The sequence below is a fragment of the Cnephaeus nilssonii genome (assembly GCF_951640355.1).
Source record: "Cnephaeus nilssonii genome assembly, chromosome: 14".
NCBI lineage: Eukaryota > Metazoa > Chordata > Mammalia > Chiroptera > Vespertilionidae > Cnephaeus > Cnephaeus nilssonii.
In genome coordinates this window covers 77263538-77407120 of record NC_137085.1, presented here as the reverse complement: position 1 = coordinate 77407120, position 143583 = coordinate 77263538, and the positions used below count along the sequence as shown (strand labels likewise).

General features: G+C 48.0%; 1 protein-coding gene across 2 annotated transcripts; it reads left to right on the top strand.

Annotated features, from left to right (window-relative positions):
* The first annotated feature begins 44977 nt into the window (after positions 1-44977).
* Positions 44978-129879, top strand: SPTLC1 (serine palmitoyltransferase long chain base subunit 1). Of its 2 annotated transcripts, XM_079789754.1 has the most exons (15): positions 44978-45095; positions 47711-47818; positions 50531-50625; positions 58201-58294; positions 59032-59104; positions 74017-74149; positions 98321-98450; positions 104129-104218; positions 111359-111466; positions 111958-112053; positions 112301-112397; positions 114137-114191; positions 124174-124291; positions 127262-127335; positions 128656-129879. In XM_079789754.1, the coding sequence occupies exons 1-15, from the start codon at positions 45039-45041 to the stop codon at positions 128747-128749; spliced, it is 1422 nt and encodes a 473-aa protein (XP_079645880.1). In that variant the 5' UTR covers positions 44978-45038; the 3' UTR covers positions 128750-129879. The 2 variants fall into 2 exon arrangements, with proteins under 2 accessions (XP_079645880.1, XP_079645881.1); XM_079789755.1 differs by lacking the exons at positions 44978-45095; positions 47711-47818; positions 50531-50625; positions 58201-58294; positions 59032-59104 and adding an exon at positions 64931-65071.
* Positions 129880-143583: the final 13704 nt, after the last annotated feature.

Genomic DNA, 143583 nt, shown 5'->3' with positions numbered 1-143583 from the left:
TCTATCTCTCCTACTCCTGAGGCCTTTCCTCAACCTACCCATTTGTTTTAATCTTCCCCTGAATTTATATTTACCCTTGCTTGCATCCTAGTTTCCTCCAGCCTTCTCCTCCATACCCCCAGTCCTACCAGTCCTCCTTACCCACCCTCTGCTCCCTTTTTTCAGTTTTCACTCCATCCCTTCTCTTCTCTGATATTCTCTCTTTCTTTGGTCCTTCCCACTCAATTGTTCATTGATCAAAAAATATTTATTGAGAGAGATAATAACAAGTGTTGGCACCTATGTGGAGAAATTTAACCCTCACATACTGCTGGTGGTACTGTCTAATGATACAGTTGCTGTGGGAAAAGCTCTTACAGGAGAGAATTCAAGAAGATGGTAAAGTAGGAAGCACCAGGAATCTGTCTTCCCACCTAGACAACAATTGCACTTGCAGAATCTTTCTGATGACAGATTTTGGAAATCTGGTGTCTTGCAACTTCCCTAGAAAGTCAATTTCAGGCAATTTCAGCTGGTAACACAGTAGCAATTACACACACCTCACCCTCATCCATGTGGTAGGTAGCTGTGCAGTGTCCCTAGAGCAGCCCGCGCATAGCTTGCAGGTTAGTTCATCTCCAAGAAAAGAAGCCTGGAAATGAGCAGTTGGGATCCAAGCTCCTTCTGTGTTTCTGTTGCACCAACCTCCATGTGTGGCTCCCATTCCTAAAATCCCTCTTGGCTGCAAGATGGCTGCATTGTCTAGTGAGCATAAGCACAGCTCTATTCAGTTTCTCAAAGAGTTCAAGACTCCTGTGGACACATTTTGCAAATAAGAAAGTGGAGTGAGGTTAAAATTTGACCAGCCAATTTGAAGCAGAGCCAGGACAGGAACCCAGGTCTCCAGCTCCCCCATCCAGACCCTTCCACCCGTCCACATATGTCTTCCTTGTGTGACCGACAGGGGGTCCTGGCTAGCTCAGCCATAATGGACCCTACACAGGCTGCACTGCAAGTTGAGGGCAGACAGAGAGAGGCAGCATGGTCCCAGGCAGCTCTGTCATGGCTGCACTCACAAGTGGGTTTATTCCTCCACTTGTACGGAAGTGGCGAGCCACCGAGAGAATTCTGGGAGGATGATAGAGTAAGAAGCACCAGAAAACCAAATCCCACCTAGATACCAATTAAACCGGCAGAATCTCTGTGATATAGCTATTTTGGAAATCTGGGGTCTACTGAAGGGTCTCAATTTCTAGGGGAAGGTTTGGATGGTAGGTTACAGTTGGTTTTGGTCAGTTTCAACTCTTAGCACAATGGAAACTCCCTATTCCTTTACCCCAAGTCCTGTGGTGGGCAGCTGTGCATGTGTTCCTGAAGTGCCTTGCACACAGCTTATAGAAAGTAGGTGGGCAAAAGGACCACCCTCCAAATATTATGAATCCCTGATCACTGATTGCTGCTTCTGATCTCAGGGGTGTAAACAAAGAAGCAGTGGTTATTGTTGTTGCACCTTCTCCCATTTTCTTTTTTGTTAATCATCACCTGAGGATATTTTTTCCATTGTGTGTGTGTGTGTGTGTGTGTGTGTGTGTGTGTGTGTGTGTTGTTGTTGTTGTTGTTGCTGTTCTTTTTAAAGAGAGTATAGAAGGGAAGGAGGGAGGAGGAAGAAATAGAGAAACATCAATGTGAGAGAGACACATTGACTGGTTGCCTCCTGCACACACACAGACAGGGGCTGGGGATTGAACCTGCAGCCTAGGTATGTGCCCTTGACCGGAAATTGAACCCATGACCCTTTGGTGAGCAGGTCAATGCTCCAACCACTGAGCCATACCAGCCAGGGCCCTTCTCCCATTTTTGCAAGCCCATTCCCCTTAAGCTGAATTCACTTCCAGGAGATTTAAAGGGCCAGGGCCTTTTTTTCTCTTTAATTTTTCTCTTTTTCCCTTTTTGGGGGCCAGACATTAAAGACTACAACATCCAAAAGCAACTCATATTTGGGGGAAATTAGAAAATCACTGTGTATGACCAGGGAAAGTCATAGGCTCAGAAAAGAACAAGAAAATGTTAAGCTCCATCAGGCTGATACTTGGCATGGAGACAGCCTATAACAAAAATACACACACACACACATACACATAAGAAAACAAAAGAAAGAAACAGGAAACCCTGTGGAAGAGGGAGAATCTAATTTTTAGGATTACCACATTATTAGATGCAAAAGTCCAGTTTTCAACAAAAAATTACAAGGCATATAAAGAAACAGGAAAGTATGATTCATTCAAAGGGAAAAGATAAGCCAATAGAAACTGTCCCTGAGAAAGACCAGATGGTGGATCAACTAGACAAAGACTTTAAAACAACTGTCTTAAAGATGCTCAAAGAATTCAGGGAAGGTGTGGATAAAGTCAAGACAATAATGTATGAACAAAGTGGAAATGTCAATAAAGAGATAGAAAACCTAAAAAAAATAACCAAAAGGAAAATCTAAAGCTGAAGATTGTAATAACTGACACACACAAAAAATTACTAGAGGAATTCAAAGGCAGATTTGAGCAGACAGAAAAAAAAATCAGTGAATTTGAAGTTAGGACAATTGAGATGACTGAATTTAAGGAATATAAAGAAAAATAAATAAATAAGCAAACAAAGCCAGAGGACCTGTGGGACACTATCAAGCACACCAACATATCCATTGTGGGAGTCCTAGAAAGGGGAAGGGGAGATTATTTCGAGAAATAGTGGCTAAAAATTTCCCAAGTCTGATGAAAGACACGAATACAAATGAAACTAAAGTTCTGTGATTGGATCCAGTTCATTGTCTCACAAAATTGAAGGATGAGTTCTCTGACAAAGAAGATAAGTGAAAGCAAAGTTTATTGAGAGGTAGACAGACTCACTCTAGCAGGGAGGGGACCCAAGTGGGTTGCTGTGGAAACTCTCTGTCTAGGGCAGTGATGGCGAACCTATGACACGCGTGTCAGCACTGACACGCGTAGCCATTTCTGATGACACGCGGCCGCTGAGGCGGCCGCATGCCGAGGATAAAACATTTGCACTCCTGAGGATGAAACATTTGCGAAATAATGTTTTTTCCTCAAAGTGACACACTACCCGAGTTATGCTCAGTTTTTTGGCGAAGTTTGACACACCAAGCTCAAAAGGTTGCCCATCACTGGTCTAGGGGGTAGATGTGTGCCCTGCTGGCCTCTGATTGGTTCTTTCAAAGAATTCTGCCTTAGCAACATCCTTTGGATTGGTTATTTCATATGCCTCACTGCCTTGTGGTTGGTTATCTGCAAGCTGCCTGCCCTAGCAACATCCATACTTTCTAAAGCTCAAGTTCCCTCTGGCAGAATGGGCCTGATTGAGGACTGCCATGTCAGGTCCAGATGACATCACTGTGTTTTCCCTCCCAACTAGGTTCAGCTTTAGGTCACTTTGTTTGTTTCTGCAGCTGGGTTCAGCTCTTCATTCGGCTTCCCCTTTCCTGGTCCCATCCCCAACTATCTAGCCCTCTTCCATCTCCTCACAAGCATCCAGGAAACTCAGTGAACTCAAACTGATGATGAATCAAAGAGATCCACATAAAGACATATTATAACCAAATTTTTGAAAGCCAAGCTCAAAGAAGTAATCTTGAAAGCAGCAAGAGAGAAGGAATTTGTCACATGCAAGAGATCCTCATTAAGATTATCAAAATATTTTTTTATCTGAAGCTTTGAAGGCCAGAAGACAATGGGCTGATATATTCAAAGTGCTAAAAGAAAAAACTGTCAATAAAGAATCTTGTATTCAGCAAAACTGTCCATCCTAAGTGAGAGAGAAATTACGACATTCCAGTAAGTAAAATATAAGGTTTTTTGTTACCACTAGATCTTTCCTGTAAGAAATTCTGAAGACAGTCCTGTACATTGAAATGAAAGGACTTGAGACAAAGATTTAAAGCTGCAAGAAGAAATAAAGTTTCAATAAAGGTAAATACTTGGGCAATTATAAGAACTAGTATTATTCTAACAACAGTTTCTAACTACACTTTTGTTTCCTACCTAATTTAAGAGATTAATACTCTTAAAAGTTAGTATGATTGTAACTTCAGCTTGTAACTCCAATTTTTCACAATTTCAGAGATGAATGAACTTTAAAAGCAATTTTTATTTTATATTTTTGGACATGCAATGTATAAAGATGTAATTTTGTGATGTCAATAACTGAATGAGGTAGGGACAGAGCTGTAAAGGAGCAGAGTTGTATGTAATTGAAGTTAAGATGGTATAAATTCAAATTGCAGTGTTATACCTTCAGGGTGTTAAATGTAATCCCCATGTAACCACACACACACAAAAATCATTAAAACATGGAGCAATGTAGTGTCCATTGATAGATAAATGGATAAACAAAATATGGTATATGCATACAATGGAATACTGTTCAGACTTAAAAAGGAAAGGAATTCTGACACATGCTACACCATGGATGAATCTTGAGGACACCATGCTGAGTAAATAACCAGTCACAAAAAGACAAACCCCGTGAGATTCCGCTGCCGTGAGGTAATTGGAGTAGTCAGGTTCATGGAGAGGGAGAGTAGATGGTGGTTGCTGGGGCTGGGGGAGGGGTAATAGGAGTATTTAATGGGGACAGAGTCTCAGTTCTGCAAGATGAAGAGTTCTGGAGGATGGATGGCGACGGCGGCTCAACACTTAATGCCACTGAACAGTACACGTAAGAGTGGTTAAGATGGCAATCTGCAGTGTGTTTACCACAATAAAGAATGGGGGGAAGTGGCCGAGGTCCTGACCCAGGTGTGTGGGTGAGGGGACTGCACAGGGCGTCAGAGTGCAGGCTCGGGGTCAGGCGTCTGCGCCCAGCCCGGGCCCACCACACGCTCCCTGGGCCCCATGTTGAATACTTTGCTGGAGCCTCACAGTCACTCTGTGAAAAACGCCTTTACTTCCCCCATCTCAAAGACCAGGAAACAAAATACCCATCACCTCCACAGTGGTTTTCTTTTTTTTTTTTTAATATATATTTTTATTGATTTCAGAGAGGAAAGGAAAGGGAGAGAGAGAGAAACATCAGTGATGAGAATCATTGATTGGCTGCCTCGTGCACGCCCCCTACTGGGGATGGAGCCCACAATTCGGGCATGTGCCCTTGACCGGAATCAAACCCAGACCCTTCAGTCCACAGGTCGACGCTCTATCCACTGAGCCAAACCGGCCAGGGCTCCACAGTGGTTTTCACACGGAGGCCAAAGGGACGCAAGGATGTGCCGTGTCCACCAGCGTGACTGTTTTCTGGAACGTGAGTGGCCTCGTCCGGCTTTCCTGGGAGACACCCCTGCCAGGCCCGGAGGCAGACAGCGCACATGGAGGCCAGGAGACAATTCACAAGGACAGTCCTGGTCTGTCCCCACCACCATCCCCCACTGCTTCTCAGGGACGGAAAGTTAACTCGCTCACCACATCTGCTCCATGAGAAAGGGTGGAATCGGGATCTGAGACAACACAGGCCCCCAGGGACATGCACTCACAGTCCCCACACCCCGTGCCTGCCCGGCGCCTGGGAGGCCTCCCTCAGTGTCAGGAGCTCCAATTAGTCTTGGGTAACGTGGCAGGGAGAGCCGGAGGCCCAGATCCCTGAGCCCCAAAATGTCCTGAGTGTGAACTGCAATTGTAGATAAAGTAAAGCACGCTGTTATTTCATCTGTGTGAAGTTTTCATTTGTATACATGGTATGTGCTTCAAAAGTTTGTTCTATTTCCTATTTTTATCATCTGGTTCTTCGTTTTGGGGTTTTTTAAGGTAATTTTTCTTAATTTTTATTTTTCAATTACAGTTGACATTCAATATTAAATTAGTTTCAGGTGCATGGCATAATGTTTCCACGTGTATGTAACTTAGAACGTGACCTCTGTTTCTTGGTTTTAAAGCTATGCTCATGTTGATGTGTGTGTGTGCATGTGAGTGTATGCTGCTTTTAGTTTCTATGTGGTATGCATCTGTCCTATTCGGGACCCCGAGAGGGAGACCCTGAGATGTGAGTGCATCTCAGGATGTGGGTACACCTGGCGCACATGGGAGGTGGCCCCTAGAAGCCCTAGGAGTGCAGTGGGGAGGTAGGGTGGGGTGACAAGGAAGCTTTGGATGGCGTGCGGAGAAGTTGGTTTCTTCTGTGGCACTCGGCCTGCCCTGAATGCGGGCAAAACTGGCTCCAGCTGCCATATGAAGCTCTTGGCAAGGAGGTGCGGGTGCTGGCTCAGAACTGGTAGGTGCAGGAGACGTGTGGGGTGGGGAGAGGCACAGGCATCTGCTACAGCAGTGTTCCCCATTGCTTATCTCCCTTTGACAGACCTTAGCTTTCTCCAAACGTGGTGTGTTGAATAGCCTCGCCTGTGCCCCCTTCTGGCCGTGTGTGGGAGGTTTTCCAGAATATGAGCCCAGGAGTGGAATTCTTGGGGGTAAGAGGGACATGTGCTGAGTTTCGCCAGTGCAACCAGACTGCTCTTCTCAAGGGCGAGCCTGACAGACTCAGCCAGCAGTGCGTGGGGTCCCAGCCACCACAGGAACTGTTTCCAGCCCTGTCCCCCCATGGGGTCCCACTCACCCACCATACCACCCCACATGATCACGTCCGTTTCTCATCCTGTCTCTCAGATAGGTAGAAAGTGGTATCCTATTCTGATTATGAGTTAAATTTTTATATTTATTAACTACTAGAGGCCGGATGCACGAAATTCATGCAAGGGGCTCGGCCCTCCCAGCCGCGGTGGCTTGCCTCGGCCCTCGTGGCCCCAGCTTGGTCCAGAAGATCATCCGGAAGGACATCTGGAAGGTTGTTTGGCTGTCCGGTCTAATTAGCATATTATGCTTTTATTATTATAGATTCAGACATTTGCAGGAGAAAGAAAATACTGGCTCCTTCCTCCACACCATACACAAAAATAAATTGCAGATAATATCATTAAAATTAAAAATATTAAAATTATGAAAATACTGAAGTGTATATTTGAAAGTTGGTAAGAAAGTAAATCTTAAAAGTTCCCATCATAAAAAACTGACTATTTGAGGTGACAGATGTTAACTAAACTGGCTCTGGTGATCATTTCACAATATACACAAATATCGCATCATTATGCTGTAGACCTAAAACCAGTACAATGTTATGCATCAATTACATCTCAATAAAACTGAGGGAAAATGTAAATTGGAAGAAGGCCTTTACACACAAGACACAAAACTCAAGGGCCAAAAACAGGAACTATGGCGTGCTTGACTACAATAAATTTGTAATTGTGAAAGGATACCAAAACAAACATTTTTAAAAAGTGATGCAGTACCTGTCTGAGTGGCCATCAACAATAAGTCAACAGCCCTAGCCAGTTTGGCTCAATGGATAGAGCGTTGGCCTGCGAACTGAGGGTCCCGGGTTCGATTCAGGTCAGGGCACATGCCTGGGTTGAGGGCTTGATCCCCAGTGGGGGGCGTGCAAGAGGCAGCCAATCAATGATTCTCTATCATCTCTCCCCCTTCTCTCTCTCTCCCCCTCTCCCTTCCTCTCTAAAATCAATAAAATATTTTTAAAAAATAACGAGTCAACAAACAACACGTGTTGACGAGGATGTGGAGAAAGGCACACTATTGAGGGGTTGCCAGGATCGCAGCCTGGTGCAGCCACTGTGGAAGACAGCGTGGCGTTTCCTCAAAAAATTCAAAATGGAGCTGCCTTATGACCCACTGCTTCCACTTCTGGGTATACATCCGAAGAAATCCAAAACACTAATTTGAAAGATACACGCACCCCTATGTTCATTGGAGTGTTACTTACAATGGCCAAGATATGGAAGCAACCTAAGTGTCCATCAATAGACAAGTGGATTAAAAGAGCAGTGGAAACTATATACAATGGACTATTCCTCAGCCACAAAAAAGAATGAAATCTTACTATTTGTGACAGCATGGATGGACCGAGAAAGTATTATGCTAACTGAAATGTCAGTCAGAGAAAGACAAATACCATAAGATCTCACTTACGTGTGGAACCTAAAGAACAATATAATAAACAAACAGAGACAGACTCAGATACAGAGAACAAACTGACTGTTGCCAGAGGGGAGGGAGGTGGGGAGGGATGGGTGAAGACAGGGAGAGGATTAACAAGTACCAATTGGCCGTACAAAATAGCCAGGGAGACAGGAAGCACAGTGCATAGTCAGTAATCCTGCAATAACCACAGCGGGACCTGACTTATCCAGGGTCACTTCAGGAATTAAGTAATTGTCTATTCACTATGATGTACACCTTAAACTAATATAAAATATTGAATGTCAACTGTAATTGAAAGTAAAAAGTGATGAATAGAGGAAAACAATGCACTGCAACATGTATAAAATGAGATAAACATACAAAAAATAAAATTATATAAGAACATAATAACCCTCTGGGGAAATGGGCAAAAGGTATGTACAGACTGTGAGCTGAAGAAGTTCTACAACAGGCACTAAGACAGCACACTCGACTCCCTAGCACTCGGGGTGCCAGTCACCCCACTTAGCAGCATTTCTACAGCATCTGGTGGACAGAGGAGAGGGCTGTGTGGGCACAATGCAGGGTGATGGGCACTTGCCAATCCTGTGGGTGGCAGGATAGGCACAGTGAGACGCCCAGGGCACCTAGCCCTCAGGTCACAGCGGGGAGCTCACACAGGGAGACACAGCAGCACATCAGGTCTCCTACATGTTCCCGTCTCCCATGAGAGCTTAGCTGAGTTCAAGCACAAAGTCCCTTTGCTCAAGCCTCCTGGCGATTGCTAAGTCTCCCCACATCCACCAAGACCGCCTCATTTCAAGGATGGCCGCCTGGCACTGATGTGGTGGGTCCCTGATTTGAACATTTGAACATCAGAACCCTGAGCCGCTGTTACAGCTCAGATTGCAGGGTGTGCGCCCAGAGTTCCAATTCAGGGTGAGATGGGCTCAAGCATCAGGGGTCCCATGGACAGAGACAACAGTGTGGTGAAGGCCAAGGAGGGGGAGGTGGGCAAAGTGGGTGTAAATGGGAAACTTCTGCAATAGTATCAACATTAACATTTTTGATAAAACAAATCAGGGGTGCAGATGGTGAGTATGAGAAAGACAAGGTTTTCATGATTGTGTTCGTTTTCTCAGGCTTCCCTAACAAAGTACCACAGACGGGGCAGCTTCCCCAACAGAAACGTGCCTCACGAGACTCAGTCGTGACCACGGGGAGCAGGGAGGGAGGGCTGCTTTCTCCCCAGGCCTCTTGACGGCCATCTCCTCCCAGTGTCATCACGACGGTCTCCTGTGCGTGCCTGTGCTGAGGTCCTCTTCTCGTAGCCGTAGGAGAAGTCAGTTCCTCACACACTGTTATATTGGAAATTCAGCGAGCTGAACAGCAGACGCTGTAATTTAAGAGCCGAATTTGGAGTCTTTATTTCAAATGCCCGGGGGCCGTGAGAGGGCTCATGCCTCTCCAAACCTCATGACCCCTAATGAGCTCAGGGGATCGCTTATAAAGGCAAAAACCACCTCCTGGTTAGTCTCCCAAATAAGGATCAGACTTCCGGGCCTTTCGCGGGCTCTGCAAAAAGCCCCATGTGCTGGGCTGGGGGCCGTGAGACCACACCTAAAGGCCTGGCCTGGCGCCAGCGCTGATCACTCCGTCGGGGGGTGTGTATGTTCATGGTTTATGGCCTCTCTAAAGTGGGGGTAGTGCTTAGGTAAACAGGTCTTGCAGGACCAGATAATTAGAGATGGGGCAGTGACTAGACTATTGGCTGATAAGAATGTATTGCTAGCAGGGCATGGGGTGGAGTGGGAACCGGGTGGAGGGGAGCTATGGAGGGGAAAAAAGAGGAACAACTGTAATAATCTGAACAATAAAGATTTGTTTAAAAAAAAACAAGAATGTATTTCTAGGCCACGCCCCCCCTCCCCCCCCAAAAAAAATGTCTTACTTTCCCCATCATTCGAGCAAGCATGCTTACAGAAGCCAGAAATAGCAAGGTTACTTCCTGGAATTAACAGAACAAAGGACCATCTGTGGTTATAGGAAAATTTTAAACGGCAGTTCTTACAAAATGGAGGTTATGGGAACAAGATGGAGTGCCTACGGTTCAGATGGAGGGCGAGGGACACGATGGAGTCAGTCCTTTCAAGACCCATTGTTCAACACCAGTCAGACTGGAGCGGGGCTCACCAATGACTTCACTCTAACTTGGTTACCTCTTTACTTTAAATACAATCACATTCCGAGGTACTGGATTTAGGATTCCAACATAGGAATTTTGGAGGACATAATTCAGCCCCTCACAATGACCGCGTCCAGGATTCTTGGCCAGGTCTTGGATTTTTTCTACTCGTGTGGCCAGGACTCTTTTCCTTATCCATATCTGGGTTACCAAATATGGATAAGAAAAATTTCAGAAAGCTGAAATTAATCCCAACACTACTTATTATTCTTGACTGTATAATTTATGCCCACACTCATCTTTCTCCCTTCATTGATGTCTCCCACCACCAAAATACAATCTCCACGAAGGCAGCTTCCTTTACTATTGTATTCCCAGGACCTAACACAGTGCCTGGCATGCAGTAAGTGATCATAAATATATACCAGATAGATGAAGAAATGACTCCCCTCCCCCAGCATCATCCCACAGGGCATGCTCATCACACACACACACACACACACACACACACACACACCCCTCTAATGCATATAATATCTACCCAGTTTTCCAATGTGACTCATTTTTTGCAAAATCTCCTTGTGTAGCTTTTGTCTGTGAAAAGAAAGCTATCCGAATGCTCGTTTGTTCAGCTACTGAGGAGGAAATGTCCTACGACATCTTTAACTTTTACAACAGAAGTCACAGAACCTTCCCCTCGCCTTGTCCCGTGGCCTCTGCGCTGCTTGTCTTCTTCCAGCTCCGTGAGCAGCCTTTGCACTCCCTTCCTTCCGTCTGGGCTCTTCACCCACTCTTTAGGAGCTCCTGTCAGAGCTAAATCTTACGGCCTGTTGATAACACTAATTATTTGTGAAAGATATATGTGAGTATGTTCATAAATATGACTGTAAATGCTTTAAGACCCAGGAATACAGGAACCAAGATGGTGGCATAGGTAAACACCTGTACTTGCTGCCTCTCACAACCAAATCAAAATTACAACTAAAAGACAGAACAACTATGATCCAGAACTGCAAGAAAGTGGCTGAGTGGAAGTTCTACAACTAAAGAGGTGAAGAAGAAAGCGCATTGAAACTGGTAGGAGGTGCGGAAGCGCGGAACGGGATGGCATCTGGGTGTGCTGCTTCTTTAATCGGGAGGGAGACACATACACCCGCTTGCTCTGAACTCCAGTTCCAAGCGAGACTAGGGGGGACGCAGACACATACGGGGAGAAAATGGACTGTCTGGCATCAGGACAGTAACGCAAGGGTGGCTTTCTTTCAGATGGAGGTTCCCGCAGCGGTCATTGTTCCTGAGCAGGGAACTCTCCAGTGCAGGGCTGACTGGCAGCCATTGCTGTTTGCTCTGCCCTGGTGATTCCCTGAGACCCCACCCCACCCAATTTACAACTCCACCCAAGCTGTGTGCAGCCGCTTTTGCATATGAATGGCCTGTCCTTTCTCAGCCTAAAACCTGTCAAACAGGCAGCAGCTGGGTCAGGGAGCCCCAAAGCAATCAATCTGGCAGCAGCAACCTGCCTTGCTACACAGCTGGGCCTCATCTAGGCACTTTCAAACCCAATACAAAGAGGAGGAATCTTCAGATGTCTCTGTAGCTCCTGCTGGGTGAACCCAGGCAGTGGCTGACTTTGCACCTCCTTGGAGATCCAAGAGCCAGTGTACCCAGTGGTCAGTGTGAGATCATACCAGATTACAACTCTTCATATCCATAAGTGACACACTCAAAGGGCAGACTCAGTGAGCACCAAAGCCCCACTGAAGCAAGTCCTGCCCCATAAGGGTGTCTCCTGCACAGCAGTTCTTCCACTGTAGACACAGCTGGTCCTCACAGCCAATTGGCCTGGAGTTCAATTCCTCCCAGTGATACCAACAGCAATCAAGGGTTAACTACAACAAGACTGTGCACACAGCCCACAAAGGGGTGCAACAAGAGCATCCACCTCAGGTAACTGGGGAGGCTGAGCCACTGGGCCCTATAGGACACCAACCACACAAGGCCACCCTTTCAACTCAAGGAGACTTAGCAGCTCTACCCAATACATAGAAACAAACACAGGGAAGCAGCCAAAATGCAGAGACAAAGAAACATGTCACAAATGAAAGAAATGGATGAAAGCAAAATACTGCATATAGAGTTTAAAACCACAGTTATAAGGTTACTCAAGAATCTTCTAGAAACCTCCAAGGAATTTAGTGAGACCTGCAAGGATCTTAGTGAGAATGCCAAAAAATTGGAAAAGGACCAGTCAGAAATTAAGCATGCACTGACTTAAATAAAGAATAATATACAGAGATTCAACAGTAGACTAGAGGATCCCAAGAATCAAGTCAAAGATTTGAAGTACGAGGAAGCAAAAAACACCCAACCAGAAGAGCAAAAAGAAAAAAGAATACAAAAATATGAAGATAGTGTAAGGAGGCTCTGGGACAACTTCAAGCATATGAACATCCAAATTATGGGGGTGCCAGAAGAAGAGAGAGAGCAAGATATTGAAAACCTATTTGAAGAAATAATGACAGAAAACTTCCCCCACCTGGTGAAAGAAATAGACTTACAAGTCCAGGAAGCGCAGAGAACCCCAAACAAGAGGAATCCAAAGAGGACCACACCAAGACACATCATAATTAAAATGCCAAGGGCAAAAGACAAAGATTCTCTCTGGCACCCCCATAAGAGAGAATCTTAAAAGCAGCAAGAGAAAAACAGTTAGTTACCTACAAGGGAGCAGCCATACGATTGTCAGCTGATTTCTCAACAGAAACTATGCAAGCCAGATGGGAGTGGCAAGAAATATTCAAAGTGATGAATAGCAAGAACCTACAACCAAGATTACTCTACCCAGCAAAGCTATCATTCAGAATTGAAGGTCAGATAAAGAGCTTCACAGATAAGAAAAAGCTAAAGGAGTTCATCACTGCCAAAACAGTATATATGAAATGCTGAAAGGTATTCTTTAAGAGGAAGAAGAAGAAAGAGGTAAAGATAAAAATTATGAACAACCAATACTTATCTATCAACAAGTGAATCTAAAAATCAAGTGAATAAAAAACCTGATGAACAGAACAAACTGGTGAATATAATAGAATCAGGGGCATAGAAAGGGAGTAGCCTGACAATTCTCGGGGGAAAGGGGTGTGGGGGGTGCGGGAAGATATTGGACAAAGAGCTTACACCTATGGATGAGGACAGTGGAGTTGGGGGGTGTGGGGGGCGAGGGCCTGGGGTGGGGTGGGAATCAGGTGGAGGGGAGCTATGGGGAGAAAAAAAAAGAGAAACATCTGTAATAATCTGAACAATAAAGATTTTTTTTAAAAAGACCCAGGAATATACACACCAAATGTTACAAGTTTCCCTGGCCATGTAGCTCAGTTGCTTAGAGCATCATCCCAGTCCTCTGGGGCAATGGTCGGCAAACCACGGCTCACGAGCCACATGTGGCTCTTTGGCCCCTTGAGTGTGGCTCTTCCACAAAATACCACGGCCTGGGAAAGTCTATTTTGAAGAAGTGGCATTAGAAGAAGTTTAAGTTTTAAAAAGTTGGCTCTCAAAAGAAATTTCAATCGTTGTACTCTTGATATTTGGCTCTGTTGACTAATGAATTTGCCGACCACTGCTCTGGGGTGTCAGGTTCAATTGCTAGTCAGGGCACATGCAGGAGCAGTCAATGAATGCTTAAGTAGGTGGAACAACAAATAGATGTCTCTCTCTCTCTCTCTCTCTCTCAAAATCAATAAAAATGTTTCATGTTCACCTCTGATATGAATGAAAGTGACAATAGGGCCATGGGTAAAAAAGGACTTTCATATTTTTCTCTATCTCCTTAAGAATTCCTTGAGTCTTTTACAATAAAAATCCATTCAGGTATTACTTGTACAGTAAAAACATAACCAGACCTTTGGGGTTTTCAGTCCAGCAAGCAAGGAGCTTAGAAGTCACCACTCCATCCTCACAAGTAAAAGCTGGACAAACTGAAAATCAGCAATTCCTAGACCATCTGAGGAGTAAGGTCACAGAGGCAACCATGGTCCCCCAAATCGGAGAGTCGGAGTCACCGCTCACTGGAGCAGACACCCAGCAGCAGACACCTCTGTGGGGATTGGTGCTTGGTGCTGGGTACAAAAACCTGAACTGAAACTTATGAATCACTAGAGACACCGAGTGGACCAGTCAGAGAGTTAAAAGCTCCAGGAGCTCCAGACCTGGGGTTGGCATGAGAGGGGGGACTTCCATGCTTTTTTGAGTTTTACCTCCACAAACTGCACCAGGTTCTCACAGTAAAGATCAGAGAAAAAGTTCCTCCTGCTTCTGGTAGTAAGAGGAGAAAACAGACAACTATGAAATAAGCCAGTACACTGTTCTTTTTTTATTTTTAATACTAGAGGCCCGGTGCATGAAATTCGTGCATGGAGGGGGGTTGTCCCTCAGCCCAGCCTGTACCCTCTCCAATCTGGGACCCCTTGAGGGATGTCCGACTGCCCGTTAAGGCCCGATCCCGGTGGGCAGTCGGACATCCCTCTCACAATCCAGGACTGCTGGCTCCCAACTGCTTGCCTGCCTGCCTTCTTGATTGCCCCTAACCGCTTCTGCCTGCCAGCCTGATCACCCCCTAACCACTCTGCTGCCAGCCTGTTTGCCCCCAACTTCCCTCCTCTGCCGGCCTGGTCACCCCTAACTGCCCTCTCCTGCAGGGTTGATCACCTCCAACTGCCCTCCCTTGCAGGCTTGATCCCTCTCAACTGCCCTCCCTTGCAGGCCGGGTGCCTCCCAACTGTCCTCTCCTGCTGGCCATCTTGTGGTGGCCATCTTGTGTCCACATGGGGGCAGGATCTTTGGTCACATGGGGGCAGCTATATTGTGTGTTGCAGTGATGATCAATCTGCATATTACTCTTTTATTAGATAGGATAGAGGCCTGGTACAGGGGTGGGGGCCAGCTGGTTTGCCCTGAAGGGTGTCCCGGATCAGGTGGGGGTTCCCTTGGGGTGTGGGGCGGCCTGAGCAAGGGGCCTGTTAGTGGTTTGCAGGCTGGGCACGCCCCCTGGCAACCCAAGTGGAGGCCCTGGTATCTGGAATTTATTTTCCTTCTACAATTGAAACTTTGTAGCCTGGAGTGGAGCCAAGCCTGGGGCTCCCTCAGAGGCCAGCAGCCATTTGTGTTGGGGTTATAATTGAAACTTTGTAGCCTTAAGCGGGTGGGCCCTGCCAGGGTGTGCGGAAAGCTTTGCTTCCCCTGTTGCCGGCGGCAACCCTGGCCTGCTCTCTCAAGCTCCATTCTGCTGCCATTTGTTTGAATTTGTTTACCTTCTATAATTGAAACTTTGTAGCTTGAGTGGAGGCTTAGGCCTGGCAAGGGCAGGCGGAAAGCTTGGCTTCCTCTGTTACCTAGGAAACCTTGCTCTCTGTGGCTGTAGCCATCTTGGTTTGGGTTAATTTGCATACTTGCTCTGATTGGATGGTGGGCGTGGCTTTGTGGGCGTGGCTTATGGGTGTGTTGGAGGTCTGATCAATTTGCATATTTGTCTATTATTAGATAGGATATTTTTATTGATTTTAGAGAGAAAGGGAGAGGGAGAGATAGAAACATCAATGATGAGAAAGAATCATGGATCAGCTGCCTCCTGCACACCCCCTACTGGGGATCGAGCCCACAACCCAGGTATGTGCCCTTACCAGAATCAAACCCGGGACCCTTCAGTCCGCAGGCCAACGCTCTATCCACTGGGCCAAACCGGCTAGGGCGCACTCTGTGCTTAAGAAGGCCTCCTCTTGCTCCCGGGAGAAACTAACCTGAGCCTAGTCTCTTGGGGTTTACAGAGCCTAAGACCCCCTGGGGAAGGTCCATAGCCAGCACCGGCCCCTATGGCCCCCGTGTCATCTAAGAGTCGGGGAGACTGAGAAGAGCTGCTGAAGTCACAGGCCAGGGGCACAGCTACCACGCCTGGGGCCTGATCCCAGCACCACAGAAGACTTCCCCTCCCCTGCTCACTACCACAATACTACAGGCCTACTTACTGGAGTTCTTTTTACCAAGTACATCATGCCTAGCTATAAAGAAAAAAATGACAACCCACACTAAAGGGGAAAAAAAGAAAGAAAATAAAAAGCACACTTTGAAGAGACAGAGCAAGCATCAGAAACAGACTCAGATATAGTGGGAATTTTGGAATTATCTAATTGGAATTTAAAACAACTGTGATCAATATGCCGAGAGATTTAATGGAAAAAGTAGACAACAATAGATTGGCATTGTAAGCAGAGAGATGGAAATTCTAAGAATAAAAAGAAATACCAGAGTTCAAAAACATCCAGGATAATATGCAAATTGACCCTAAAGGCGGACCGACCAGAACGACCGCTGGACCAGTCACTATGGAGGCGCACTGACCACCACTTGGTCCCTTTCCCCGGCCGGCAGGCTCCGATCGCCTGATGGCGAATAGGGAATGGGAGTGGGTGGCAGTGGATGTGGGCGGCGCCAGGACAAGGCCCCTGCCCTGCTGGCCACCCCACACACAGAGGCGACCCGCAGCGGGGGTGGGGCCTGCGAGCGGGCGGGAACAGCCGACCTCTCAGTCCCTTACCCCAGCCATCAGGCACTGATCACCTGACGGCGAAAGGGGAACCAGGGGTGGGTGGCGGCGGTGGTGGGTGGGGGTTTGGGGGCCGGCTGTGGGCAGCCGGGGAAGATGGCCCTGATCACAGGCCAAGCCTAGGGACTGTACCCATGCACAAATTTCATGTGCTGGGCTTCTAGTCTATAATAATCTATATATATAAAAGGTTAATATGCTAAGTGTCTGACTGGGTAATTACATCACATAGCAATGCCTGGCTTCCTCTCCCTATTAACAACTAGCCTCCTTGCAGTTTCTTCAGCCCAGGAACACAGCTTGCTTTACAGGAAACATTTCACACTTTAATCAAATGTCTGTGAAGCATTTTCCCATGCCCCATCTCATTTGATCCTCACAGAAGTCCTGGAGTAGGTAGACAGGAGACTTGGTGGAATCCTATTTTCTTTTCATTAGCCAGAAAACAGAGATTTAGAAAGTTTAGAAACTTGTCCAAACTGAAAAAAAGTAAGAAATGGTGGATCTTGAAAATGACTTTGGGTTTTCTCACTGTGCAGAATATAGTCAAACACTGCTGCAGTTAAATATTTTACCCTTTGTTCTCACTGCATGATCTACAATAATAATCTGCTTCGTGCTGATATTTACTGCTGTGTTGCTGACAATTACCTGAAAGAGTAGTTGGGGTGCTTCACTGGGCTGGAAAAAGTTTAGCTACATCAGAAAGCATGTCTAATTAAGCAAGTTTATTCTATATCTATAAAAGGCTAAGTTGACGCGCGCATACGTGATACATATAAAGCTCTCACTGACGCCAATCGCATGGGTGTATTTCGATATGTCATTGTCAATCGTGAATTTGGTTGACATTTCTATTATAGAGCAAGGGCGAATAATGATATTAAAATATTTCTTCTAATTAATTTCCTTTCAATGTGCATGAATCCATGCACTGGGACACTAGTAAAAGCATAATATGCAAATTGACTGAATGGCTGAACAGCAGAACAACTATCTGGACGACCATCTGGACAACCTTCCGGACGACCACACTGTGACACGCACTGGCGCCAGGCCAGCCAAGGCCAGTGCAATGTGATTGGTCAGGGGGCCCCACCATTGCCCCATGATTGCCCCACAGAGGGAGGCCCAGGCCACTGTCCGGCGGGATGATCGATCATGGGGGAGGGTCCACAATCACCCCAAAGAGGGAGGCCCAGGCCACCCTCTGCGCAGAGATTGATTGTGGAGCCCCGGCCAGGTGGGCGGGGCCTCCCGGCCAGCGGCCACAGAGGGAGGCCCAGGCCACCTGGCTGGCGGCACTGTGGTGGGTGGGTGGGAACTCCCCCTGTGTGGTGATCAATCTGTGGACCCCGTGATCGATCACCCCACAGAGGGAGGCTCAGGCCAGCCAAGCAATTGCACCCCACGCCTGTTGCCCACAGAGGAAGGCGACCGGTGGGGGGTGGGGGAGAAGCGGGGCAACACCTCACAGATGGCAAGCAGTGGCAGCGGTGGGGGCGGGGCTAGCTCCTGGCAGGCAGCCAGGGGAAGAAAAGCTCCGATAGGCTCTGATCTCTGGCCAGGCCTAGGGACCCTACACAAGAGGTCCCGGATTGCGAGAGGGTGCAGGCCGGGCTAAACCCTCCCCCCCCCCCCCCCGCCGCATGAATTTCGTGCACCAGGCCTCTAGTCTAACATAAATGAAGAATGACTTTGATGGGGTCAATAGTACTGGACATGGCTCAGGAAAGAATCTCTGAGCTTGAGGATATCTCAATAGAAACTTCCAAAACCAAAAAGCAAAGAGAAAAGAAGACTGAAAAGAATAGAAAAGAATATTCACAAGCTACAAAAGGTGTACCATACATGTAATGGGACTACCAGAAGGAAAAGGATAGAGAGGAACAGAAGCAATGACTGAAATTTCCCCCAAATTACTGTCGCCACCAAACCACAGACTCAGAAATTCAGAGAATACCAAGCAGTATAAATGTCCACAATAAATTATACTTCAGAAAATCAGATAAACACCTTCCCTGTAGAGGAACAAAGAATTACATTCAACTTCTCAAAAACCATGCAAGCAAGAAGACAGTGGAGGACAATTCAGGGTGGGGCAAAGGAGGTTTACACTTGTGAGTACACGAAACAGTTGATTCTTGTATTATCATGTGTTAATTATTGCATTATTTTTCATATGAACAGCTGTAAACGTACTTGTGCCCCACCCTGTATTTAAAGTATTATAATAAAAACCCACCAACCTAGAAGTCTTACCCTAAAAATTACCATTCAAAAGTGTAGGAGAAATAAACAAAAATTGAGGAAATGTGTTGCAAGTAGACCTGCCTTGCAGGAAGTGTTAAAGAAATTCTACAGGAAAAGGAAATTGATATAGTCCAGAAACTTGGATCTACATAAAATAGGAAGAACCGCGGCTGGTTTGGCTCAGTGGATAGAGCGTTGGCCTGTGGACTGAAAGGTCCCAGGTTTGAGTCAGGTCAAGGGAGCCTACCTTAGTCCCAGGCTCCATCCAGCCCGTGCGGGAGGCAACCAATTGATGTCTCTCTCTCACATCTATGTTTCTCTCTCTCTCTCTCTCTCTCTCTCTCTGCCTCTCCCCTAACCTTCCACTCTCTCTAAAAATCAATGGAAAAATACCCTTGGGTGAGGATTAACAAAAAATAAAAAAAAGTAAGGAAGAGCGTCAGAGATGAATAATTTGAAGGTAAAATACAATCTGCTGATATCCCACTCCATGCAGTTGAAAATCCATGTATAACTTTGACTCCTCAGAAACTTAAGTTGCCTCCCTGTATCTGCAAGGGATTGGTCCCATGACCCTCCCCACAGATATGAAATCCGAGAATGCTCCAAGTCCCTACATAAAATGGCATAAATCAAAGCATACAGTCAGCACTCCACATCTATGGATCCCAAATGCAGATCAAAAAGAGTACAAGTATTGATTTTTTTAATTTATGTATACATGGACCCGTGAAGTTCAAACCCATGTTGTTCCAGGGTCAATTGTAGTTTTTATTCTATTTTTTATTTTATTGGGGTGACATTGGTTAATAACATCATATAAGTTTCAATCTATAATTTTATACTACATCATCTGTATATTGCATTTTTATTTGTATTAATCTAACAGATAAGTCTGTTTATAATAATAATAGCAACAATGTATTTGACTATGGATGCTTATGTATGGGTATATATTAAAGATACTCTTACCATACAATCCCAGAATGGAGCTTTTTTCTTTTTACTCAAAATGAATTGAAAATATATGACCCCCTAAAATCTGCACAAGGATGTTTGTAGAAGCTTTATACATAATTGCCAAAACTTGGAAGCAACGAAGTAGGTGAATGGATTAATAAACTGTGGCACATCCAGACAATGCAATATTATTTAGTGCTAAAAAGAAATGAACTTTCAAGTCATGAAAAGACATGGAGGAAACCTAATGCACATTACTAAGTGAAAGAAGCCAATCGGAAAAGGCCACACACGATATAATTCCAATTCTATGACATTCTGAAAAAGATCAAACTAGGGAGACAACTCAAAGATCAATGGTTGTCAAGGGAAGAACTGAACAGGCAGACACAGAGGGTTCAGAGCAGTGAGCCTACTCTGCATGCCTACAGCGGTGGAAACTGGCCGTCACACAGCTGTCCAAACCCACAGAGGGGCCCACACCAGGCGTGGACCTTCTGTAAACCCTGGGCTCTGGGTGATGATGCTGCGTCAGTGTGGATTCATCGGTGGTAACAAGCATTCCACTCTGGAGGGCTGGTGGTGGTGGTGAGGGGGGCGGAGTGTGGCTGTGCCTATATAGGGGCAGGGGTACATGGGAAATCTCTGTACTTTCTGCTTAATTTTCCTGTGAACCTAAGACTGCCCCAAAAATGGGTGGTTATTTTTTACAACCCACAAATAACAGAGCCACAAGCAACATTGTTCTGTGATTATTTCTATGGTTGATTACATTGCTCTTTTTCCTTACAGTGTTTCAGGCATGTTAGTAAATTTCTAGCCACCTGCTCATTCCTTCTGGGATTCTAAAAGGTTTTAGAACTCCTATGTCAACAACACTGGTTTGGATGGGAGAACTTTTCACTCTCCTGGACACGCAGCTCCCGGGTTTAAATCCACAGGAGCACAAAGGGAACAGTGTTCAGATGTGTGGCCTTGTCAACGTCTTAAACGTGCAAACCTGCCATTGAGCAATCCAGCGCCCAGGCACGCAGGAAGGAGGTCAGGAGGCTGCCTAACTCGTCCTGCTCCCGGTGGGTCCGGAATGTTTGCCTCCAGAAACCCTGCACTTAATTCTAATCAAGTGATTCCAGGAAACACCGGACACTCCTGCTTTCCTGGCTCCGTCACCATTCCCCTCCAACAAGATGCACCGGCATGAGGGCTGCCACGCACCTGCGCACTCACCTGTTTGGAATGAAGAAGGAGTGGTTGCTCTTTCCTCCAGGTGTGATGTAAAAATAAAATTAACTCTGTTGGAAAGCTTGAGGTTAAGACCTGAGTTTCATGTTAAAAATCTGATTGAATCCAACTCACTTTGGGTGACGGAAGGACTTTGGGGCTCCACCTCGGGGGTGGGGGGCGGGCTGGACCTGCATTTTTAGGGCACTTTGTACAAGATGGAGACCAAGCCAGCTTCCCAAATTAAGTAAATGTCAGATGGGTGGGGAACTGATAGGGACCCTGAGGGATGTAGAGTCACTTCCACCGAGCGGTTCCACGCCTGAGCACCTACCGTTGGACCAACATGCTGCATCATGATGAGCAACAGCTCTGCCCATTTCCCACTGGGCCGTCTAACCTTGTCTCCCAGGCCGACTCAGTTCACTTCAACCCATCCTCAGGCTCACCCAGGGCACAAGGCGACTGTGGCAGCCACAGCGTGGGTCCAGGGCAGGGAATCTTAGTGAACTCCCTGAGGTACAGATCAGGAGAGGACTAAGGTCAAGAGAGGTGGAATGACTCACCTGAGAGCACTGAGCGAAAGAGCAACACAACAGAGGTGGTCAGTCACCAGAGGGTTCCGCTTATTCACTGGGCCAAAGTGAACCGGACTAGCATCGACTCCTTCCTTGAACTCTTCGCCCTTGACTCGGGGGGAAGAAGGGAGACAAAATTGTAAGCATGTCCCGAGTCCTCCTGCATATTATGCCCTGGTCACATTTCTGTTCAAGGCGCGTGCAAATGCTTTCTTCATTCTAGATGACACAGAGGCAGCCATGGCAGGCATGCCTGGTCCCATCTCAGCTGGTCACTCCCTCAGCTGGCCCTGGACAAACCCTCCAAAATTCGGCACAGGCTCCCTGCACACCTATGCCCACTGAAACTGGGACTTTTCTGATGATGACAACTTCCAGTAATTGCTGTCTACTTCTGTGCTGGCGCTTCCTGGTTATTAAACCATTTTATCTTTGTGATAACCCAGAGTGCATCACCACTCCTGTGTTACTGGGAGCAGTGCATTAATTAATCATATATTCATCTTATGTAACAGTAGATTAATAGCACATTAATTTCTTCCAGTCTGTGACATAAAAATCAGAGAGAACCAGGAAAAGCAGAGGGATTTTTAAAAATATACTGATGCCCTGGCCGGTGTGGCTCAGTGGATAGAGCGTCAGCCTGTGAACTGAAGGGTCCCAGGTTCGATTCCCTTCAAGGGCACATGCCCGGGTTGTGAGCTCGATTCCCAGTGGGGGGCGTGCAGGAGGCAGCCGATCAATGATTCTCTCTCATCATTGATGTTTCTATCTCTCTCTCCCTCTTCCTTCCTCTCTGAAATCAATAAAATATGTTATATATATATATACTGAAAACCTCAAAACTAGGACTGGAGGCCAGACCCAGCCAACAGGGCTTGACTCAGAGGCTGGCCTGTCCGCATTCCTGCTCCCAGATAAGGCCGCGCAGCCCTCCCGAAAGAGTTCACCTTCAGCCTTCTTGATCCTTCCATGCTCATGCCATCCCTGGAGCCCAAGCACGACCCACAGCCTCCGGTCCTGGGGTCTCTAACAGGTAAGCCTGACCTGATTTGTTTCAGGACTTTCATCCAACGAGGAAATGGAAAAGGAGGAAGAGGGCGAGGGGAGGGAGAGAGGACCCGCTGGAGCACACACGCCCTGCCCTGTTCAGGGGAGGCATTCTAGCCCTGCACAGTGGTGTGTCCATCCACCCCCGCGAGCGCGTGCATATGTGCAGGGGTGTGTGCACATACACACGGATAGGTAATGTCGGTATTTCCTCAATGCGTGAAACTGGAAAGATTCTGTGTGCATGGCTGTGAGTACTTCAGAGTTAAAATGCAGACGGCATTTGGAAGCAGCTTCCTGAATAACAAATACAAGTCACCCATCCTTGCCAGCGGGCAGGAAGGGGCCTGTGGGCACCCATGACCACCTGGCAGGTCTGAGTAGCTCTGGCTTCTGGCTTCCTGTCACCAGGGAAGGTCACTGACTGTGCGGTGGACAGCGCCCCGCCCATCCCTGTCTCTGTGCCTTTGCCCAAGCCCCTACTCATCACTCGCTCCTCCTCCACCTCCTAAATGGTCCTGTTTAAGTCGTCTGATCCAAAAGGTTTTCCTGACCCAAACAAGCGCACAATTTTAATCTTCTTGTCTGAAACCCTCCGTGACTGGAGTCATTCCCTCCCAGGACTGCCAGGCAGCTATGAGAAATTATGAGATGAATGACATAAGGGCTCCCAGCAGTAAGTCTAAAACATGACAGGTCTGTTCTCCAAAAGGAAGTCTATTGTGACTATGCTGAAAGTAATATAGAACAGGAAGAAAAAGAAAAATGTAAGCTTTTGTAGAAATTTTTCATTTTAAAAAATCAGGATTTGTTTCAGACATAATGATAGGAAAGGTCTATCAATGTTGGCTGTGCCAGGCCCGCTTCGGAACAGTAGTACGTATCCTATCGTTCATCCCTCATGGCCCCCTGGGAGGTAAGTTCTACAGTAGACCCTAACTGCCCTCCCCTTCCAGCCTGATTCACCTAACTGCTCTCCCCCACCAGTCTGATCTCCCTAACTGCTCTCCCCTGCTGGCCTAATCCCCCTAACTGCCCTCCCCTTCCAGCCTGATCCACCTAACTGCTCTCCCCCACCGGTCTGATCTCCCTAACTGCCCTCCCCTGCCAGCCTAATCCCCCTAACTGCCCTCCCCTTCCAGCCTGATCCACCTAACTGCTCTCCCCCACCGGTCTGATCTCCCTAACTGCTCTCCCCTGCTGGCCTGATCACCCCAAACTGCTTCTGCCTTGGCCCCGCCACCATGGCTTTGTCCAGAAGGACATCCAGTCTAATTAGCATATGACCCTTTTGAGCCAGCTGGTCTGCTCTGAAGGCGGTTCCTGGATCAGGGTGGGTGTCCCCTGGGGGGTTGGGGCTGGCCTGGGCGAGGTGCCTGGGGCAGTTTGCAGGCCGGCCACGCCCCCATCAGTGTGAGGGTCCCTGCTGGGGGGTGTGACCAGCCTGGGTGAGGGGCTGAGGGCCGTTTGGGGGTGGTGTGCAGGCCGGCCAAGCCCCCAGCTTTGTCTGGAAGGACGTCTGGAAGGTCTCCAGAAGGTCTCCTGGTCTAATTAGCATATTACTCTTTTATTAGTATAGATAACTAGGGGTGGGACTTCCTATAATCACTGCGTGGACACCATGGGAGCCCTGAATCTGGAAACTCGTGTCCTGGGAATTTTCTCACATTACTAGAGGCCCAGTTCACGAATTTGTGCACCGGTGGGGTCCCGAGGGAGTGGAGGGGGTGAAGCCAGGACGCGATCGGCCCTCTGGATGGGCCATGGGATGCCTTGCCAGCCTGGGATCCAGATCCATCCGGCTCTCATTTGAGTCGTTTGTCGGGAGACACCTGATGGCCACTTTTATGTGTTTCTTCCTTGCAGAAGGTCTAGGGAGGGGAAGCGGCTGTGGTGCTCGAGGCTGACTTCCACGAGGCCGGCAGCGCTGTCAGGATCGAGCCAGCAGCACTGGTCCTTCGGCGCCTGGCCTGTTCTCCGGAGATTGGACCTGCAGGACTACTGAGGGAGGGAGTGGCTGTCACCAGGCTAGTGGGCCGCCAGGACGGGTCAGTCAGCTGAGTGGCACTCCAGCTGTGAGAGTGCACTGACCACCAGGGGGCAGCTCCTGCATTGAGTGTCTGCCCCCTGGTGGTCAGTGCGCGTCATAGTGACTGGTCGTTCTGGTTGTTCGGTCGCTTAGGCTTTTATATAAATAGATGTCTTAGGTCGCTTTCTCCCTGGTGCTCTTTTTCCTACGTGCTCTCTTTCTGGAACTTAAGTATTTGACTCTTGCAATCCTAAACTGATTCTCTTATCTCTGTACCTTTGTCCCTATTTTGTATCTCTTTGCTTTTTTGTTCCACTTTCTGAGAGATCCCTTCATGACAATGTCTCTTCAGAGAGGCCTTCACTGGATACTCTCTGTAACCCTTTATCTCTAAATGCACTTTCCTTTCTTCATAGCATTTCATGACATTAAACCACATGTTTAGATACCTGCATGCCCACGCCCCTCATTTACAAGGTTGAATAACAGACTAATCATGACTAAAAAGTGAATTATTGAGCATTTCTATATCTGCTGTCCCTAAGAAAGGGCTCAATAAATACATGTGGATGGATAAATGAATGAGTGAAATGAATTCCACATCTAGAATTCTCAGAAATTAACATTCCTACCAGCCTCGTCCTCTTCCATACCTCAGGCCATCTCCTCGGGGTGTTTCAACACACACCTTCTTTCTGAGTACAGCTGCCCCACTATTGTTTTGGTTTGCATTTTCCTAATGACCTATGATATTGAGCAACTTTTCATGTGCTTGTTGGCCATTTGTATATTTTCTTTGAATAAATGTCTATTTAAATTATTTTCTCCATTTTAATTGTATTATTTCTGTTGTTGATATTGTATCTGCTTTGAACTTACAGCATGTGTAGTTATAGAACTTTCTTCAGTTTTGGGTTGTTTTTATTTTTTAAGTTGGAGACAGTAGTGGGTGGTCCCACAGGATGCCAATTCCCTGGAATGTCCTGGTGGCACATGGACAAGTGCCAGGTGGTTCCAGAAAAGTCTATGCATTAGCCCTGTGTCACAAAGGAAGATGCTCCTGAGGCACACCACCTAACGGTCCGCCCTCGCACCATGCATATCCCCTCTCCATTCTTCATTTTTTCTCCTGCACTCATCACCTGAGGTGATGCTGAGAGACCAGGTGCTGGCTTGCGATGGTGAAGTTGGTTACATCTAGAAGGCTGCACTGAGACGCCAGTCCTGTTGAATGAACAGGTGTGGAGCTGAGGGGAAGGGTCTGGGCTGATGATGTCTAATGATGCCTCACCTCACTAACTATGGATGAGAGGTTTCCTTGCAGACCCTGGGACCCTGAGGAGGAACAAGGCTGTAGAAAGATAAGATGCCTCGGTGGGTCCATGACTCAGAAAAGAAATACATTCTGAGAGCAGACCAAGGACAGGACAGGCTTTGATTTGGTGGCTGTGCCGGGACCCTGACCTCCGCCTGGAGTTTGCCTCAGGAACGCTGACCATTCTCCGCTCCCGGGAACGGGCTGAGCTGTGTGTGACATCCTAGATTAGCCACCTTGTTATTGGGCTTGAGCTCCTGAAGGCTGGACGGCAGACCCTCCCCTCCCCTTTCCCTGTTACACTTGCAGCTCACAGCTGCACGGAGCTGTCTTCTCCCTCATGTGCTTATATCCAGCCACCTGGCGAGGGGGTCAGAGCAGAGTTTCCAGGGTCACCGACTGCTCTCCCACACTGCCGGGATTATTGGAATAAATGCTCATGTATGATTCAACCCTGCCTCTGCTTAATTTGACAGGTGGCCTTGGACCCATTGTCTCAAACTCACTATGAGATGCCATTTTATACCCACATAGAATGCTTATAACCAAAAAGAGAGATGGTAACGAATGTTGGTGAGGATGTGGAGACATCGGAACCAACACACATTGCTTGTAGGGATGTGAGATGATGCCACAGCTTCAGAACAAAGTTTGGCAGTTCCTCAAAGTACTAAGCATAGAGTTAACCTCATGACTCAGCACTGGCACTCCCAGGTCGGTACCCAAGGGGAAATGAAACAGATGTCCACACACAGACTGGAACAAGTTCACCACAGCGTTACTCATTATGCTCAAAAAGTGGAAATAACTCACCTGTCTCACTAAACCTTACCTATCACCACCTCTGGAACATGGCTAGGGAAATCAACCATTTAGGTCTCCTACCTTTATAGTAGAGGAAGACAGGAGGAGTGGTGGTTGAATATGTGTCCGGTGAGCCAAATGAATTGCCACATTCACCAAGAACAAAATATAGTGCTACAGTGTATGTATGTATGTATGTATGTATGTATGTATGTATTTTCCCATTGAGTTTTAGAAAGCGTGGAAGGGAGGGGAGAAGGGGAGAGACAGAGAGAGAAACATGGATGTGAGAGAGATACAGCAATAGGTCGCCTCCTGCACATGCCCCGACCAGTGCCAGGGATCGAGACTGCAACCAAGATACCGGAATTGAACCCTGGACACTTCAGTCCATGGGCTGATGCTCCAACCACTGAGCAAATGGCCAGGGCAGAGTTACAGTGTATTTAAACAATACGGAATAGTATCAAGAATACACAAAGAACTCTCAAAACTAACCAGTAAATAACAAGCAATCCAATTAATAAAGGAGCAAGTGACATGAACAGACGTTTCCCCGGAGGTGACAGAGAGACCTTGGCTATCTGTATGTGGTAATTCAGATCAAAGCCGTGATGCACACAGGCCAGATGAGCAGTGACAACACCCCAAATGCAGGGGAACTGGGTCGCTCCTATGTTGTTTGCGAGGGTGCAAAATGGTCACAGCCACTATGGAGCATAGTTTGGCAGTTTCTCGTGAAACTAAACATAAAATTACCATATGACCCACCATTTGCACTCTTAGGAATGTATCCCAGAGATATGAAAGTTGATATTCACACCAAAAACTACACAAACGTTCACTGCAGCTTTATTCCCAAGAGCCTCAAACTGGAAACCACTCAATGCCCTTGAACATGGGAGCGGTCTAACAAGCTGTCGCACATCCATAGCATGAAATACAACTCGGAAATTAAAAGGAAAATAACTACTGCTACATGCAACCTCCAAATAATTGGGGAAATACGCTGAATTACTTTTATTTGTCTGTTTCTTTTATCTCATATCTCCTCTCCCCAGGAAAACAGCACTGTAGGGTGTCCATCATGTTTTATGGAGAACATCAGTCTTAGGTCACAGTGTTGAGAGCTCCTGCCTTCGGGCCCATAGCTCTTTGACATGACCTATGAATTATGTGGATTTAAAAAGCCAATGCCTGAGGGGGTCTCCTGTTGTCTGATTCCATTTATATAACACTAGTGACCCAGTGCATGGATTCATGCACATTGAAAGGAGATTAATCAGAAGGTGGCTGTGGGGTGGGACTGGGTGGACGGGCCGGATACGCCCTGGAGCCAACCTCCCATGGTCCCTCCCCAGCCGGCCGCACCTGGGGCGGCACTGCGGCTCGAAGGGCGTCTGTGAAGTGAGCGGGGTCCCTCTGGCAGGTGGGGTCCCTTGGCCTGGCATGCAGGGATTGGGCTGAAACTCAAAACTGGCTTTCCGACATCCCCCAAGGGGTCCCAGATTGCGAGAAGGTGGTTCTTGGGTGATGCACCCCGGAATTTGGCTCCCTGGTTCCAGGTGCATCACCCGAGAACCACAGCTGCCAAGTCACCGAAGCTCAGCAGCTCCTGCGTTTAGCACCTACCCCTTGGTGGTCAGTGCCCATCATAGCTACTGGTCCGATGGTCGGACGGTTGCTTAGGCTTTTATATTTATAGATTCTGAAAATGCAAAGCTATAGAAATGGGGATTAGTGGGCATCGGGGGCTGGGGACTGAGGGGAAGGAGGGAAGTGGATGTGGCTACAAAAGGCTAGTGAGGGCTCTTGTTGGGAAGGACGTGGTTCTGGTCTGGGGGTGTCAATGTCAATATCCCAGTTGTGATATTGTACTACAGTTTTGAAAGATGTTATCATTGGGGGAAACTGGGAAAAGGGCATATGAGATATCTCTGTATTATTTCTTACAAGTCCATATGAATTTACATATATCTCAAAATAAGCAATTTAATATTTAAAAGCCATATTATATTTTAATAGGCGCAAACAAACAGATGAATGGAATAAAATATAGACTCCAGATATAAACTCTATTGCGTTTAGTTCCCAGAAGCAAACCATGAGATAAGAATTTGTGTGAAAGTGGTTTATTAAAGCATTCTCAAGAAAAACAGGAGGGAGAGTGGAGTGGTGGGATCAGGAAGGGAAGGAGACTGTGGTGGGTTGAACGGTGGCCCCTGAAAAGACATCTCCATGTCCTGGCTCCCAGAACCCATGAGTGTGACCTTATTTGCAAAAGGGGCATAAACAGATGTAATTAAGGATCGCAAAATGAAATTATCCTGGATTACCCAATGACAAGTTTCCTTCTAGGAAACAAAGAGGAGAGACACATAAAGAAAGAGGCGGAAGCCGTGTAGGATTGAGGTAGAAATCAGTGATGTAGCCGCAAGCCAAGGGCTGTCTAGAGCCGCCACACCTGGAAGGAGCGAGGAAAGAGTCTCCCCTAGAGCCCTAGGAAGGGGCACGCCCATTCGGACCCCGTGACCGGACGTCTGACTCCAGATCTATAAGAGAATAAATTTCTCTGTTCCAAGCTACTGAGTTGGGGTCATTTGTTACAGAAGCCCTAGAAAATTAATACAGATTTTGGTTCTGGAAAGTGGAGTGCTGCTATAATTAAAAGTGTGGACGTGGCTTTGGAATTAGGTAATGGGGAGAGGCAGGGCGAACTTTGAAATGCGTGAGAGAAAAGCCTAGATTTCCTTGAAGAGATTATTAATAGAAATATGGACTTTAGAGGCAATTCTGGTGAGAACACAGAAGGAGCATGGTAGAGAACGTTTCTGTTGTCTCAGAAAATGCATCTCATCGTGAATAGAATGAATAGTGAGTACGGATGTTAAAGGTGTTTCTGCTGAGGGCAGGAGAAAATGACATGCTATTGGAAATTGCGGGAAAGGCAGTCCTTGTGAATATGGTGGAAAAGAACTTGGCTGAATTGTGTCCTATGTTTATATGGAAAGCAGAACTTGCAAGTGATGAACTTAACTAGCTGAGGAAGTTTCTAAGTAAAATGATGAAGTGTGTAGACTGTTACCCTATATAATAAAAGCCTAATGTGCAAATTGTCCCCTCTGGCGGTCATTTGACCTGGAGTTCAACTGGGAGACTGGGAGTTCGACCGCTCGCTATGACGTGCGCTGACCACCAGGGGGCGGGGCGGAACATGGCAGGTGTCAGTGGCCTGCTGCGACCTCTTGGGGGCTACCTGGGGGCGGGGATGATGGGGACGGAGGTTGGGTGAGAATGCGTGGTGTCCTAGCTCGCTCTCACTCTCCTTGCTACCCTCCCCTGGGACGCCAGTGCTTGCGCACAGGGGAAGTCCCCACGCTCAGGTGCTGGGCGCCCATGAGGAGCCTGCCCCGCACCCGCATGGCCTCTTCTGGGTGAGCCCGGCTGCAGCCGCTGGGACCGCAGGGGCCGATCGCTCCCCATGGGTTCGCACAGGAGCCGGTCTGCGAGGCTGGCCAGGAGAGAGCGCACTGCCTGCCCAGCTTCCGTGCTGCACTGTTGGCCGGCCCAGAGGCCCACGCTGCGCCCTGGCCCACAGTGCCTGGCCGCACTCACCACATCTCCACGTGGGGACTCGGGCGGGTGCTGTGACTCAGGCGGAGGGGGTGTTCGGAGGCCCGGGGGCCCAAGTGCTGCCCAGGGCCAGAAGTCAGCTGAGACCTGCCCTTCCACCCAAGATGCTCACGCTTGGATCGCTGGCCAGGCCTAGGGACCACACCTGTGCAGGAATATCGTGCACTGGGCCTCTAGTTTATAATAAAGAGGCAAATTGAGGAAGAAACTGTTAAGCAAAAAAGAAACCAGCACTTGAGGATTTGGAAAGATTTACAACCTGTGGCTGCGACCATCCAGTCTGGGAGGCCCCTGCTCTTACAGCCCCAGCCCCTATTGCCTGTAACCTGGTCCCGGAGGCCCCTGCTCTTCGCAGCCCCAGCCCCTATTGCCTGTAACCCTGCCCTCGGTGACCCCTCCCGCCAGCCTGCATGACTGGTAACCTGTAATGATTATCCCATGCCCACTTCCCCAGGCCTGTAATTCCTATTTTCTCACGTAACCTTTGCCCTCTACCCAATAGAAGCAGCTGGCTTAGGGGGGTGCAGAGCAGATGTTTGTGGGTGACCTGCTCTCCGCACTGCCGGCAGGATGGGAATAAACGCTCACCTATGGCTCAGCCTCCTCTGCTGAACTGGCTCCAGTGTGACAGGAAGGCTGGACCCCTTGGCTGTCCAGTTACATAATCCGGAGACCCCAGAAGGGACACAAGTGAGGAGTCCTCTTGGTGAGTTCTGGGGATCCCGCTTGCTGCCTGGCCTGGGCGTTCCCAGGGCTGAGGCCTGGACTCTTTTATTTGCAGTGCTTCCAGGAATTTTCCTTTTTGAGTCCCAGCCGCAGCCTCAGCAATCCCCATCGTCCCACCTAAAACCTAAATTGAATCCAGCTTCTGTAACTCCGTAACGGGGGAAGTCAGTTGTCGGTTGCCTCCGTCTGGGGTGAGCCTGACCAGCTCCTGGTTGCAAACAGCCCCTCAAGGTCTTTACCTGGTTATTCTGTCTAGCTGTGCAGGGTAAGATCTGGCTGTGCATGGTAAGGTCTGGCTGTTCAGGGTAAGGTCTGGCTGTGCAGGGTACACACGGTTGTCTGTGTGTAATGCACACTTGTAAATATTGTATGTTAGGGTGTTTTTTGCCTGGTGTAACTTTGCCTGTAATCATGCTTAAATTGTTCAAGAATTGGTGCTGGTGGCTCGATCCCAAAAGATACTCCATTGGGACGGATTTTGGGATATTGAGCTAATTACCCTTATCTGCCAATTGAAAAAAAAGGAAAAGGGTGTTTTACTGCAATACTACTTGGCCTTACTCTTAAATATCCTCTTAACTGGGACAAGTGGAGATTAGTGTTTGGGAAAGTATGATGGGAAGCTCTTGTCTATGGGTTTTGTGTGCCTGTAAATATCCTATATAATAAAGAGGTAATATGCAAATTGACCATCACTCCAACACACAAGATGGCTGCCCCCATGTGGTCAAAGATGGCCACAGCCATGTGGACACAAGATGGCCACCACAAGATGGCCAGCAGGGGAGGGCAGTTGGGGGGAACCAAGCCTGCAGGGGAGGGCAATTGGGAGGAACCAGGCCTTCAAGGGAGGGAGTTGGGGACGATCAGGCTTGCAGGGGAGGGCAGTTAGGGGTGACCGGGCCAGTAGGGGAGGGCAGTTAAGGGTGACCAGGCCAGCAGAGGAGGGCATTTGGGAGGGACCAGGCCTGCAGGGAAGGGCAGTTTGGGGGGTGACACCAGGCCTGCAGGAGAGGGCAGTTGCGGGGGGGGAGGGGGGACCAGGCCTGCAGGGAAGGACAGTTAGGGGTGACCAGGCCTGTAGGGGTGGGCAGTTGCGGGGGACTAGGCCTGCAGGGGAGAGCAGTTGGGGGGGACCAGGCCTGCAGAGGAGGGCAGTTGGGGGTGACCAGGCCTGCAGGGGAGGACAGTTAGGGGTGACCAGGCCTGTAGGAAGGGCAGTTGGGGGGGACCAGGCCTGCAGGGAAGGGCAGTTGGTGAGGACCAGGCCTACAGGGGAGAGCAGTTCAGGGGGACCAGTCCTGCAGGGGAGGGCAGTTGGGGATGACCGGGCCAGCAGGGGAGGGCAGTTAGGGGCAATTGGACTGGCAGGGGAGCAGTTAGGTGTCTATCAGGATAGCAGGGGAGTGGTTAGGGGGTGATCAGGCTGGCAGGCAGAAGCAAGTAGGGGAAATCAGGCAGGCAGGCAGGTGAGTGGTTGGAAGCCTGCAGTTCCAGATTGGAGAGGGTGCAGGCTGGGCTGAGGGACACACACCCCCGTGCATGAATTTCGTGCACTGGTCCTCTAGTCTTTATATATAAACGCCTAATATGCAAATTGTCCCCTTGGGCAATTGCTTGCTATGACATGTGTTGACCACCAGGGGGTGGCGCAGAATGAAGGAAGGCCTTGGCTGGCAGCCAGAAGGCCCCAATCGGCCCTGATCACTGGCCAGGCCTAGGGACACTACCCATACACGAATTTCGTGCATGGGGCCTCTAGTTGTATATAAGAGTTTCTCTGTTGATTGTTGTTTTGTGTCTCTTTGTTGTTTGGCTTAATTTGTTTAAAGACGGGGCATATCCCACTCTGCTTGTGGCAGACTGAACCCATAGCAGGGATTACAGGAACTTCCCAGCAGCTGCCAAGACCCTCCCTGCTCTCCTTCTCAAGGCATCAGCTGCCCCAAATGCTTATCTAGTAATAGATTTGCCTGTCTGTAATGTAACTTTGGTTAAGGATGTTCTGTGCTTGCTTTCTTATCTTTTGGGGACTCAGTTTACTCTTGTCCATTTTATGAGCACAGGGAAACCTCTGTCTCTGCTGTTTGGGCTTTGTGCCACTCAGAACCCAAGGTCCTTTGCTGTTCCGGGTTAGTGTGGGATAAGGTTCTAAGCTAATGTCCCAGTCCCTCCTTTTGGGAGTACTCATCTATTCACCTTAGGGGTTGTATTTGTTCCTGTTTTTAACACATTAAGCATCAAGCCTGTTTTCTCTTCCTTTCCATTTAGCCCACGATATACGATTTCACCAATATGCTGGCTGCACCAGTGACTGATGAGGACCAGACGGAAAGTATAATGTCGGTCCCCGGTGACTGACATGGCACTTAATGTGTTAATAGGATAAGATCTCTACTTATATGTGAGATTTCATGTTGTTACATTCTACTCAGAAAGAAAATTATCATATACTAGGGGCCCAGTGCATGAATTTGTGCACCTTGAAAGGAACTGTGGGCCGGAGGCTGTGGTAGACACAGGGGCGGGCCTCGGCCCATCCTCCGTGCCCCTGCTTGACTCCTCCTACCGCAGCCCCCAGGCCCCTGTCTGCCAGCAGCCCCACTCCTGCTGCTGCCGCTCCCACACGCGGACGGTGCCTGCCCTGCTCGCACCCGCTGAAGGTGTGGAGCGATTGGGGCCAGCGCCAGCAGCAGGTGCCAGCGGGGCTGGCGCCATCAACGGCTGCAAGCAGCTGCTGCCCCGATCACCCCTCAGGAGCAGGGGGAGGTGGAGAGGCCCTGAGGGGCGATCAGGGCCAGCAGCCACTCGCACCTGCTGATGGCACTGAGAGATTGGGACCAGCGCTGGGTGCTGGAAGTGGGTGCGAGTGGCGGCTCCAGCACCGGCAGTGGGTGCAAGCGCCGGGCAGGACTGTGGCACACGGGAGCAAAGAATTTTTAGTAACCACCAGAGGCTCACCCCAATGGTAGCAACTGGTGTCCTGCCTTGGTCTGGTGCCCTGGCTCACCTTCTCCACCATCCTGCCACGGCCAACATCTACCTTGTTCCACACACGCCCCTTGGTGGTCAGTACACATCATAGCAACTAGTTGTTTGGTTGTTCCGCCATTTGGTTGATTTGAAAGGCTAATACGCAAATCAAACGAACAGCGGAATGACCAGTCGCCATGATGTGCACTGACCACCAGGGGGCAGACACTCACTGCAGGTGCTGCCCCCTGGTGGTTAGTGAGCTCCCACAGGGGGAACGTTGCTCAGCCAGAAGCCGGGTTCATGGCTGGCGAGCGCAGCGGCAGTGGCGGGAGCCTCTCCCGCTTCCATGGCAGCGCTAAGGAGCAGCAAGCTGAGTGGTAAGGAGAGCAAGCAGTGCTAAGGATGTCAAACTGCCGGCTTAAGCCTGCTCCCCAGGGACATCCCCCGAGGGCTCCTGGACTGTGAGAAGGCACAGGCCAGGCTGAGGAAAATAATCCTCTTAAACCCCCACGTTTTTCTCCTAGAGGGGCCTGAGCTGCAGAAGTGCCCTTGGGCAGGAGCCACTCCCACATTGTAAAAAAAAAAAAAAAAGTAAAGTCCATGGTAACTTAAAACTTTTGAATTCTGCTGGTTTAAATAGTAGAAATTATTAAATACCTAGGCATTTTGAAATAACAGGATACTGAAATTTTAATTAATCTGAGTTTGCCTACTTTTGATCTTTTATTACAGAAAAGATAGAAAGTACACCTGAAACTGTTAGTGATTTTTTTTATTAGAAAACTAGAGGCCCGGTGCACAAAATTCGTGCACGGGTAGGGTCCCTAGGCCTGGCCGGCGATCAGGGCCGATCAGGTTTCCCACCTCCCCACCTAACTCTTCCCTCACCACCCACACGCCGTCACCACACAGTTCCCCCCGCCTCCCCGCCTCCTTCCCTCACCATCCACATGCCACTGCCACCGCTGGTCACCCGCCATATTCCATGCCACCCCCTAGTGGTCAGTGCATGTCATAGCGAGCAATCGAACTCCCGTTCTCCCAGTGGAACTCCTGAGGGGACACTTTGTATATTAGCCTTTTAAAGGCCTGGTGCACAAATTTGTGCATGGTAATCGGGGCCAATCGGGGCCGGCCAGCTGGAGAGAGGGACCATGGGAGGTTGGCCGGCTGCAGGAGGTTGGCTGTGGGAGTGCACTGACCACCAGGAGCCAGCTCCTGCATTGTGCGTCTGCCCCCTGGTGGTCAGTGTGCGTCATAGCAATCAGTCAACTGGTAGTTTGGTCAACCGGTCGTAACGGTCACTTAGGCTTTTATATATATAGACTAGAGGCCCAGTGCATGAAATTCGTGCATGGAGGGGGGTTCCCTCAGCCCAGCCTGCACCCTCTCCAATCCGTAGCTCCTTGGGGGATGTCCGACTGCTGGTTTAGGCCCGATCCCAGGCCTAGTCGCCCATCACTGCCCCCCTGATAGCTTAATCACCCCCAATAGCCCCCCCTGCTGGCCTGGTCGCCCCCAACTGCACCCCCCCCCCGCCAGCCTGGTCACCCCTAACTGCCCCCCCCCCCCTCCAGCCTGGTCACCTCTTACTGCCACCCACTGCCAACCTGGTCACCCCCAACTACCCCCCTGCTGGCCTGGTCGCCCCACGCAGCCTGATGTTCAGTTATTTGGTCATTCCTCACTAACCCCCCCTGCCAGCCTGCTTGCCCCATGCAGCCTGCTTGTTCTGTCATTTGGTCTTCCCTCACTAAGCCCCCTGCCAGCCTGGTTGTAGGCAGCCATCTTGTGAGGACGTGAGGGTCAATTTGCATATTACCTCTTTATTATATAGGATATGTCCCTCAAAAATGTGAATGTATTTGCCAGTCTAAAAAATGGGAACCGCTTACTTTTTGGTGTTCACCTAAAAATTAAGGTTTCTAAGAATTAAAAATTCTAACCAATTGGAAAGAAATTGTATAGTTTTGGTAATAGAAGGCACAAAGCTTTGAGATGCATTTTGAAGAAAAAAGAAAGTGAGTTCTAAAGCTGATTATTTCTGAATGGGTAAGAAGGGTTGTGAAAGTTATAGAAGGGTTGTGAAAAGAAATCTAAAAGGAAATTGTAGGTAATCTGAATAATAAATTTAATTAGATAAATAAATCTAAAGTAAGCTAATGCAGAATTTGTTCAGTCTTTTCTAGTCTGTTAAAAGGGAAAAAGTCTTTCCTGTTTTTGCCCAGGAAGCAAAAGTTCTAAAATCATTGAAATGGTTATATATTATGTTATATTAATCAGGCATTTGATTAATAAAAAAAAGGCCATCTTCTTAATCTTAGGAACTGAAGTTTTGCTAGCCGCTGTTTGTGTTGAATACCCTTTTGTCACTTTTAATGCATAATAGTAATAATGGTATGTGATCTTTTGGTAAAATAAGTTTTAAGAAATTTTTTCTTGACCTAGAATTGGCTTTAGGTCATTCCAATTGACCCTGGAATGGAATGCCTCAAGGATTTGTTTTCTCTCCTTATGAAGGAAAATTTTCTGCTTAAGGTGCATGGGAAGCTTTGTCAGATAAAGAAACAATAACTATATTCTACTTACATGCATACTACTAAAATTGATTCCGATATGCTTTCATTTATAACTCTAATTGTTAAGCTGGAATATTCTGTTTTGCAGAAAGGATAAGCTTCCATGTAATTTGCATTATCATCAAATCCATAACCATGTCATTTTAAATTTCTTCTTGTCATTTAGAGACAGTCACTGTTTTGTTATAATGCATTTGGAAAAATGTTACATCTTCTGAGGAATCCAGGGAAAGGACTCTGACATTTTCAGATCATGCCCTTCAAACTGGATGAAAATTATTAGAACTCTGTAGAGTATCTGGATTTATAGAAGTACTGGCAGGAAAAATCTGGAGAAACAAAAAATTGACTGGGACTGAGTGAACTGAAAATAATTATATTGCTTTTGTAACTTTTGTAACTTTTTTTTGTACAAAAAGTATTGCTGATTTTTAATCTTTTTGCTTTTCAGATATAAGGAAACTTGTTTGGTAAATTAAGTATTTTTCTCACTACGATCCCTCTAGAAATTGGCAATTCTTTTTTTTTAAGTATATTTTATTGATTTTCCACAGAGAGGAAGGGAGAGGGATAGAGTTAGAAACATTGATGAGAGAGAAACATCCATCAGCTGCCTCCTGCACACCCCCTACTGGGGATGTGCCCGCAACCAAGGTACATGCCCTTGATCGGAATCAAACCCAAGACCCTTCAGTCCGCAGGCCGATGCTCTATCCACCGAGCCAAACTGGTTTCGGCGGCAATTCTTAATAAATGAGTTATGTTAACATGTTTCTTTGTGTTAATTCAATAAGACCAGTTTCCAATTGTGGTTTTATTAATCAAGACTTTGAATGGAATGTCATGTCTGAAAGAGACATGCCTGGATTCTGGATGTCACCAGAAAGCTTTAAGTAATGAAGACTGACTTTGAAGCCAATGAGAATGCCTTGGAGAAACAGCCGGGTACCTTGCTTGGTTCATGGCAGTCTTTCCAAGTAAGGAATGAAGGTTGCTTTTCTGAGAGATGGTAAGGAAGGAACCTCAAGAACATGAGGAATTCACCTAAGTCTACAGGTATTGCAGGAAAACCTGGTGGTGACTACGTGGCTCAGCTTCTTTGCCCTGAGGGGCCAACTAAAGATCAATCATGAGATTCCAGAAAAGCAGATTTAAGAAAAAAAAATTTTTTTTATTGATTTCAGAGAGGAAGGGAGAGGGAGAGAGAGATGGAAACATCAATGATAAAAGAGAATCATTGATTGGCTGCCTCCTGCACGCCCCCTACTGGGGATGGAGCCCGCAACCCTGGCATGTGCCCTTGACTGGAATCAAACCCGGACCCTTCAGTCCGCAGGGTGATGCTCTATCCACTGAGCCAAATTAGATAGGGCAAAGCAGATTTTTTTTTTTAAAAAAAGCCTATACAATCAATTGTATTCTTATTGTATTCATGCAAACAATCAGGCCAAATTGAAACTAGACTTAATACAGTAAATAAATTGGTCTTAATTTGGCACCTTAATAAAAATTAGGGTGATTTAGGGGTAAAATTGTGTTTCAGTAGACTATAACACACAGTGTAAATATTATATTCAAAGCTTTAATTTTTCACCTATGAATTTAATTAGATCCTGAATTTATCTCTGGCTTTTACCCCAATAGTACTAAAACGTATAACACAGTTTGTCTCCACGAGGTTACAAGCCCTACTCCCACTCAGGCAATACCACCTCTAGATACCTCCTTCCATGTCCGGGCATCATCATCCCTCTGACCTAGAGCAAGGATCTCTTGGCTCTGAAAGAAAACTTCGTCCCTCTTCAGCATGAAGCAGCTATGGAAGTGACCCTAAGCTCCTTTTCTCTAAAAGAATTCAATGCCAAGATCTTTGGGGTGGGGAGCAGGCAGTTAGACAGGCATGAGCAGAGCCAGGACAATGGGCCATCGGGAGGAAAAATGAATGGGACCCTGAAACATGCTTCTCACCACTCCACCTGCTCAGAAGCTGGCAGGGTGAAGCCCTGGCTCCATCGCACCAGAGGGAAGAGGGCCCGGAGGGGAAGAATGGGTGACTGGGCCCCGGGAGCACCTCGAGGTCGTCTGTCGAAGACAACAGTCACTGCAATAGGGCTCTTGGCCACTGTTGGTCTGGCTGAAGGAAACTAATTCCACCCAAAGAGATAAAAATATTTAGGTGTGTTTACCAAAATTGTTCTTAATATCTCTGACTTTTACCTTTCAAGAGGAACTTATGTAGAACAGACCTTTAGGTCTTACCTGGTAGAAGTGGGGACACCCATTCATAATATATAGAATTATACTCATTCTATTCAATTTGGGAGGAAAGTCATTTTGGTTAGGGTTAGGTTTAGGACTAGTGCTAGGGTTAGGGTTTGGTTAGGTTTAGGGTTAGAGCTGGGGTTAGGATTACGGTTAGGGCTAGGTTTAGGGTTAGCCTCTGGATCTTTGGCTGCACATTGGAATCGCCTGAGAGTTAGGATTAGGATTAGGGTTAGGGTTAGGGCTAGGGCTAGGATTAGGGTTAAGGTTCGTTTTTTGGTTCTGGCTAGGGTTAGGGTTAGAGCTAGGGCTAGGATTAGAGTTAAGGTTCAGATTATGGCTAGGGCTAGAGTTAGGGTTAGGTTAGCATCCGGTTCCTTGGATGCACAGTGGAATAACCTGGAGAGTTAGGGTAATGGTTAGGATTAGGGGTTGGTTTAGGGTTAGCCTCTGGGTCCTTGGAAGCACATTGGACTCACCTGGAGTGTTGGGCTTAGGGTTAGGGTTAGGGTTAGGGTTAGGGTTAGGGTTAGGGTTGGCTTAGGGTTAGGGTTAGGGTTAGTATTAGAGCTAGGGCTAGTGAAGCATAGTAATCTCCATCTTGTATGAAACTGCTGTTTGAATTCTCTGCTATTGTTAGATAGTCCTTTGTTCTGTAAACTCTGTCATTTTTGGACAGTCTCTTATTCTATAAAATAACTGTTTTAGCTTGAATAATAGAAAAAGGTAAAAACTTAACTGTCTGACCTTACAAGCTAGCCATCTAACGTAATGGACTAATACTGATATTAATTCCAATATTCTTATGCCAGATGTTTGTTCTTTATGTATCCAAGATTACAAACTGTCTGTAACAATAACTCACACAGAGCCCTTTGTAATATCTGCAAACAAAGAAGCTCAAAAAGTATAAATATGGGAAACTTCCTATATGTGTTGCTCAGAAATTTGGAAGTAACACCTCCCTCTGGGCTGCGCGCAATAAATGACTCCTAATTAATTGGCTCATTAAGGTGTCTTGTATCTCACTCACTTATTTACGACACAACACTAGGATTAGGGTTAGTGTTAGTGTTAGGGACAGGGTTAGGGTTAGAGTTAGGGGTAAGATTAGGGCTAGGGTTTGGTTTAGGGCTAGGGTTAGTGTAAGGTTTAGGGATAGGGTTATGCAATGGGTTAGGGGTAAATTAGGGCTAGGGCTAGGGTTAGGTTTAGGGTCAGGGTTACGTTTGAGTTAGAGTTAAGGTTAGGCTTAGGGTTGCTGTTCTAGTTAGGCCTAGGGTTATGGTTAGGGTTAGGTTTAGGTCTACATTAGGGTTAGGGCCAGCGTTATAGTTAGGTTAGGGTTCAGATTAGGGATAGGGATAGGGTTAGGGTTAGGATTAAGGCTAGGGCTAGGTTTAGGGCTAGAGCTATTATTATGGTTATGGTTATGGTTAGGGTCAAGTTTAGGGTTCGAGATAGTGTTATGTGTAGGGCTAGGACTAGGATTAGGGTTGAGTTAGGTTAGGGTTACTGTTTGGGCTAGGGCTAGGGTTAGGGTTAGGTTTCAGGTTTGGGTTAGGATTAGTGTTAGAGTTATGGTTATGGTTAGGGTAAGTGTTATGGTTAGGGCTAGGGTTAGGTTTACTACTAGGGTTACGGTTAGGATTAGGGCCTGGGTTAGGGTTAGGGTTATGGTTAAGATTAGGGCTATGGCTTGGGTTATTGTTATTGTTAGGTTTAGGGTTAGGGTGAGTGTTATGATGATGTTTAGGGCTTGGGTTATGATTAAGTTTAGGGTCAGTGTTAAGATTAGGGCTATGGCTAGTTTTAGAATTAGGTGTAGGGTTAGGGTTAGGTTTCAGGGCTGTTTTGGTTTAGGTTTAGCACTGGGGTTAGGTTAGGTTTAGGGCTAGCATTAGGATTAGCATTAAGATTAGGGCTATATTCATTTTTAGAGTTAGTGTTAGGTTTAGGGCTAGAGCTTAAACTAGGGTTAGTGTTTAGGGCTAGTTTCAAGGGTAGGGCTTGCCCTAGGGTTAGGGTTAAGGATAGGGTCAGTGTTATAGTTAGGCCTAGGGGAAGGGTTAGGGTTAGGTTTAGGGCTAGCATTAGGGTTAGTGTTATAGTTAGGGATAGGACTAGGATTAGGGTTAGTTTTAGCGATAGGGCTAGGGCTAGGTTTAGGGTTAGAATTAGGTTTAGGGTTAGGCTTAGGGCTAGCATTAGGGTTAGTGTTATAGTTAGCCTAGGGTAGGGTTATGTTTAGGGCTATGGTTAGTGTAAGGTTTATGGCTAGGGTTTGGGTTTGGGTTAAGGTTAAGATTAGGGTAGGGCTTGGGTTAGGGTTAGGTTTAGGGCTATGGTTAGGGTTGAGGTTAGATCCAGGGTTAGGGTTAGATTTAGGGTTAAGATGAGGGCTAGTCCTAGGATTAGGTTTAGGTTTAGGGCTAGGGCTACAGTTAGGGTTAGTGTTAATATTAGGGCTATGTAGGGAGTGGCTTTAGGGTTAAGCCTCGGATTGACCTGTGGCAGAGCCACAAACAAGTCCCAGCTTGGAGGGCAGAGCCCTCTTAGCATAATTAAGCTTGACCTTATGCTTCTCCCTAGATCCTTCTTGGGTAGCTAATGGGCTGTGGGAGGTGCAGCAAATGCTGCCAAAACAAGTGACACTCATAAGAACATTGTAACTATGGTGACTACTACCTTGTTTACTTATGGCTATAAAATAAAGGCTCAGCTGGCCATCTGGATCCTTCTCTGTGGCCTCAGGAGATCCATTGAGCCCCAGCTTATTCTCATTGTCTGTCTTTTCTTTAATCCTTCACTGCCCCTCCTCAGGCTTGCCAAACCCTTGGCTGTGCTGTCATGGCACAGGGCTAGGAACAGGATTAGGATTAAAATTAAGGTTAGGGTTTAGGTTAGGCCAAGGGCTAGGATTAGGGTTAGTGTCTGGGTCCTTGGATGCACATTGGAATCACTTGGAGAGTTAGGGATAGGGTTAGGATTAGGGCTAGGGCTAGGGCTAGGATTAGTGTTAGGTTTTTTGGTTGGATTAGGTTTAGGGTTATAGCTGGGCTTAAATTTATGGTTAGTGTTATGTTTAGGGTTAGGTATAGAGTTAATATTAGTGCTAGGTCTATTGTTATGGTTATGGTTAAGGTTAGGGTTAGGGCTAGGGTTAGGGTTAGGGTTAGAATTAGGGCTAGGGCTTGTGTTAGGGTTAGGGCTAAGGCTAAGGTGAGGGATAGTGTTAGGGTCAGCGTCTGGTTCCTTTTCTGCACATTGGAATCTTCTGGTGAGGTAAGGTTAGGGTTAGGGCTAGGGATAGGATTAGTGTTAGAGTTAGGTTAGTGTCAGAGTTAGGGCTAGGTTTTAGGGTTGGGTTAAGCTTAGGATTTGGGTTGGGGTGAGGCCTAGTGTTAGGGTTAGGGTTAAGGTTAGTGTTATAGTTAAGACTAGCCCTAGGGTTAAGGCTAGGTTTAGGGCTAGGGTTATGATTAGGGCTACAGCTAGGGTTAAGGTTAGGTTTAGGATTAGGGTTTGGGTTTGCACTAGGGTTAAGGTTAGGGTTAGGGTTAGGTTTAGGGCTAGGATTAGGGTTAGGACCAGGGTTAGGGTTAGGGTTAGGCTAGGGTTCAGGTTAAGGTTATTTTAACATTAGAATTAGGGTTAGGGTTAGGGCAACAGCTAGGCTGAGGGCGAGGTGGAGAATGAGGGCAAGAGTGAGGGTGAGGCTTATTGTTTACAATAAAAAAGTGCTGTAATCTGAACCTGACATCTTTGGAGGGGTGAGAGGGCATGTCAGGCCTTATAAACATGGTGACAGAAAGTAACCACACGGTGGTTAGTCTAGTCCTAGGCATTTATCCTTCTTTTTTTTTTTTTTTAAAAAAAATATATTTTTATTGATTTTTTTACAGAGAGGAAGGGAGAGTGATAGAGAGTTAGAAACATCAATGAGAGAGAAACATCAATCAGCTGCCTCCTGCACATCCCCTACTGGGGATGTGCCCGCAACCAAGGTACATGCCCTTTACCAGAATCGAACCTGGGACCCTTCAGTCCGCAGGCCAACGCTCTATCCACTGAGCCAAACTGGCTAGGGCCATTTATCCTTTTTGATAACGATAAATTTTTAGCTTAAATGAGTCCTGTCTATTCTCTTTTCATCTAGGACAGTGGTCAGCAAACTCATTAGTCAACAGAGCCAAATATCAACAGTACAACGATTGAAACTTCTTTTGAGAGCCGAATTTTTTAAACTTAAACTTCTTCTAACGCCACTTTTTCAAAATAGACTCGCCCAGGCCGTGGTATTTTGTGGAAGAGCCACACTCAAGGGGCCAAAGAGCCGCATGTGGCTCGCGAGCCGCAGTTTGCCGACCATGGATCTAGGATAACAAATCTTTGAATTGTCAGTAACTTTCTTTTCTAGAGCCCTAGAGGGCACAATCATCAGCACAAGAGCACAAGATTTCTCATTGTTACCTTGTTGCCTGCATACCATCTCTATTTATTATTAACTAGAGGCCTGGTGCACGAAATTCGTGCACTGGGGGGGGGTTGTCCTTCAGCCTAGCCTGCACCCTCTCCAATCTGCGACCCCTCGGGGGATGTCTGACTCCCGGTTTAGCCCCCTAACTGCTCCCCTGCCGGCCCAATCACCCCCAACTGCCCGCCCCTGCAGGCCTGGTCACCCCCAACTGCCCTCCCCTGCTGGCCATCTTGTGATGATGTGGGGGTGGCCATCTTGTGACATGGGGGCGAGGGTCAATTTGCATATTACCTCTTTATTATATAGGATTATATAGGATGCTCATTGTTAACTCACTTCACCTACCAATGTAAAAGTATGTATCTGTCCATTTTACTTTTTTTTCCATTTTACTTTTTAAAAAAATATATTTTTAATGATTTCAGAGAGTAAGGAAGAGAGAGAGAGCTAGAAACATCAATGATGAGAGAGAATCATTGATTGGCTGCCTCCTGCAAGCTCCCCACTGGGGATCAAGCCGGAAACCCAGGCATGTGCCCTAGACTGGAATTGAACCTGGGACCCTTCAGTCCGCAAGCTGACGCTCTAACCACCGAGCCAAACCGGCCAGGGCTCCATTTTATTTTTGATCCAATCCTAGAGATTAACCGTCCTGCCTTCTCCAGCCTTAGTCATCTACAGCCAGTGGATTTCACCTAACCTTTCTCAGTCTCCTTTGATTCCAATTTATAAAATGAGCCGCAAAACTGCCATTCTCTGGAACGTTTTCTCAATCTGCGAGATTGTTCTGGGCATGTCTTCAACATTTTGGCTCAAATAAACTCATAAAATTTTCTGTAGGTTGGACTTTCTTTCGTTGGACACTGAAGACCCTGGAAGGTTCCACACCTACTTCCTTGCACTACTGCAAAGCCCTAGTCCGCGCCACACCCAGTGAGCACCGTGGAAGAGCTAGCTATTTTAATTCATATTTCTGTGTTTTGAATGATAATACTTTCTGGGGTTACTTATGGAATTTGAAAGTAAAGATCATGGTTTTCAATCACATTAGTAACACTCCTAGCGCTCAAATGCCTGCCGAGGGCGAGGGCCGTGTACTTAATCCCTCCGCCCGGACAGCCCAGCCAGGGGCCTGGCACCAAGCGGCGCGTCGGAGCCCGGTCCCGAGAAGCAGCGTGCGGTCCCCCCGCCCCGCGGCCGCCAGACCCTGGCTCTCCCGCCCGTCGGAGCCCAGGCCTCTCCTTCCTCAGCCCCGGCCGCCCAGTGCGCAGGCGCGAGGGGCGGTACCCAGCCTCGGCCGCCCCGCCCCAGACGTGACGTCACTGGCCGGCGCCGCGCAGTTTGACGGCCCTGAGACCCGCCTCCGGAAGGAAGCCCGAGCGGCTGAGGATGGCGACCGCCGCGGAGCAGTGGGTCCTGGTGGAGATGGTGCAGGCGCTCTACGAGGTGAGCGCGGCTGCCCGCGTGCCCGCCACACACCCGGCCCGGGAAGTGGCGACGCGGGTGGGCTTGTGGTCAGAGGCCTGGGCGGGACGGACTCGGCCTCGCCGGGCCGTGGCGTTCTGGCTGGAAGGGCTCGTGGGCGCTCACGGTCCAGCGGCGCCGAGAGGCGAGGCACCGGCCGGCGCGGGACCGAGGGCCTAGGTTTGCGCTCCGGGGGCGCGGAGCCCGCTCGGTCCTGTCGGGCAGGACCGGAAGGCGTGGGCGGGGTCCGGGGAGGTGTCCTCGAGGCCCGCGTTGGCCCCGGTACGCGGAAGGGCGCCGTCTGGGAGGTCCCCGGGAAGGCAGGTCTTGGGGACTGCGGGGCAGGAAAAAGCGGGGGGAGTTGTGATAAGTTGAAGTTTGTTTTTATCGGGGCGTGAGGTGAGAAAAGAAGCCGAATGATTTAGGATTTAGGAATATGCAATGCACGTAGTTTGTCGTTCTTTCTTATACGTCTCATTTTCTCTCTTGTAAATAGACAAGGCTAGCTATCTCAAATATGTTAGATAACGTGAGATCAAAATGTCAGTCTTAGAGAATGTTCATTTGACACATATTTAACCAAGCTTCACCGCAGTGCCCAATAGAGCTGTTTCTAACCGTATGTGGCCTTTAGACACTTGAACTGTGTCTAGTGCGACTGAGGAACTAAATTTGTTAAGTTAATTTAGATGTATCATTACCTGGTGACTTAGTGGCCCTGGTTTTGGACAGCACAGATCAAGACGCTGGACTAGTGCCTTGAACAAACAGGCGAACATGTAGAGCTCAGAGTCATTTAAAGTGAATCTCAGTTTTCCTTTGACAATTTTTTGGAGCTTAACCTTACTGCTTAGTGGCATGGGTGATGATGGTGTCTACCATCGCAAGGCTTATCAGGCCTTGATGAAAAGCAGTTGACAGCAGATGTGGCATAATTGATGTCCAACATTAGATTCATTACAGTAAAATAAGAGCTACTAAAATTTAATGTTTATTTTTGTATAAATGAATAATTTTTTGTTTTCTATTTTTGCTCTCTTCTTGAAAATTGCATAACTGACCAAGAGTGACACTTGGGAGAAGTCTCCCTGAATGTAACATTTCCAGGAAAGGAAGCTGCACTTGTGGATTTTATTAATTCACTAGACAATTAGTATCTCAGTTTTTCTTAGTATTCTTTCTTTGTGGAGTGGGATGTTTAGTGACTTGGGCAGATGTTTGCCTACTAGAATCCAATTACTGAGGAAACCAAACGGATATTTAGACTAGAGTCCTTATTCTTAAGAGAATTATATTCAAGGGGGATTCCCATATTTTAAAAAATCATCTTAAAGAGAGATTTTTGTTCTTTCCCCCAATTTCTGTATACTTGATATGTAGAATTTGAGGAGTCTTGTGTAGTGCACCCAAAAAAGAAATAATAGTGTGTGTATGTGTACTAGAATCTATAATTTGAAAGTTATTTGTACATTGACCTGAAAATTTACAAACAAATTTTTCAGCAGTTTTCCGATCTCCACATTCTGGATTTTTTTAAACTGTGATGATTCATCATCACTTCTTTCTAATGTTGGAAAATAATTTGTGTTTACATTTCTAAATACCTCTTTTAAATGTCCACTGGCAAACTGTGGGAGTGGAGCACCCTGACTGCCTGGGGTTTAGTTGACACGTGGACTCTCCCACGTGCACTGTGTGTGTCCAGTTGGACAGCAGTTAGAAGTCACTGCTGTTTGAGCTTTTTCCTGAAGGAAGGCTGACATGGATAATTTCATTAAGATATCTTTATGCCTGTTGATTTGGAAAATGCTACAATTTTGGGGGAACTACAATAGAAAAAAGACCTGCTATCCCTTCAAGCATTTATAAAGTCTTTTTTATTCTGCCATGTTAGAAGAAGAATTTAAAGGGGATATCAGAAGAATAAAAAAAAATGTAGTAAGATGTGCAGCACTGTGGAAACTGATTTCCAAATAATTTTGTTACCTCACACATGGTAGAAGGGGTTAAAGAAGGCTTGTGAAGCTGTGATATGTTTGTTACAGTTATTTCCCAGGTAAAAATTTAAATTACCTCTAGGATCTCATAATTGATGTTGTTTGATATGTTGGGATTCTGTGTCAGATTTATTTTAAAGAGTTTTTTTCTAACGATATTTTAAAGCTACAATACTAGAGATTTTTTAAAATATATTTTATTGATTTTTTACAGAGAGGAAGGGAGAGAGATAGAGAGTCAGAAACATCCACGAGAGAGAAACATTGATCAGCTGCCTCTTGCACACCCCCTACTGGGGATGTGCCCACAACCAAGGTACATGCCCTTGACCAGAATCGAACCTGGGACCCTTCAGTCCGCAGGCCGACGCTCTATCCACTGAGCCAAACCGGTTTCGGCACTAGAAATTTTTTTATGTGTAGAGGAAATTGCCTATTAGAAATGGGAAAAGCAATGAGTAGAAATGAAAGGAGCTTTGAAAGTAAATTTTAAAAAGTAACAGGTTAAAGGTCATAGGAGGCAGTATTTGTAGGTGCATTACATTTTATATACAGGTTTTACAAGTGTTCATTTCACTTCTGTTTTTTATTCACTCTTAGGCTCCTGCTTACCATCTTATTTTAGAAGGAATTCTAATACTCTGGATAATCAGACTTCTTTTCTCTAAAACTTACAAATTGCAAGAACGATCTGATCTTACAGTCAAGGTAAGAAATTAAATCTCTGTTTTATTATCTGGTGTATGATGATAGTTGCTACATCTTTCCCGAATGGATTTGTGGTGAAGTGTTTTCTGCACTGTGAGAAAATCAAGGGGGATGGAATACGGGACAGGCAAACTGGGAGAGCCAAGTGCCTCCCCAGAGGAGCAGCATGCTACAGACCTCTTTTCTCACCAGGGACAAGCAGCGGCCTTAAGAGAAGGGGAGGAAAGGGAAGCGCAGGTAGCTGCTGGGTTTTGCCATTTCCGAAGGCAGGGTTACATGAGTTGTCGAGAAAGGCCCCCCGTTTCTGAAGTCTGTGAAAGTTTTCCCTGTGGTCTTCATAAAGAAAATTGAGTTGGAAAGAATCCGCCTCACCCCTCACTCTCCACCTCCCCACCCCAAATTCAATTTTGATGTGTTCTGTGTGGTAAGGGACTCAGCTCAAGCCCACGCCAGGTGAGCCTTAGAAAGCAGAAGTGCCTACACTGGAGGAACTGCATTGGTATGAGGGATGGGGTAGGAGCACTTAGTGACTCTGCCTCAGTGTGAGGGAGGAAGAACAGTTTTGATTGCAGCATAGTTTTTGTCTCTTGGATTGTTGTGCCAGGTGCTTGGGAGGCAGGGATGGGGAGAGGTGTTTTCCCACAAAAGTCTCTGAAAGTTTGGTTCACAGGAAGCATTGAGTGCAGTGCAAAGATGAAGCACTGGGCCTCTCTCTACTTCCTGGAGCCTCCCAGGAGGAAATGCAGTGGAGTGGAATTGCCACAGCGATGTGCAATTGTGCCCTGGTTTTCCTGCCCAGCTGCTGCTGTCCTGATCATTCATATGAAACTGTCCCCTGGGGAACATGCAGCATATGTTTTTAGGGCAGAATGTTCTGGCAGCCTGGGTAAAGCAGAATAAAGAGATGTCTCATTGCATGGTTGTAACCCTTAATATGCCAGTGCATATTTGAACCCCTATTTGGAGGAATACCCTAAACTTGACCACAGATCTCTCCCTTTCCCCCGCCCCTTTTAATGAATACTTTGTGGGATTATCATGCCACAGAACGAACACTCTATAGCATTGCAGTAAGACTGGGCCCTGCAGGCCAGAAGTCCTTTCCATGCTTTTCCCTTTGGTATTTAGGAACTTCTTGTGGATGATGAAGTGGCCGTGAAAAAGATTTCTAGCCCAACTTTTTAAAGGGTTTGTTTAATCCAAATATTCTTAGTTTTAGTTTAAACATATCAACCCACACATATATACATTTTTTTAAAAAGAGCGATAGGTAAACTATAATAATAAAAGCATAATATGCTAATTAGACCAGATGTCCTTCCGGATGACCTTCCTGACAAAGCCGGGGCTGCGAGGGAAGCCCAGGTCCTGGGTGCTTGCCAGTGGCCAGAGGGAAGCCCGGGTCCTGGGTGCCAGAGGGAAGCCGGTGCCGGCAGCTGGGGAAAGGAAGGCCTACTCTTGCACACATTTCGTGCATCGGGCCTCTAGTAGTTTTAGAAAAATCCTCTGAAAGCAGACTTAGCTAGAACAAAATTTAGTCATCACTGACATTTGGACCCTCCCAGCAGTGGGAGGAAGAAACTGAGTGCTGTGAAACACTTACACTGATTGTGAAACAAAAAGAAAGTATACAATACAAAGGTGAGAAGCAGGGCCACTTAATCATCCACAAGAAGTGTCCTTCTCAGTTGGCTAGACCTACAGAGGCTCTGAATGGCAGGGCATGGTGAGTGCATTCTCACATCTCTGCACGCAACAAGGGGACAGTGTGCGTTGCATGTACTGCACTGGACTGCTGTTCTCTTCCAGGAGGTCATTGGCAGAAACAGATGAGACGTTTATTGGTTGATTTATTCAGCCAGTATTTGTGAGTGCCTGAAAATCAGATGAATATGCTTTTGGTCTTGCTCTGGAGTTGCCTAGCAGGAGAAAAACGCACAGAAGCATTTATTGGAAGTTTGAGACTAGAGCTACTGGGAGAGGGTCTATTGGCGAGGCACGAATTGCCGTGGCCACCATGTTAATTTAGGGGCCTCATCTCATCCTGTACATCCAGACACATTTTCAAAATTACCTTTTTTCTGATTCAAAAAAGGATAAGAAACACAAAATAGTCAAAATACTTATAATGCATAAAGTAACAGATACAAGGAATAAAGTAGCTTTTTGTGAGAAATTCCAAACAAAATCCCATTACAATAATTACAACAGTTTTTTTCTGTATTTTAGCTACACCTGAATCCCTGCAGATGGCTTGTAGGAACAGTGCTTGGTGATCTGGTTGATCCCTTCCCATGATGGCCACCTCCATCAGCACTTCTGGTGTGGCTTTCTGTCTTGTCTTGGGATAGAGGCTGAACTGACCTAGCAGAAATCATGCTTCTCACCTTTGTATTGTATACTTCCTTTTTGTTTCACAATCAGTATAAGTTGTACTTTGCATGGTGAAAAATTTTGGCTATAGAAATAAAAGTTTTCTTAAAATTTTCAGCCATTCATAAAACTACTTGGAAAAAAAGTATTTCGCCTATGATGTGAGGAGGTTAAGTGCCCAAAACTCAAAAGTGATTGTTTCTTTCCTAACTACAACGAGACCTCTGGTTCTGGCAGTGTGTTCATTGTGATGGTCCATTACAACACACAGTGTAGATTCTGCTGGAGTCACTGTCCGGTAGCTAGCATTGTGCTGTCTTAATACCTTTTCGCTTGTAGGAAAAAGAAGAATTGATTGAAGAGTGGCAACCAGAACCTCTTGTTCCTCCTATCTCAAAAGACCATCCTGCCCTCAACTACAACATTGTTTCAGGGTAAATCACTTTGCTACTGTTTCTGTGGGTAAGCTCAGCAAAGTATACAGTAGTTTAATGCTATTCCTTTTTACCTGAAATAAAACATTTAGAAACGTCTGCAGATCAGAAACTACCTGCTTTAGTTCCCAGTATAAAACTTACTTTTAGGAATGGTATGGGCATTTTTTGTAGTTTCCAATTTGGGCATTACAGTTTGTCCCTTTTTCTAAAAAAAAGTATATTTTTTTCAAAGTAATACACGCACTTGATAATGTGTAAAGTGGTCAGACACACTTAAAATGAACAGCAGCACTCCCTTCTTCCCACTGGGCTTGTTTCAGATTTCAGGTCTGTCGCAGGTTTCCTCCATAATACGCTGTTTAGTATGCTGACACTGCTACTTGATTAACGGTGGACAACACCTGTGGACTCACAGTCTGAATTATGAAACTTCAGCTCACTTATCCTACCTCTCTTCTTGCTTCCAGAGTCTGATCTGTTTTTTTTATTAGTTCTTCTTTTGGGTATCTTTGCTTTTTGTATGTGCTTTTCTAAATTATTTTAAAAATATAGACACATATGTATTAATCATCCAGAATTAATAGGCATTTTGCTATCTTGAAATATATTTTAAAAAAGAAAGAAACCATTACAAATATAGCTAAAGAAACTTTTCCATATATCACTTACTCTTGCCTCCCACACAATATCACCACTATCTTGAAGTTGGTGAGTATTTTACTCTTACATTAGATTGATTATTTTATGTGTTTTTATTGCACGCTTAGGTACTTTCTCAATATCTGGTGATCCTTAGCATCTTTTTTTTTTTCAATATGCAGAATGTTTCATTGTAATTAATAGCATAATATAAATAGTCTGCAAAAACCATGCACAAAAAAACATGATATTTTGTTATTGATAAGTTTAGAGTTTTCAACTTATGCAATACCTCTTTACATTCAATACTGAGTTGACACAAGAGTAAGTGAATTTACTTAACTTGGATAATTTTTTTAAATTTTAATAACAGTTGTATTGCAATATCCACATACCGTTAAATTCACCCTTTTAAGGTACACCATTAAATGGGTTTTAGTATATTCACAGAGTTGTGCAACTATTGCCACCATCCAACTTCAGAATTTTCATCCCCCCAAAAAGAAATTCCACACCCATTAGCGGTTATTCCCCATTCCCTCTACTCCTCAGCCCCTGGCAACTACTAATTTACTTTCTCTATGGATTTGCCTATTCTGGGCATTTCATATCAGAGGAACCGTTCAGTATGTGGCCTTTTGTGTCTGCCTTCTTTCCTGGAGCCTAATATTTTCAAGGCTCATCCATGTTGTAGCATGTGTCAGTATTTCATTCATTTTTATGGATAAAGAACATCCCACTCTGGATAGATCACATGGTGTTTACACATTCTTCAATTGGTGGACATTTGGGTTGTTTCCACTTGGGAGTACATGAAAAAAGAAAATACATTTGAATATACATATTTATGTTCAAATATTTGTGTACACATTTTTCATTTCTCTTGGGTATACACCTAAGAGTGGAATTGTTAATCATATAGGAACTCATTTTGAGAAACCACCAAACTGTTTTCCAAACTGGCTGAATCATTTTACATCCCACTGGTAGTATATGAGAACTCTGCTTTCTTCACATCCTGGCCAACCCTTATTTTCTGTCTTTTTAATTACAGCCTTCCTAGAAGATGGGAAGTAGTATACCAAATGGCTAATGTTATTGAGTGTCTTTTCATGTGGTTATTGGCCATTTTCATATATCTTCTTTGGGGAATAGTCTACTCAGTTATTGGTCTTTTTATCATTGAGTTGTAAGAGTTCTTTATATATTTGGGATACTAGGCCCTTATCAGATATATGACTTGTGAATATTTTCTCCCATTCTCTAGGTTTTTGCATCTATTCTCTTCTAGTGTACTTTGAAGCACAAATGTTTTTAATTTTTTAAAGATATATTTTTATTGATTTCAGAGAGGAAGGGAGAGGGAGAGAGAGATAGAAACATCAGTGATAAAAGAGAATCATTGATTGGCTGCCTCCTGCATGCCCCTACTGGGAATCAAGCCTGCAACCCAGGAATGTGCCCTGACCAGGAATCGAATCGTGACCTCCTGATTCATAAGTCGACGGTCAACCACTGGGCCACACCGGCCCAACAAATGTTTTTGATTTTAATGAAGTCCAGTTTATCTCTTTATACTCTTGCTGCTTGTGCTTTTGTGTTATATTATATCTAAAAATCTTTGCCCCGTCCAACATTATGAAGATTTATTCCTTTGCGTTTTTTAAGAGTTTATAGTTTTTGCTCTTAAATTAGGTCAGTGATTTATTTTGAGTTAATTTTTATAATGCTGTGAGGGAGGGATTCATCTCCATTCTTTTTTTTTAAATATATTTTATTGATTTTTTACAGAGAGGAAGAGAGAGGGATAGAGAGTTAGAAACATCGATGAGAGAGAAACATCGACCAGCTGCCTCCTGCACACCCCCTACCGGGGATGTGCCCGCAACCAAGGTACATGCTCCCGACCGGAATCGAACCTGGGACCCTTCAGTCCGCAGACCGACGCTCTATCCACTGAGCCAAACTGGTTTTGGCCATCTCCATTCTTTTCCATGTGTATACCCAGTTGTCCCAGCACCATTTGTTGAAAAGACTATTCTTTCCCTTGAATCGTCTTCCACTCTGATGAAAATCCATTTTTAAGACTGAGACACTGAAATGCTAATTCGAAGCCCTGTGTCAATGGGCTGGGCTTCCTGACTGATAGTGGGCATCAATTTCAATTTAGGATAATAAGACAAGGACCTGTTCATTTATTTGAGGGGATCCCAGATTCAGTATTTTCTCCTTTTCCTCTCTTTGAATTTCACCGCAAAGGAGTACTCCCGTGTGTTGGGATGGAGGTGGGGTGGTCTTAGGGGTGCCCTTTATAAGCCTGATTTCCACCCCTCTGGGAGCTGAGTTGGAGGATGAGGAGGGCTCAGTGTCCCATTTTTATTTTGGTAAATTTATACTGATTCTGTTTTCAGAGTGGCACTGACCCCTCACTGGTCCTTAGGAATTTTAGTTAATATTCAGCATTTCCAGAGTAAATCTCCCGCCTTCCTGCAGGACCAGAAGGGGACCTAAGGAAATGACTCCTTATGAAGGGCTCCAAGCTGGGCTCCTGAGTCCCCCACCTGTTCCCCCCTCTCCCGTGAAGCTCTGCCCCAGCCTGGGAGCATTTTCAGGTCTGCTGCAGCCTTTTCCCTGCCAGTGCACTCATGCTTAGCTTTCCCACCCTCCGCTTCCTGTCGGGTCTCTTTGTTCTACCAAATACAACTTACCCATCTGCTCTCTCGTTTCCCACATTTTGTTACTGTCATCGCCTTTGCTGCTCTTGGTAAGGTCAAATATTTTAGACTTTTGTAGGCATTTTTGTGAGTGGATAGGTTTTTCTATTAGGAAGTAATCCTACATTCCTAGAATAAACCCTATTTAAGGATGACTGTGGTTTTTATAAACTGCAGGATTTGTTTTGCTAATATTTGGGATTTTTAATGTCTATGTTGACAAATGAGTTTAGTCTCTTACCTTCTTTTCCCTTACTGTGCTGGTCCAGTTTTGGTATCAAAGATATATGTTAGTCATATCATTTTCCTAGCAACAGTATGAATTTCATATGTATGTACTTCTGTTGAGCCCAGATTTTTAATCGATTTAATTGTCTTCAATGGGTTTGTAAAGCTATTCAGGTTTCCTTCTTAAGTTTTGCTTACCATCATTTAGTCATTGTCCATTTCTTGAGTTTTCAAATGTTTTGGCATGAGTAGTTTGTAGGTTTCTTCTGGGCATATATATAAAAAATGTATTCATAACACTTTATTATACACTAGAAGCCCGGTGCACGAAATTCGTGCACGGCGGGGGGTTGTCCCTCAGCCCAGCCTGTACCCTCTCCAATCTGGGACTCCTGGAGGGATGTCCGACTACCCGTTTAGGCCCGATCCCGGACAGGCAGTCGGACATCCCTCTCTCAATCCAGGACTGCTGGCTCCCAACTGCTTGCCTGCCTGCCTTCCTGATTGCCCCTAACCGCTTCTGCCTGCCAGCCTGATCATCCCCTAACCACTCCGCTGCCAGCCTGGTTGATGCTTAACTGCTCCCCTGCCAGCCTGTTTGCCCCCAACTTCCCTCCTCTGCCAGCCTGGTCACCCCTAACTGCCCTCTCCTGCAGGGTTGATCACCTTCAACTGCCCTCCCTTGCAAGCGTGGTCCCCCTCAACTGCCCTCCCTTGTAGGCCGGGTGCCTCCCAACTGCCCTCTCCTGCTGGCCATCTTGTAGTGGCCATCTTGTGTCCACATGGGGGCAGGATCTTTGACCACATGGGGGCAGCTATATTGTGTGTTGCAGTGATGATCAATCTGTATATTACTTTTTTATTAGATAGGATAGAGGCCTGGTACACAGGTGGGGGCCAGCTGGTTTGCCCTGAAGGGTGTCACAGATAAGGGTGGGGGTTCCCTTGGGGTGTGGGGCGGCCTGAGCGAGGGGCCTGTGGTGGTTTGCAGGCCGGCCATGCCCCCTGGCAACCCAAGGGGAGGCCCTGGTATCTGGAATTTATTTTCCTTCTACAATTGAAACTTTGTAGCCTGGAGCGGCAGCCATTTCTGGGGCGGCAGCCATTTCTGTGGCAGTTAATTCACCTTCTACAATTGAAACTTTGTAGCCTTAAGTGGGTGAGCCTGGCCAGGGTGTGCGGAAAGCTTTGCTTCCCCTGTTGCCGCCGGCAACCCTGGCCTGCTCTCTCAAGCTCCATTCTGCCGCCATTTGTTTGAATTTGTTTACCTTCTATAATTGAAACTTTGTAGCTTGAGTGGAGGCTTAGGCCTGCAACGGCTATGGAAAGCTTGGCTTGCTCTGTTACCTGGGAAACCTTGCTCTCTGTGGCTGTAGCCATCTTGGATTGGGGTTAATTTGCATACTCGCCCTGATTGGCTGGTGGGCGTGGCTTGGCTGGTGGGCGTGGCTTATGTAGCGGAGTGATGGTTAATTTGCATATTACCATTTTATTAGAGAGGATACACTAGAGGCCTGGTGCACGAGGCCCGGTGCACGACATTCGTGCAGGGGAAGGGCGGGGGGGGGAGTTCCCTCAGCCTGGCCTGTGCCCTCTTGCAGTCCCGGACCCTCGGGGGATGTCCGTGTGCTGGCAGTCAGACATTCCCCGAGGGGTCTTTAGCGCTGCTGCAGAGGTGGGAGAGGCTCTGCTGCTGTGCTCACCAGCCGTGAGCCCAGCTTCTGGCTGAATGGTGCTCCCCCTGTGGGAGTGCACTGAGCACCAGAGGGCAGCTTCTACATTGAGCGTCTGCCCCCTGGTGGCCAGTGCTCATCATAGCAACCGGTTGTTCCACCGTTCGATCGATTTGCATATTAGGGTTTTATTATGTAGGATAGAGAATGACACATCTGTGGGGCTCATGTCTCCACTGCGAGCATCATGTGTCTCCTTCCTCACTCATTCTCCAGAGGTTTACTTCTGGTTTGTTTTCTCCACGGCTCGCGTTTCTTGGCGACACAGGCGCTACCCCTTTGCTCAGCTCCACTCTTGTCAGCACCCACCGAGGCAGTGGTCTTGTTTGCTTCGCTCTCTACTTCCTTTGTCCCTGGTGTCTGCCTCCACTCTCCTCTTCACTGAGACCCCACTGTAATACTTTATCACGCTTTCTGTCAGCATTTTGTGTTGACACATTTCTATGGTATTAAAATGATACATTTTATATTTATATTGTTGGTTTAAAACACATTCTTAATGTCTTATGAATGTATGTTTTTAATTTTGTGCTCCAGACTATTCTGACATTTTATTTTGTTTTTTGTTAATCCTCACCCGAGGATATTTTTCCACTGACTTTTAGAGAGAGTGGAAGGGAGGGGGAGAGATGGAGAGAAACATCGATGTGAGAGGGACACATCGATTGGTTGCCTCCTGCACACACCCTGACTAGGGCTGGGGAACTTGCGACCAAGGTCCTTCCCCTGACTGGAATCAAACCCGGGCGGGTCAACCTTTTGGACCTCACGGACACCAGTTGGTGACTGCTGCTTTAATATATACACACACACACACACACACACACACACACACACACTCTAGAGGCCTGGTGCATGAAATTCGTGCACTGGGGGTGGGGTGGGGAGGGTCCCTCAGCCCAGCCTGCACCCTCTCTAATCTGGGACCCCTCGAGGGAAGTCGGACATCCCTCTCACAATCTGGGACTGCTGGCTCCCAACCGCTCGCCTGCCTGCCTACCTGCCTGATTGCCCCTAACTGCTTCTGCCTGCCAGCCTGATCACCCCCTAACCACTCCCCTGCCAGCCTGATCGACACCTAACTGCCCTCCCCTGCCGGCCCGGTCGCCCCCAACTGCCCTCCCCTGCCGGCCCGGTTGCCCCCAACTGCCCTCCCCTGCCGGCCCAGTCGCCCCCAACTGCCTTCCCCTCCCTCCCGGCCCGGCCGCCCTAACTGCCCTCCCCTGCCGGCCTGGTCACCCCAACTGCCCTCCCCTGCAGGCCTGGTCACCCTCAACTGCCCTCCCCTGCAGGGCTGGTCCCCCCCAACTTCCCTCCCCTGCAGGCCTGGTTGCCCCTAACTGCCCTCCCCTGCTGGCCTGGTCACCCCAACTGCCCTCCCCTGCAGGCCTGGTCACCCCCAACTTCCCTCCCCTGCAGGCCTGGTTGCCCCTACCTGCCCTCCCCTGAAGGCCTGGTCCCCCCCAACTGTCCTCCCTCCCCTGCAGGCCTGGTTCCCCCCAACTGCCCTCCCCTGCCGGCCATCTTCTGGTGGCCATCTTGAGTGAGGGTGTGATGGTCAATTTGCATATTACCTCTTTATTATATAGGAAATCCATCCCAGCCTCTGTGGCTCAGTGGTTGAGTCTGAGGTACTTTATTTAACTATTCTTTTTTTTTTTTAATCCTCACCTGAGAATATTTTTTCCATTGATTTCTAAAGAGAGTGGAAGGGAGGAAGGAGGCGGAGAGACAGAGACAGAGAGAGAGGGAGGGAGGGAGGGAGGGAGGGAGGGAGGGAGGGAGGGAAATAGTGTTGTGAAAGAGACACATCCATTGGTTGCCTCCCACACGCACCTCTACTGGGGCTGGGGAGCCTGCAGCCAAGGTACGTTCCCTTGACTGGGAATTGAACCCTTGACCCTTCGGTCCATAGGCCAACACTCTAACCACTGAGCAACCAGCCAGGGCTGGCTATTCTTTCTTAAGTGAATTGTAAAATCAAAACAAAAATTTGCCATCTATCCATTTTGAAATTCTAGCTTCTTAACTGAAGTGTACAGGGTAGCCTATTAAGAATTACTGGCCAAGTATCTGATTTTAATATACCATTGTCTAATTTTACTTTTGAAAAATAAACAGTACAGGAGCTGGAAGACCGGTGCACAAGTAGTGTAGAGTAACAACACTGTGTCCTGTCTGCTGCCACGGTAGTGTGGGAGCGTGTGTGCTGTAAAGGTGTCGGCTGAGTGAACCGTTCTCATCTCTCTCTTCCCCAGCCCTCCAAGCCACAGCATCGTGGTGAATGGAAAAGAATGTATAAACTTTGCCTCCTTTAATTTTCTTGGATTGTTGGGTAACCCTAGAGTGAAGGTAAGTAGCACCCGTGCTGAAGTGAAAAGATAGCATGACTGACTTGAGAAACGACATAAAATCAGAGATAAATGCAGAGCATCAGAAAGGGCTCTCTGAGTGTCTGCCATTACTCTTTTCCGGAAGCGCTGTGACCTGGATTTCAGAGAGGGGCAGGCGTGTCTGTTGTGGCTTAGTATTGTCCGAGCCAGACCTGGTGGTGGTTGGAGATGTGTTTAGGAAATGGCTCCAGTTCCTGTTGGGATTGTCAGCCAGTAAATATTTTTGAGCCCAGAGTTATATCCACAAATGCCAAGAAGTATAAACTCATCAAATTAACTGCGATTTGATATTTGAGTTAATAGAACATGTGTGTTTTAAGTTATATCCTTAAATCTTTTCAAAAATATTTTTTTTATTGATTTCTGAGAGGGAGAGAGAGATAGAAACATCAATGATGAGAGAGAATCATTGATCGGCTGCCTCCTGCACACCCACTCTGGGGATCGAGCCCGCAACCTAGCATGTACCCTTGACTGGAATCAAACCTGGAACCCTTCAGTCTGCCGGCTGATGCTCTATCCACTGAGCCAAAACAGCTAGGACTGTCCTTAAATCTTTATGTCTGCTTTTCTTTGTATCCTATTGTTAGGATGTAATAGTTCTAAGAAAGGAAGGAAAAGGGGGAGGGAGGGAGAAGTTACCAGGTTAAAGACTAGGAAATGCCAATTTTGAACTCTTTCTTTCCTCCCACAAAGGCAGCAGCTTTGGCATCTCTAAAGAAGTATGGTGTGGGGACTTGTGGACCTAGAGGATTTTACGGCACATTTGGTACGTTTCTGTATTTTTCAGACTACTTTCTGATGGAATAAGGTTCCATTTTATTTCAAAGCTCCTTGGGAAAGGCATCCTTAGTTGTGGTGTTAAGCTGGTGCGTGCTATTTCTTACCTCATTTTCTAGAACATTGTTGTTTGGAACCATTGGTTAGAATTGAATGTCACGTGTGGAGAAGAGCCGTAGTTACCTTAGGCGTTGTAGTTCTTAGGTCAAAGCCTAAGCTGCTGTTTCATGTGCCTCCCCCTGCTCCCACCCTCTACCCCCCCCCCCCCCCCCCCGGCAGCAGTGTTAGGAAATAGTTCATTTCTGTGGTGCATGACAATTGTAAGGGGAAGGGTCCTGTGTAGGTGGCTCTGCCTTTCATAATTGTGCAGGAACCTGGATCTTCCCTGTCTCTGCTCCAGTGTGGAGGGCACCATCCTTGTCTGTATGGCTGCAGCCAGGTGGCAAGTATGGGGAGCAGGAGTGCAGGGCAGCAGTACCATTTTAGGCAGGCAAGTGACCCAGCACATCACTCTGCCCACATTGCATTGGTGAGACCATAACCCGGGTCATGCCTTCCTGCAAAGGGGGCAGGGAAATAGCTCTAGCTGGAGAGCCACCACATGCCAGGGAGAAAGGCAAGAACAGATTGGGAGGCAATAGACATGTAGCTCTGTTCTTTCTGGAATGAAGATGAAGAATCATTGATTTCCCTGTGTGTGGGTGACCCTGAGACAGGCTAAGTAAATATTAGGATGAGTGTGTCATTTCAAACACTATGAACTTCCCTAACAGATTTGTTAAAGACACCCTGGCATTTTCAGGTTGTGTTTATTAAATGTATATTGTTCTTCTGAAAGCTTTGAAATGCTAAATAATTGTTCAGATGAGTATATTCTTGGAAATAACATTCTGGCTTACAAAATGCCAGAGTGGGGGGAAAATAAAGCCAATGAAGGCTCCTCCATCTTCTGTCCTCATTTCCATTTCTGTGTGTGTGTGTGTGTGTGTGTGTGTGTGTTTCTCTAACAGTTACGATATTTTAATTTAAGGGAGCACCTTTCTTCATTCCTTAGCAAGTTTAGCAGTTAAATTATTTATATTGGAAACATGTGACAGGAGTTAGTGTCCAAGAATCCTACAGCTGGAAAGGTTTTAAAAGTCGTATACTCCAGGATTCTAACTATTCATAAGACAAATAGAAAGCTCAGAAAGGTTAAGTGACTTCCTCACAGTCACACAGGTCATTAACTTCTGCCCTAAAACTGTAAACCAAATATGCTGACTCCTAGTCTTTTTCCCCTCATTTAATAATTCTTTTCTTAAATAATTTTTTTAAATTTTCCATTATTGACATACAGTTATATTAATTTCAGGTATATAACATAGATTTGTATAACTTACAAAGTGATCACTCCCGTAAGTTTAGTACTTATCTGATTCCATGCATATCTATATATATAAAAGGCTAATATGCTAAGTGTCTGACCGTCTGACCGGTCGCTATGACACACACTGACCACCAGGGGGCAGACGTTCAACGTAGGAGCTGCCATGACGTGCTCAGCCATTTACAAAGAAACGGCACTGCGGACCTGGCGCCCACAAAATAACACTCTGCTTACCCCAAGTGACACAGGCCCCACAACCACCCTGGAGCGACAGCCCACCAAGTCACAGCTGATGCTGCCGAGACCCCATGGCGCAAAATTTGGCCCACGGTCCAGTCCAGCTGGAAATGGTGGCTGTGGGTGCCGGGTAATGACATCATGTAGCAACGCCCGGCTTCCTCTCCCTAGCGACAGGCCATCTATATATATATAAAAGGCTAATATGCTGTGTCCGTCTGACTGGTAGCTATTATGTGCACTGACCACCAGGGGGCAGATGCTCAACACAGGAGTTGCCGAGCTGCAGTGACTTGGCAGCAGTGGTTCTTGGGTGATGCACCCTGAAACCAGAGAGGAGGAAGCCTTATTCCTCGCGGGGCTGTGCAGTTCCACCTTTGGCCGTGGGTAATGTTGCTGGAGCACTGTCAGCCCCGAATCTGGTTACTGCACCCTTACATTTGTGTTCCACACCCTGTACGACAGCAACTTGGTAGAGTGCCCTCTCGCACTCCAGGACCCCTCGGGGGATGTTGGAGAGCCGGTTTCTGCCCGATCCCCACAGGCCAGGCTGAGGGACCCCACCTGCTGGAGGGACCCTGCTCACTCCACAGACACCCTTTGAGCCATGACACCACCCCAGGTGTGGCCAGCCAGGGAGGGACTGTGGGAGGTTGGCTCCAGGGCGTGTCTGGTCTGTCTCGCCCAGTTCTGCTCCGCCGGCCATCTTCTAATTAATTTCCTTTCAGTGTGCACAAGTCTGTGCACCGGGGTACTAGTTCAGTATAATATTATGACTATATTCCCTACGCCAGTGGTCGGCAAACCACGGCTCGCGAGCCACATTTGGCTCTTTGGCCCCTTGAGTGTAGCTCTTCCACAAAATACCACGTGCGGGCGCGCATGTACAGTGTCATTGAAACTTCATGGCCCATGCACAGAAGTCAGTTTTTGGCCTGGGCGAGTCTATTTTGAAGAAGTGGCGTTAGAACATTCAAGGGGCCAAAGAGCCGCATGTGGCTCGCGAGCCGCAGTTTGCCGACCACTGCCCTATGCTATCCTATCTAATAGAAGAGTAATATGCAAATTAACCGTCACTCCGCAACAAAATGGCGGTGCCCATAGCCACAAGATGGCGGCGCCCAGTCCTCTCAGTGCCGCCGGAGTCCTCCAGTCCCAGGGAGGGCTGCCGCTGAGAGCTGGGCAGCCCGGGTGTCCCGCTGGGAGGCGCCTGCGCCCCCATGCCGCCATCCCCTCCCAGAGGCAGCCCCAAATGTCCGGCTGGGAGGCGCCTGCGACCCCACACCGCCATCCCCTCCCAGAGGCAGCCCGGGGTGTCTGGATGGGAGGTGCCCGCGACCCCACACCGCCATCCCCTCCCAGAGGCAGCCCGGGGTGTCTGGATGGGAGGCGTCTGCGCCCCCACGCCACCATCCCCTCCCAGAGGCAGCCCGGGGTGTCTGGATGGGAGGCGTCTACGCCCCCACGCCACCATCCCCTCCCAGAGGCAGCCCGGGGTGTCTGGATGGGAGGCGCCCGCGACCCCACACCGCCATCCCCTCCCAGAGGCAGCCCGGGGTGTCAGGCTGGGAGGCGCCCGCAACCCCACGCCGCCATCCCCTCCCAGAGGCAGCCCAGGGTGTCTGGCTGGGAGGCGCCCGCGCCCCAGGGAGCGATTCAAGTACTGATGATTCTACCAAAGGAAAAGTTTAGAGAAAGAGGACAGGAAAGGAACATAAGGAGAAAAGAAAGAAAGGACAAAAGATGAAACATCAAGAAAAAGAAAGAGAAGGGGAAAAAAGGAAGAAACAACCACATGATATCACCTTTCCAAGTCTCATGAAATTCCTGTTTAAGGAGTTTATTTTATGACACTTTTAGTTTGGGTTTACATTTTTACTGGTTTGTCAAGACCACGGCAGGTACACTGTCCAATATGTTTTTTTTAAAATACATTTTATTGATTTTTTACAGAGAGGAAGGGAAAGGGATAGAGAGCTAGAAACATCTATGAGAGAGAAACATCGAGCAGCTGCCTCCTGCAGTATGTGCCCCCAACCAAGGTACATGCCCTTGACCTGAATCGAACCCGGGACCCTTGAGTCTGCAGGCCGACACTGCATCCACTGAGCCAAACCAGTTAGAGCTGTCTAATATGTTAAAGAAAAAACCCTATATAATAAAGAGGGAATATGCAGGGGAGGGCATTTGGGGGTGACTGGGCTGTCAGGGGAGAACAGTTGGAAATGATGTGGCTGGCAGGGGAGCAGTTAGGCGTCGATCAGGCTGGCAGGGGAGTGGTTAGGGGGTGATCAGGCTGGCAGGCAGAAGTGGTTAGGGGCAATCAGGCAGGCAGGCGAGCAGTTGGGAGCCAGCAGTCCCGGATTGTGAAAGGGATGTCTGATCCATAGGGATCGGGCCTAAACAGGCAGTCAGACATCCCCGAGGGGTCCCAGATTGGAGAGGGTGCAGGTTGGGCTGAGGGACATCCTCCCCCAGTGCACGAATTTCGTGCAACGGGCCTCTAATCTTTTATATTCTCTTGACTATATTTATAACTGCCAACTTGTACTTCTTAATCCTTTCTCCCTTTTTAACCATCCCCTCAACCCTTATGCCATCTGGCAAGCATCAACTTATTCTCTGTATCTATGAGTTTGTTTCTGTTTTGTTTGCTCTTTTATTTTGAAAACTAGAGGCCCGGTGCACAAATTTGTTCATGGGTGGGGTCCCTTGGCCTGGGCGGCGATCGGAGCCAATTGGGGCCGTCTCACCCAGTCTTGATTGGGGCTAATCTTGACCTGCTGGCTGGGGGGAGGGACCACAGGAGTCCAGCCACAGGAGGTTGGCTTGGGAGCGCACTGACCACCAGGGGGAAGCTCATGTGTTGAGCGTCTTCCACCTGGTGGTCAGTGCACATCATAGTGACCAGTCGTTTGGTCGACCAATCGTAATGGTTGATTAGGCTTTTATATGTAAACACTAGTGGCCCGGTGCATGAAATTCATGCACAGGGAAGGGGTGGGGTGTCCCTCAGCCCGGCCTGCACCCTCTTCAATCTGGGACCCCTCGAAGGATGTTTTACTGCCGGTTTACAGGGATTGGGCCTAAACCGGCAGTCGGACATCCCTCTCACAATCCGGGACTGCTGGCTCCAGCCGCTCACCTGCCTGCCTGCTTGCCTGCCTGATTGCCCCTAACCACTCTGCCTGCTGGCCTGCTTGCCCCCAACTGCCCCCCACCACCGGCCTGCTCCCCCCCAAATACCCCTCCACCAGCCTGATCACCCCCAACTGCCCCCCGTGCCAGCCTGCTCATCCCAACTCCCTCCCCCCCCCCGCTGTCCTGATCACCTCCAACTGACCCCCACTGATGGCCTGCTCACCCCCAACTGGCCCCCCTGCTGGTCTGCTTACCCCCAATGGCCCTGCCTCCACCAGCCTGATCACCCCCAACTGCCCCCCTTGCCAGCCTGCTCATCCCAACTCCCTCCCCCCCGCTGTCCTGATCACCTCCAACTGACCCCCACTGATGGCCTGCTCACCCCCAACTGGCCCCCCTGCTGGTCTGCTTACCCCCAATGGCCCTGCCTCCACCAGCCTGATCACCCACAACTGCCGACCCATCCTGGCCTGGTCACCCCCCCAGCGACCCAAGCTCCCAGCTCCTCCTTTTTTTTTTTTTTTTTTTTCAGCGCCTCCTTAAGCGGAGGCCAGGGCCAGCTGGAAGCAAGTATCTGGGATTTATTTATCTTCAATAATTGAAACTTTGTAGCCTTGAGCAGAGGCCAGGGCCGGCTGGTAGCCTGGGTTGCCCCTGGCACCCCCTGCTCCCAGCCCCTCCTTGATCGGAGGCCAGGGCCGGCTGGAAGCAAGTACCTAGGATTTATTTATCTTCTATAATTGAAACTTTGTAGCCTTGAGCGGAGGCCAGGGCTGGCCAGGGCTGGCCAGGGCTGGCGGGAAGCTTGGCTTTCTCCATCGCCGGGGCAACCCAAGCCTCCTGCTGGCTCCAGCTCCGTGGCTGCCGCCATCTTGGTTGGGTTAATTTGCATACTCGCCCCTGATTGGCTGGTGGGTGTGGCTTGTGGGCATAGCAGAGGTGCGGTCAATTTGCATGTTTCTCTTTTATTAGTGTAGACTAGAGGCCCGGTACACACAATTCGTGCACAGGGAGGGGGTCCCTCAACCTGGCCTGCACCCTCTCACAATCTGGGACCCCTCAGGGGATGTCCGACTGCCGGTTTACACCGGTCTAATTAGCATATTATGCTTTTATTATTACAGATTAGAGGCCCAGTGCATGAAATTCATGCATGAGGAAGTGTCCCTCAGCCCGGCCTGCGCCCTCTTGCAGTCCAGGACCCCTCGGGTAGGGTCCCTAGGCCTGGCTTGGCGATCAGGGCCTATTGGGGCTTTCCTTCCCCTGGCTGCCAGCAGCTGGCTCCGCCCCTGCTGCTGCCACTGCTTGCCATCTATGCGGCACTGCCCCCCGCTCCTCCACCACTGGTCAACTCCCTCTGTGGGCGAGAAGCGTGGGGTGTGATCACTTGGCTGGCCTTGGCCTCCCTCTGCAGGGCAATCACAGAGGCCCCTCCCCCCCATCGATTGTCCCACTGGCCAGTGGCCTGGGCCTCCCTCTGCAGGGTGATCGTGGGATAAGGGGGGTGGGGCCTCTGTGATTGCCCTGCAGAGGGAGCAATCGCATCGCACCCGCCTTGGCTGGCCTGGCGCTAGTGCGTGTCATAGCGTGGTCGTCTGGAAGGTCATCCGGATGGTTGTTCTGCTGTTCAGTCATTCAGTTGATTTGCATGTTATGCTTTTATTATTATTATAGATATCTATAGATAGATTCCACGTGCAAGTGAAACTATATGGTATATGCCTTTCTCTGCCTGACTTACTTCGCTTAGCATAACATCTCTAAGTCCATCCATGTTGTCGCAAATGGCAAGATTCACGCATGACATATCATTCACACATGATCTTCTTTAGCCATTTGTTTATTTTTATTGATGGACACTTAGAATTTTTTGTGTGTGTATCTTGGCTATTGTAAACAATGCTGCAGTAAACATAGGGATGCATATGTCTTTTTTAATTAGTGTTTTGGGTTTCTTTGAATAAATACCCAGAAGAGGAATTGCTGAGTTCTTTGACTCTTATTATAGCCTTAGTTTTAAGGTCTATTTCATGTGATATAAATATTGATACTCCAGCTTTTCTTTCACATTTCCATTTGCATGAAATATCTTTTTCCATTCCTTTACATTCTATCTGTATGTCTCTTTCAGTCTGAAGTGGGTCTCTTATAGACAGCATTTGTAAGGGTCTTATTCCTTTATCTATTCAGCCACCTTATGTCTCTCTCTCTCTCTCTCTCTCTCTCTCTCTCTCTCTCTATATATATATATATATATATATATATATATATATATATATATATATATATGTGTGTGTGTGTGTATTGATTTCAGAGAGGAAGGGAGAGGGAGAGAGAGATGGAAACATCAGTGATGAGAAAGAATCATTGATCAGCTGCCTCCTTCACATCCCCTACTGGGGATCGAGCCCACAACCCCAGCATGTGCCCTTGACTGGAATCAAACCCGAGACCCTTCATTCTGCAGGCCAATGCTCTATCCACTGAGCCAAACCAGCTGGAGCACACCTTCTGTCTTTTAATTGGAGCATTTAGTCCATTTACATTTAAAGTAATTATTGATGGGTATGAGGTTATTGTCATTTTATTATTTATCTTTTTTTCCATCTTTCTCCTCCACCTCCTTCTCCTCCTCCATCATCCTTGTCTCTTTAACATTTCATGTAATACTGGTTTGTGGTGATGAACACCTTTAGCATTTTGTTGTTGTCTGGGAAGCTCTTTATCTGCCCTTCAATTCTGAATGATAGCCTTGCTGGGTAAAGTAAATTTGGTTGTAGATCCTTGCTTTTCATCACTGTGAATATTTTGTGCCAACCCTTCTGGCCTGCAAAGTTTCTGTTGAGAAATCAGCTGACAGTCTTATGGGAACTTCCTTTGTAGGTAACTAGCTGATTTTCCCTTGCTGCATTTAAGATTCTCTCTTTGGCATTTTAATTATGACGTCTTAGCGTGGGCCTCTCTGGGTTCATCTTGTTTGGAACTCTGTACTTACTGGATTTGTATGTCTGTTTCCTTCACCAGTTTGGGAAGTTTTCCATCATTATTTTCCCAAATTGGTTTTTAATCCGTTGCTGTTTCTTCTCCTTTTGGCACCCCTGTGAGGTGAACGTTGGTACCCTTGATGTTGTCCCAGAGGCCCCTTAAACTATTCTTTCTTTCTTTTTTTTAAATTCTTTTTTCTTTTTGCTCTTCTGATTAGATATTTTATGTATGCTTCTATCCCAAATCACTGATTCAATCCTCTATTTTATCTAATCTGTTGACATTCTCCAATGTAGTCTTCATTTCTGACTGGTTCTTTTTTTATGTTTTCTATCTCCATTTTTGTAGTTCCAATCTTTTTGTTAAAGTTCTCACTGAGATCATTGAGCATCTTTATAAACAGTGTTTTGTGTATTTTTTAAAAAATATATTTTATTGATTTTTACAGAGAGGAAGGGAGAGGGATAGAGAGTTAGAAACATCAATGAGAGAGAAACATCGATCAGCTGCCTCCTGCACACCCCCTACTGGGGATGTGCCCGCAACCAAGGTACATGCCCTTGATCGAAATCGAACCTGGGACCCTTCAGTCCACAGGCCGACGCTCTATCCACTGAGCCAAACCGGTTAGGGCTATAACCAGTGTTTTGAACTCTGTATCTGATAGATTGTCTGTCTCCATTTTGTTTAATTCTGGAATTCTATTTTTTTCTTTCATTTGGGGTATGTTTCTTCTTAATTTGGCTGCCTCCTTGTGTTTATGTCTACGTCTCCTGGTTTTGGTAGTGGTCTTATGTAGTAGGTGTCCTATGGGGCCTGGTGGTTCCACCTTCCTGGTACCCTGCTGGGGCTGACCGACAGATCCTGAGCGACAGATGAATGATGACTCTCACATATGTTTCTGTGAAAGAGAGACTAAGGCACTACTTGGTTATTGCCGCCACGTAGCCCTGTTCGCCTGCCTACGCAGGTTTTTCTTGGAATAACAGCTTGAACTAAAATTACCCTCTAGACACAACCAGCAGGGCAAGTGTCCTTGAGAAAGCACCTGCTTCTACAAGGTCGGGTCTAAAAGACTAAACAGAGATTCTAGCAAAACGCCCCGGGGCTCGGACTTGTTTGGAAAAGTCAGGGTAGGGGCCGCCGCCTTCGGCAAGGTCCCCCCAGAGGCCCCCGGCCTTTCGGAGAACCCTCCTTACAGACATGCCAACCAAGTCCCGTGCTCCCCACAGTAACCTGAGCTGAGTGCTCCAGGACTGTCCCCAGTGTGGGTTGTGTGTGCCTCCTGTTGTAGTTGAGCCTTGATTGCTGTTGGCACATTAGTCGGAGGGATTGGCCCTCAGGCTGATTGGTTGTGAGGACGGCTGTGACTACAGTGGAGGACTTGTTGCGCAGGAGCTGACCCTATGCCGCAGGATTCATTCACTTCAGTGGGGCTCTGTGCCTGCCAAGTCCATCCTTTCGTCTCTCGTTTGTAGAGGTGGTTGGGTGGTGCTCTGGTGTGGTCTGTAGCTGGCCACCAGGTGTGTTGGTTCTGGAGCCTCTTCGGAAGCACTCTGGTGCAGGCCAAGGTCAGCCACTGCCTCTGCCTTCTCCATGGCCACATGATAGGAGCTACAAAGTGATCTACAGATGGTTGCCACTTGTGCTGAGCATGGAGGCACCTGGAATTCATGAAGCTTCACAGTGAGGCTGGCTGCAGCTAGTGCCAGACTCAGGGCTGCTTAGTAAGAGGTATGGTACATGCCAAGGCCAGATGCTGCTTGTTTGGAGTTTGTGAACCCCCCACCCCTTTTTTAAAAAAATATATCTTTATTGATTCCAGAGAGGAAGAGAGAGATAGAAACACCAATGATGAGAGAGAATCGTTGATTGGCTGCCTCCTGCACGTCCCCCATTGGGGATCAAGCACAACCCAGGCATGTGCCCTTGACCGGAATGAACCCGGGACCCTTCAGTCCGCAGGCTGACGCTCTGTCCACTGAGCCAAACCAGCGAGGGCCTTCTTTCCTTCTAAGGCCAGTGGAGTCCCAGTGCACTTTGATAGTTTCCCTTGTTGAGAACTTTTTTGTTCATTTATTTTGATTAGAACACGTGCATATCTCATTTACCTATGGTTTTTTGCTGGTGCCCAGGGTCTGCTTTGCATACATAATGCCTACTTGGCTCTTTGGTCTTAAACTAGAAAAAAGGCAGTGCAGGGTTCCATGGTGAGAGAGAGAGTGGCATTTAACTGTGTTCTAAAGCCAACAGGAAACAATTGCTCGTTTGTTTATTTTTAAATGTATTTTCTTTGTTTTATAGCAGTCAGCTGAGCTATGACTGCATGTTTTAGTAGGAAGAGCATTGGGTCATGGAATTCCTAGATCTGCCACTTCTTCCCCGCGTCACGGGAGCGTACTTTCACAGTGTAGGAGCGAACAGTCCTTGTTTGCACCGCTCAGAACATTTTGGAAAGAATCCCATAAGATTCTGTGAAAACTTTTTGAGAAACATTCAGCATCATGTTTATGTTCCAATGAGTGCATAAGTGATGTTATTTTTACTTTTAAGAAAAACTATCCAAGTCTCAGGAAATTTTAAAAAACCAACAGTGTGGAAAGCAAACATATGGAGGCCTGAAGAGAAAACATGGTTGGTTGTTTTTAAACTGTTCTAATGTTAATATCTGCTCTTACCAGGTTAAGAGGAGATATTCCATAAATGGAAAACTGAACAAGTGACTTTAATATAAGATAGTCCTTAAATATCTGGGATTTGGATAAATTAATTAGAAGACAGTGTAACTGTTTTTACCTTTTAACAGAAAACCATTTTTTAATTCTAGAAATATTGGTTTAATTGAACAAACAGCCCATTTATTGTCTTTTCCATGCCAGCCTTTGTTCTTAGTTTTATAAGCATGAACTTCAGAGGTTCTCAAAACCATCCTTTGAGGCAAGTACAGCTGTTACCCATTTGACAGAAGAAGGACCTGAGAGGCACAGAGCAGGTTCATACCTGTCAGGGTCCACACCTGCTGATGAGGGAGCCCGGAGCTGACCCCCCTGATGATTGCCACAGCCAGCCAGGCCCTGTGCTGCGCCTCCTGTACTGCCTCTGCCTCCCGGCCCTTCCTTTCTGCCATGGGCAGCGCGTGCTGGGAGAGACAGAGGCTTTCTGGCCGCCTCCCCCATGGCCTCTTAGCTACGGTGTTGGTTCCTGGTAGTGAATCAGAGGGTGTAGTGCTTGCACTCCATGCAAACATGGGCCCAGCTGAGGAAGTGGATCACACACACAGACACATCAACTTGGAGAACAGGCCCTGACAGTTTTCCTGTTGCTGCCGCCCAGTCCCAAGAGTTCCGTCGTTGCGCAAAGGAGCTGTCATACACCAGGAGAAATGATGTAGCTTATTCATATTTACCTTTGGCAAAACTCGCGTCGCAGGGCTGACATCACTGTCTTTAGAAGGAGAGTCTTTTTTAAACTACTGGGCCTGGGTAAGAACCAGTAACATTGATTTACTGGATAGAGATTCTTACACTTTATGGCAAGGACAGAAAAACGATTATGAATATATATGAGAGTATTCTTGACATACAATTTTCAGCAACTAGGTAGAAACTGAAACAAAGCCAAGTCTGTTTTACTGTCTCATTGCTAACAAAGAAACGAGTTCTTTAGAGCTAAGTCAGTAGTGCGACTTAAAGACACTTTTGTAGATAGCAAAAAGTATCTGGCATCCATAGCGTGTTTTTTCTTTATGAAAGAGAGATTGAGTGAAAGCGATGCACTGTAGCTTGGGTTGTCTACCTGCCAGCTAAATTGTGAAGGTTTGGGGTAGCTAGTCCACTTTAGGGGCAGCACTGTAATTTGAAGGAGGCCTTCTCCAGGGGACCTGCCTTCATGCCTGATGGGAAGTGAGAAGTGGCAGGTGGTGTAGGGAGGCCCCCAAAGAGCACTACGGAGGAGGACAAGGAAGACACGCCCGAGCTCGGTTGCGTGGGGTCGCTGGTTCTCTAGTGCTTTGCTGCTTCCTTGTTCTTGCAGATTTTGCCTGAGTCCTTCCATGGGTAGCATCTGGCATAGAAGGGCAAGCAGTCAGGTGCTGGGTCAGATCCTCGTGCTTGGTGGTGGTGATAGTGCAGATCTGATGCTTGAAGAGCCAAGTACCCCTTTGGTACCATTTTGATCAGATGGGATACAGGCTTCTTTGTTACTGTAAAAATCCCAAATGTGTTTAATGTTAATATAATGAAAGCGTCAGTTCTATAAGATGACTATAACCAGTTAGTAATGAAAATCAAATGGCTCTTATGTGTGTGTTTTTCTACAATAGCCTATGGTAGTATACATATGTTAACTGATAAATGGGAAGAACCTCCTTAATTTTTTATCATTACTTGATTGGAATAAGATAATGATTCCTAGTAGTGAATCAGAGGATGTAGTGCTTATAACATCCTATAAGAAACCTATAAATAAAGATGAGCTTCTGGATATTGCTATTGAATTTTCTAATTCCTTGCTATCTCTCTTTCCATCCAATCAGAGTTTAGTTTAGACCTGTGGTCGGCAAACTCATTAGTCAACAGAGCCAGATATCAACAGTACAACGATTGAAATTTCTTTTGAGAGCCAAATTTTTTAAACTTAAACTTCTTCTAACGCCACTTCTTCAAAATAGACTCGCCCAGGCCGTGGTATTTTGTGGAAGAGCCACACTCAAGGGCCAAAGAGCCGCATGTGGCTCGCGAGCCGCAGTTTGCCGACCACGGGTTTAGACCATCTGTGTCTCCCTGGTTTGCACCTGCCTTTGATTCACTGTTGAGTGTTCCCTGTCTTGAGTCAGCAATCGCTCTGGGTGTGCTGTGGTTCTGAGTGTGGACGGGGCCCCGGTGTTTCAGACCCATCGGTTGAAGGCGTAGGTTAACCTTGCCCAGCCTGGAGTTCTCCAGTGACAGCTGCTGGGCGACCCTCTGAGCTGTCACTAGCTGTGGCAGAAACCCGGTCCAGTGCTTATCAGAATGTCTGTCTTTATGTGATATTCACTAAGTAGCTCAATAAATGAATTAATTGAGAAGATTGTTGGATCTCCCTCATCTGACTACTTTTTTTTTTTTTTTAATCTTCACCCCAGGATATTTTTCCATTGATTTCTAGAGAGAGCGGAAGGGAGAGAGGAGAAAGAGAGACAGAGACAGACAGACATCGATTGGTTGTCTCCTGCACGTGCCCCTACTGGGGCTGGGGAACTTGCAACCGAGGTACATGGCCTTGACCGGATCCTTTGGTCCACAGGCTGGCACTCTAACCACTGAACAAACTGGCCAGGGCCTGACTGCTTTTTAAATGTAGTCTTTTATGAAGTCACAACTTTTATTCTTAATTTTGCCTTCAACTAGTTAGATAGCTTCACAATAGATTAGCTTGCCTCATAAGTCAGAGAGTGGGTTCACAGATTTTGCACACTTACTCAAATACTAGAGGGCTGATGCATGAAATTTGTGCAAGGGGCTCGGCCCCCACTGCCATGGAGGCCACCTCTGCCCTCGCAGCCCTGCCTACGTCTGGAAGGACTGGAAGGACGTCTGGTCTAATTAGCATATAATGCTTTTATTATTATAGGTGCTAAGAAAGTTGTTTCTTATTTCCTGTAGCTGAACTGACCTTCCTCATTTGTCCCCCCTGGAGGGTGTGAGAACCTGGCCCTCGACAGTTCACCATGTCCCTTCCAGTGAGAATATAGTCCACTCACAGTCCAGCTTTGTACCCAGCGGTTACATTGTCTCTTCTGTGTATCTCAGTTCTTAGGTCTTGTCCCTCCCCCCTTCTCACCAAGAAGGCCCCTGAGGGGGAGGGGCATACCTGTCCCTCAGGAGTGAGGAGCTACACTTCGCCCTGGTCTCTCGAGGGAGGTGCCAGTGCCCCCTGGAGGAAGGCTGATGCTGAGGGTGGTGGGGTTCGCCAGTCTCCTGGAGTGATGCTCCCTCTGACAGGCCTCTGCATCTAGGCCAGAGCGCTGTGTTAGACCATCAGCCCTCTGCACCGTCCCCCTCTGGGGACCATCGAGGTCCCCTGCTGCTGCCTAGACTTCCAAGTTCCCCTCACTGGCCGTGCTGCGGTTCCCTCTTCCATGGTCTGAAAGCCTGCCTTCCCCACTTCTGACCGCCCTCCTTTCTCCCATGAAGCCCCACGGCACCCTTTCTTATCAGCTGCTGGTTCTCCTTGCGCAGAGCATGTGGGGAAGCTCCGGTCAGTTCTCCAGGCTGGGGTGCTGCTGTAGTAAAAGAGCTAAAGGGAGTTGTAAACATCTTTTCTCTCCTGATAAGACCACTTTGAAGGTTTTAGGTTCAAGGCCAGTCATTGCACTGTTTATTCTAGACATCACTGGTTCTTCCACCCGGGGCATGCAGTCTCATGCTCAGCCTGGGAAGGTGAAAGGCTAAAGGGAACCATGATGTAAAAAGAAAAAAAAGTTTAATCCACATTTGTTCCTATTATTATATCAGCATTCTTCCTAAGCTCTCTCTATAAAAGGACCGCATTTCTCTTGGTACTTTAAACTTCCCCCGTACACTTAAAAAGGAATTTAGGCAGAAATTTAGTCCTGCAGAGTGATGGCAGGTGCTACAGTTCAGTACTGGCACCCATTGTGGAGGAGTGACCACTGCTCAAAGCCACTGTCTTGGTACAGAGTGCATGGGGTTCTTTTTAAATGAACCACTCCCCCCCGCCCTCCACACACACACACACACACACACACACACACACACACACACACTTTTCGTGTTAGAAGCTGGTTGACAATTGTCTTGGTGCTTGGTTTGGTACTTCTGCTAAAAGGCAGGAAGGCATTAGTAATGAATATCGTGCATTGATTGAGGGACTTCAAAGCTGGTAAAGTGACTGGGCCTTGAATTCTTGGACTAGAGTGGTATCAAAGCAGAACCCCAAATTGGAGCCACATTGTACGGACAGATGAGTAGCTGATTCAGTTCACAGTTTTCAGAAGTATTATTGGCCCAGAATTATCTTAATAGTTTGTGTAATTTATAACTTGAAAACAATTACATTTTGGCCATAAGGTGACAGTATTAATAACTAAACTGTTTATTTTGATTCTTTAGTTAGTGAAAAAGAGTTATATGACAGTTTAACCATTTAATTTTTTATTATTGAAATAGATGTGCACTTGGATTTGGAAGACCGCCTTGCAAAATTTATGAAGACAGAAGAAGCCATTATCTACTCGTATGGATTTGCCACCATAGCCAGTGCTATTCCCGCTTACTCTAAGAGAGGGGACATTGTGTTTGTGTGAGTAACCTTTACCTATGTTTCTAATCAAATGCCTTTGAAACTAATATTGACCTTCCTAGAAAAGTCTTTTGTTAGAGGATAGCTGCCTAAAATAATATGATTTTTTGTTTTTAAAGAAATTCATAGTCACCCCAGCCAAGTAATTCTACAGAATTTGTGAGACATTCATTAGAAGGATGAGTACCTAAAGGTGTTGGCACTCAGCTATCTTTCATTATGATTTTATTTATTGCTATCAAGAAGCCTGGAGGAGGCCAGCCATCTCCCTTCCCTGCACAGCTCTGTGGCCATGTGGTAACCTTGTGAGACTCCACTTCTCTGTACCCTAGCCCAACCCTTGGTCTCTGCTGTCTTGCTTCGTGACATGTTAAGAACACAGAAGCCATGAGTCGAGGGCTTCCTTCACTTCCCATGTGCAAATCTGCCCCTCATGCATGTATACTAGATGGGTTGCTCTTCGCTATGGAGAGGAAGGACAGAGAGAAGTGGGTATGGCTGGCATAGCACAGGCAGCTGCCTGCACCTTCCAGAAGCCTCCAGCCCAAGCCTCTGTCGTCTTTTGAGTGGACCATTAAATGACCCTTTGAATTTTAGAAACAAATTTACTTTGAATTTTTAAAAAAAACACAAATTTACACCCAGTCGTTGTGGCTCAGTGGTGGAGCATGGACCCATGAACCAGGAGATCATGGTTCAATTCCCAGTCAGGGTACATGGCTGGGTTGTGGGCTCAATCCCCTGGGGGCAGCGGGGGACGTGCAGGAGGCACCTGATCAATGATTCTCTCCCCTTCTCCCTTCCTCTCTGAAATAAAAAATGTATTAAAAAATTTTTTAACATATTTTAAAAAAACAAAAGCAAATTTACTTTTGCCTTTTCACGCTCGCGCGCGCTCGCTCGCTCTCTCTCTCTCTCTTTTTAACACCATAGCCAGAATAATCTTTTTGTAAAATACAAATCTGATTATGTCACACTTTTAAGAGCTTGCATTGTTCCTGAAATAATGGTCCAGGTCTTTATTTTGATTTTGCATGTTCTAGACTACTTTTTCAAACTCACTTTGTACCATTTTCCCTCAGGTCGTCCTGCTATAGCCTCACCAACCTTAGATACTAGTTTCCTCTCACCTCAAGGCCTTTGCACATGCTAAGTATATTATTCCTTATCTCATCTCCTGTTTAATGCCTGCTCACCCTGCACATAATATCACTTCTGCAGGAAAGTCTTCCCCAACCTCTCAGGCCAGGTCAGGACCCATGCTGCATGTGGAGAAGAACTTAAAGCTACAGAGGTTTGGTGCCTTGTGAATCTAGGACCACATCGCACTCGCTGCCTGTCAGAGTCCCTCTGCTCCTCAGGCTTCCTCATGTCCTCAGGCATGTGTAGCACACACTTGCTCTGCTCTCTGCTCATCTTGCCTCAGACTCACGGAATACAACAGTTTTAGTAGTTAATTGCCTTTTCATAGTGCTCAGTAAATACCAGTTCAGTGAATGAATGAATGGAGGCTGGAGCTCAAAAGAGGGGTCAGCGCGACTGGCCTTCCCTGGCCCCTGCAGCCTCCTCCTGCTTCTCACCCACTGTTGGAACTCCTGCTGGTGCAGCAAGCCCAGCCCAGGGCGCAGCACGGGCTCTGCCTGGGCGTCTCGGGCCACACGCTGTTCATTCTTCCCATCACCCTGCAGCAGCCTGGGAGCTCTCCAGCACATGGCCTGTGCTAGTGTTTCCCCATGTAGTTATGAGAATGAATGTTTTTACTAACTTTTTGCACAAAGTTAAAAAAATCCAGTAAGACTCATCACGGACTTGAGAGCTGCTGATTTAAAGTATTTCTGGTTTTTAGTAAAAACAGTTACAACTTCATGTCATCCAGTATCACCTCATACAAGAACCTCACTATAGACTTTTTGAGTTTTAAGTCCAGAAAAAGTGTACAGTTACAACTGAGTTTGTATTCTTTCTTTGTCACATAATAAGTACTATATTATCCTTTTGGTTTTAACTGCTAGGAAAACTAGATTAAGTTCACTTCCAAATGTTATACCCAGTGTCTTTGAACTTCAGTTTCTAGTCAGTCATGAGACAACTTAATTTACTCTTATAATCTAACCTAATAATAGACAAACATGCAAATTGACCGCACCTCCGCTACGCCCACAGCCAATCAGAGCGAACAAGATGGTGGTTAATTTGCATATGCGGGCGCTGAGCGGCCTGAGTCCCATAAACATCCTCCGGACCCAGGCCGCTCAGAGCCTGTAGGCCCTCACTTAGGTCCTGAGCGGCAGGGGCCCAGAACGCCCCCTGGCCACTGGGAGCCTTGGTGGGGCGGGAACATTCCCGCGTCGCCATAGCGACGCGGGAATGTTCCCGCCCCCAAACACTTGCAGCAGTCTGGGGTCTGGGACCGGGAAAATATCCTCCGGACCTAAGCCGCTCAGAGCCTGTAGGCCCGCGCTTAGGTCCTGAGCAGCAGGGGCCCTAGAACGCCCCCTGGCCACTTGGAGCCTAAGGGTGCAGGCGCCAAGGGGCTGGGTCCCGCAAACATCCTCAGGACCCAGGCCAGTCCGAGCCTGTAGGCCCCTTGCTTAGGTCCTGAGTGGCAGGGATCCCAGAACGCCCCCTGGCCACTTGGAGCCTATAGGTGCAGGAGCCAAGGGGCTGGGGGCGGGGTGGGGCGGGAACATCCCATGTCACCATAGTGCCCCCAGCCGCTTGGGAATGCTCCAGCACCAAGAGGCAGTTTGGGTCCACGCCCCCAGCCTGGTGCACACGATGGGGGGCTGGCTGCTGGCCTCTGGGGTGTGTGGAGACCTTGGCGGCCACCGCTGCGTGTGGCCCAGGGGTCCCTGCATGCCCCCAGCCTGGTGCCCATGGTCAGGGCTTATACAGGAGGCAACCCATCAAAGTGTCCCTCTCACATTGATGTTTCTCTCTGTCTCTCCCTCTCTCTTCCACACTCTCTAAAAATCAATGGGAACATACCCTCAGGTGAGGATTAAAAAAAAAAAGCATATTCTATAAAAGACACATCTTGAAAATGCCTAAAGAAAGTTGTCATTTTTTCTTGGTGAAGGGACTGGAGTCCGTGTTGATGAAAACACCTTGGTGGCTGTGGTGACTGGCAGTGGCTGCAGCAGCGGGGTGATGGGGCTGGTGCCTTCCCCTGATCAGCCCGGTTGCCTCCCACAAAGGAGCGTGGGGAGCGGGCCTAAGCCATCAGTAGGATATCCCCTGAGGGCACCCAGTATGTGAGAGGGGGCAGGTTGGGCTGAGGGACCCCCAACCCCAGTGCATGAATTTCATGCACCGGGCCCCTAGTTTTAAATATTTTGCCAGAAATTCGGTAGGAACATTATAGGTAAAAATTGTGTTTAGTAAATTATTTTTGATAAATTCATTATGCATAGACAGTATGTCCGAAGCTTCATTTTCTTCCTTTTTTAGTAAACAGGGATAAAGCCTTGTCAGTAGGAGGTCTCAGCACAGTGGTTGTTTATGTATTTAAGCCTTTCCTGGTCACTCTACTAAGTGTATGTTCATATTATTTCATATGTGTGTTTTTTTTAATGCAATCCTATATAATAAATAGGTAATATGCAAATTGACGATCACTCCAACACAAAATGGCTGCCCCCATGTGGACACAAGATAGCCGCCACAAGATGGCCAGCAGGGGAGAGCAGTTGTGGGTGATCAGGCCAGCAGGGGAGGGCAGTTGGGAGGGACCAGACCTGCAAGGGAGGGCAGTTGGGGGTGATCAGGCCTGCAGGGGAGGGCAGTTAGGGGTGACCGGGCTGGCAGAGGAGGGCGGTTGGGGGCAACCAGGCCTGTAGGGGAGAACAGTTGGGGTGGACCCAGGCCTGCAGGGGAGGACAGTTGGGGCAGGCTGAGGCCTGTAGGGGAGGGCAGTTGCGGGGGGACCAGGCCTGCAGGGAGGGCAATTGGGAGGAACAAGGCCTGCAGGGGAGGGCAGTTGGCGACCAGGCCAGCAGGGGAGAGCAGTTAGGGGCGACCAGCCAGGGGAGGGCAATTGGGGGGGGACCAGGCCTGCAGGAGAGGGCAGTTGGGGGAGGACCAGGCCTGCAGGGGAGGGCTGTTGTGGGTGACCAGGCCTGCAGGGGAGGGCAGTTGGGGGTGACAGGCCGGCAGGGGAGGGCAGTTAGGGGTGATCAGGCCGGCAGGGGAGGGCAGTTGGGGGTTACCAGGCCTACAGGGGAGGGCAGTTGGGGTGACCGGGCCAGCAGGGGAAGGCAGTTGGGGGGCGACAGGCCGGTAGGGGAGGGCAGTTAGGGGTGACTAGGCCGGCAGGGGAGGGCAGTTAGGGGCGACCAGGCTGGCAAGGGAGGACAGTTAGGGGTGACTGGGCCAGCAGGGGAGGGCAGTTGGGGGTGACCAGGCCGGCAGAGGCGGGCAGTTAGGGACAATTGGGCTGGCAGCAGAGGACAGTTAGGGGTGACCAGGTCTGCAGGGGAGGTCAGTTGGGGGCGACCAGGCTGGCAGGGGCGGGCAGTTAGGGGCGACAAGGCTGGCAAGGGAGGGCAGTTAGGGGTGATTGGGCCAGCAGGGGAGGGCAGTTGGGGGTGACCAGGTCTGCAGGGGAGGCCAGTTAGGGGCGACCAGACCGGCAGGGCAGGGCAGTTAGGGGTGACCAGGACAGCCGGGGAGGGCAGTTAGGGGCAATTGGGATGGCAGGGGAGCAGTTAGGCATCAATCAGGCTGTCAGGGGAGTGATTAGGGAATGATCAGGCTGGCAGGCAGAAGCGGTTAGGGGCAATCAAGCAGGCAGGCAGGCGAGTGGTTGGGAGCCTCAGTCCTGGATTTTGAGAGGAATATCTACTGCCTATTTAGGACCACCAGGATCTGGCCTAAATGGGCAGTCGGACATCCCTCGAGGGGTCCCAGATTGGAGATGGTGCAGGCTGGGCTGAGGGACAGACACCCCTCCCATGCATGAATTTTGTGCACTGGGCCTCTAGTATTCTATATTAAGACAATTTTGGATTTATATACACTTCTAAGAAATAATGCAGAGATTCTTTGTGCCTTTTACCTAGTCTTTCCCAGTGGTCACCTCTTGCAAACTACAATAGAGTTTCACACTAGGATATTGACAGCGATAAAGTCAAGACACAGAACATGTCCATCACCAGAAGGATCTTCCATGTTGCCGCTCCCATGTCCCTCCCACCCTACCCACTATTTTTAATTTAAGTTTTAAGATGAAGTCTATTTTATAATATATTTGATTTAAGTCAGTCTATCAAAATACTACCGTTTAACATGTAATCAACATAAGAAGTTTTTAAGGAGTCACTTTACATTTTTTTAGTCATTTTTTAATTTTTAAATTACAGTTGTATGAGTCTGTTCTGCTTGTTTATTTATTTATTTTTTTAGATTCAATTGTGGGGTTTTTTTGTTTTTATTTTTTTATATATTTTTATTGATTTCAGAGAGGAAGGGAGAGGGGGAGAGAGAGAGAGAAACGTCAGTGATGAGCGAGAATCATTGATCGGCTGCCTCCTGCATGGCCCCTAATGTGAATCAAGCCTGCAACCCTGGCATGTGCTCTTGACCAGAATCAAACCTGGGACCCTTCAGTCTGCAGGCCGACACTCTATCCACTCAGCCAAATCTGCTAGGGCAGATTCAATTGTTGATAGATATGTATTTATTACAACTTTATTGTTTATACTAGAGGCCCGGCGCACGAAATTCGTGCATGTGTATGCTCCCTAGGCCTGGCCTGCGGTCAGGGCCATCTTCCCCAGCTGCCCGCAGCCAGCCCTGTCCCCCACCGCCACCTACCCCCAGTTCCCTGTTCCCTATCAGGTGATCGGTCGGCCGTTCCCGCCTGCTTGCTGGCCCTGCTCCCATAGCGGGTGGCCATCAGGCAATCGGAGCCTGCTGGCTGGGGAAAAAGACCAACAGGTGGCCAGTGCACCTCATAGTGACTGGTCCAGTGGTCTTTCTGCCTTTGGGATCAATTTGCATATTACCCTTTTATTATATAGGATAGAGGCCTGGTGCACGGGTGGGGGCCAGCTGGTCTGCCCTGAAGGGAGCCCCAGATCGGGGTGACAGTCCCTGCTTGGGGACGGGGTTGGCCTGAGCGAGAGGCCGGGGCGCCCCCGATCGGGGTGTGGGTCCCCGCTGGGGGTGGGGCCAGCCTGGGCGAGGGGCTGAGGGCAGTTTGCAGACTGGCCACGCCCCCTGCTTTGTCAGGAAGGACGTCTGGAAGACATCTGGTCTAATTAGCATATTACCCTTTTATTAGTATAGAGTTTTTATCTTTTTTTTTTCTTCTTTAGCATTTCATATTACTGGTTTGGTGGTGATGAACTCTTTTTGCTTTTTTCTTGTCTGTGAAGCTCTTTAGCTGCTCTTCAATTCTTAATGCTAGCCTTGCTGGGTAGAGTAATCTTGGTTGTAGGTCCTGGCTTTTCATCACTTTGAATATTTCTTGCCAATAACTTGGGCCTCTTTGGATTCATCTTATTTGGGACTCTGAGCTTCCTGGAGTTATATGTCTATTTCATTCACCAAGGTAGGGAAGTGTTCTCTCATTATGTATTCAAATAGGTTTTTAGTTTCTTGCTCACTCTCTTCTCCTTCCAGTATCCCCATGATGTGAATGTTGGTATGCGCTTGAAGTTGTCCCAGAGGCTCCTTACACTATCCTCACTTGTTTTGGATTTTTTTTTTCTTTTTACATTCTAATTGCGTGTTTTTTGCTTCCTTATATTCCAGATCGCTGATTTGATTGTTATCTTTATATACTGTACAGTTGACTCCCTGTAAATTACTCTTCATTTCAGTTAATGTCTGCTTTATTTCTGACTGGTCCTTTTTTTAAAATATTTTTATTGATTTCAGAGAGGAAAGGAGAGGGAGAAAAGATAGAAACATCAATGATGAGAGAGAATCATTGATTGGCTGCCTCCTGCACAACCCCCCCTAGGGATTGAACCTGCAACCCGGCATGTGCCCTGACTGGGAATCAAACTGTGACCTCCTGGTTCATAGGTCGACGCTTAGTCACTGAGTTACGCCGGCTAGGCCTGACTGTTCCTTTTTTATGCTGTTGAGGTTCTCACTAAGTTCATTGAGCATCCTTATAACCAGTGTTTTGAACTCTGCATCTAGTAGATTACTTGTCTTGATTTTGTCTAGTCTTTATCCTGGAGTTTTGTTCTGTTTTATTTGGGACATGTTTCCTTGTGTCCTCATTTTGGCAGCTTCCTTGTGTTTGTTTCTATGTATTAGGTAGAGCTGCTACCTCTCCCAGGCTTGGTAGAGTGACCTACGGTAATGTAGTAGGTATTCTGTAGGGTCAGTTGCACAGCCTCCCTGATCACAAACTGGCACTCAAGGTGTGCCACCATTTCTCCTCCAATGTGAGCTGTATACACCTCCCTCTTGTAGTCAAGCCTTGATTGCTATGGGCACATCGATGGCAGGGATTTAACCTCAGCTCAGTCATCTGCAAGGACTGGCTGTAACCACTGACCACCGACCTCCGACCACTGTGGAGGATCAGCTGTGCAGGGACCCACCACTGCACAGAACAGGACTTACTTAGCAGGGCTTTGATGCCCACTGAGTCTGCCTCTTGAGTGTCTTGCTTGTGGAGGTGGTTGGGTGGTGGTGCTTTGACATGGTCTGAAGGTGTCCACTGAGTTTACTGGATCTGGGGCCTGCCAGGAGGTGCAGGCCAAGGTCAGCCACTGCCAGTGTTCTACCTGGGTCACTCAGCACAAGCTATAACGTGATCTGCAGGTGGATGCTACTTGTGCTGAGCTTTGAGGTTCCCAGGAGAGACCAACCTATGACCCAAGGCTGGCTACTGCTGCTGTCAGACCTTGGGCCTGAGGTATGGGGCATGCTGAGACCACATGCTGCTTGTTTGAGAGATTTTAGGAAAATCTAAAGCCTGAGCCATTCTATGGAAAAGCCATTGGAATCAGCTTAGGTGGGCCCGAAATTTGCGTGGAACAGGGCCTCAGGGGAGGGTCACAGGAAAGAAACAGTGGCCTCTGTCAGCACTTCTTTCTGGGAGAAAGCTGACACCCACCCCCACCCCCCCAGCTCTCTCCCTGATGCTGGCCAATTCGGTTCCTCCCCATATGTCTTTGATGCACTTTTCAAGCTGCTGCCCCAGCACTGGAGCTCAGAGGGAGTGAGTTCAAGTAAATTTGTGTGCGGGCCCTTTAAGAGTAACTGTCTAGGACTCCAGCAGCCCTCCGTCTTAGTCACAATTACTGCTGGTTTTCAAAGCCGGAAGTTATAGGGACTTTTCTTCTTGGCACTGGAACCCTGGGATACTGGGTCTGGTATGGGGCAGGGACCCCATGCTCTTCAGGGGGATCTCTGCAGCCAAGATACCCCTCCCAATTTTATCAGCCACACTTGGGTGTGGGACCAGCTCATTCTGCAGTGTCTCGGCCCCTCCTACTAGTCTTGATGTGCTGCTCCTTTAAATCCCTAGTTGTAGGACTTCCATTCAGCCAGATTTCAGGCAGTTCTGAATGATGGTGGTTCTGTGATTTGGTTGTAATTTTTATGTGGTTGTGGGAGGAGTTGAATACTGGGTTTACACCTACACCCCTACCCACTTCTTAATCCCTGGCATCCACTAATCAGTTCTCTATTTCTATAATTCTGTCATTTTAATATTGTTGTGCAAGTGCAGTCTTACAGTAGGCAACATTTGGGGATTGGCTTTCTTCAGCATTAATTCTCTGGAGATTTATTCAAGTTCTTGTGTGGAGCAAGAGTTTTGTTTTTTGGATTGCTGAGTCATATTGCATGGTTTGGGTGCACCACAGTTTGTTGAACCACTCATCTGCTAAGGACATCTGAGTTACTACTCTAAACATTCACTTACACATTGTTCTGTGAACATAAGTTTTCATTGCTTTGCGATAAATGCTCAGGAGTCCAGTGCTGGGTCATACAGAATTGCATATTTAGATTTTAAGAAATTGCCAAAGTCTTTTTCAGAGTGGCTGTTTCATTCTATATTGCCATTGACTGTATAAGTGATCTAGTTTTTGACATCCTCAGGAGCATTTGGTATTATCACTATCATTTATTTTAGACATTCTGATAGGTGTATAGAGATATCTTATTGTGGTTTTAATTGTGTGGTCTTGGCATCAGAATAATACTTCATCAAATCAATTGGAAAGTGTTACCTTCTCTTCTATTTTCTGGAGAAATTGTATAAAATTGTTAATTCTTTAAATGTTTGGTAAATTTCTCCAGTAAAACCACCTGGACCTGGAGATTTATTTTTGGAAGTATTTTAATTACAAAGTCAATTTTCTTTGTACTTATAAGGCTATTCAAATTATCTGGGTCATATTGGGTAAGTTTATGTTTTTCAAGGAGTTAGTCCATTTCTTTTAAGTTGTCAGATTTATATATATGACGTTCTTTTTAATATTCTCTTATTATCCTTCTGTCTGCAGAATCTGTAGTGATATCCCATTTCATTTATGACTGGTAATTTGTGTTTACTCTCTTTTTTGTCAGTCTTCCTTTTTTTGTCCATTTTATTGATCTTCTCTTTGGTTTATTGACATTTTTTTCTATTCTATTTTTGTTTTTTTGACTGTTAGTATCATTTCCTGCCTTCTCATTATCAGTTTATTTTGTAAAGCATTAGTGCTATGAGTTTCCCTCTCAGCATTGCTTTAGTTGTGTCTAACAAATTTTAATGTGTTTATTTTCATTTTTATTTAATTCATTGTGTTTTATTTCCCTGTAGACCTTCTCTTTGACCCCTGGATTATATAGAAGTGTATTTAGTTTCCAAGTGATTAGAATATTTAAATTTGTTGTAGTTTGTTTTATGGCTCATGATGTGGTCTATCTTAAACAATGTTCTATTGTCACTTTAAAAAGAATATTCTGTTGTTCATTGGAGTGTTCTATAAATGACAATTAGTTGATAGTGTTGTGGAGTTCTTCTATATCCTTGCTGATTTTCTGTCTAGTAGTTCTGTCAGCTGGTGTAGTTGCGATTTGTCAATTTCTCATTTCACTTTTATCAGTTTTTGTTTTCTTTTGCAGCTCTATTATTTGTTGCATATTCTAAGTTTCTAGGATAAGACCCTTGTTACCATTACTATATAATGTGCATCTTTGTCTCTGGTAATTTTCTTTGCTCCAAAGTGTACTTTATCAGATATTAACATAGGCAGTGCTGCTTTTCCTTGGCGAATGTTTGCATGGTATATTTATTCTATATAATATATATGCACTCATTACCAATATTATTGAATTTTATATATATATATAAGTGTGTGTGTGTGTATAATCTCCTAACTAGTTTTATTATTACATTTGAAGTGAATTTGTGTGTGTGTGTGTGTGTGTGTGTGTGTGTGTGTATAATCTCCTAACTAGTTTTATTATTACATTTGAAGTGAATTTCTTGTAGGCAGCATATGGTTGAGTCATGCATAATCTATTCTGTCAATCTCTAATTTTAAATTGTATGTTTTGGCCATTTTCATTTAGTGATATATGAGGCCTTAAATCTGCCATTTTGTTTGTTATTTGCTCTCTGTGTTTTTTGTTTTTCTATTTTTCTTTCCTCTTCGTTGGTTATTTGACCATGTTTGGGGATTTCATTTCCATTTACCAATATTGTTTTTTACTGTTTCTCTTTGCATAGTTTTTTAAGTCATTGCTCTAAGTATGACATATATACACATAAGTTATCACATTCTACTGCTCATTATTTTACCAGTTTTAAGTATAAAACCTTTACCTTCATTTACATCCCTTTACTCTCCTCATTTTTAATATAATTATTTAAATACTAGAGGCCTGGTGCACAGATTCGTGCACCAGTGGGGTCCCTTGGCCTGGCCTGCGGGGATCGGGCCGAAACCGGCTCTCCGACATCCCCCGAGGATCCCGGATTGCAAAAGGGCAGTTTTTTTTTTTTTCCTTTATTGATTAAGGTGTCAAATATTTGTCCTCATCCCCCCATTCCCATCCCCCACCCCCACCCCCGTTGTCCTTAACCATTGGTTAGGCTTATATGCATGCACACAAGTCCTTTGGTTGATCTCTCCCCCCTACCCCCACCCTCCCCTCCCCTCCCTCTGAGGCCCGACAGTCCGATCGATGCCTCCTTGTTTCTGGGTCTGTTCTTGTTCATCAGTCTATGTTGTTCATCATTTCCCCTAGATGAGTGAGATCATGTGTTACTAGAAATATACTTATAAGAACCGAATGTGAGACGAGCAATAATAGTTATGCTGACAGGCAAATGAATCAGTCTGTAGTAAGTTTCTTTCTGGACCAACAGTTCTTTTGAGACCCAATTTCAATGTCCACCAGTTCCTTATGTGTACATGTCAGCACTGACTTTTCAGCTCTGGGTGGTGAACAAATGGTGGTAATACAGGTCCGACTCCCTCTGGTTTGGTCTTGCCCGGACCCAGGGGCACGGCTTCACCCGGACTCAGGGGTGCGCGGCGTCACCCGGACCTGGGACCCAGCATCACCCGGGCCCCGGGGCATGTGGCCTCACCCGGACCCAGGTGTGCGCGGCCTCACCCGGTCCCGGGATCCAGCCTCACCCGGACCCAGGGGCACGTGGCCTCACCCGGACCCGGGACCCAGCCTCACCCGGATCCAGGGGCACAGGGCCTCACCTGGACCCGGGATCCAGCTTCACCCGGACCCAGGGGCGCGGCCTCACCCAAACCCGGGACCCAGCTTCACCCGGACCCAGGGGCGCGTGTCCTCTCCTGGACCCGGGGCGCGGCCTCACCCGGACCCAGGAGCACGGCCTCACCCGGACCCGGGACCCAGCCTCACCCGGGCCCAGGGGCGCGCGGCCTCCCCCGGACCCAGGGGCATGGCCTCCCCCGGACCCAGGGGCACATGGCCTCGCCTGGACCCAGGGGCGCACGGCCTCACTCGGACCCGGGACCCAGCGGGGCCTCGTCTTCTCGATCCCAATTCCTGTCGGTCAATTCCAAGAGGGCAGTTCTTGAAATTGGGCTCCCTTCTCTCTGGTTCTGGGTGCGTCAACCAAGAACCACCACTGCCAAGTCAAGTCACCGCAGCTCAGCAGCTCCTGCATTGAATATCTGCCTCCTGGTGGTCAGTGCACGTCATAGCTACCGGTTGGAGTGTCTGCCTCCTGGTGGTCATTGCGTGTCATAGCTACCGGTCAGACGGTCAAACAGTAAGACAATCGCTTAGGCTTTTATATACAGGCAGTTCTCAGGTTATGTCAGACTTGATGTATGTTGTTTTATGGTTACGTTGCCATCTCCCATTTATTTATAAAGTTCTGTCATTTCGACGTATGTACATATGTGCTTTATGTTTTTTATTATTTATTTACCACAAATAAAGGTCAGGAATTGGTCCCGAGTCCGGGAGAGGCCACGTGCCCCTGGGTCCAGGTGAAGCTGGATCCCGGGTCCGGGTGAGACTGCACGCACCTTGGTCCGGGTGAGGCCACGCGCACCTGGGTCCGGGTGAGGCCACGCGCCCCGGGGCCCGGGTGATTCTGGGCCCCAGGTCCGGGTGAGGCCGCACGCCCCTGAGTCCGGGTGAAGCCGTGCCTCTGGGTCCGGGCAAGACCAAACCAGAGGGAGTCGGACCTGCATTACCACCATTTGTCCACCACCCAGAGCTGAAAAGTCATTGCTGACATGTACACATAAGGAACTGGTGGACATTGAAATTGGGTCTCAAAAGAACTGTTGGTCCAGAAAGAAACTTACTACAGACTGATTCATTTGCCTGTCAGCATAACTATTATTGCTCGTCTCACATTCGGTTCTTATAAGTATATTTCTAGTAACACATGATCTCACTCATCTAGGGGAAATGATGAACAACATAGACTGATGAACAAGAACAGACCCAGAAACAAGGAGGCATCGATCGGACTGTCGGGCCTCAGAGGGAGGGGAGGGGAGGGTGGGGGTAGGGGGGAGAGATCAACCAAAGGACTTGTGTGCATGCATATAAGCCTAACCAATGGTTAAGTTCAACAGGGGGTTGGGGGCATCCGTGGGGAGGGGTGTGGGATGGGAATGGGGGGATGAGGACAAACATGTGACACCTTAATCAATAAAGAAATTTTAAAACAAAAAAAAGGTCAGGAATTGTTATCTCTCTTTTAAATTTTTTTAACTGTTTCGCTTCATTACTGCTGTGTATGTGCTCCATGTGAGTGACGTAGGTGCTTATGTAGATGGGTTCTGACTTACGGCACAAATCGCGTTAAGTCGCACTGTAGGACTGGATCTCCTCTGTAATCTGTATATACTAGATGCCTGGTGTACGAAATTCGTGCACGGCTGTGGTCCCTAGGCCTGGCTGGTGATTGAAGTGTGAGCTTCTGGCATGGAAGGGCAGGTCCCAGCTGACCTCTGGGCCCTTGGCAGCACCTGGGGCCCCACGTGCACCCCTCCGCCTGAGTCACGGCACCTGAGTCCCCATGCGGAGATGCGGTGAGCGCGGCCGGACGCCGTGGGCTGTGGTGCAGTGTGGGCTGCCCAGTGGCACTACACAGAAGTTGAGCGGGCAGTGCGCTCTCTCCTGGTCGGCATTGCAGACCGGCTCCTGCGTGAACCCATGGGGAGCCCGACCGGCCCCTGCAGTCCCAGCAGATGTGGCCCGGCTCACCTGGAAGAGGCTGCGCGGGTGCGGGGTGGGCTACTCACGGGCGTCCAGCACCTGAGCGTGAGGGTTTTCCCGGTGCACGAGCCCTGGCGTCCTGGGGGAGGGTAGCAGATGAAGTGAGAGTGAGCCCAGCGGATACCCTGCATTCTCAACGCACCTCGGTCCCTGTCACTCCTGCCCCCAGGTAGCTGGCGAGAGGTCGCCGCCCCTGCCTGGGCACCACAGGAGGTTGGTTGCCGCGCCCTGGTGGTCAGCGCACATCATAGTGAGCAGTCAAACTCATGGTCAAATGACCGCCTGAGGGGATAATTTGCATATTAGGCTTTTATTATATAGGATAGATGTCCTGTACATACATTGAGAACCATGTCAGATAGTGTTGCAATTTTTGCTTTAACCATCTACTAGGTCAGTGGTCGGCAAACCGCAGCTCGCGAGCCACATGTGGCTCTTTGGCCCCTTGAGTGTGGTTCTTCCATAAAATACCACGGACTGGGCAAGTCTCTTTTGAAGAAGTGGCGTTAGAAGAAGTTTAAGTTTAAAAAATTTGGCTCTCAAAAGAAATTTCAATTGTTGTACTGTTGATATTTTGCTCTGTTGACTAATGAGTTTGTCGACCACTGTTCTAGGTGTACCAGTTAATAATGCAGATTTTGTAGTCAAAACATGATAACTTCAAGAGAAACATCAAAAGGGCTTTATTCAAAGTAATGTCCATCGCTAGCTACACATTTCCCCCATCTTTCAGGTAATTTGTGGATACCATCCCTATAGAACTTTTCTTGTTTTGAGGCAAACCATTCAGAGACCCAATTTTCTACTTCGTACGTTTTGAAGTGCTGCTCAGAAAGTGCGTGTGCCATCCATCGGAAAAGTGGTAATCTGAAGGAGCAAGGTCTGGTGAATACAGCGGGTGGGTTAATACTTCCCAGGAAAGATCTTTTAACGTGTCTTTAACTGGTTTTGAAGTGTGTGATGGTGCGTTATCATGAAGCAAAATTACTTTGCCGTGTCTTCTGGCCCATTTTGGTCGTTTCATGATCAAAGCGTGGTTAAAATTGATTATTTGTTGTCTGTAGCAATCAGTATTAACAGTTTCACCTGGTTTTAGAAGCTCATAATACACCAACCTTCCTGATCCCACCAAACGCAGATTTGGCCTTGCAGTCGATGTTGATGGTTGACCTGGCTCAACCCATGATTTTGTGCATTTGGGATTTTCAAATAAATCCACTTTTCATTGCCAGTGACAATTCGATGCAAAAAAGACTTGCATGCTGTTGAAGCAACATTTTACTGATGACTTTTTGGTTTTCCTTTTGTCTTTCGTTCAGTTGATGTGGCACCCATTTTCCTTCCTTTAAAACCTTTCTCATTGCTTGTAAACAATCGGAAATTGTTTGCTGAGCAACGTTTAACCTTTCTGCAAGTTGTTTTTGAGTTTGACATGCATCTTCATCCAATAATGCTTGAAATTGTTGGTCTTGAAACTTTTCAATTGACCTGAACATTCTTTGTCTTTCACATTGAAATCATCACTTTTAAAGCGTTTAAATCAGCATTCACAGGTATCTGGAGATGGAGCATGTTCATCTCCATAAGCTTCCTGAAGTATACAATAACTTTTTCTTCAAAATAAAGTAATGAATTAAAACTTCCCGCAAATGCTCTTTTTTTGGCATGAAATTTGACATTCTTAAGCGTAAAAATATCTATGATGTTAACACCTTTGGCAAATTTGACATATGAAGTTTTGAAGCTTGTTGTCAATACAACAAAATAGCATACTTATCAAATCACACATATATCAACATATGTGTAATTCCATCTATTGAAAAAAATCTGCATTATTAACTGGTACACCTAGTCTATACTAATAAAAGGGTAATAAACTAATTAGACCGGGCATCTTCCGGACATCCGTTCAAAGCCATGGTGGCAGGGGCCGAGGCAGAAGCGGTTAGGGGCAATCAGGCTGGCAGGGTAGAGCAGTTAGGGCAATCAGGCTGGCAGGGGAGAGAGGGTATCAGGACGGCAGGGGAGAGCAGGTAGGGCGATCAGGGCAGCAGGGGAGAGCAGTTAAGGACGATCAGGCTGGCAGGGGAGAGCAGTTAGGGGAATCAGGTTGGCAGGGGAGTGCAGTTAGGGGGATCAGGCCAGCAGGGGAGAGCAGTTAGGAGGATCAAGCTGGCAGGCAGAGGTGATTAGGGGCGATCAGGCAGGCAGGGGTCCTGGATTGGAGAGGGTACAGGCCAGGCTGAGGGACACCCCCGCCTGCCATGCACGAATTTCATGCACCAGGCCTCTAGTATAATAATAAAAGCATAATATGCTAATTAGACCGGACAGCCGAACGACCTTCCCGACGAAGCCACAGCAGCAGGGGCCGAGGATGAGGCCGAGGTGGTTAGGGGCGATCAGGCAGGCAGGAGAGTGGTTAGGGGCAATCAGGCAGGCAGGAGAGTGGTTAGGGATGGGCAGGCAGGCAGGCAGAGGAGGTTAGGGGCGATCAGCAGGCAGGCAGAGTGGTTAGGGGTGATCAGGCAAGCAGGCAGGCCAGCAGTTAGGAGCCAGTGGCCCCGAATTGCAAGAGGGATGTATGACTCCCAGTTTAGGCCCGATCCAAACTGGCAGTTGGACATTTCCTGAGGGGTCTCAGATTGCGAGAGGGTGCAGGACAGGCTTAGGGACCCCCTCCCATGCATGAATTTCGTGCACCGGGCCTCTAGTTGTTTATAATGCTGCAACACACATAGGGGGGCATATATTCTTTTGACTTAGTGTCTCAAGTTTCTTTGGCTATATCCCACAAGTGGAATCACTGGGTCAAAAAACAGTTTCGTTTTTAATTTTTTGAGGTAACTCCATATTCTTTCCATAGTGGCTGCACCAGTGTGCATTCCACCAACAGTACATGAGGGTACCCTTCTTTCCTTCACATCCTCATGTTGTTCATTGGTTTATTAATGATAGCCATTCTGACAGGCATGAGGTGATTTCTCATTTTGGTTTTAATTTGCATCTCTCTGATGATTGGTGACATTGAGCAACTTTTCATATGTCTATTGGCATCTGTATGTCATCTTTGGAGAAGCATCTATTCAGGTCCTTTGCCCATTTTTCAGTTGGATTGTTTGTTTTCTTGATGTTGAGTTGTATAAGTTTTTTATACATTTTAGATATTCACCCTTTATTAGATTTATCATTAGTGACTATATTCTCCCATTCAATGCCTTTGCCCATTTTTTAATTAGCTCTTTTTTATGTTGAGTTGTATGAGTTGTATATAAACTTTGGGTATTAACCTCTTATCAGATATATCATGGATGAATATGTTCTCCTATTCTGTGGGTTGTTTTTTCATTTTGTTGATGGTTTCCTTTGCTATGCAAAATTTTTTTGTTTGATGTAGATCCATTTGTTTATTTTTTCTTTTGTTTCCCTTGCCAAAGGAGATACAGCAGAAAAAGTATTACCTGAAAAATGTCCAAGGTTTTACTGTCTATGTCTTCTCCTAGGATTTTTATGGTATCGAGTCTTACATTTAAGTCTTTAATCCATTTTGAGTTTATCCTACCTAATAAAATAGTAATATGCAAATTGACCGCACCTTCGCTATGCCCAAGCCACGCCCACCAGCCCAAGCCATGCCCACCAGCCAATCAGGCTGAGTATGCAAATTACCCAACAAAGATGGCGGTTAATTTGCATACGCTGAGGGAGGGAGGAGTGAAGACTGAAGACAACTTAGAAGGAAGAGGGAGGAAAAGTGGAAAGCAAGGTGGCTGCCAGAGGGGAGGGCGGGGCGGGGTGGAGCCAGGCGGGTGGCAGCTGCGCGCGGGTGCATGCGTGATGGCCATAATGGCGGCGGCAGCGGCAGCGCACGAGGCCACAGCGGCCGCTTGCAGGATTCTTCCTGCAAATGGGCTACTAGTTCTTGTATATGGGGAAAGAACATGGTAGCTTAATTGTTTTTGCATGTATCTGTCCAATTTTCCCAACACCATTTATTGAATAGACTGTGTTTACCCTATTGTATGTACCTGCCTTCTTTGTCCATTTAGGTGTTGTTTTATTTCTGGACTCTCTATTGTTCCATTGAACTATATGCCTGTCTTTGTGTTTTTTTTTTTATGCCAGTACCATGCTCTTTTGATTACTGTGACCTTGTAATATAGTTTGATATTAGGTAGCATGATTCTTCCAACTTCGCAAGATTGCTCTGGCTATTTGAAGTTTTTTGTGGTTCCATATAAATTTTTTGATTATTTGTTCTAGTTCTGTGAAATACGCCATTGGTATTTTGATAGTTAATTGAGTTGAATCTGTAGATTGCTTTGGGTAGTATGGACATTTTAACAGTGTTAATTCTCCTTATCCATGAGCACAGTATATGCTTTCATTTATTTTTAACTTCTTCAGTTTATTGCTTTAGTGTCTTATAATTGACTAGTACAGATCTTTTACTTCCTTGGTTCTATCAGTTCCAGTAGTTTTATTGTGGGATCTTCAAGGTTCCTTGCATACAGTATCATGTCATCTGCAAATAATGACAGGTTTACTTCTTGCTTTCCAATTGGATGCCTTTTATTTCTTCTTCTTGCCAGATCACTGTGGCTAGACTTCCAGTACTGTGTTGAATAAGAGTGGTGAAAGCAGATATCCCTGTCTTGTTCCTAATCTTAAGGGGAATGCTTTTAGTTTTTCCCCATTGAGTATGATGTTAGCTGTGTGTCATAAATGGCCTTTATTATGTTGCGATATGTTCCCTCTATTCGTACTTTGCTGACAGTTTTTATCCTAAATGTGTGCTGGATTTTGTTAAATGCTTTTTCTGCATCTATTGATATGATTATATAACTTTTATTCTACATTGTTTATATAGTGCATCACATTAATTGATTTGTAGATATTGTACAAACCTTACTTGATCAAGGTGTATGATATTTTTTATGTATTGCTGGATTTGGTTTGCTAATATTTTGTTGAAGATTTTAGCATCTATGTTCATCAGGGATCTTGGCCTGTAATTTTCTTTCTGTGTAGTATCTTCATCTGGTTTTGGAGTTAGGATACTCTGGCCTCATAAAATGAGCTTGGCAGTCTTCCCTCCTCTTGAGTTTTTTTGGGATAGCTTGAGAACAGTAGGTATAAACTTTTCTTGAATTCTTGGTAAAATTCACCTGTGAAACCATTTGGTCCAGGAGTTTTGTTTGTTGGAAGTTTTTTGATTACTGCTTTAATTTTATTCATTGTAATCGGGCTGTTCAGATTTTCTTTTTCTTCTTGATTCAGTTTTGGGAGATTGTATGTTTCTAGGAATTTAACCATTTCTTCCGGATTTTCCAATTTGTTGGCATATAGTTGTTCATAATATTTTCTTAAAATCTTTTGTATATCTTTGGTGTCAGTTGTTGCTTCTCTTTCATTTCTGATTTTATCTTTCAACTCTTTGTTTTCTTGATGAGTCTGGTTAAAGGTCTGTCAATCTTGTTTATCTTTTCAAAGAACTGGCTCTTGGTTTTATTGGAAACATGTTTTTTTATTGGCATATAATTGACATACAATATCTTATTAGTTTCATATGCACACTACAGTCAATCCTTGTTTCTCAAATGTCTCCCATCTTGAACAGTTAGGTTCTGGACCAAGTTGTTCACAGAAAAAATATCTGGGTTGTTGATCAAACCTTCAGTTTTCCACCTGACAATTCTTTTATGCTGATACCTCAGCATGACAAAGTATCTCTCAGGGAACAGAGGCGAGAATGCTTTTGTTGCTGGAAATCTATGATTAGTACAATTTTTAAAAAAGAAACCATCAAGAGTGCTAATGTTACTAAGGGTGTGAAAGTGTTCACAAAACAATCATAGACAATTGAATAGGTAGAAAAACTGTTGTTGAGCGGATAAAGGAAAAGCTGTTAGCCAGTGATAGCATTTCCCAGGCAGTGATATATTAAAAATTTGTTTAAGGCTAGTAGGGGGTGGTTTTATAAATCTAAGAAGTGTTTATTTCTAGATCAAACAGTACATTAGACATTCTGTATTTAAGAAAGGTTAAAACAAGCAATCAGTTGAGGGCCTGAAATGTATTAATTCAATTTACATTATTTCTAACTAGAGGCCCAGTGCATGATTGACTCATGCACGTGTAGGGTCCCCTACACGCTTTCGCTTTTCGCGGTGGAGCTGGGTGCCTGTCCGCTGGTGCACCAGGCCTTTCAGAAGCCTCCGGCTCGGCGGAGGCTTCTGAAAGGCCTGGTGCCGGAGCAGACAGGCACCCAGCTCCCCCACTTTTGGTGGTCCACGGCCGCTGAGGGGGGCTACCCTCTCAACGGCCGCTGAGGGGGGCTGCCGCAGACACCTGGCTACCCTGCCGTTGAGAGGTGCAGCTGGGTGTCCGCGGCAGGCCCCCTCAGCGGCCGCAGATCTGGCCGTTGAGAGGCACAGGGGGCGGGAGTCCCGCCCCCTGCGTCTCTCAACAGCAGGGTAGCCCCCCTCAGTGGTAGCGGATCCGTGCCTCTCAATGGCCTGATAGGCCACTCCGAGTCCCGCCCCCCAGCCTCCTGCCGCCCAATCGTGGGCGTAGCGGAGTGATGGTAATTTACATGTTACTCTATTATTAGATAGGATGGGAAAAAATGATTCTGTTTTCGAACAAATTGCTTCTCAAACAGCCTTTCAGAACAAATTAAGTTCAAGAACCGAGGTTCCACTGTATAGTGATTTGATACTTGTATATGTACATATGAAATGATCCCCTAGTAAGTCTAATTACCATCTGTCACCATACAAAGTTATTACAGTACTAGAGAACCAGTGCATGAAATTCGTGCACGGGGAGGGTGTGTGTCCCTCAGCCCAGCCTGCACCCTCTCCAATCTGGGACCCCTCGACGGATGTCCGACTTCCCATTTAAACGGGCAGTCGGACATCCCTCTCACCATCCAGGACTGCTGGCTCCCAACTGCTCACCTGCTTGCCTTCCTGATTGCCCCTAACCGCTTTTGCCTGCCAGCCTGATCACCCCCTAACCACTCCCCTGCCAGCCTGATTGATGCCTAATTGCTCCCCTGCCAGCCTGTTTGCCCCTAACTGCCCTCCCCTGCAGGCTTGATCGCCCCCAACGGCCCTCCCTTGCAGGCCTGGTCCCTCCCAACTGCCCTCCCCTGCTGGCCTGGGTCCCCCACAACTGTCCTCCCCTGCTGGCTAGATTGCCCACAACTGCCCTCCCTTGCAGGCCTGGTCCCTCCCAACTGCCCTCTCCTGCTGGCCATCTTGTGGCGGCCGTCTTGTGTCCACATGGGGGCAGCCATCTTTGACCACATGGGAGCAGCCATCTTGTGTGTTGGAGTGATGATCAATTTGCATATTACTCTTTTATTAGATAGGATAGGATAGAGGCCTGGTGCATGGGTGGGAGCCAGCTGGTTTGCCCTGAAGGGTGTCCCGGATCAGGGTGGGGGTTCCCTTGGGGCGTGGGGCGGCCTGGGTGAGGGGCCTGTGGTGGTTTGCAGGCCGGCCACGCCCCCGGGGACCCAGGCGGTGGCTCTGGTATCTGGGATTTATTTATTTTCTATAATTGAAACTTGGTAGCCTTGAGTGGAAGTCTGGGCTGGCCAGGAAGTTTGGCTTCCTCCATCGCCGGGAAAACCCAAGCCTCCTGTTTGCTCCGTGGCCGCAGCCATTTTTGTTGGGATTTATTTATCTTCTATAATTGAAACTTTGTAGCCTGGAGTGGAGGCCTGGGCTGGCCAGGGTGTGCGGAAAGCTTGGCTTCCTCCGTTGCCTGGGAAACCCAAGCCTCCTGCTCGCTCTGTGGCCGCGGCCATCTTGGTTGGGTTAATTTGCATACTCGCTCCTGATTGGCTGGTGGGCATGGCTTGTGGGTGTAGCGGAGTGATGGTTAATTTGCATATTACTCTTTTATTAGACAGGATTATTGATATATTCCCTATGTTGTACATCACATCCCCATTGATTTATTTAAATTTTTATGATGGGAAATGGGTACTTCTTAATCTCCTTCACCAGTTTTCCCCAGCTCCCTGAATGAGTACTCTACGCCTTCTGGTAATCACCAGTTTGTTTCCTCTATCTATGAGTGTGTTTCTGCTTTGATTTGTTTGGGTTTATTTGTGTGTGTGTGTGTTTTTAGTTTCACATATAAGTGCAATTATACTGAAGCCGAAATGTGGGGTGTTTGAGTCCAAGTTTGTTATCTCGAGAAATTGAAGAATGAAGTCACAGACAAAAAACGATTAGTGGAACTGAAGTTTATTGGGAGAAACCAGTCCTGAAAAAGGTGCTGCTGGGGTTCCAGGAGCAGCCAGCATCCAGGCTTCCTTTCCATGTGACAGTCGGGTGTTAAAGTCTATTAGTCCATGTGTAGAGTCCCAGTGGCCATCAGGGGTGTGCTCCCACCACAGAACATCAGGAGCCCATTGTGCCCTGAGAGAGGCAAGAGGGAGTACATGCTTTTTAATTGAGGGGGTGGGTACCTCCTTGCTAGCTCCTGATTGGTCTTTTCAAAGAATTCTGCTTAGCAATATCCTTGAGATTGCCTCACTGCCTTATGATTGGTTATTTGCCTCGCTGCCTTATTTATATGCCTCGCTGCCTTATGATTGGTTATTTGCATGCTGCCTGTCTTAGCCATATCCATACATTTTAAAGTTCATGCCTCTCTCACATGCCCTTCCTTCCCTGCCCAATTGGGGTGTCTTTGTAACCCCGCCTAGTTGGATTCCTGGTTTTATGTCCTCCTCCCATGGTCCCAATTCTGACTACCTCGCTTCCTCTGTCTCCTCAAAGTGGTATTTATCTTTCTCTGTCTGACTTTTTTCACTCAGCATAATATTCTTTAATATTTCATTCTTTTTATGCCGAGTCATATTCCATTGTGTATTTGTACCACAACATTTTTATCTACTTGTCTACTAATGGGCACTTGGTGTGCTTTCATATCTTGGCTATTGTAAATAATGCTGCAGTGAACATAAGGGTGCATATGTCTTTTGAATTAGTGTTTACATTTTCTTTGGATAAATACCCAGAAGTAAAATTGCTGGATCATTTGATAGGTCTCTTTTCTATTTTTGGAGGAAGTATTTTCGCCATGATTGCTCTAAAGTTATCAGAAGTCCTGACATCCCCATCACCTCAGGATTGGCATTTGTTGGCTGTTTTCTTTCATTCTGTTTAAGACTCCTGGTTCTTGGTAGGACAAGTGATAGTTGATTGAAAGCTGGACATTTATCATATTATGCTATATTCGTTTATGCTTTATTTCAACAACTGTTTTCACTGGCTTTCTCTGACACTCTCCTAGCAGGGATGGGGGCACGGCTGCCTCACTGTTGCCAGGCGGAGGTCCCCCTGAGCCTCTGTTGACCCTGAGGGGTGTTTTCTCGTCCTCAGTCTCCTGCGCTTCCTCTGATACAGGCTACATTCAGGAGAGAGGTTGCCCCTAACTGCAGGGTGGGCGGGACTTGGCACGCTCTCCATCCTCTCACTGACACACAGTTGGAGCCCCTTGTTACCTGCTGGCACAGATCAGTGTCTCAGCTCCCTTATCCAGCACCACCTGGGGATGTTGAGGTGCCTTGCTATAGTCTCACCAGGCTCAGAGGCTAAGCCCTCCCCTCAGCATCTGCTGGTGCGGAGGGGTGGGCCCCGGTATTCCTGTGGTGTGGCTGCAATGGAGCCGTTATTGTCGGTTGGGGACCCTCATTCCTCTCCCTTTGAGAACACAGGCTTCTGTTAGAGTTTTTCTGTCTGTGTCCATGGCATTTCCAGGAGGCCAACTTCATCAGCCCTCAGTCTGGGAGATCCAGGAAACTCGTGTCATGCCATTTCCCAGGTCCCTAGCTGGTCTGACGTTTCTCTCCATCTTTCAGTCTTCTTAGACTTATTTTATATGTAACGTTAGGGGTTTGGTTGCACCTAGTCAGAAAAATAGGGAAAATGTGTCCACTTCATCTTCCCAGACATAGAAATCTTGCATATACTTTTAATTAATACAACTTACTTTAAAAATATATTTCCTCCTAATGAGCCCAGTTTAGAAGATCTCATGGAAGTGTAATCTGCAAGATTCAGAGTTCTACCTCGTTATGCGGATAGTCAGCTCTCCAGGATTGCTTCTCTTGCGTGTGGCATTCCAACCAGAGGTGCCGCTGTGGTGAAGTGCGAGTGTTCATGCATCTCTCAGAGAGCGTTGCTGAGAGTAAACCGAGAGCCCATGCACAATAAGGCCTTAGCGTGCTGACGCCGAGGTGAAAATACGGAAGAGTGCTGCTTAGAACAGAACCAGGATGTAGTTTCGTGGAAAGCGCTTGCAGGGGGAAGTGCAAACAGTGATGTATAAATGTTCAGGTGTGCTTTATTTATTTGTCATGTTCACGTTAACAAGTGAATGTAGATCACCTACTCACATGCTAAGAATATTGACAAGGCCCTTTAAACCCCAGTTTGGTTGTACTCTTCCTTACAGAGATAGAGCTGCCTGCTTTGCTATTCAGAAAGGATTACAGGCATCACGTAGTAACATTAAGTTATTTGAGCATAATGATATGGCTGACCTGGAGCGACTGCTAAAAGAACAAGAGATCGAAGATCAAAAGGTAGGATTCTTTTGAAGAAAATTATGCAGTTCTTTTGTACTCTCTAACCAGCTAAATTATATATGAAATGATAATTTGTCATGAAAACTTGCCTGTGGATCACATTTGGATATTAAGGATGTTCCTGCTTATTAAGTGTACTTCATGTTGTAGAGCCAAGTCTGATGTAATTGCTTCATTACTGCCAAAATTATATATGGCAAATTTGGGGAAGGTAATTAGGCAGCTTTCTAAAAAGGAGAGAGAGCCGAGCCAGTTTGGCTCAGTGGATAGGGTGTCGGCCTGTGGACTGGCGGGTCCCAGGTTCTATTCCGGTCCAGGGCACATGCCAGGGTTGCAGGCTCGATCCCCAGGAGGGGGTGTGCAGGAGGCAGCCAATCAATGTCTCATCATTGATATTTCTCTCCCCTTCCCCCTCCCCTCCCCCTCCTCCTTCCTCTTCTCTCCCTCTCCCTCCCTTCCTCTCTGAAAGCAATAAAAATATTAAATTTTTTTAAAAAGGAGAGAAAAACAGCCTGCACTGTGGGTGGGGGTGTATACTTTCAGCTCTGCAGGAATAGCTCCAGGTTCATTAGGGTGTTCACGAGATGTACCAATTGGATTCAGAATAGATTAATTCATATCAGAATCAATTAAGTGGAAGAAACAATAACATCAGATCTGAATTTACAGATTTATGAACAAAGTGAGACTCTTTCTCCCCACCCCACCGTCATGTGCCTCTGAGCAGCTGCTGCCTGTGAGAAACAACAGCCCCAAACTGGGTTTCCTGCCTTCTTGCCACCATTTACCCTTTTCTTCTCCTTGAGGGAATGGCCGTGTTCCATGGGAGTGTGGCAGAGGAAATGTGTTCAGAGCATCACTGTTAGAATTATCATTCATTTTCTTCTGATGATGTGGATGAAGAAGGTAGCTCTGGTCTGCGATTCTACGGGAACCGTTAGGTGTAGACTGAACTAGGAACCTGGTCACCACCGCCTGTCTCAGTGTCACTTCCAAGAGGACTGTTCCAGTAAGCTCATTCATTAGAGTCACTGATAAAAATGCCCATCACGTTCCTCATTTTTGTGTCAATTTTTGTTTTTATTTTATTTATTTTAAAATATATATATTTTATTGATTTTTTTACAGAGAGGAAGGGAGAGGGATAAAGAGTTAGAAACATCGATGAGAGAGAAACATCGATCAGCTGCCTCCGGCACACTCCCTACTGGGGATGTGCCTGCAACCAAGATACATGCCCTTGATCGAAATCGAACCTGGGACCCTTCAGTCCACAGGCCGATGCTCTATCCACTGAGCCAAACCGGTTAGGGCCAATTTTTTTTTTTTTTTAATATTTGCATTATTCCTCTAGGATTCTGTTGTCTTTGTTAGGAGACAGCAGTTCTTACTGAGTACATAGACTCTCTGATAAACTTCTCTGTGATGCATGTGTTGTAGCTGTACAACTAGGAAATCTTTCTCTTTTTTAATATACTTATAGTGATTTCAGAGAGGAAGGGAGAGGGAGAGAGAGAAAGAAACATCAATGATGAGAGAGAATCATTGATGGGCTGCCCCCTGCACGGCCCCTATTGGGGACTGAGCCCACAACTGGGGCATGTGGCATGTGCCCTCACCGGGATTAGAACCGTGACCTACTGGTTCATAGGTCAACCCTCAACCATTGACCCACACCGGCCGGGCACAATTAGGAAATCTTAACATTGAAACTATTCCATTGATTACTTTCTACAAATCATAAAAATATGTCCCTTGTTCTGACTAGGAATATGAAAGATGTCCTTTGTTCTCCCTAGTAATAGCATGCTACCAGACTGAAGAACATTGCCTTGGGGAATATGGCCAATGACCAGTCTGCTGTATAGAGTTTATTTTGCCAAATTAGTATTGTACAAATCTGGAAAACATGATATTCAAGTTTGTGTGTGTGTGTGTGTGTGTGTGTGTGTGTGTGTGTGTGTGCTTTACCAGATTTATATTACTTGTGAACATTTTTTATAATAACAAAAAATAAAATTATCTTGAAAATGTATTTCCATGTTATAGTTTTTACTAATTAATTTATACCAGATTTTCCTGCCAAGAGTAGGTTTTCTAAATTACTCTATATTTTCATTTTTAAAGATGATTCTTTTTCAGTTTTATATAAATATTAAATTTTTGAATATTTCCTACTTAGATGCTTATCTTTTCTTTGAAACTGAATTAAAATATTATAGTGTAGTCCAGGTATGGATCAAATTTTTGGGGGGTGGTGTTAATATCCCAAGATGTTTCTTGTTCCTATTCCTACAGGGTTCTCTTGACACACATTCTTTAAAAATAAATAAATACATTGAGTGGCCAGATTATTATGATCTCTGAACACATAATAATCTGGCTACTCAGTGTGTGTGTGTGTGTGTATGTATACATATACATATATATATATATATATATATATATATATATATATATATATATATATATAATTAGAGGCCCGGTGCATGAATTCATGCATGGGTGGGGTCCTGCCAGCCTGGCCAGGGGGAGGGGACATGGGCAGTTGGCTGGCCTGCCTGCTGGTCATACTCCTGGTCGAGGGTACAATTTTCATATTAGCCTTTTATTATGTAGGATATACACTGAGTGGCCAGATTATTATGCATTCAGAGATCATAATAATCTGGCCACTCAGTGTAAATCAAGGATAGTACCATATTTTCTGGCGTATAACACGACTTTTTAACCCAGTAAAATCTTCTCAAAAGTCAGGGGTCATCTTATACGCCGGGTATATCCCAAACTCTATATTTTAACTGGAAAAGTTGGGGGTCGTCTTATACGCCCAGTCGTCTTATACGCCAGAAAATACGGTAGATAAAAACAGCATTTTATGGAAGAAATACAAATAACTGAGCATGTGAAAAATAATCTGGCTTCACTAATAATTAGAGAAAGTAGGATAGCAGTTTTGGCCTGCCCAATTAGGGGACATTTTTTAATCGTAATAATCAGCATCAACACAGATATGTGTGATGAGACAGAGGGCCCTCTGGGAACCCTGGGGGTTTCATTGGCACAGCCTTTAGACACAGTTACATTCCAGTATTCTTAAGTAGCTGTACGCTTGGGGCTGGGATATGGGGTGCTGTTATTAGAAGATAATCAGAAGTGGTGTCAGAAATTGAAAGATATTTATCATTCGATGTAAAAAAGCAAAACGAGGGAAACAGCCTAAATGAAACATTGGGAGAATTGTTAATTTATGGTAAACCTACAAGGTAGAATATTATTTCTCCCCTAAAATCATGTTTTAAATAATATTAAGTAATGTGGAAATGCTCATAACATCCTATATAATAAAAGGTCAATATGCAAATTGACCGAACGGCAGAACAATCGGTCACTATGATGGGCACTGACCACCAGGGGGCAGATGCTTGACACAGGAGCTGCCCCCTGGTGGTCAGTGTGCTCCTACAAGGGGAGTGCCGCTCAGCCAGAAGCCCTGAGCCTGGCTCACAGCTGGCAAGCGCAGCAGCTCCGCGGCAGTGCTAAGGATGTCCAACTGACGGCTCAGGCCCGCTCCCCATGGGCTCCCGAACTGTGAGAGGGTGCAGGCTAGGCTGAGGGACACCACCCCCCGCCCCCAGTGCATGAATGTCATGTACCAGGCCTCTAGTCCATATATAAAAGCCTAAGCAACCGCCCAACTGGCCGGTAGCTATGATGCACGCTGACCATTGGGGGCAGATGCTCAATGCAGGAGCTGCTGAGACAGCAGCTTTGCAGAGTGCCCTCTTGCACTGCGGGACCCCTCGGGGGATGTTGGACTGCCGGTTTCGGCCCGGTACCCACAGGCCAGGCCGAGGCACTCCTCCTGCCAGAGGGACCCTGCTCACTCTGCAGATGTGCTTCGTGTCCCAGTGCTGCCCCAGGTGCGGCCGGCCTGGGAGGGACCACAGGAGGTTGGCTCCAGGGTGTGTCTGGCCTGTCTCGCCCTGTCCCGCCCTGCCGGCCACCTTCTAATTAATTTCCTTTCAATGTGCATGAATCAGTGCACCGAGCCTCTAGTAATATCATAAAATCCATGTCCTAAAACTATTGCAGTAAAATCCTGATTTGAATATTGTAATTTATAAAGATACTAGAGGCCCAGTACACAAAATTTGTGCACTTGGGGCGGGGGTCCCTCAGACCAGCCTGCACCCTCTTGCAGTCCGGGAGCCCTCCGGAGATGTCCGACTGACAGCTTAGTGCTGCCACAGAGCCGCTGTGCTCACCAGCCATGAGCCTGGCTCAGGGCTTCTGGCTGAGCGGCGCTCCCCCTGTGGGAGCACACTGACCATCAGGGGGCAGCTGCTGCATTGAGCATCTACCCCCTGGTGGTCAGTGCACGTCATAGCAACTGGTCATTCCGCAGTTCAGTCAATTTGCATGTTAGCCTTTTATTATATAGGATGCTTTTTACAAGAGAGACAAAAGTTATTAATGTGTGGTTATGAAGAGCTAATTTGTTAAGTTGTTTTTTGTATTTTTTTTATTTCCTAAGAGTTTTATATTGAATTTTTTCAAATCCTAAATAAGCTACTTCGTTTTTAAAAGGCAGGGAGAGGCAGGATGCCCCCATGTCTTCATCTAGGACCCCCAGCAGGCCTGTGGCCTTGAAGTTTGTGTTAATGGCAGAGTAGAGATGACCAAGCAAACTCAGTGGTGGATACTTCAGATACTGTGACAGCTTTTGGAGTGTCCCAGCCTTGGGTTCTAAACACCCCTTAAAGCAGAGCTCTGGCATTGGAGTTTCTAGATGTCCATCAGACAGAAGCTTAGAGGCAAGAAACTTTGAGTAGGAAGGTGGTGGTAAACTGTCCGTGGGTCTCAGTGTTTTCAGCCCGGCACGTAGGAAGCATCGACATATTTGGCAGAGGGACTTGAAGTCACTGGGGGGCAGGGCAGGTGTGTGTTGTCTGAAAAAAATCCCTCCACACCACTGCCTTCCAACGTCACTGGATGAGGTCATAATCAGGTTTCCCTGACACTGTAGCGCAAAGTAAGGAAAGGGGTTTCATCCGTTTTTTGGCAAATGAAGTATAAAGCAGGCTTCGTCTGTGTTTTTGTTACGGAAAATTCTAGGCACTTTCAAAGGGAACAAAACAATATAATGAAGTCCCTATACTGTTCTCCCAGCTTGTTATCAACATTCTGCCATTCTTTTATCCTCTAAACCACAATCTAATTCCCCACTATGTCTCTATGAAGATGATTGATATTGTTATAGTTTATATTTTAGGTAAAATTTACATACACTGAAACGCACAAATCCTAGCCTTTTTACCAATGGTTAGAACCCTATAACCCAAGTATCATGGCCTCTATCACGACATCAAACATCCTGTCATCCCAGAAAGTTCCCTGGGCACCTTCCCAGTCATTCTGAGCTTGGAGGGATTTGTTTGTGTAATAATAGTCTCAGAGTGCCTCAACCGTGTGTGTGTGTGTGTGTGTGTGTGTGTGTGTGTGTGTGTGTGGTCTCCTAGTTGATTGCAGGAGCTGAAAAACATGTCTGAGAGGAGAAAGCACTGTTCTTCCTCTCATAATAGCACGATCTCAAACGTGATGCATAAATCTTGTAATAGATGTTTGTATTTGGAGTTACTAAATTTTAAATGTCTGTGGTTTTTCTTTTAAAGAATCCTCGCAAGGCACGTGTAACTCGACGTTTCATTGTAGTCGAAGGCTTGTACATGAATACTGGCACCATTTGTCCCCTTCCAGAATTGGTAAGCAGCCATGACTTCATTATCCTAGTATTTGGACTCTTTGGCAGTTTGCCTTTTGTTTATGACCACTTTTAATGTATAACATCCACACTGCTGTGCACAATAAGGTCACAAGCACACTCTAATCATACCAGGGAACTAGAGTAGCATGGAATGCCTACCCTGGCCTTTAAAGAGTGATCTAGACTCACCTTTTTAAAACCAACTTCATCAAGGTGTAATCCTATATAATAAAAGCCTAATATGCTAAGTGTCTGACCGTTTGTTTGACCAGTCGCTATGGCACACACTGACCACCGGGGGCAGATACTCCGACCAGTAGGTTAGCTTGCTGCTGGGGTCCAGCCGATCGGGACTGGGCGAGATGGGCCAAACATGCCCTGGAGCCAACCTCCTGTGGTCCCTCCCCGGCCAGCCAATCTCCCTCGGTCCCTCCCCAGCCTCTAAAATATTTCTTCTGCCCTAACTGGTTTGGCTCAGTGGATAGAGCGTCAGCCTGCGGACTGAAGGGTCCCAGGTTTGATGCCGGTCAAGGGCATGTACCTTGGTTGTGGGGACATCCCCAGTGCGGGGTGGCAGGAGGCAGCTGACCGATGTTTCTCACTCATTAATGTTTCTAACTATCTCCCTTCCTCTCTGTAAAAAAATCAATAAAAATATTTAAAAATAAATAAATAAATAAAATATTTCTTCTAATTAATTGCCTTTCAATGTGCACGAATCCGTGCACCGGGCCTCTAGTTGACATATAATAAAATACAGAGAAAATGTACAGTCTGAGTTTTGACAAATGTATACCCTCCTGTCACTGCCCCCATAGTTGAGATACAGAACAGATCTATCACTGGAATGTTCCCTCATGCCCCTTCCTAGTCAGTACACCCAATCCTGGCCCAAGGCCACCATTGATCTACTTTTTGTTCCTATAGTTTTGCCTTTTGTGTAGCACTTTGTCTAAATAAAATTATATGGTATGTATTTTGTAAAACTTAGCTTTTTAACATGGAAAGTAATATACTGTTTTTAGAAATCATGACTATTGAGATTTTTTAAAATTTACATAACATAAAATTAGCTGCTTTTTTTTTCAACTTCCAGTATCATTTTTAGTTTTTCAATTTTATTGAAATGAGAATTCACATTTACAAATACTGAGGAAGTTTAAAGAACCTAAAATGAGGCTTAAATAGTATTGAGCACTGTCTTGCTGCAGTTAATTTTACCCAGATTCTAGGAAAAATAAATGATACTGGAAGTTGGTAAAATTAGCTAAAGTACCCAACTTCGTGGCATTTAGTACATGCACAGGGTGTGCACCTTCAATTCTCTCCTTCTAATTCCTTGTCATCGCTCCCGAAGAAGGCCCGTGCCATCACGCAGTCACTCCCCATTCCCCCTCCCTCAGCCCTGAACAACCACCAGTCTGCTTTCTGTGTGGGTTTACTTATTCTGGGTATGGAATCATCCTAATATATATCAGGTACAGTAATCCCCCCTTATCCGCATGGGGCACCTTCCAAGACCCTCAGTGGATGCCTGAAACTGCAGATAGTATCAAGCCCTATATATATATATGTATGTATATATATATGTGTATATATATATATATATACACCATGTTTTTCCTATAAATGCATATCCTTCTATATAACAAAGAGGTGATATGCAAATTGACCCTCATGCCCTCACAAGATGGCCATTCCCTATGTCGTCACAAGATGACCACTACAAGATGGCCGCCCCATGTTGTCACAAGATAGTCGGCAGGGGAAGGCAGTTGTGGGGGGACACCAGGCCTGCAGGGTAGGGCAGTTGGGGGCGATTGGGCTGGCAGGGGAGGGCAGTTGGGGGCGATCGGGCTGGCAGGGGAGCAGTTAGGTGTCAGGCTGGCGGGAGCGATTACAGGGTGATCAGGCTGGCAGGCAGAAGCGGGTTAGGGGCAATCAGGCAAGCAGGCCGGCGAGTGGTTAGGAGCCAGCAGTCCTGGATTGTAAGAGGGATGTCTGACAGCTGATTTAGGCTCCGATCCTTCAGGGGTCCCAGATTGGAGAGGGGACACCCCCCCCCCAATGCATGAATTTTGTGCACCAGGCCTCTAGTATACGATAAAGAATAATTTACAAATTAGGCACAGAAAAGGTTAACAACTAATGATAAAATTGGACAATTATAACAATCCTATATAATAAAAGCCTAATATGCTAAGTGTCTGGTCGTCCAGTTATCTGTTCAACCAATCAAAGGGTAATATGCTAATGATATGCTAAGGCCGCTCAACTGCTTGCTATGACGTGCACTGACCACCAGGGGGCAGACAGTCGACCAGTTGAGCAGTCACTATGACGTGCACTGACCACCAGGGGGCAGATGCTCTGACTGGTAGGTTAGTTTGCTGCTGGGGTCCGGCCAATTGGGACTGAGCAAGATGGGCCGGACGCACCCAGGCCAGTGTGGTCCCTTCCCAGCTGGTCAACCTCCTGCGTCCCTCCCTGGCCCCGATTGTGCACTGGTGGGGTCCCTCAGCCTGGCCTGCGCCCTCTTGTAATCTGAGCTGAAGGACCTCCCCCTCAAGTGCACGAATTTCATGCACCAGGCCTCTAGTATTCTATAATAAAAGTTACATGAATGTGGTCACTTGTTTCAGGGGTCCCTGGCTGAGGTTTTCATGTGTGTTCAGTGCATTCTAGAGCAGCATGTTGCCATCAGTTGGAACATGTTTTCTCTTCAAGTCTTCCACCTGCAAATTTAACGTATTTTCTGTTTTAACTAAGCACTTACACACTGTGGCCATAAGTTTTGCAGTTTGAGGTGCAATAGCAAAACTAACATGCATTTCTTTCTTTCTTTTAAATACTCACTCAAGGATATTTTCCCTTTTTTTTTTTTTTTATGGAGAGTGAAAGAGAGAGGAAAAGACAAAGAGAAACATCGATGTGAGAGAAACACATCGATTGGTTGCCTCCTGCACGTGCCTGGGCTGGGGAGGAGCCTGCAACCGAGGTATTTGCCCTTGACCAGAATCGAACCCGGGACCTTTCAGTCTGTGGGCTGATGCCCTATCCACTGAACCAAACTGGCTAGGGCATCTTTTTCTTGCTTCACAAATTCACAGATAGAAGAGCATAGATCTTAGCAACCTAAGCATATGATTATTTTTTTTTCTGAAGTCCAGAGCTTTACTTTTTCACATAAAGGAAGCGCTTTACCGTTTCTCTTTGGCCTGTCGGGGTAGTCAGCACCACTGCTCTAGCACTGCGGGCACAAGCCCTGCGACACCTCCACAGTCGATCCGGTAACAGACGGCTGCTGCGTGTCCGGTACTACACGGGCACCCTGGACAAAGGATGGTGCATGTCCCGGGCAGGCGGAGGGTGGTGCGAGACTTCACCACACAGGAAGGCACGGACTGTTAATTGAATTGTTTATTTCTGGGATTTTCCAGTTAATCTTTTCAGACCACAGTTGACTGTGGGTGATGAAAACATGAAATGTAAACTAAGCTCAGGGGAGACTATTTACCACATGACCTTGGTGTGTGGCTTTGTTCCCTGAGCTCCATGTTCTCCTAGTCCTTCCACTTGTGGCATGGACCAGCACTTCATTCCTCCGTAGTGCTAAGTAACACTGCAGTCCGTGGATACCCTGCATTTTGCTTTTCTGCTGATGAATATTTGGGTTGCTTCCACCTTCTGGCTATTGTGAATAGTGCTGCTATGAACATTTGTTTGTGTACAAGTATTTGTTTGAATCCGCTTTCAGGATTTGTATCTATATGTGTAGCCGTGTAATTGCTAGATCACATGGTAGTTTTATGTTTAACTTACTGAGGAACAGTGGCTGTACTATGCTATTAATATGGTATATTACATTGATTGATTTTCCTGTGTTGAACCACCCTTGCATTTGACCATGGAAATTTGAATCTATGAGTCCATCGCTTTGAATAAGGGTTTCATAGCTTATTTTTATAGTTTTCGCTATGTTTTGAGGAAATACAGATACATCCTAAATATCAATGAAAGATTTTCATGAGTATCAAAGACTGATAGAATAATGAGAGGGACAGGGGGCCAGAAGAGGTTAGAACGTCTGTTGTAGGACTAGGATCCCAGAGCAATGCGGACGGGCAAGTGTCAGCCTAGCAGGGAAGCAAGACCGCAAGTGCAGGGAGAGGTCAGGATGGGCCAGATCCGAGTACAGAAAGGTTACAGGACACAAAATAGGGCTTGTCTGTGGGATTCCTCTCTCACTGATTTGTTTATTTGTGTGCCAGTACTGTCATAATATTATTAAACTAGGGGCCTAGGCATGAATTTGTACACCTTGAAATAAACTGTGAACCATGAGGCTGCAGTGGGCACGGGTGGGTCTCGGCCCATCCTCCGTGCCCCTGCCTGGCCCTTCCTGCCGCAGCCCCTGGTCCCCTCTCTGCCAGCAGCCCTGCTCGCACTACCGCCGCTCCCAGGTGCTGATGGCAGCAGCCCAGCTTGCACCCGTTGGCACGAAGTGATTGGGGCTGGCGCCAGCAGCGGATGTGAGCAGCAGTTGCTGCCCTGATCACCCCTCAGGAGCAGGGGAAGGTAGAGAAGCCCTCAGGAGCGATCAGGGCCGGCAGCTGCCGCTCACACCTGCTGATGGCGCTGAGCGATCGGGACGGGCGCCAGGTGCCAGCAACTGGTGGGAGCGACGGCTCCACCACTGGCAGCAGGTGCAAGAGGCAGCTGCCGGCCCCAATCGCCCCTCAGGAGCAGGGGGAGGTGGATAAGCCCTGAGGGGTGATCAGGGCTGGTGCCGGCAGTGGGTGCGAGCGGCAGCTCCGGTGCCGGCAGCAGGTGCAAGCACCGGGCAGGACCTCGGTGTGCGGGAGCAAAGTATTTTCAGTAACTACCAGAGGCTTGCCCTGATGACAGCGACTGGTGCCCCGCCTTGGTCTGGCATTCCCTCTCACCTGCTTCACCATCCCACCACAGCCAACACCCGCCATGTTCCACACGTGCCCCCTGGGGGTCAGCGCACGTCATAGCGACTGGTTGTTCGGTTGTTCCGCCGTTCGGTCTATTTGCATATTAGCCTTTTATTGTATAGGATATACTCTAAAATATGATTTTTAGAAACTTTCTCATTCATATTAATGAATGGAAAAGAGTGTTGAAAAGATGTAATTCTCCCCAAATAAGTTTATTAATTTTTAATCAGAATCCAGCGAAAAGCTCAGTGCCCACCCCCCGAATTTGATATTGATTAGCAAGATTAGCCAATAAAATCTGGATTAAAAAATAAATTATCACCCAGGCCAGTGTGGCTGAGTTTGTTGGGCATCAAGTCGTCCCGTGCACTACAAGATTCTGATTCAATTTCTGGTCAGGGCACATGCCTGCCTATTTGATCCCCGGTCAGGCCACGTGCAAAAGGCAACCAATTGATATCTCTCTCTCTCTTTCTCTCTCTCCCCCCCTCTCCCCCTCTCTCCCTCCTTCCCTCCCCCTTCTTCTCTCTCTAAAAATCAATAAAAATATTTAAAAAAATAAAAATCAATAAATTATCTGAGACTTGGGACACATTTTATATATTATTCCTATAGTTTTAATGTAAAAAGATCTATTTTTTTTAATCTGTTTTTATTGATTTGAGAGGGAGACAGAGAGAAACATCGATCGGTTGCCTCCTGCACACTCCTTATTGGGAGGTCAAGCCCATAACCTGGGCATGTGCCCTGCCTGGGAATCGAACCCGTGATCTCCTGGTGCATTGGACGACGCTCACCCAATTGAGCCACACTGGCCAGACAGTGCAAAAAGATCTCAAAATTAAATCTTTAGTAATCAAAATACATGAGTCATGGGAATATTTGAGAGGTCAAACTTCTCATATCATATATATAAAAATTTAGTGGTTAATAATCGCTGTATTTTAATTCAGTTGTGAAATTGATCCTATACATACCATATGGGGTAATTAAACTCTAGGGGATAAAAAAAACCTATAAACACTTAATCAGTGAACACAAACAACAGGGGGGTGAGGGCATGTGTGTGTGGGGGCGATAATGGGGGGATAAGGACACATGTAATAACTTAATCAATAAAGAAATTAAAAAAACAACAACCTGTAAACAAACATGCACGTGTCCAACTTCCCACAGTATAAACAAAACTATAAAAGACATGAAATGCTTAGAAGAACATGCAGATCAATAAGCATCCGAACCTTGATGGGAAAGAACTTTCTTCTAAGTCTGAAAGTAAAGGGGAAAACATAATGAAAACGTTTTCTGCATTAAAAAATGACATGGATCCAAAATTAAAACACAGTGCCACTGAGGGAGGGAAGAGGGAGTAGTTTCCCAGGAGTTTTTGTGGGATCAGACCTGTGTTTAACAGATAGGTTACCTGATTATACTCATAACGGCTCACCTTGCACTTCTTTAGAAATTAGCAGTGCTGTCTGTATTGAGTTAAAGTAAACATTTTGAAGCATCACAAGTTCAGTTGATTGTCGTTATTCACGGTACTTCGGTTCTGTAAACCTGCTGCAGATACAGAATTACAGATTGTGAGCTATTGCTCCTGGGCAGACACAGAGGTAGTTTTCAGCAAGCCTCTGGTCACCACCTTCTCATCAGTCCTTGAGTCACAACCTCATTTTGTGTGCTTCTGTTTGAAGACACCCTCTTTAATCGATAGTGTTGATTCACCAGCATTGAGCTCACCGCCGACAGCGCTGTGACTCCCGCCTGCAGGAAACTCGTCTAGCTCATGTGTTTCTCCACGAGGCACATCATAGCCTCTCGCTTAAGAACAGCACTCAGCACTACAACTGGGGCCATTTTAGACAACAGGGTCACCAACAGAAATCACAAAATATAAGAAAATGTGGCAGTGAATAGACTGTGCAAAGAACACTTGCTTACTGTATGCGCTGAAGCCGCTCCTGTGCAGCACAGCTGGGACGGCTTGTCAGGTGACTGCCCTGGGCCTGGAGGACTGTGTTGGGGCTCCAGCTCCATTTCAGCAAGTGGGCAGTTCCCAGCTAAGAATCTGCCTGTGCTGAGGAGCAGCTGCTGCTTTTTCTCACTTGTCATGTTAGGGTAATTTGTTCTTCCCAATCAGACTTGTAAAGCTCTGTCTTATTCACTCTTAGGTTCAGTTAAAATACAAATACAAAGCCAGGATCTTTCTGGAGGAGAGCCTTTCGTTTGGAGTGCTGGGGGAGCATGGCCGAGGAGTCACTGAGCATTTTGGAATCAATGTAAGGTCTCTTTTTTTGGAACATGCCTCATACCGGAAATTCGCGGTCCCATCCCGCTGGGCAGCTTCACGGCATAGGCAGCGCTTGCACGGGCAGCGCCCGCCGCTCTGGTGTCTGTCTCCTCACAGAGCCCCGAGGCTCGGGTCCCTGCAGGCTGCCAGCTCAAGGCGCATCAGAGTGTCTGTGCTGTGTTCACATGGTAGCACTGGATCCGGGTTCCGTGTCTACCCTAGAAACCGTTGCATTTGCCTCACATTGTGTATAAATTGTTCATGATAATGAAGTGGCAAAGGGATAAAGGGAGACACTTGCGGGAGTGCTTTGAACCATCTGTTCTTTTAACGATAGATTGTGTGTGTTCGCCCTCTGTTTTCACATACGTAGCTTGGAGAGCCCAGGTGTTGGCATGATTAGTGCTGAAATGTCGCTAGGCTTGAAATTGGTCTGGTTTTAATTGGGGAGTAATTGACAAGGTCCCTCTTTTCTGGCAGATCGATGATATTGACCTCATCAGTGCCAACATGGAGAACGCGCTTGCTTCCATTGGGGGCTTCTGCTGTGGCCGCTCTTTCGTAATCGACCATCAGGTAGTTCTTCCTAAAGCAGGCTCCTGCTCCTTGGTCACCTCGCAATGTGACTGGCAAGGAACAAAATTCCATGCAGAGTTCATCACAATTTTGTTGTTGTTTTGTTTTGTTAATCCTCATCTCAGGTTATTTTCTCCATTGATATTTAGAGACAGTGGAAGGAAGGGGCAAAGGGGAGAGAGAGGAGGGGCAGGGAGCGGGGAGGGAGGAAGGAACGTATTTATGTTTTTAACTTGTTTCTTCTCAGCGCCTTTCCGGTCAGGGATACTGCTTCTCTGCCTCGTTGCCGCCCTTGTTAGCTGCTGCTGCCATTGAGGCCCTCAACATCATGGAAGAGAATCCAGGTATAATCTTCGAACCCAGGAAGTCAGACTGCAGGTTCCATTAGCCATGGTCCTAGGCACTTTTTGGAGGAATTAGCTAGGGGAGATGATGTGCCGGACAGCTCTGGGCTGAGTCTCACTCTCCGGCCTGGCTGCAGAGCAGAGCAGGGCAGCGCACTCGGCGTCTGCCGACATGGAGCTGAGCTGGAGTGGAGCGCTGCTTCCCGTGTGGGCGGGCGTGGTGCTGGGCCAATGTCGTTCGTTTATTTCTTTTTTGCAGAAACTAGCCCAGTGTGCTACTAATTTTTATTACATATAATTTTATAACTGTCTAATTTCCCTTCTGCTTTTAAATCATCAGTTGGTATCTAGTTTACAACCATTGAAATCAACTGAATTTAAAATGTGGCTTTGGTTTTGATCATGCTTCCTCACCAAAGCCTGAAACAGAATTTGAGAAATAGGCATAACCTGGTATTGCTTGAATTTCAAATTTTCTAAGTTTCTAAATTTTCAACTTTGGTTTTTAATTCAGAGAATTGGGCACCATGAGTGTTTTCTGGACACTTTACCGCACCTGCCCGGCAGGTGGCCTGGCCCTCCAGCCTCCTGCTCGGGTAGTTTAGTTTTTCAATTTTTTTCTTGAGAAAATGGAAAATATCAAGGAAAACATCATAAACATTATTACATGCAGTCTCTATTTTTTACCAGATTGTTTACCAGTTTGATATTTCTGTAATAAATATCTTGGTACCCTTTTATCCTTAGCCAAATTATTTGTAGAATTTAATAAGAACAAGAGCCATTGTTTTGCTGTGGAAAACGTCATCCCAGATTTGCTAAAAAGCATGAAAAGGTATCAGTATGTGCCAAGGATGAAAGCTTGGGCCTCCAGAAGCATTTCTGGCCGCCTGTCTGTGTGTTGTTAGTATATGGAAGGGTTTGCAGCATTTTAAATTGATGAACTTGAAGTGGACCTTTATATATATATATTTCTTTTATTGATTTCAGAGAGGAAGGGAGAGGGAGAAAGAGATAGAAACATCAGTGATGAGAGAGAATCATTGATTGGCTGCCTCCTGCACGCCCCCCACTGGGAATCAAGTCCACAACCTAGGCATGTGCCCTTGGCTGGAATCAAACCTGGGACCCTTCAGTCCGCAGGCCGACGCTCTGTCCACTGAGCCAAACCGGCTAGGACTTGAAATGGATCCTTAAAAAATATTTTTGGATTAGTAATACCAAGTTTTCCAAATATGTATTTGACCCTTAGACAACACGGGTTTAAACTTCCCAGGTCCTTGTGTATGCGATGTTTTTCAATAAATACCTGCACCATCTTCCATTGATTGGAGGATGCTGAGGTCCTACTGTGTGCATTGATCTGTGCCATGTCATATGCATCTGCGGATTTTGGTATTCCCCACAAATGCCAAGGGACAACTTAAGTTTTTAAAAGTCAGAAGTTAAACTCAGCCTGGCCAGTGTGGCTCAGTGGTTGAGTGTCATTCTATGAACCAAGAGGTCAAGGTTCGATTCCCAGTCAGGGCACATGCCCGGGTTGCGGGCTCGATCCTTGGTGAGGGTAGGGTGTGCAGGAGGCAGCCAATCAATGATTCTCTCTCATCATTGATGTTTCTCTCTCTCTCTGAAATGAAGTAAAAATATATATATATATTATAAAAAATTTTTACTCGGATTTTCTAAGCCTTGCATTGTCCAAGGGTCAACTGCACTAAGGAATGTTTTTTTTTCACCAGGTATTTTTGCAGTGTTGAAGGAAAAGTGCAAACGAATTCATAAAGCTTTACAAGGGTAAGTTTTCTATGTTTTCAACCAGCTTAAAGTTTACCTGCTCCACATATAAACAATTAATGAAAATTTTCAATGTCGTCTCTTTAGTTTGGGGTATATTTGATTGGCTCGGATCAGTTTGACTGAATTGCAACTAAGAAACCAAAACCTCGGTTCCCTCAGGTTTCTCTGTCTGCATGAAACCAGAGCATCCACTGTGTCGTTATGTTAAGGAATCATGATTGTTTTTCTAGAGTGATGCACGCTCAATAATAAAATATGCTAGCAGTGCACAAGATCAAAACAGCACATGCCCTGGCGCACAGCCACCAGAGTGGTCAGCATGAGCTCTGGGCACGCCACGCCTGCAGGAGCAAGAGGCCGGCACGTGCCGCTCATTGGTGACTGTGCACGTACTGTCCACAGGCCTTGGGATTACTAAGTTGTATTCCAAGTTAATATGAGAAAAGAAACAAGTGACATTGGAGTGAGCCTGATGTTTGAGTGACATTGGAGTGAGCCTGTTACTTGTTTTCACGACACAAGAGAACTTCAAGATTCCTCGAGTGAGAACATGGAGGTTGGTGACAGTTTCAGGCGGGTTTCTGGTCTTACAGAAAATGATCTCACATTGCCCAGGGCGTTTCTTTCTGCCTTTTCTAAGGTGAAACCTGCCTTTTTGGTGATGTAAGGCATCTCTCTATTGCCAGATATGGAAACTAGAAACGTTTGTAAAAGAAAAGGCCAGGTGAGAAGCCAGCAGCTCACAGCTGTGCCAGGCAAAGGAGGGGCAGAAGCGATCCAGTCTGGGTGTGTCTGCCTAAGCATACCGCAGCTCCTGCCTCATTTATGGTGGAGAGGCCCAGAGTGGGCGCTTCCAGTCGCGCTGGTGATGACCTGTGAACGTACGGCACAGCCCCTCCGTGCGTCGCCATCAGCCCAGGAGCAGTGCCTCCCGCTGCGGGCAGGGTGCTGTGCTTCGTTTGCAAGGCTGGCCCTCCACTTTCCCCAGCTCCTGCCACCGTTCATCTCTCCAGTGTGTTTAACCTCTGCCTGTCCATCTGCGTTGAGCTGCACCCATGCCTCCTGCTCTCACTGGGAACTCCCTCGTCTCTCCTAACAAGCCCGTGCACTTCGGGCTTCTGAACCGTCTCCCCTGTGTTACAGCCAAAGTAATGTTCTCCAGCATCACAGCTCTCTTTCTGAAGACGGGCGTGGCTTTGGTGGCGCCTCCTCTTTGTCATGGGTCTCTCCCCGGCCAGAGTCGTGTGATTAGCACTCAGCTGCACTGTCCTCTCTGTAGTGTACCTTCCTTTCCCTGGCTCCCCTTCACCTCCAGCGGCTAGCCCACTCTGCTTCTCCGGTAGCTCACCTCCTCCACGTCCTCGCCCCTCATCTGCACTTGAAACTCTTGAGTCTGCCTCTACTCTCACGCTTCTCCCAGACGGTGCCCGTGGAGGCCACGCTCACTGCCTCGTTGCTGCATCCAGCAGTCTTCTGCGCCCCTCTTTCCTCCCGTACCTCCTTGGAGGATTATGTTCTTGCATCCTGGAGCTTCCATCGTGACCTCTCTGTGGGCAACTCACAGATTTGCATCTCCAATGTGTCCCACTCTTTAGGGTTCCAGGTCTCACGTCCAGGGCTTATTACTGAGTAGTTCTACGTGGAGGACTCCACAGGTACCTCAGACCGACCCGCAGTAAGGCAGGTGTGGGAGCACACCACACAGGTACCCAGATATTCAGAGGTGACGGGAGACAAAACAGCGAGGACGCCCGTGTGGCGAGAGGGGAGAAAGGCCAGGGCGTGCAGGGCTCGGAGGCCGTGACAAGAACCCGGCTCCGATAGGAAGCCGTGGCCTGCTTCTGAGCAAAAGGTGGCAGGACGTGACTGAATGGCATCTTAGCAAAGCCACTCTTGTGCTGTGTGAAGAAGTAGATAATACTCTGGTGGCGAGTACCGAGGCAAGGAGGCCAGTGAGGACGAGGTGCGGTGACTTTGACCTTCCTACCAGAGTAGATTTTGGATGGAGTTTGAAGCTGGATTTGCCAGAAGTTCATATTCCAGTGAGTGAGAAAGAGAAGACGCAAGCTTGAGCTTAAGGTTTTTGGTCTGAGTAACTAGACAGCGTTGCTAGTCAGCGAGATGGTTAGAACTACTGGGGCAGTGTGTTGGGCAGGTCAGTGTGGCTGTTAAGCTCGAAATGCCATCAGACGTCTGGGAGATGTAGCCGCTTAAGTTTACGGGAGAGGCCTCAGGGTCAATTGCATATAAACAGTATTTCAAGCATTTCAGTGTGAAGTGGGCAGGAGCCAGGAGGAGACTGAGAAAGAGTGAGGAGAGTCTAGTGAAGACAGTGGCGCAGGCCACGTGTCCCCGCTGCTGCGAGCTGGGCCTCCGTTTCCCGCCTGAGGCCGAGCAGTGTCGGGAGCAGCAGGTGCAAAGGCCTGGCAGAAGCAGGGTCCGGAGAGACCGGGAGGGAGAGATGGGACACAGTCGCATGACAATTCTGAGGAGTTTGGCTGTTCAGAGAGAGAGAGAGGATGGTGACTGGAGGAAGAAAACGGGTGAAGGAAGGAAGTTTGTTTTGATGCTAGCACAGTCAGTTTACAAAAACACCACCTCCTTTCTTCACCGGTTGGTCTCTGTCACATACCAGTTTCCCAGTTGTAGCTGAATCTGGTTTTTAGCCGTCTTTTCTCCTTCATTGGTTTACTTGTTCAATCCTTAGACTGTTTTAAATACCATCTGTTTTTATCACTGTATAGCTTTTGGCATATGTGCTGCCAAAGTGAGCACAGATCGCCATATAAGTTTTGCAGTAAGTTCAAGTTTCACCAAAAATATTACTAGAATTTTTATTGTAATTGCATTAAATGTTTTGATGAATGTGGAGTGAATTTGTATCCACTTATTTGAATTTTCCTTTGTGTCTTTTAACGGAAATTTAAAATTTTTCTCTAAAGCTCTTTTATGGGCCTTTAACCTTTTGCACTCGGATGTCGAGTGTGACTCGACACGGTTAGCATCGGTAGCAGCTCGTATGTCGAATTGTATTGAATGTATCAATAATTTGAAATATAAAAAAATCCAAATAAATAAGTTTGTATGAAAAGAAACTCCAGTTTTTTATTCTACTGCCGTGCTTTGTAAAATCTGGGGTATTTAAAAAATTAAATCCTGAGTAAAATAAAGGAATCGAGAAAAAAGCAAGCGAGTGCAAAGGGTTAAAGGTTATTTGTAGGTATCCTATAGATTTTATTTCTATTACTAGCGTTCCCGTTGCAGGAAAAATCCTGCAATAGGGTTTCCTGTTGCACTCTACCCCACCCTGCCTGCTCTCCTCCCTTGTCCCCCGCCCCGCGATCTCCGCCAGCCCCCCTGCCTTTCTAACTTCTCTGCCAGCCCGCTCTCCTTCCTTCTTCCCTGGCCCCGCCTCCGCTCCTCCCTTCTCCCCCGGCCCGCCTTCTCTGCCAGCCCGCCTACTTTTCCCTTCTCCCCTGGCCCCGCCTCCGCTCTTCCCTTCTCCCCTGGCCCCGCCTCTGCTCCTCCCTTCTCCCCCGGCCCCGCCTCCGCTCCTCCCTTCTCCCCCGGCCCGCCTTCTCTGCCAGCCCGCCTACTGTTCCCTTCTCCCCCGGCCCCGCCTCCGCTCTTCCCTTCTCCCCGGCCCCGCCTCCGCTCCTCCCTTCTCCCCCGTCCCCGCCTCCTCTCCTCCCTTCTCCCCTGGCCCCGCCTCCGCTCCTCCCTTCTCCCCCGGCCCCGCCTCCGCTCTTCCCTTCTCCCCCGGCCCCGCCTCCGCTCCTCCCTTCTCCCCCGGCCCGCCTTCTCTGCCAGCCCGCCTGCTGTTCCCTTCTCCCCCGGCCCCGCCTCCGCTCTTCCCTTCTCCCCCGGCCCTGCCTCCGCTCCTCCCTTCTCCCCCGGCCCCGCCTCCTCTCCTCCCTTCTCCCCTGGCCACGCCTCCGCTCCTCCCTTCTCCCCTGGCCCCGCCTCCGCTCCTCCCTTCTCCCCCGGCCCGCCTTCTCTGCCAGCCCGCCTGCTGTTCCCTTCTCCCCCGGCCCCGCCTCCGCTCCTCCCTTCTCCCCCAGCCCGCCTTCTCTGCCAGCCCGCCTGCTCCTCCCTTCTCCCCCGGCCCCGCCTCCGCTCCTCCCTTCTCCCCTGGCCCCGCCTCTGCTCTTCCCTTCTCCCCTGGCCCCGCCTCCGCTCCTCCCTTCTCCACCGGCCCCGCCTCCGCTCTTCCCTTCTCCCCCGGCCCCGCCTCCGCTCCTCCCTTCTCCCCCGGCCCCGCCTCCTCTCCTCCCTTCTCCCCTGGCCCCGCCTCCGCTCCTCCCTTCTCCCCTGGCCCCGCCTCCGCTCCTCCCTTCTCCCCCGGCCCGCCTTCTCTGCCAGCCCGCCTGCTGTTCCCTTCTCCCCCGGCCCCGCCTCCGCTCCTCCCTTCTCCCCCAGCCCGCCTTCTCTGCCAGCCCGCCTGCTCCTCCCTTCTCCCCCGGCCCCGCCTCCGCTCCTCCCTTCTCCCCTGGCCCCGCCTCCGCTCTTCCCTTCTCCCCTGGCCCCGCCTCCGCTCCTCCCTTCTCCACCGGCCCCGCCTCCGCTCCTCCCTTCTCCCCCGGCCCGCCTCCGCTCCTCCCTTCTCCCCCGGCCCCGCCTCCGCTCCTCCCTTCTCCCCCGGCCCCGCCTCCACTCCTCCCTTCTCCCCTGGCCCCGCCTCCTCTCCTCCCTTCTCCCCCGGCCCTCCTTCTCTGCCAGCCCGCCTGCTGTTCCCTTCTCCCCCAGCCCCGCCTCCGCTCCTCCCTTCTCCCCCGGCCCCGCCTCCGCTCCTCCCTTCTCCCCTGGCCCCGCCTCCTCTCCTCCCTTCTCCCCCGGCCCGCCTTCTCTGCCAGCCCGCCTGCTGTTCCCTTCTCCCCCGGCCCCGCCTCCGCTCCTCCCTTCTCCCCTGGCCCCGCCTCCGCTCCTCCCTTCTCCCCCGGCCCCGCCTCCGCTCCTCCCTTCTCCCCCGGCCCCGCCTCCTCTCCTCCCTTCTCCCCCGGCCCCGCCTCCTCTCCTCCCTTCTCCCCTGGCCCCGCCTCCTCTCTTCCCTTCTCCCCCGGCCCGCCTTCTCTGCCAGCCCGCCTGCTGTTCCCTTCTCCCTCGGCCCCGCCTCCGCTCTTCCCTTCTCCCCCGGCCCCGCCTCCGCTCTTCCCTTCTCCCCCGGCCCCGCCTCCGCTCCTCCCTTCTCCCCCGGCCCCGCCTCCACTCCTCCCTTCTCCCCTGGCCCCGCCTCCTCTCCTCCCTTCTCCCCCGGCCCTCCTTCTCTGCCAGCCCGCCTGCTGTTCCCTTCTCCCCCAGCCCCGCCTCCGCTCCTCCCTTCTCCCCCGGCCCCGCCTCCGCTCCTCCCTTCTCCCCTGGCCCCGCCTCCTCTCCTCCCTTCTCCCCCGGCCCGCCTTCTCTGCCAGCCCGCCTGCTGTTCCCTTCTCCCCCGGCCCCGCCTCCGCTCCTCCCTTCTCCCCTGGCCCCGCCTCCGCTCCTCCCTTCTCCCCCGGCCCCGCCTCCGCTCCTCCCTTCTCCCCCGGCCCCGCCTCCTCTCCTCCCTTCTCCCCCGGCCCCGCCTCCTCTCCTCCCTTCTCCCCTGGCCCCGCCTCCTCTCTTCCCTTCTCCCCCGGCCCGCCTTCTCTGCCAGCCCGCCTGCTGTTCCCTTCTCCCTCGGCCCCGCCTCCGCTCCTCCCTTCTCCCCCGGCCCGCCTTCTCTGCCAGTCCGCCTGTTTTTCCCTTCTCCCCCGGCCCCGCCTCCACTCCTCACTTCTCCCCCGGCCCCGCCTCCGCTCTTCCCTTCTCCCCCGGCCCCGCCTCCGCTCCTCCCTTCTCCCCCGGCCCGCCTTCTCTGCCAGTCCGCCTGTTTTTCCCTTCTCCCCCGGCCCCGCCTCCGCTCCTCCCTTCTCCCCCGGCCCGCCTTCTCTGCCAGCCCGCCTGCTTTTCTAACTTCTCCGCCAGCCCGCTCTCCTTCCTTCTCCCCCGGCCCCGCCTCCGCTCCTCCCTTCTCCCCTGGTCCCGCCTCTGCTCCTCCCTTCTCCCCTGGCCCCGCCTCCGCTCCTCCCTTCTCCCCCGGCCCCGCCTCCGCTCCTCCCTTCTCCCCTGGCCCCGCCTCCGCTCCTCCCTTCTCCCCTGGTCCCGCCTCTGCTCCTCCCTTCTCCCCCGGCCCCGCCTCCGCTCCTCCCTTCTCCCCCGGCCCCGCCCCTTCTCCCCCAGCCCCGCCTGCTCAACTTCCTTCTCCCCCCGCCCCGCCTCCGCTCCTCCCTTCTCTTCCCCCCCCCAGCCCCCCCCCCCGGCTTGCTTGCTTCTCTGCAGCTTTGCTCCCTTCTGCAGCTCTTGGCTTCTTTCTACGCTGTCGCGATATGCAAATCAGCCGCCATCTTTGTTGGGATAATTTGCATATTCGCCCTGATTGGTTGGTGGGCGTGGCTTGGCTGGGGGCGTGGCTTGGTTGTAGCGAAGGTGCGGTCAATTTGCATATTTGTCTATTATTAGATTAGATGAGTAGGATTGTTTTTTCTTTTATATTTTCTTTTTAATTCTCACCTGAGGATATTTTTCCATTGATTTTTAGAAAGTGGAAGAGAGAGGGAAAAACAGAGAGAAATATCGATGTGACAGAAACACTTCGATTGGTTGCCTCCTGCACACGCCCCGACCAGGGCCCGGGCTGGGAGGAGCCTGTAACCGAGGTACATGCCCTTGACTGGAATCGAACTTGGGACCGACCCTTCAGTCCGCAGGCTGACACTCTATCCACTGAGCCAAACCGGCTAGGGCTATATTTTCTGATTATTGCTGACTTACAAGAATGTTCTTGTTTTCTCTAAACTAATCTTACATTCAGCAGTAGTTCTTTTCTCTAACTGATCGTACATTCCAATAGTTCTTTTCAGTCTGTTGTGATGATGCACATAGAAATCCTATTATCTGCTCTAATGTTTTTCTCTTCCTTCTTAATTCTTAAATAATTTTAATTATTTTTCTTCTTTTATTGCATTGCTCTGTGTCTCTAACAGACTACTGAATAGGCAGTTGTAGCAAACATCCTTCTCATTCCCAGTATAAAAGTGTTTTCTTTATTCAGTATAAAACATCATACAGTAGGGTTTTGGAGGGTGGCCTTTATCAAATTATTCCTAGATTTGGAGATTTTTTAAAAAATTATAAATTTGTCTCATGCTAAATTGCACTGATATATATATACCATATGTGTGTGTGTGTGTGTGTGTGTGTGTGTGTCCTATCTAATAATAGAGTAATATGCAAATTAACCGTACCTCTGTGACAAAATGGCGGCCCCCATAGCCACAAGATGGCGACGCCCAGTCCTCTCAGCCCCGCCGGAGTCCCCCAGTCCCAGGGAGGGCTGCCGCTGAGAGCCGGGCAGCCCGGGTGTCCGGCTGGGAGGTGCCGGGGACCCCATGCTACCATGCCCTCCCAGAGGCAGCCCGGGGTGTCAGGCTGGGAGGCGTCTGTCCCCCACGCCGCCATCCCCTCCCAGAGGCAGCCCGGGGTGTCTGGATGGGAGGCGTCTGTCCCCCACGCCGCCATCCCCTCCCAGAGGCAGCCCTGGGTGTCCGGCTGGGCTGGGAGGCGTCCGCGCCCCCACGCCGCCATCCCCTCCCAGAGCAGCCCGGGGTGTCCGGCTGGGCTGGGAGGCGTCCGCGCCCCCACGCCGCCATCCCCTCCCAGAGGCAGCCCGGGGTGTCCGGCTGGGCTGGGAGGCGTCCGCGCCCCCACGCCGCCATCCCCTCCCAGAGGCAGCCCGGGGTGTCCGGCTGGGCTGGGAGGCGTCCGCGCCCCCACGCCGCCATCCCCTCCCAGAGGCAGCCCGGGGTGTCTGGATGGGAGGCGTCCGCGCCCCCACGCCGCCATCCCCTCCCAGAGGCAGCCCGGAGTGTCCGGCTGGGCTGGGAGGCGTCCGCGCCCCCACGCCGCCATCCCCTCCCAGAGGCAGCCCGGAGTGTCTGGATGGGAGGCGTCTGTCCCCCACACCGCCATCCCCTCCCAGAGGCAGCCCTGGGTGTTCGGCTGGGAGGCGTCCGCGCCCCCACGCCACCATCCCCTCCCAGAGGCAGTCCAGGGTGTCTGGCTGGGAGGCGCCTGCGCCCCCACGCCGCCATCCCCTCCCAGAGGCAGCCCAGGGTGTCTGGCTGGGAGGCGCCTGCGCCCCCAGGGAGCGATTCAAGTACTGATGATTCTACCAAAGGAAAAGTTTAGAGAAAGAGAGGACAGAAAAGGAATACAAGGAGAAAAGAAAGGACAAAAGATGAAACATCAAGAAAAAGAAAGAGAAGAAAAAAAGGAAGAAACAACCACATGATATCACCTTTCCAAGTCTCATGAAATTCCTGTTTAAGGAGTTTATTTTATGACACTTTTAGTTTGGGTTTACATTTTTCCTGGTTTGTCAAGACCATGGCAGGTACACTGTCCAATATGTTTTTTTTAAAAATACATTTTATTGATTTTTTACAGAGAGGAAGGGAAAGGGATAGAGAGCTAGAAACATCTATGAGAGAGAAACATTGATCAGCTGCCTCCTGCAGTATGTGCCCCCAACCAAGGTACATGCCCTTGACCTGAATCGAACTCGGGACCCTTGAGTCTGCAGGCCGACACTGCATCCACTGAGCCAAACCAGTTAGAGCTGTCTAATATGTTAAAGAAAAAACCCTATCTAATAAAGAGGGAATATGCAGGGGAGGGCATTTGGGGGTGACTGGGCTGTCAGGGGAGAACAGTTGGAAATGATCTGGCTGGCAGGGGAACAGTTAGGCGTCGATCAGGCTGGCAGGGGAGTGGTTAGGGGGTGATCAGGCTGGCAGGCAGAAGTGGTTAGGGGCAATCAGGCAGGCAGGCGAGCAGTTGGGAGCCAGCAGTCCCGGATTGTGAAAGGGATGTCTGACTGCCTCTTTAGGCCCGATCCTAAAGAGGCAGTCAGACATCCCCCAAGGGGTCCCAGATTGGAGAGAGTGCAGGACACCCTCCCCCAGTGCACGAATTTTGTTCACTGGGCCTCTAGTATATATATATATTGTTGTTGACATTATTACAGATGTCTCCCTTTTCCTTCCTCTTTGCCCCCTTCCATACAGCCCCGCTCTGTCCCAGGGCTTCCCCATGCTATAGTTTCTGATGTTAGGCCACCCTTGCATTTCTGACTAAACTCCTACTCGATTACAATAAGTTTCTACGCTAATATATTTAGTTAGCTTGTATTTTAATTTGAATTCTTATATCCATAATTATAATTTAAATGTAGCCTGGTCCCCCCCAACTGCCCTCCCCTGCAGGCCTGGTTGCTCCCAACTGCCCTCCCCTGCCAGCCATCTTGTGTCCACATGGGGGCAGCCATCTTTGACCACACGGGGGCGGCAACCTTGTGTGTTGAAGTGACGGTCAATTTGCATATTACCTCGTTATATAGGATTATGTATAACGGGATATTGTAAAAATTAAGTTACAAAATTGTTATTAAAGTGTTCTTACATATTGTTCTTACATATTAAAGTGTTCTTACATATTGGCTGGGCCACAAAAATATTCATTGTGGGCTGCATGCGGCCCGTGGGCCACGAGTTTGACATGGTTGGTGTAGAGCATGATGGTGCAGCCCCTCCCTGCAGTGGGAGTGACAGCTGAGACCAGGCACAACCAGCACTGGCCACCGGAGGGTGGGAGAGAGCAGGTGAAGAGAGGAAACAGCGGGGCTGGGGACCTGTGAGGAGCCACCTGAGGAGAGGCCACCTGAGCCTGTGACATGTGACCCAGCAGCCGGGCCCTCCCTCCCAGCCCTCTCGCAGGAGCACGAGGCAGGCTCCTGGACTGCGAGCACCGCCCAGAGCGTGCATTGACTGTGGTCGGAACCAGAATTGCACCTCCGAATGCTCCTGTAGAAGTCGGTGTGAGTGGCGTGCTGATGCAGACTGTGTGCAGTTATTAGTGTGGAGACGCCAAGCCGCAGGGCGTCTCTGACTGTGTGTCTCCCCTCCAGCATTTCTGGGCTGAAAGTGGTGGGGGAGGCCCTGTCCCCAGCCTTCCACCTGCAGCTGGAAGCCAGCACTGGGTCCCGCGAGCAGGACGCCAAGCTGCTGCAGGAGATCGTCCGTCAGGTGAGTGCCAGCCCTCCCAGCGGTTCTGCTTGCCCCACACCTCCCCTGACCCGAGCAGCCTTTTCTGTCATTTCACAGCTCTCTTTGCCCGGGGTAGGGGGATGGGAGTGTGTGGTCCCCCTCACGCACTCTGTTTGCCCGGGGTAGGGGGATGGGAGTGTGTGGTCCCCCTCACGCACTCTCTTTGCCCGGGGTAGGGGGATGGGAGTGTGTGGTCCCCCTCACGCACTCTGTTTGCCCGGGGTAGGGGGATGGGAGTGTGTGGTCCCCCTCACGCACTCTGTTTGCCCGGGGTAGAGGGGATGGGAGTGTGTGGTCCCCCTCACGCACTCTCTTTGCCCGGGGTAGGGGGATGGGAGTGTGTGGTCCCCCTCACGCACTCTCTTTGCCCGGGGTAGGGGGATGGGAGTGTGTGGTCCCCCTCACGCACTCTCTTTGCCTGGGGGTAGGGGGATGGGAGTGTGTGGTCCCCCTCAGCACTCTGTTTGCCCGGGGTAGGGAGATGGGAGTGTGTGGTCCCCCTTACGCACTCTGTTTGCCCGGGGTAGGGGGATGGGAGTGTGTGGTCCCCCTCACGCACTCTCTTTGCCTGGGGGTAGGGGGATGGGAGTGTGTGGTCCCCCTCACGCACTCTCTTTGCCTGGGGGTAGGGGGATGGGAGTGTGTGGTCCCCCTCACGGAATGGTGCTCGTGCCCAGTTGAGTGTAGCATGTCTGACAGGGACACTCACACGGCTAGTGGTTCCAGCTTGCGCTGAGGGCGCTGTGTTCTGGGCCACATGGTGTTCACATGAAAATACTCTTCTTCTACTGAGTAACCTTCCAGAAAACCCTTTTGCTTACCATGTCACCACCAGGCTTTCTTACACGTGTGGGGGCCTCATGGTGTGTAGTGGCCCGGGCAGCACGCGACAGCTGACTGTCAGGGCGAATCCCAGCAGAGCTAGAAACAGGTGTGGTGACCTTGTAACGGAGGCCACTTTGCAGCCATGGCTAAGTTGATGTCAATGTATTTAATGTCTGAGAGTCAGTTTACCACTAACCCAGAGGAGTCCCCTGGGGAAGACCACTTGCCCTTTTCTGTTCAGCGGCCCCTTGCCCCCCCTTTCCTCCATGCCGCTCCCCCCAGTAGTGCCCAGGGGCCCTGCGGCTCCGGAGCCTGCCTGCCTTGCACTGCCTTCGGAAGCACGCGGGAGTGAAACGGGATGCACGCTGTCCTCCACCTGCTCTCCGCGTCCCTCCGCCCCCGTCAGGGGGTGTGATGGCTGCCGGCTGCCGTGTGGCTCTCAGGATGGGCGCAGCGTGTGGCCACCTCTGGCTCACAGCTTGCCTCAGATGTCCTGTGTCCTGCGGTGTGTGCACCACATCGCCGGAACCACAGGCTCCTGGACAGCTTCATGCATCTGGCCATCGGGTCAGTGCCCTTACACAAACAGTATCGCCAGACGCAGAACGTGAGATCCCTGGTGAAGCTGGGTGCTCTCACCTGCCGAGGGAGGCAGTGGCACCGCTGTCCCGTCTGGTCAGACAGCTCTGCAGACGTGAAAAGACAGGATCTTAAGGGACCAACATCCGTCAGCCAGTTACTGCCTCGGTGTTTTTGTCAGTGTACAGACAGGAGGAGTGACGGCACCCTTAGATCCGCGTTTATACAGATGTGATGCCAAAGCAGTTTCTCGCTGAAACACCAGCTGAAGGTCAAGCCAGGCGGTCAGTGTGATCACAGGGCCTTCCTGTGCGGGGAGTTTGCTTCCCGGGCAGGAGTGGCCACTGCAGAGCAGGCCTGGAACCGCGTTGGGGCTCACGGCGCCCGTCTCTGCACACGTGTGTGTGTATGTGTGTGTGCGCGCGCACGCGCATGGGACATGGGCCTTCCCTTGGGTTGGGGCCAGAGCCCAGCTCCGGCCTGCTTCTCACTGCACGGCAGCGGCAGTGTATCTCGCTGTCCCTGCAGAGACAAGGTGGCGGTGGGTGGGGGCGGGCAAGATCGCCCTCTAGCAGAGAGCCTGGTGGCCGAGTGAGCAGGGCAGGCTCTGGGTCAGCACTGTCTGCCACGCACATGTGGGAGGTAGGAGAGCTCTCACGTGGGTGTCTCGCCACAGGTTCCACCTCAGAGCCGGTGGTCCCGCCCTCCCCACTCTTCCCAGTGCCTGAGGGACAGGAGAACCAGAGCTGTGAGCCTTAAGCTTTGTAGAACTGAAAGGGTTTGTCGAGTTGCTTGACAGAACGCCGTCTGTACACACTGAGGTGGGTTGGATGCTTCTTACTAGCCAGGCTGGGGGCAGCCGGGCCGGCATCCACTTCTGGACGCAGATCAGCCCGTGCCATCCCGGGTGCCCGTCCTTGGCCCTCGGAAACCCTGCCCTGCCACTTACAGAACGCCCTCCTGCGGCTGCCTGGCCGCCACGCACAGGGCTAACTCCTTGTGCCACCACATGCTCCTTTTTACAAGTGTGACTCGAACCCAAACACCTCGTCTCCCCAGAGAGGAAACCATGGTAACTCGCTCCCTTCCTCTGATTCATTAGCCTTCGTTCTGATCGAGGGTGTTTCCAGTCCCGCCTGTCAGCAGGTGGCGCGGCCTGGGAGAGCGGCCTCAGGCGTGTGCAGCCGCCTGGCGGGCCGGGCGCTGGCCCCCGGGAGCGGGCGGTCAGAGGCAGCCAAGCTCCAAGCCCTTTATAGACGCTCTGCTGGCGCCAGGCCCAGTCCAGCTCGTGGGCCGCCTGCGGGCTTTGCTGGCATTGCCCATGTCCCAACTCTGCTTTGTCTGAAATGCCTACCAGCTACAATGAAGTCGACCGAACGCTCCGTCTCTGGTGGCTCCGGCCATATCGTTAAGTCCTGCTGGCCACGCGGGCTCCCGCCGTGGTGGCCGGCTCTGGGGATCTGGCTGCTCTCACTGGTCTCCCGCGTCGGCCTGCCGCAGGGGTGCCCCGTGCGCCTGCCGTGGCTGACTGCCCTCTTCCTGCAGTGCATGGACCGGAGCATCGCCCTCACCCAGGCGCGCTACCTGGAGAGAGAAGAGAAGTGCCTCCCGCCTCCAAGGTTGGTGACATGGAAGTATGGCCTCACTTTTTGTTCCTTCTCTAAAATCCGGGTGAGATGTGTCATGGTTTGAAGTTTTTGAAAGGCTATCACAGGGCAAGGAAGAATGTTTATCATTAAAATAGATACACCAACTGTTGTCTGTTTTCAAACTAGATGTTTTCACATTTTAACTGAAAAGCCCCCAGGACTCACAGTGTCCTCCTAGTTGACTGAGAAATGTCTGAGGTCCAAGAACTGAGATGGCAGATACCCCCGCCCCTCACAGCATACGGTGTGCGGCAGTGTCCGCAAACCTTTACAGCAGAACCCCAGGGAACCAGCAGAGGGGGATCGCAGGGGCAGGAGCCAGCGTGGGGGTGCGCCTGGACTCCTGGTTTAACACACCGACCCCCCTCTGCCCGCGTCCAGTGCAGTTGAAGGAGGGAGACCCTGAGGCATGGTTTGCAGGGCCACGGCATGGGGTCAGCGAGGTCACAGAGGAGTAGCCTGGGAGGGACTCGGGCTTCCGAGGACAGCTGACATGTAAGCTGAGCCCAGAAAATCGAGTATGTCAGACGACCTGGTAAGCATGGAGGCCTTCCAGAAGGGAGTAGAGTGCGTGGCATGGCGACCCCGGGTGCAGGTGGGAGCCAGAGCCCGACCGTGAAAGGCAGCAGCAAGAGCGAGCTTGGAGACGACCCAGAGGGCGCCGGTCTGCAGGCCCCTAGCAACAGCTCGCGAGCACCCTATGACGCTGCCCTCCTCGCTGCGCCCAGGCAGAGGTGTGACTGGTGTCAGGACGGGCCGCGGTGGCTTCGCCCTGGGCTCCATGCCCAGCACAGTGCAGCTCAGCAAATGTGTCCAGTCGATACAGTAGGTGTTTGTAGGGAACAGGCAGAACTGCTCTGAGGAGCTGATATTTGTCTTCAGTTTTCTGCAAACTTGAAAATGTTTGCCTTGCTGCAAAATACTGTAGAGCTTCCACATGACTTACTGAATTACAGGAGCAACTAGACAGTCCATTAATGGGAGGCATTGGAACTTTGGCCTGGGGTCTGGGACTGCTGAAGCAGTAGTTTATGTAAAAGACCAGGTTTCCTGGCGTCCCTGGACGGAGCCCCCTGCCAGGTCACGCTGAGTAGACACCCACTAACCGTCCAGACGGGAGCCATGAGCTCCTGAGACAGGTGGTGTCAGATGTTGGGGCCTGCAGGACAGAGGGCCCTGTCCCACCCTCACCTGCGGTCGTGGTAAGAACAGTTGCAGGCCTCAGGTCGGATGCACAAAGCGGACGGCAGGCTGAGCAGCGGACGTTTTGTGTCCTTCCTCATCTCGCAGCATCAGGGTGGTGGTCACCGTGGAGCAGACGGAAGAGGAGCTGGAGAGGGCCGCGTCCACGATCAAGGAGGTAGCCCAGGCGGTCCTGGTCTAGTCCCGCAGGCTCAGGGCTGGGCCGCCTGGCACACAGCCTCGCTGCGGCGCGTCGGAGGTCCGCACCGACTGGTCACCGGGCACGTGGCTGCAGCTTCAGCGTGACCATGCGAAGGATGCTGGTTATTTTCACAACGAAAACACATCTAAAAGCCCAGGAACTGGTGGCTGTTTTTTAAGGAAAACTGGTGAAAGCATACAACGGTATGAAATCATGCTGTTTAGTGCTATCTAAATGTTCACTGTACCAGTATTTTATCTTCTTCCTTTTGTTGTCATTGTTTAAAAATGGAGCTTCAGTTACCGTCCCTCCCTCCCTCCCTCCGGGTGAAGACTGGGCCCTCCTCGGGGCTTCCGCAGGAGCGCCCTGTGCGGCCTGGAGAAACGACCGCAGGCCCGGCTCAGCCCTCGCGCAGCTGCGCCGCGGGAGCTCAGTGTGGCTAACATACGAAGGAACACTTTTTTGTGCAGTTACAAACTTTCATTCCATTTACAAACACTAAGGATTGCCGTTACACCATTTCTGACAGCTGGTCTTAGCCTCTCTACCCAGAGAACAGCCATTAGACTTCCTGTGTGCGAATTTTAATCAGATCCTGTTCCATTTATTACGTGTAGACCTCATCTGCTTTAGGAAGAGGGTTACTGTGCCGATCCCAAAATATGAATCATCTCCTCAATGTTCTAGAATGCCTTGAATGGATTCCTAGGGACATAGAACTACAGGCTTTTTCTAAGCTAAGGAAAATGAGAAGTTTTTTCTTTTCAGCTTATTGATTCCAAATATCCAAAAATAATATAAAGCACTAAAAATTAAATTATGAAGCTGTACCTCAGCTGTTTTCCCTTAGCAAACCCAGTGAGGTGGTGGGAATATTTGTTATGGGCACCCATGTTGCATAAGTATTACACCTTTTTTTGTCTTACTAACGGTGAAGGAATAAAATTGTAGAAATGTCATTTTTATAACCTGTGTTCGCCATCCTTTAACACCTTTTTAAAATGTGGTTTTGATTTTGCTTGAGGTGCTTCGTCCATACGGCCTTGGGGCTGCTGCTGCTCACAGGTGCAGGGCTATTCGCAGGGTGAAATCTGTTTGTTTGTTAACGAAAATAAAGTCACATTCCTGATCATGAGTCTGTTTTTGTATGTCACATATTCAACAGAACACTCTCTTGATTTTACTTTTCTACAAATCTAGGATGTTATTTTTGTGGGAGTTGGGTGAGGTAGAAAAATATTAATTTCTTAGTACTGTGAAAAGTGGTGTCAGATGTTTGGTGCCTGCATAATTTCAATAATGTATCTGAAATTTCCTAGCTTCCTACTAATTTAAGCCTTGGCCACATAGAACTACAAACATACAAGAAACATTAGTTTATAAATGGTGAGGATAGTAACTTTTAAACTGCTTTGTACTTTCCAAGTCAAAATTGTAACAGCTGTGTTTATTGCTACTTCTAAAAAGTGATTGTAAATTCCCGGGTAAGATGGTAGAGCACATTATTTAACTTCAATCCTCAAAAAAAATGCCAACATTTTAAATAAAAATAATGTTTTTAATTATTTCTGTAAAATGACCACAATCCAGTAATGTAAATACCAAAAAATGTCAGCTAGGCAAAATGCTGAGGAAAACACATCTGATGCAGGTTCGAGTTTCTCCCGGAAACGTAGGGTTCTGAAGTGCTCGGGAAGGACCCTCTGTTGGGAGAGGCGGCGGCTGTGCCATGGGAGCCCATGTCTACGGGGCACGGCCAGGGTTGGCAGCCTGCGCTGCCCTTCCTGTTGTCTGCGGTGAGGGCGCACTCCGGGGAACGGCCAGCTGCGCGCTGCCAGCTGGACCAGGCGCGCTGGTGTGCACCGCCGTGTGTGATAGGCCCCCCGGTGTAAGACGCAGTGCAGTCAGGTCATGTGGCTGGGAAAGGTGCATCTTCACGCCTGTGAAATAAACAAGAACATTCTGATGTGTGGGCCTGAAGCCACCTTTCCTGTGGACGTGAAACCTTAGTCCCAGAAATAGAGGTGTTTGAGGATGCTGATCGCCACCTAAATCTGATTATCTCCATCCGAACTATCCTTATGAAGACAGCAAGTAAAACCATCCATACCCACACCTACTCTATGGATTATGTTGTGGAGAATACTTATACTTCATTTCCCTACTTACTGTCTGACAAAGAGAATGCACTGGGGGGCGTAAGGAAGATGAAACACAGATAAATAAAAAATATTCAACAGCAGTATACAAGGCAAAGCAAAAGTGAAGCAGCATTTTGAAGAGATTCAATGCAAAAAAATGAATGTGAATCAAGGACTTTATATCCAGAAAAGCTATCTTTCAAGTAACATGTTTATAGAAAAACAAAATTAGAGCTCAGCCAGGCTGGAGTGGTCAGTGATTGAGCACCGACCTATGAACCAGGAGGTCAAGGTTCAGTCCCTAGTCAGGGTGCATATGGGAGGCAGCCAATCTCTTTCTAAAATCAATAAATATATCTTCCAGTGAGTTTTTCTTTTTAAAGAATTATAACGGGAAATTTCAGGAAAAGGACAAATAGGAGCAATGAATATATTTAGACTAAAGATGTGACAAGTAGAAAATATATAAATGTTATTCTGACAAAATAGAAGTGATACTAATAAAATATGGAAGAAAAACTTCAAATAAGCTCATTGTGTAGATAAAAGAGACAAACCTAAACTCATTCAGAAAAGCTAAACATAAAAGGAAATGGAGCCCTCGCTGGTTTGCTCAGTGGTTAGAGTGTCAGCCCACAGACTGAAAGATTGCGGGTTCCATTCCAGTCAAGGGCACGTAACTCAGTTGCAGGCTCGATCCCCAGTCTCAGTTGGGACATGTGCAGGAAGCAACCAATCAATGTGTCTCACATCAATGTTTCTCTCTGTCTCTCCCCTCCCCTCCTTTCTACTCTTTCTAAAAAAATCAATGGAGAAAGTGTCCTAAGGTGAGGATTAACAACAACAAAAAAGTAGAAATGATCATCCTGATAGCACAAGGTAGAATTCAAGCCAATAGACATTAAGTATGTATTGCTAAAGGGCACAATTTAAAATAATGATATATTAGTTACAAATAATTTTGCACTAAATATCACAACCCACACCCAAAGCATATACTGTATAGATTCAATGGAAAATAGAAATACACTTAAGAGTAGGAGGTTTGAACTTTTAGTCCAAGAGAAGTCAAGTGGGGGAAAGGGCTAGGGAAAACCTAAGTAATCCTAATATATAAAAAACCAGGGGCCGTCACAACCGAAACAACTGGATGGACGACCAAACTGCAGGCTGTGGGGGGGGGGGGGGAACAAGGCCAGCAGGGGGATTAGTGGGGGACGACCAAATGATTGAACAGCAGGCTGTGAGGTGACCAGGCTGGTGGGAGGGCAGTTGGGGGCAACCAGGCCAGCAGGAGGGGCAGTTAGGGGCGATCACACCGGTAGGCAGAGGCAGTTAGGGGCAATCAGGCAGGCAGGTGAGCAGTTAGGAGCCAGCGGTCCCAGATTGAGAGGGATGTCCTGGATTGGAGTGAGTGCAGGCTGGGCTGAGGGGACATCTCCCACCCCCACCCCCCGTGCACAAATTTCATACACTGGGCCTCTAGTATAATATATAGATCATATAGCAATACCAAGCTTTGTACCTGCAGAATAGAGAAAAAGCTTATTCTTAAACATATGCAATTCACAGGTATTGATCATGCATGAGAAAGCATGGATTAATTTCATGGATTACTAGGTTTGCAAAGAAATGAAGTGTGACTGTACTCAGAGGGGAATAAAGCAGCCAGTAGAAGCTATCTTGATCATCTGCATATGATGCATTTTGTAAAGATTTCAAGGCAGTTAAAAGTATAGGAAATCGGAGGAGCCAAGATGGCGGTGGAGTTGAACGGCTGATCTGTTGCCTCGCATGGCAGTTTTGGAAATACAACTAAAAGATGGACTGGTGAGCGCGGCGACTCCTGCTCGCGTCTCCCCAGGCTGGGCGGCTGCTCCTCTCAGTCAGCACCTCAGCCGGGGCCATGGGCTCCTCGGCGGCCGTGGCTGCTGCTGTGGCGGCGGCCGCGGACTCGGCGCAGTGGCTCTCGGTGAAGGAAGAGACCATCTTTCTGCGGGACGGGCTCATCCGCATCACCGACCTGGCAGAGCTGCCCAGTGAGATCCTCGGGGCCCCGGAGGCCGCCGACACCGACTTGGAGGATTTTTATGATTTCCCGTCTTACATTCAAGTCATTTAGCCATTTTGAGAGAGGAGAACCAAGAAGGCGGCAAAGTTAAACAAATGAACTGCGCCGCGCACAGCAATTTCAAAAATACAACTGGAGGACAGAGCGTCTGCCACCCAGATCCACAGGAGAGCTGGCTGAATGGTGGATTTACAACTAAGAGGGAAGAGGAAAGAGCGAACTCACAGGGGATGAGGTGCGGAGGCTCGTGGGTCGGGCTGGTGGCGGGGGAAGAGACGTGCGGCTTTTTTTCCAACCCTAGGGGACATTAGCTTCCCATCACTCTGAAATCCAGCTTCTGGGGACGCGCGGGAGACCCAGACGCCTGCGGGGAGAGGCTAGACTCTCGGCCTTCGTGTCGGAGAGTGGGAGTAACTTCCTTGTGGAGGTGCGCCCAGCAATCAGTGTTTGCTGCGCTGGAGTGCGGAACGAGGGGGCTTAGAAACGTGGAAAGCAGAAAAAGCAGACTTGCAGCCATTGTGGTTTGCCACGCCATGGCCTGGTGGCGCCCTTAGACCCCGCCCCGCCCTGAGACCCGCCCTGCCCTGGGACCCACCCCACACGTTTTGCAGACCCGCCCCGCACGTTTTGCAGGCCCACCCAGGCTCCAAGCAGCGGCTTTTGCATGTGGGTGGCCTGCCCTGTGGCAGCTTGACCAGATGAACTGCGGTTCCAGTCGGACTGATCCAGGGCCGCTCAGGCAGGAGGAGGAAACTGCAGTTTTTGCTGTAACTCCTGCTGAGTGGTCTCAGGCAGTAGCTGACCTACACACCATTGGAGACCCAGAAACGAGGGCATCTAGTGGTGTGAGTTGACACCAGATTTCAACCACTCGCATAAGGGATACATTCAAGAGGCAGACTCAGTGAGCGCCAAAGCCTTGCTGCAACAAGTCCCGGCCCATAAACGTGTCTCCTGCACAGCAACTCTTCCTTTATAGATACAGCGTGTCCTCACAGCCAATTGGCCTGGAGGAAAATTCCTCCCAGTGACACCAACATCAATCAAGACTTAACTATACAAACAAGGACCAAGATGGAGGCATAGGGCGGACGCCTGATTGTTGCCTGCCACAGCAATTTTGAAACTACAGCGGGAGAGCAGAGCAGACACCATCCAGAACCACCGGAGGGCTGGCTGAGCAGATGCTCTACAACTAGAGTAAAGAAGAGGGGTACGCGGGATGAAGCTGATGCCAGTGACCCAAAGATCACACTTTAAGAACTACGGCTCGGGCGACACAATGGCGGCCTGGAACGTGCTCAGCGCGGTTCCCCCGGCGGTCTCCGGCTGAGGGGACGGCTCCACTCGCTGCCGAGCACGGACAGACGAGCCCCTGGGGGACATGGGGTGGGAGACTCCGCACTTGCTGACCTCCGAGTCCTTCAAGAATCTCAACGCCCCGGAAGTGGCCAGGTGCGCACGCTCAGCAACCGGCCACCGCTGCAGACCCAAGGGCCGACGCAGTGACCCCGGACCAGCCCGCCACCGCGCACCGGGCACACCGGAGCTTCGCCGAGCCCGCCGCCCAACGTGTCCTGCGGCAGCTGCCCGGGAGCTCTGAGAAAATGGCCGAAGGAATTGCTGAGAGGGAATTGACCAACAGGAATTGGGATCAAGAAGACGAAGCCCCGCTGGGTCCCGGGTCCGGGTGAGGCCGCGCGCCCCTGGATCCGGGTGAGGCTGGGACCTGGGTCAGGGTGAGGCTGGGTCCCGGGTCCAGGCGAGGCCACATGCCCCTGGATCTGGGTAAGGCCGCACGCCCCTGGGTCTGGATGAGGCTGGGTCCCGGGTCCTGGTGAGGCCGCACGCCCCTGGGTCTAGGTGAGGCCACGCGCCCCTGGGTCTGGGTTAAGTTGGATCCCGGGTCCGGGTGAGGCCGTGTGCCCCTGGATCTGGGTGAGGCCGCACGCACCTGGGTCCGGGTGAGGCCACGCGCCCTGAGTCCTGGTGAAGCCGTGCCTCTGGGTCCGGCCGAGACCAAACCAGAGGGAGTCGGACCTGCATTACCACCGTTTGTCCACCATCCAGAGCTGAAAAGTCAGTGCCGACATGTACACATAAGGAACTGGTGGACATTGAAATTGGGTCTCAAAAGAACTGTTGGTCCAGAAAGAAACTCACTACAGACTGATTCATTTGCCTGTCAGCATAACTATTATTGCTCGTCTCACATTCAGTTCTTATAAGTATATTTCTAGAGACACACGATCTCGCTCAGCTAGGGGAAATGATGAACAACATAGACTGATGAACAAGAACAGAACCAGAAACAAGGAGGCATCGATCGGACTATCAGGCCTCAGAGGGAGGGGAGGGGAGGGTGGGGAGAGGGGGGAGAGATCAACCAAAGGTCTTGTGTGCATGCATACGAGCCTAACCAATGGTTAAGATCAACAGGGCGTTGGGGCATCCGTGGGGAGGGGTGTGGGATGGGAATGGGGGATGAGGACAAATATGTGACACCTTAATCAATAAAGAAATTTTTTAAAAAATCAATAAAAATATTTTTTAAAAATATAAAAAAATAAAAAATAAAAGTATAGGAAATTATGTTTATAAAAAGTAAGGGAAATTATGATAATAAATAATCACAAAGAAAAATTGTTTTTAAAAGACTAAAATGGAAATCCTGGAGGTGAAAAATAAGAAAACTTAAAAAAAAAATCACTAAGAGGGCCATCACAGAGAATCAGTAACTTGAAGATAGATAAGTAGGAAACAACAACCTGAAGAAAAGAGAACATAATGATGTTTTTAAAATATTTTTTATTGATTTCAGTGCGGAAAGGAAAGGGAGAGATAGAAACATCAATGATGAGAGAGAATCATTGATTGGCTGCCTCCTGCGTGCCCCACACAGGAACAAGCCATGTGCCTTGACTAGGAATCAAACTGTTGACCTCCTGTTTCATAGGTTCAACCACTGACCACACCAGCCAGGCCCACATTTTATTTATTTATTTTTTAATGAATCTACACATTGAAAAAATTCACAAACATAAAGTAGGGTAAACACAGATTCACCTCCAGACACATCATAGTGAAAATGTTGAAAGACAAAAAGAATCTTGAAAGCAGCAAGAGAAAAGCGACTCACGGAAATGCAAGGGGGCAGCATGATTAACGCTGGTGTCTCTGAGATAACAGAAGCCAGAATGCAGAGCAGACATTCAAGGTCCTAGAAGAAGAAACCCACCAACCAATAATTCAGTATCAGCAAAATAACCCTTCAAAAATAAAAGTGAAGAAAGACATTCCTAGGAGAACTAAGAATTCATTGCTAACACATGCCTCACGAGAAACACTAAAGGAAATTCGTCAGGATGAAAAGAAGTGACAGCAGACAGGAAGTCACATCTGCAGGAAGAAATGAAGATCTCCAGAAATGGTAAATCTGTGGGTAAGTTTTTTTAGACTATAAATATATCTCCCATTTCTTCCCCCTTACTCTTTTAAATGATATGAGTGAGCCCTAACTGATTTTGCTCAGTGGGTAGAGTGTTGGCCTACGGACTGAAGGGTCCTGGGTTCAATTCCAGTCAAGGGCCCATGCCCAGGTTGCGGGCTTGATCCCCAGTAGGGGGTGTGCAAGAGGCAGACGATCAGTGATTCTCTCTCATCATTGATGTTTCTGTCCCCTCTCCTCAGAAATCAATAAAAGTATGTATGTTTTTTAAAAGATATGAGTGTAACCTCAGCCTTTCTTGGAGTAGAGAGTCTGCTTATAAAGTGAATTCAGGGCTGTTTCTCCTAGCATGGAACCAGGCATGACCTCCCTAAATTGGCTACTTGCAACAGAGATTTCTCCGAAGGCTTTAAAACATTCCAAACTTGGAAACAAGATGCTGGCATAGGTAAATGACTGTACTCACCACCTTCCACAACTACATCAAAATTACAACTAAAATACAGAACAACCATCACCTGGCTGAATGGAAGTCCTACAACTAGAGAAGTAAAAAAGCACACTGAGGCTGATAGGAGGGTGGAGGCCCAGAACAGGCTGGTCCGGATCCATGTGTGCCCCTTTTTTAATTGGGAGGGAGATTGTCTCTGCGGAGGTTGCCCGTGAGGAGCCAGGGGTCCCAGCCCCACACCAGACTCCCCCCCCCCCCCCCCCCCCCCAGCCCAGGCTCTCAGAGCTGAGAAGTCCCCATAACATCAGGCTGTAAAAACCAGCGGGCATTGGGATTGTGGCTGAGTGACACGGAGCTGCTGGAGTCCCGGGTGTCCCTCTTAAAGAGCCAACACACAAACTTACTAGGACTTGATCCCTCTGAGCTACAGTAACAGGCAGCTTTGGGGGTCCCAGAGACATACAGGGAGGAACTGGATTGTCTGACATCAGGGCAGGAACTAGGGGGCGGCTTTCTCCTAGACAGGGGTCCTTGCAGAGGTCATTGTTCTTGTGCTGGGAATTCCCCCGTCCCAGAGTGACTAGCAGCCCTATCTGAGTTTCTATCATCCTGGCTCACACTGTTTGTTCTGCCCTGGTGATTCCCTGAGACCCCACCGCATCCAGCTTGCAGCTCCACCCAAGCTATTTGCAGTGACTTTTCCATATGAATGGCCTATTCTGGCTCAGGCTTCAGATTTTCCTAAAATCTCAAACAAGTGTGCCCCAAACCTATCAATTAAACGTCCAACACCCAGGAGTAGCACCAGCCTGCCTTGCTACACAGCTGAGCCTCACCTGGCCACCTCCAAGCCCAATACAAATAGCAAATAGCCATCTGCAGATCCCTGTGTAGCTCCTGCCAGGAGGCCCCAGAGCCAGTGCACCCAGTGGGCAGCTTCAGGCCACACCAGATCACAAGTCTACATCCACAAGTGACACACCCAAGGGGCAGACTCAGTGAGCACCAAAGCCCCATTGAAGCAAGTCCTGCTCCTTAGGGGTGTCTCCTGCACAGCTGCTCTTTCACTGTAGTCCCAGATGGTCCTCACAGCCAATGGGCCTGGAAGTCAATTCCTTGCAGTGACACCAACAGCCATCAAGGTTCAACTACAACAAGACTGTGCACACAGCCCACACATGGGTGCACCTAGAGTGTCCAGCTCAGGTGACGGGGGAGGCTGAGCCACTGGTCCCTATAGGACATCTACTACACACGGCCACTCCACCAGTTCCAGGAGACATAGCAGCTCTACCCAATACATAGAAACAAACACAGGGAATCAGCCAAAATGTGGAGACAAAGAAGCATGTCACAAATGAAAAAATGGAAGCAAGCAAAATGCTGGATACAGAGTTCAAATCCACGGTTATAAGGTTACTCAAGGGACTTAGTGAGACTTTCAAGGATCTTAGTGAGAATGTCAAAGACATGAAAAAGGACCAGTCAGAAATTAAGCGTACACTCACTGAAATAAAGAATAATGCACAGGGAGTCAACAGTAGAGAATTCTGAGAATCAAACCAATGATTTGAAATATGAGGAAGCAAAAAACAACCAATCAGAAGAGCAAAAGAAAAAAGAATCCAAAAATATGAAGATAGTGTAAGGAGCCTCTGAGACAACTTCAAGCATACCAACATTCACATTGTGAGGGTGCCAGAAGGGAAAGGAGTTCACCACCAAACCAGTATTAACATGAAATGTTGAAGGGTATTCTTTAAGAAGAGGAAGAAGAAGGAGAGGAAGATAAAATATATGAACAAGCCTAGCTGGTTTGGCTCAGTGGGTTGAACATCAGCCTGCAGACTGAAGGGTTCTGGGTTTAATTCCTAGTTTTAATTATTATAATTTGTACCTTATTTTTATTATATTTATTGTCAGTGTTGCAGGTAAGGCTATTGATATTTTTTAAGTTTATCTGGAAAACTTGTTGAACTCTTGTATGTGTTCTAATTGTTTGTTAGTTCTTTTGTGTGTGTTTTTCTAGGTAAATGTTCCTTGTACCACTTCTTTTTCTTTTGTTATAGCGAAATCCAGGATCTCAATAGTAAATGGTGGCAGTGGTAGTGTGAGAAATGCTCATCTGTCCAAATTCAAATAACAGACTCAGAGACAGAAGTAGGGCGAAAACGAGACTTTTAATACGTTCTTGTAAGAGTGAGTGTCCGGAGGACCAGGCACACACAGAACAGCACTCATGGGCTATTTACCCCTAGGGTGTGAGAGCCCGCCCCTGGTTCCTCATTGGCTGAGTACTATGGGGTTAGTATGTTCTTCATATGTCATCAAGGTCTCATTGTTTCCCACTGGGCCATTAAAAAAAAAAATGGGCTGAGGCCTTTTCTAGTTGTCCCCACCTCTCCCAGTCTAGTTGAGGAGGATATGAGGTGTTTTCTCCTGGGCATGTTGGGGTGGGGGTGGGGGTTTCCACCATGATACTGGCTTACATACACAGTTCTTTGTTCTTGTACCCTCTACCCTCCTCCCCACATTCTGTTTGCCCTGGGGAAATTCAGTAACCATTTCCATTAAAAGTTGTCTATGCTGAGTTCAGCTGGCGTGGCTCAGTGGTTGAGCATTGACCTATGAACCAGGAGGTCACGGTTCAATTCCGGCTCATGGCACATGTCTGGGTTGTGGGCTCAATCCCCAGTGTTGGGGGTGCAGGAGGCAGCCAATCAATGATTCTCTCTCATCATTGATGTTTCTACCTCTGTCTCCCTTTCCCTTCCTCTCTGAAATCAATAAATATATACTTTTTTAAGAAGTTGACTATGTTGAAGATAGATCACAGAGGCCTATTTGCTACAGGTAGTAGGCATCTTTACCTTGTAAGTAACCATAAAGAAAATCCATCCCAAATGTGTCTATTACATTTCTCTAATTAGGCTGCAATGGGATTTTTGGTAGTGGCCATTAGCAAATGAATGAAGTTTGGGTCCTCTCTGAGGCAGAAAACAAGCAGAAATAGACATGCTAGTGATTTGACCTATTGATACGGTGATTACATTGGCCATTTTTGAATGGTGAACTACCCTTGCATCCCTGGAATAAGCCCCAGCTGGTCTTGATGTATAATTTTTTATTTTATTTTTTTGTTGGATTCAATTTGCTAATATTTTGTTGAAGATTTTTGCATCTAAGTTCATGCAAGATATCGATGTATAGTTTTGTTGTCGCTTTTTTAATTTACTGTCTTTGTCTGGGTTTGGTATCCAGTAATAATAAAATGAGCTGGAAAGTATTCTCTCCTCCTCTCTTTAATGGGAGAGATTTTGTAAAGTTAGTGCTAATTCTTTAAATGTTTGGAGAAATTTTCTATTTGAAAACATCAGGAACCTGGAGATTTCTTTTTTTGGGAACATTTTTAAAAGATTTTTCATTGATTTTTTTAGAGAGAAAGGAAGGGAGAGGGAGAGAGAGAGAAACATCAATTTGAGAATGAAACATAGATCAGCTGCTTCCTACATGTCACCTTCCACGGAGCCAACCCACAACCCAGGCAGGTGCCCTGACCAGGAATCCAAACAAGCTTTCCATGCACAGGACAGTGCCCCAACAACTAAACCACAACCACCAGGGCATTTCAGGAACATTTTATTTTTTAAGTCTTTATTGTTGAAAGTATTACAGATGTACCTTCTATTTCCCCTTAATACCCCCCTCTACCTGGCTACTGCCCCATCCCAGGCCTTCACCACCCTATTGTCTCTGTCAATAGGTAATGCATATCCTATATAATAAAAGCCTAATATGCTAAGTGTCCGGTTGTCTGGTCGTCCATTCAACCAATCAAAGAGTAATATGCTAATGATATGCTAAGGCCACTCAACTGCTCACTATGACGTGCACTGACCACCAGGGGGCAGACAGTTGACTGGTCGACCAGTCACTATGAAATGCACTGACCATCAGGGGGCAGATGCTCTGACCGGTAGGTTAGCTTGCTGCTGGGGTCCAGCCAATCAGGACTGAGTGAGATGGGCCAGACACGTCCTGGAGCCCTCCCGCAGTCCCTCCCCGGCTGGCCAACCTCCCACGTCCCTCCCCAGCCCTGATTGTGCACTGGTGGAGTCCCTCAGTCTGGCCTGCACCCTCTCGCAATCTGGGCTGAGGGACCCCTTCCCGAGCGCATGAATTTTGTGCACCAGGCCTCTAGCATGCATATAAGATCTTTGGTTAATCTTTTCCCTTCCCTCTGAGATTCGTCATTCTGTTCCATGTTTCCATGCTAGTTCTATCTTATTCATAAGTTTATTAGATTCCTTGTTCATTTATTTTGATTTGTAGAGACAATTGTAGATAGATATGTATTTATTGTTCATATTTCTCCTCCTCCTCCTCCTCCTCCTCCTCCTCCTCCTTCTCCTTCTCCTCCTCCTTCTCTTCTTAAAGAATACCCTTCAACATTTCATATAATACTGGTTTGGTGGTGATGAACTCCTTTAGCTTTTTCTTGTCTGTGAAGCTCTTTATCTGACCTTCAATTCTAAATGATAGCTTTGCTGGGTAGAGTGATCTTGGTTGTAGGCCCTTGCTATTCATCACTTTGGATATTTCTTGCCACTCCCTCTGGCCTGCAAAGTTTCTGTTGAGAAATCAGCTGTTATGGGAGCTCCCTTGTAGGTAACTAACTGTTTTTCTCTTGCTGCTTTTAAGATTCTCTCTTTGTCTTTAACCCTTAGCATTTTAATTACAATGTGTCTTGGTGTGGGCCTCTTTGGGTTCCTCTTGTTTGAGACTCTCTGTACTTCCTGGATTGTAAGTCTATTTCTTTTACCAGGTAGGGGAAGTTTTCTGTCATTATTGCTTCAAATAGGTTTTCAATAGCTTGTTCTCTCTCTCTTACTTCTGGCACCCCAATAATGCGAATATTGGTACGCTTGAAGTTGTCCCAGAGGCTCCTAACATTATCTTCATACTTTTGGATTCTTTTTTCTTTTTTTCTCTTCTGATTGGTTGTTTTTTGCTTCCTCATATTCCAAATTGTTGATTTGATTCTCAGGATACTCTACTATTGACTCCCTGTAAATTATTCTTTATTTTAGTTAGTGTATGCTTCATTTCTGACTGGTCCTTTCTCGTGTTGTTGATGTTCTCACTAATTTCCATGAAATTCTCACTAAAATCCGTGAAAGTCTAACTAAGTCTCTTGAAACTCTTATTAAGATCTTTGAGCATCCTTATAACCATTGTTTTAAACTTTGTATCTAGTAGTTTGCTTGCTTCCATATCGTTTTGTTTTGTTTTGTTTCGTTTTTTTCTGGAGATTTCTTCTGTTCTTTCATTTGTGACATGTTTCTTTGTCTCCACATTTTGGCTGCCTCCCTGTGTTTGTTTCTATGTATTGGGTAGAGCTGCTATGTCTCCTGGAGTTGGTAGAGTGGCCTTGTGTAGTAGGTGTCCTGTAGGGCCCAGTGGCTCAGCCTCCCCAGTCACCTGAGCTGGGCTCTCCAGGTGCACCCCTGTGTGGCCTGTGTGCACAGCCCTGTAGTTGAGCCTTGATTGCTATTGACGTCATTAGGAGGAATTGACCTCCAGACCAATTGGCTGTGAACACCAGCTGCAACTACACCCCTATGGAGCAGGGCTTGCTTTAGTGGGTCTTTGGTGCTCACTGAGTCTTCCCCTTGAAAGTGTCGCTTGTGGATGTGTTGTTATCTGCTGTGGTCTAAAGATGTCCACTGGGTGCACTGGCTCTGGGGCCTCCAGGAGATACAAAGTCAGCTACAGCCTGGGGCCACCCAGCAGGAGCTACCCAGAATCTGCAGATGTCTTCTGTTTGTATTGGGCTTGGAAGTGCCCATTCAAGACCAAACTGTGAAGTAAGGCAGACTGGTGCTAGTGCCAGGTTTTGGGCCTTTTATTAATAGGTTTGGGGCACACTGACACCAGCTGCTACTTGTTGGAGAGATTTTAGGAGAGTCTGAAGCCTGAGCCAGGACAGGCCATTCATATGGGAAAGCTGCTGCAAACAGCTTGGGTGGGGCTGCAAGTGGAGGGAGTGGAGTGTCAGGGAATCACGAGGGCGGAGCAAACAGTGTGAGCCAGGCTGATGGAAACTCAGATATGGTGCCTGCTTGTCAGCCTTGTGACAGGGGAGGTCCCTGCACAGGAACAATGACCCCTGCAAGCACCCCTGTCTGGGAGAAAGCTGCCCCCGAGTTCTTGCCCTGATGCCAGACAATTCAGTTCCTCCCCGTATGTCTCTGGTTCCCGAAATGCCACCACCCAGTGCTGAGCTCAGAGGCATCATGTCTGAGTACGTCCATGTGCCAGCCCTTTAAGAGGGACTGCCTGGGACTCCAGCAGCCTCCGTGCCACTCAGCCACAATCCTCACTGGTTTTTGCAGCCTGAAGTTATGGGGACTTCTCTTCCCAGCTCTGGAACCCCGGGCTGGGGGTCTGGTGTGGGGGTGGGACCACTTGATTCTCAAAGGAGGCCTTCACAGCAGAGATCTCCCTCCTGATTAAAAACACATCACACGTGGGTGTCAAACCATTCTATTCCCCACCTCCTCCCTCCTACCAGCCTCAGTGTGCTTTCTTCTTTGCTTCTCTAGTTGTAGGACTTCCACGCAGCCAGCTCTCAGGTGGTTCTGAATGATGGTGGTTCTGTATTTTGGTTGTAATTTTGATGTGGTTGTGAGAGTCGGCAAGTACTGGCATTTACCTGCGCCA

Bases quoted from the DNA above. Each gene is read 5' to 3' on its own strand.
- SPTLC1 (XM_079789754.1), top strand. From the start codon at position 45,039: ATGGCGACCGCCGCGGAGCAGTGGGTCCTGGTGGAGATGGTGCAGGCG. The intron at 58,295-59,031 runs GTAAGTAGCACC...CCTCCCACAAAG, and splicing joins TGGGTAACCCTAGAGTGAAG to GCAGCAGCTTTGGCATCTCT. The intron at 112,398-114,136 runs GTATAATCTTCG...TTTTTTCACCAG, and splicing joins CATCATGGAAGAGAATCCAG to GTATTTTTGCAGTGTTGAAG.